The following is a 144,179-nucleotide window of genomic DNA, read 5'->3' on the forward strand; positions in this document are numbered from 1 at the left end:
CTACTCTTGTGTCAAGCACTGTTCTGGCTGTGGGAGACGGGGCAGTGTTTAAAAAGATAAGACAGAAGGACAAAACTGACTGTCCTTAGGCATGTCTTTATTATCTTTATTGTTGTCTTTAATATCTCAGCATCTCTGAGTTCCTGTACCAGAAAATGGGAATGAGAGTTCCAACAATATCAATGAAGCAATGAATTTTAAACAACCAAGCAGGAAGTCCAGCATACGGAATAGCACAGTAAGTAGCATTATGTGCTAATGTTTGCTAATTAGCATGTAATTTCACTTCTAAAAGAAAAGCAAAGAGAAAAAAAGAAAAAAGAATTATGTGAAAGCTTCAAAAAGGTAAAAAATTAAAAACCTACATCTTTGACAACAAACTTTTTCAAATCACTAAAGATTCCCCGCCCCCCCCAGGTGTTGTGTTCATTCTAACAGGTACAAAAGAAGGGTTGGTGAAAAATTGATGACAATTTGTTGGTTTGATAAGTGTTTGGAATTTGGGCGGCTAATGCTAAAAAGATTTGTAGGTTTTTAAAATTCTATGCTGTGCACTCATCCCAAGATTCTGCTCACCTCTTTATTGTCATGATTTTCTTCCTTCCAGTCTTCTATCTATCCAACCTTCTCTCCACTCTCATTCTTCTCATCCAAAAAGTCTATCTGCAATGAGCATCTTTATCTATGGCTTCTGGTACCTTTCTACTCACAAATAAAATAACAAAGATACCAAAGTTCCTATTCCTCTAAGTAAAATGCAAATAGCCCAGATCTGCTCTGATTCCATCTCTTCTGTAATTCATAGGACACATAAATGCAGCCATTTATGTACTTCTGTACTTCCAGATGAATTAATCTCTCTATTGATTCATGAAGGGTTGGTGGAGAACCAAAGGTAGGGAGAAGAAGATAACCAGCTATTCTTAGGAAGAAACAATAAAGTTCCTTTTCCAACCACCAAAAAGTTGAAGACAGGCTTGCTGTGTAAAATAACAAAGCATGATGACTGCATAATGGCTCAGCACCCAAAGAGAACTGAATTACTCACAAAATGCCTGAAAACTCACATCTTAAATACATGTTCAAATCCAAAGAGCTCAGAAATATCAGCTGGAGTGAGCTGGTTGTGGTGATGCACACCTGTAATTCCAGTCACTCAGGAGGCTGAGAGAGGAGGATTGAGTTCAAGGCCAGCCTCAGCAAATTAGTGAGGTGGTGTCTGAAAATTTAAAAATTTAGGGCTGGGGTTGTGGCTCTGTGGTTGAGCACTTGCCTTGCATGTGTGATGCACTGGGTTCGATTCTCGGTACCTCATGTAAATAAATGAATAAAGATCCATCAACAACTAAAAAAATCTAAATTTAAAAGAGCTGTGGAAGTAGCTCTGTGATAAAGCACCCATGGGTTCAATCCCCAGTGCCAATACGTTACATATATACATGCATACATAGTGGTGGAGTGTTATTGTAAGCCATTTTTAATTTTAATATTAATTTTTTTTCAGTACTTGGGATTGAACCCAGGGGTGATCAACCACAAAGCTACATCCATAGCCCTTTTTAAGACAGGCTGTTACTAATTTTCTGGCCTCAAATTTGCAATCTTCCTGCCTCAGCCTCCCCGGTAGCTAGGATTATAGGTGCATGCCTCTGCACCCAGCTAAAACACTATTTTTAGACATGGCACAGATGTGTGGTAAGTAATTGTAAGAGAGTTTAAAGGGTGGAATATGCCTGGCATGATTGCGTAGCCCAAGGGAGACCAGTGGCTTAAACACAGTGACCAGATACAGTGATATTGATAGAGCCAGAGAGAGAAGTTCCTAGAGGGTGTGGCAGGTCACTTCTTGATGAAATGGAGCATCTCTCTGACCATTGAGCTCAGAAGAGACGATATAAGGTGATGAGGGTAACACAAGGAGACCTATGAGGGGACTCCTGCCATTGGAAATCAAGAAATAACAGGGTCCCTTGGACAATAGCAGAGGTGGGGAGAAGTGGTCTGGTAGACGTATTCTGAAAGGACAGTCCACAGGATTGGCTGATGGTTTGGATGTGGGGTATGAAATAATAAAGGGATGAGGTAAGAAGCCTGGAGTTGCCATCAATGGTGACAGAGAACACGGTGGGGGAGGGGGTGGTTGGGAAGATCAGAGGTTCAGTTTGGAGCACAGAAAATTTGAGCTATTTATTAGATAGACAAAAGGGACATAGGAGTACAAAATAGTGTTTTTCCGAATGTACACCCTCCTGGTTTAATTTAACCAACCCTTACATTCCCCTGATAGTTATGAATCATATCTGTTCAGTGAGTTGAGTTTTTTGAAGAACGGTCTCTCGGGGGCAACAGAATGACAAGTGGAAAGCCCCCAGCCTTAGAGGACAGGCAGGGTGACTCCTGCCCCCCCCCCCCCGCCTCCCACCCCCCCCACCCCGGCCCCCGGCTCTCACAGCACTTTCTCTCAGGCCTAGTGCATCTCTTCTGCCAAATGTAGATCACAATACGTATCTTATAGGATCATTGCAATTTTCAAATACCATGGGCTAATGGGGAAATGATCACTTACACTTTTTTTGGAACTGGACAGTGTCTAAATCTGTCCTCTTTCTAGTCCACTCTGACTTGTGAATAACCACCAGCATTTGACAAGAGTAAGGGGGTCTAACTGACAACTAGCTTTCATGAAACACCCTGAATCCAAATTCTTGAAACCTAGTCATTAGGGAGGACTCTACTGCAACATCAGTGCAAATCTGGGGGAGCTGGTCCACATGGGTACAGATTCTTAACATTCCAAACTACGGAAGTGAGGGAGAAGGACTGGGGTTTTATAAGGTCCAATCCTAAAGTGGTAGGCCATTCCTAAATATCGCTAACAATAACACTGTCTCCCAGATACTATTGAAGGCAGTTTGTGTTTGGTTTTTGCAACCCTGCCTACAACCCAGTGTAGACGGATTTCCAGACTCAACTTGAGATGGAAGGCTGGGGTGTATTTCCCACATCCCTATAAGGGATGACCGGTTCTCTCAGACCCAATACCTTTCACACTTTTTCCCCCACCTCCTCCCCGCCCACCTTGGACAAATACTGTGAACTGTGTCCTTGGATGGTGTGGGGACATCACAGCTAGCAGTTTTTTGTTTACCCCAAAGCCAGGAGCCACTAGGTCCTTGGCCTGCTGCCTGACCTGCCTCTTCTGATTAGGTCAGGGCAGAACATAAGGATGAGGAAACTACTTTCAGCCTGATCTCTAAGTCTCTGCTGGCGTCAAGCTTACTGTTTTGTGCGGACTTTTCTGTTGACATTTCAGACTGCCCCTTTTGCAAACTAAAAAACAAACAAACAAACAAAAAACCCAAAAAACAAAAAACTAGAGGTCATTGAGGGAGGAGGAATAAGGGAAGGGAGTCCACCAATATGAGCCAGGAGTTGTGAAAAGTACATATAAACTAAGAAGTGCTATAGGGATGCTGGTTATTACTAAGGAAACTTCTGATCTCCTTATCCTTTTGTAACACTGAACAGTATGCAAGGAGACAAATTGCTCTGATCCCTCCTGCTTCTGCAAACCTCTTGTTTGCAGGCGCTTTCCAGGTAATGTTTTCTATCTGAACTGTCAGTCAGATGCAGTCACAAGCATCAATGTTCATGAAAAAGAAGTATACATTCTTTAGACTTGTCTGGAACTTGTAAGCTTTCAGTATAATACACGGTGTGTTCTGTGAATCAGGAGAGGAACTAGTACTACTGGCTGAAATCTAGTCCTTAACTGACAAACAGCAGGCCTGAGATAAACTACTACTAATAATAACACCTGTTACTTGTTCAGAGTGAGGCACTAGGCTAAGTGATTTACATTTTACTTTACTTAAAGCTCAAACAAATTCATAAAGTGGAAATAATTACTCCTATGGTAAGGATGAAAAAAACCCCAGAAATTTAGGAAAATATTAAGGAATGTCCCTCAGATCAAGCAGATCATAAGGAACAGTAATGGGAATATGACAAGTTTATTGAACCCCAAATCCTTCTATTTTTTCTGTATTTTTACCCTTTATAATTGCATGAATCTGCAAATATGCCTGAAATTGCAAAATCAAATTAACAAATTAGATATTAAATGAAAATTGAAGTCTTATGCAAAAATTAAATAATATAAAATTTTATAATATAAAAAAATTTATAGTATTTTTATAAAATTTTTCTATGACTTAGTGACTTTATTTCTATTCCCCAAAGTTTGTCTTTTTAAAACTGTGTATACACCCCCCCCACACACACACCTCTGTCTGTGTATCTGAGCTAATTTGTGGGTAATCTTAGGATGTTTCCCCCTTTTAGAATCTCTTTCACTCACATTGTCCATGTAACTCCTTTCCAATTTCTTTCTTTCTCTTTCTTACCCGATCTCTGTCACTTATAGGCCCTAGCATAATGTTAAAGTATATTTTATTGTGTTCATGCAAAGAAGTTTTTGCTGTTTTAAATTTTAAGATGGCTTTAAAATGACACGAAATTAACTTCCTTTTATATTTTGCGTTTTACAGGTGTGATCTGCTTTTTGGTGTGTTATTTGTGTTCACATTTGTCTTCTTTTTGATTGTAAATCTTTGCTGCACAGGGGAAGTGTCTTTCTTGTCTTCTTACATTCCACAAGATCTAACAAAGACTTTCTAATAAAAATGTACTGCATGAACCAAATAAAGTAATTAAGAATCAAAACCTAGTGCCTGCCAATGTTTTCCTAGCAATTGATGGGCCGGAAGAGACGGGGGCGAGAATATCACACCATCTTACTGAAACTGACTCGATTCTGTCTCCAACCTTGACCGTGCAGACCCCACTAGATACCGTTAACGTGGGGCAGAGCGGACACGGAGCTCAAACTTGTTTTACCTCAGCGACTCCGAACCCAGGAACCTCTTCAATTTATCCTTCAGGAAGGCGTTGGGGACAAGGTGGCCAGAGGTGCCAGTCGATTGTCTAAATCGCGGCTCTATCCTGCCCCGCCCCGGTGCCCCTTCATCTTGGGAACCCAGAGCAGAACTGGCCAACCGAAAAGCGCGCTGCACCCGCCACCCACCCTGCTTCGTGACCGCGAGGCCCCCCCCCAGCAGCTCCGCCACCGCACCCCCCTCCTCCCCACTCCCAGGCTCCCCTTTCCTTTGCCGGTGGCCCTCCGCGGCCCCAGCCCTCTGTGCAGAGTTTCCCGCCGATTTTGTGCCCTCCTGGGGCTCCAGCCCCAGGATCCCATCTTAGCCCCTTGGGCACAGCGTCCCACCATGCTGTCCCCTCTGGGGATCTAGCCAGAGTTCCCGCACCTGCTCCTGGACAGAAGTTTCCCACGCACCCTAAACCCTTCCAGGGGCTCTATCCCCAGGTTCCTGCACCTGTCCCTGGGCCAGGTTTCCCCCGCAGCGTACCCTCCGGGCGCCCGCACCCTTGAGGGGACACCCTTAGTACCAGCGATCGATGCGTCCCGCCCCATCTGCAGGTGACAGAGCTTCAGTGTCCTTACGTGAAAAGTAGGGACATAAGATCTACCTTATTTACCCAAAACGTGAAAAGGCGACCTAAAAAGACTGAAGTCCGTGATAAAGTTTATTAGTAATCGTCAAGCTTGTTGGCATTATTATTGTCGTTGTTCCTGAGCTGTCGTCCGCAGCGACCCAAGGGCAGCGTCTACTGGCGCCCGCTCCGCCCCGCCCCATCCTCCGGGCCTGGCGGCTCAGCTTGCGGACCCGCTGGGGACTCCGCCATCCCGCTCGCGGCTGGAGCCCGGTGGCCTCCCCGAGCGAGACCTGAGACGCTCGGCGACATGGCAGGCGGCCACCGCCTCCTGCTGGAGAACGCGCGGCAAGTGGTGCTGGTGTGCACCCGCGGCGAGCGCTTCCTGGTGGGCGATGCTCTGCGCAGCCTGGCGGTGCTGGAGGGCGCCAGCCTGGTGGTGGGCACGTAAGTGGCCGGCGCCCAGGGGGAAGGCTGCTAGCGCCCAGCGCCGGGGCGCGATCAGCATGGGCTCCCGCAGCTTGCTGTGTACTTTCAGGGGAACCGGTTAAAAGCTTTCCTGCAACCTAAAAAGACAGTGGCAATCCTGTCCTTTAGGCACCTGGTGTGAACATATTGGACTGCTTTGGGTTGTCTTCAGTGAAAAAAAGTGCTCAAACTGAGGGCTCCATTAGAATACATCAGGTCCCCGCCTGTGTTGCTAAAATACCACTGTCCCAACAATCAGAGGGGTTTCATGGCCTCTTCTTGGAGGTGCAGCCAGGGACCACCTTTGTCAGATGGACTGGGGTTCCTTCCTTCCTTCTTTTCTTTTCTTTAAAGATCGGTTTCTGACTCCACCCTTTATTCCCTGACTTTTTTTTTTTCCCCCCTTGTACCCGGGATTGAATCCTGGGGCCATATCCCCAGCTCCTTTTTTATATTTTGAGACAGGATCTCGCTGAGTTGCTTAGGACCTTGCTAACTTGCTGAAGCTGGCTTTGAATTCACAATCCTTCTGTCTCTGCCTCCCAAGTCTCTGGGGTTACAGGGGTATGCCACCACACTCAGCATATTCCCAGGCCTTTAAATCAACACCTCTGGGGATGGAGTTCTAAGATCTGAACATTTTAAAAAGCACTTCTCTGATGCCCGTGAGCACACTGAAGTCCAATAACAGGAAGACCAATGACAGTGACTTTGGGTGATAGGGATCAGGATTTGGTCTGATTAAAAGAAGGTATTTTCAGTTATTTTCTCTTAACCTTCTGAATTCTGGGTCAAATGTGAATAAAAGAAAAAAGTTTGGGAGGGTGACCTATAGTAGGATTGGGGGTTGGATGGGGTTTTGCATCCTATTCCCAAGGTGCTGGCTATCGAACCAGATGTGGCAAACAGACCTCTGCTTATCTGAGACTGCTCACTATTGCGTAAGAGCCCTGATTATAGGAACTTTGGTTTTGTTTTCAATTAATATAGGAATAAAAACAGTGTCATTCTCGAAAATTTGTTAAAATCAGAATTGCACCCTTGCTTGGAAAGTTAAGAAAATATCTACCCAGGTTGGGAAATAGAGGATCCAATATGATGTCTTGGATTCCAAGACATTCTATACCATGTTCACATCAAAACCATGTAAAACAGAAATGAAACAGGAGGCAGTTGGCTTTGGTTTGGGAGTTGGTTTTCTTGATTTGAATCTGCTTTATGGTTAGAATTTGTTGGATATATTATATTAAAATGCAATTACAGGAATATTAAGAACTTTCCTGCTCAAATATGACTGGTACTGGATTGAGTGAATCATTTAGCTAATTGTCTCAAATTTTCACATCATTTCCTTATGCAGAACCTGAGTGTTCAAAGACAACCTGCTTCTTTTTTTGGTGAAGAAAGCAAGCTGGGAGTGACAGTGTGAGGGGAGGAGGGGTACGGAGAGGACTGGAAGAAGTTCCATTTCAAACTCTGGAAATGAATGGGTTTTGATGGTGTGTTTGATGGTTTTGATTAGAATGAATCCCACCCAGTGAGATCACCAGCAGTCAATTCCTTCTAGGCTCTAGACAGAGAAAACAAGTCCTGAAAAAAAGAAAACAGTTGGAGGAATTCCAGAAACTCCCCTTTCCTAAAATTATCTCAGTGATTATCTGCCACGCAACCTAAATTCCACCAGTGGACTGTGTGTGTGTGTGTGTGTGTGTGTGTGTGTGTGTGTTTTGTGGCTAATCTTGAAGAAGCTTCTGAAGATGTCAGAAGAGAAGCACTAACTGTCACTTCCTTTACAAATGTCTCCTCCAAAGGCTAAAACCAAGATGGAAATGTCATCATGAACAAAAGAAGTAGGAATGAGAATATAGATTCATCCACAAGGGCCATTTGTGATGGTTCTTCAGAGAGACAAAATAAATTAAAAAAGAAAAATAGGAAATGTTGAAGCAAAAACCTGATGAGTGCTTTGTCTTCCCTCTTGGAAGCCAGTAAGAGTCAGGTAGATGATGAATCTAAAAAAAAGCAGGACCTTTTCATTCATTCATCAAACATATATTGAGCTGTCAGTGCTGAGCCTTAGGGGTGCAAAATGGCTGAGACTGGTCCTGCCCTCAAAGAGCCACATCTACTGAGGGACAAGGTGTAGGAAAAGATCATTGGAATACTGAATGGTAAGCGCAAAGGTAGATAGGTATGTGCAGGGTAGGGCTTTTAAGAACTGTGCAGAGGGCCACCTAACTGATGGGAAGGGTGTCATATTTATCTGTAAATTAAGAACAGTTTTTAGGTTTTAGTAATTGAGACAGTCTATATGTCAATTCTAAAGTTTCACAAAACTCTTGGAGAGCCACTTGAAGCACTGAGCTGCCCTTGTCATCCTCATTATTGTTTTCACGTGAGGACGGTACTGCACGTAGCAGTAGGCTTGCTGGTTTGCTTTGCTGCTTTCAGAAGATTCTGTAGAATTTTCCTTTCTAAACTTTTCAAAATAAGAAGTAAATAAAACAATAGCAACATACCTATTCTCTTTTTCCCTTAAAAAAATTACCTGTAGGTATATTTATTGTGGAAAAGTGAGAAGTAACAAAGAATCCCAGCATTATGTACATTATAATGCACCAATGAAAAATATGGGGAAAAAAAGAAAAAGTGAAAAAAATATAGATGCATGAAAAGAAAAAAATGAATCACTCAAATTCAACATTTAGTGAACCAGTGCTGACATTTAGGTGCTTCTCCTTTCAGATATTTTTCTGTTTAGATAGAATTGCATAAACATACATTTTTTAATGAAAAGAAATGTATATATACTGGTTTTATACCCTGGATTTTTTTTGTATGTCACTTAGTAATAAATAAACAGTGAAAAATCTCACCAATAGTTAACACTAATAGGTGTCTTCGTCATAGTTAATGACTACTTAAAACATTTTTAGGAGAATACTTTTTTTGTTTCCTTTGATAACTGTCCTTGGACACAAACCTTTGTTCAAACATGTAAGTTGGAATCTACTGATGAATGAGTAGCCATAGATGGTAGATAATCTTGTGATTAGTGTGGTAAGAAAGAGGACCCAGTGCCCTCAAAAGTCTCCTCCCACACAAACTGAGCTGTTAGAGATTTACTTCTTAGTTTTGGCCCTGTTGAAACACAATCCCTTCTAAAGCAGTGTCAGTCATTAACTCTTTCTGCCAGTAGTTTATCAGGTCTTTTGCCCCATGGCTCCTGGTTAGTACAACTTCCTGCCAAATGGGACACAATTCTGATAGAGAAGGAGAAAAATAGTCCTAAGAGCATTTTCTTTGACCTTTCCCATTCAAGGGTCAAATTCTAACCCTGCTGGTCTTTTCTACCACCAGGTTCACCGCACACTAGGAAGACTATTGAATTGGGCTAGATGAAAGCTGTTAGTGACAAAGAGTTGTATAACTCAGGAAATAAAACCAAATTTCAAATTTTAATTTCTTATTCTATCCTTAAATGTGTCCTCCTCATAACACCCACCATCTCCCCTCTCCCCAGCCCGTTTCATAATAGCTACCTTTTTATCCAGTTTCTGCTCCTCCTCTCTTATATTGTTAGGTTACCCAAACCTCTTCAGTCCCATTTCTGAATCTCTTATCTTCACCTGCTTTTCGCGGCACTTTCCACCTCTCAGGATGATAGCCCTGAACGTCTATTTTGGAAACACTAATTTGTAGTAAGTAACAAAAACCCAAATTAACAATGACTGAAACAGAATAGAGGTCTGTTCTCTGCTACATAGAACTCCAGAAGTAAGACTCAGGGCTAGTTGATGGCAGTACTCTGTGGAGTTGTCAGGATCCATGGCCAGCTTTTTACAGAGACTCCATGATCCAAGATGGCTGCTCCACCTCTAGTTATGGATTTCATTCCAGCCAGTGAGAACAGGGGGTGAAAACAATCCTACTGGCTAGAATGTGGTCACATGGCCACACATGGCTGAAGGGAGCCTGGGAAATGTAGTTTTTATTCTGCATGGTCCTGGCTTAAGGTTCTAGTACTGTGAGAAAAGGGGACATTGATTTGGGAACAAGCAGCAATCTCTGCTACACATGGTTTGACTTTCTGTCTTCAGTATAGCTTGAGTCACTTTCCCAAAGACTCAGGTTCAAGAGGGAAGCAAAATAAATGTTAACTGACATCAAGGCATCCAAAAGCATAGTTTAAATAACTAGTCAAATTTATCACAGGATTTCCCCTAAATTTAGTAATATTTCTTGATTTTTCTTCAGTGATGGGTTTATAAAAGCTATTGGTCCTGCTGATGCTATCCAAAGACAGTTTTCCGAAGACACTTTTGAAGAAAAAATTGACTGCTCTGGGAAATGTATCCTACCAGGTACTTGCCTGTTTTTCACAAAGCTCTGAAAGCATTTTTATCAGTTACTCTAAGAACATAAAGAGGAAGAATGGCAGCTTGTTTTAAACAGGGTCTTACAATAGTATGAAAAAAATAATAATGGGTCCATGAATTGAGTTTTCCTTATTAAATGCCTAGTTGCTTTATAAACATGAGTTCATGAGTTCATGTTGAATCCTTGTAACTACCGTGTGAGGTAGAATTTATTATCTATGTGTTACAGATTAGAAAACTGGAGGTTAGGGGTGAAATATCTTACCCAAGATTGCAGAACAGGTAAAGGGAGAGTTGGGTGTCAAATCCACTCATTTATTCCACTTCTTCCCACTCACATGCTGAAGAGAAATCAGCTGTGTTGTGTTCAAGTTCCAGAATAGTTGGAATAACTTTTTAATCCATTGCATAGAGGAGGCAAGCAGGGCTGTCTCTAATGCTATAAATATTCTAAATTTGTATGAAGACCTAGAGACACTGTAGATATTTCACTCCAGTTCACTTTTAACACAAAAAAAATCAGTTTATTAACTACCATCTATGTTATCTCTCTAGTATGATTTCAGGTGATCACCTGAGAGAAATCTCAAAAATTTTGAGTTGATGCAAACATAAGGGCTTTATTTTAATTTTATTTATATAAAACTATATATACATTTTAATAAAATTAATTTATATAAAATTTTTATAGTTTAAAAATGTGTATTGACACATCTGACAGAACCTCTATGTTCTAATTTTTGGGGGCCAGGATACAAAGTCAGGGTGAAATGTCATAAGAAAAAGAAGACCATGATAAGAAACAGTCTGGTTAGGGACTTTGGATTTAGTCCAATCAGAATCATTTATGAGCTGCTTTAAATATTTGATAACAACACACTTTACTAAAATGTACGGGATAAACAAAAGTTCCAAGTGATTGCTTAAATGTTTTTTTCTTAAAGATAGATTCACCTTTCATATTTTTCTTTCTCAAAGTTGCAGCGGGGGTTGAGGGTTGTAGTATTGTTCCTTGGTGATACGGTCCTTGGTTTTGCTCAACTAATGGTTTGGACAACCTGGTTTAAAATCTTGTTTGCTGAGCATGGACTTACTGAGTAAAGAAGCTGTATCTCTATATGGTTGAGTTACTTTCTTCCATTAGAACATTCTAGATGAGCCATACAGAGGAAACCTCCCCTACCCCAAGCTGGATGGCCACTACCATGCTTCCCTAAGAGCAGCGTGGTGCACACTGCCTGCTATCGAAGTGCCCTCTGCTTTTAACTCTAAGGTGACCTAATTTATTGATTGCAGGTTTGGTGGATGCCCACACACATCCCGTATGGGCTGGTGAAAGAGTCCATGAGTTCGCAATGAAGGTAACTGCAATGATTAATGGCAAATCCAAATAAAAGTCTTTTGTTCTAAAAAGTTCATAGGCTGTCCATCTTTGCTACATGTTATGTCTTTTTAATAGATATTTTTTGCTTGGAAAATGGGAAACAAAAGACAACAAAATGTATTTACAGCTGCCCCAAGTCTTTCTATCATGTGTCGAACTGGCAAACACTTGAAGTAGAATAGCATTTGAAAATTTTTAGCCGTGCCATCCTCTTAGAACAAAGGTGAGCAACTCGCCCACTGATTTTTCCTTTCTTTCCCTCCCCCCACCACTCCAAGTCACTACCTAAAGGAGCATTTGAAAGAGCTCCAAGAAACGGTTTGAAAATCACATTCATTGGGGTCAAATGTGGAAAAGTGCAAGACAAAATAATCACAAAAATAAAATGTACTAAGCTATTCTCTTTTTTAATAAAATGAGACTAATTAAGAATTATAAAAGTGTCTGTTAGTTGAATATTAGCCTTAGTCAATTCCAAAATCCTTGGTTGGAGACGTTTTCACATTGTTTGGCAGGGGTGGGCGGGGTGCAGCTAAATGGAATTATTTCAGAAAAAAAGGAAAAACTTCTTCAGGTATATTCCTTCTGCAACAAACTAAAGTTGTTTTTAAGACCATTTTATTAAATAAAGAATTTCAGAGCCAAAGCAGCCTTGGAGATGCACAGTCCAGGGCTATCATTACATACATGGAGAAAGTTGGGTCCAGAGTAGGGAAGGTGTTTACTGAGGATGGCACAGCCAGATGAAAACTCTGGCCAGGAGATCCAGGCCCACATAGTCTGTGTCCCACGCTCTGTAGTACAGAGTAACGGGAGCCCATGGGACCCTAGGAAGAGCCTCTTTATTTGCTTGAGTGACAAAGGTCAGGCTTCAAACTTTGGTGCCCAAATATTGAGACACAAAAATGGCCCTGGGTCTCTTTAGTGGAGATTTGAAAAATTGTAGTGGGGCTCCCTGAACCCCTGTGCTTTGTTGTATCAAACATGCTCAGGGATGTAGGGAGGACTGAGACTTGGCTGGTACCCAGTGGGGACGGACTGGGTTGATAAAATATTGAAATAGTCCTGCAGCAAAGCATTAATTAATTGCTGCTTCCCTGAGATCCCAACTGCCTTACACACCACATCTCCCATCTCTGTCTCTCCGGCACCTTCTTGGGAACCTCTCCCCAGCTCCCTTCAGTCTGGCTACTGGCAGATGACAGGGCTTTAGGACAATGCTTGTCCTTTTTTTTTTTTTTTTTTTTTAATTTTGGTGCTGGGGATTGAACCCAGGGCCTTTTACATGCAAGGCAAGCATGCTACCAACTGAGCTACATTCCCACCCCAATATGTGTCCTTTCTGATCTGGTCAGTTAGTGATTGTGCCCTATTACTGCTATTGTTTCTTCTTCTTAACTTTTATTTGCAAAAGTGTGACTAACAATAAATATTTTAAAAATTGTATTTATGCACACACACACATATAGACAACATAAATTGACTTTTCTATTGAAATTTTCAAGTTATAGATTTATTTTGTAAGATGAGGAATTATGGTAAAAATACTAGCAACATCCATAGGTGTTTTTTTTCTTTTTAAAATGTATTTGTTTGTTCTAATTAGGCATGCATGACAGCAGAATGCATTTCAGTTCATTGTACACAAATGGAGCACAACTTTTGATTTCTCTGATTGTACACAATGTAGCGTCCCAACATATGTGTAGTCATACATGTACCTAGGGTAATGATGTCCATCTCATTCCACCATCTTTCCTGCCCCCCTGCATCCTCCCCACCCTCCCTTCCCTTTGCCCAGTCAAAGTTCCTCCGTTTTCCCATGACTCCCCACTCCCTGTTTTGGATCAGCATCCACTTGTCAGAGAGAACATTTGGAGATTTTGGTTTTGGGGGATTGGCTTACTTCACTTAGCATGATATTCTCCAACTCCATCCATTTACCTGAAAATGCCATAATTTCACTCTCTTTAAATGCTGATTAGTATTCCATTGTGTATATATGCCACAGTTTCTTTATCTATTCATCTATTGAAGGGCATCTAGGTTGGTTCCACAGTTTAGCTATTGTGAATTGAGCTGCTACAAACATCAATGTGGCTGCATCACTAATAACATGGCTGATTTTAGGTCCTTTGTGTAAAGACTGGAGGAGTGGGATAGTTGGGTCAAATGGTGGTTCCATTCCAAGTTTTCTAAGGAATCTCCATACTGCATTCCAGAGTGTTTGCACCAATTTGCAGTGCCACCAGCAATGTAAGAGTGCACCTTTCCCCCCACATCCTCATCAACACTTATCATTGCTTGTATTCTTGGTAATTGCCATTCTGTCTGGAGTGAGATGAAATCTTAGGATTAGTTTTGATTTACATTTCTCTAATTACTAGAGAAGTTGAACATTTTTCATATATTTGTTCTTCAATGGTATATCTTCTTCTGAGAAAGTGACTGTTGGGTTCCTTAGCCCAGGTATTGATTGGGTTATAATATCCCCCATAGAGGTAGGTTCTGTGCCTTGTCTGCAACCTCCCCTGACCCAGCGGTGTGTTCAGTTGGCAGGAGCCACGTACATGGATATTCACCAGGCTGGAGGCGGGATCAACTTCACGGTGGAGCGCACTCGGGAAGCCTCGGAGGAGGAGCTGTTCGGCTCTTTCCGGCAGCGGCTTCAGTGCATGATGAGGGCTGGCACCACGCTGGTGGAGTGCAAGAGTGGATATGGCCTCAACCTGGAGACCGAGCTCAAGATGCTGCGCGTGATCGAGCGTGCCCGGCGAGAGGGGCGCATCGGCATCTCGGCCACTTACTGCGGGGCTCACTCAGTGCCCAAGTAATCTCAGTGGATGGGATCAGGGTGTAACTCAGACAGTGGGAATGAAGCAGAGACTGCGTTCCCCAAGGATGGAGGTGCCTCAGTACTTTAGCTTGCAAGGAGATAAGGTTTTTGGAAAGATGTTCTGCTTCTATGACCAGACATTTAGGACAGGTGGTTTGAGGATGGAGCTACATTCAGTCCCATCAGTTTCATCAGTGTTGAAATAACACGAGTCATTTCAAGCTCTTTTGGTTTGCAAAAAGAAATGACCCTTTGTAGTCCTTTGAGACTATAGATGCTAATGTGAATAATTTTATCTGATAAACGAATTCACATAAAGCAGTAAAGTAGCATAAAAGTAGAGGTTAATAGTAAGACCTTATAGAGATCAAACCTTGTAATCTAGATGATTCAGAGAATAGCCCCACCCACCATTAGAAGAACTAAAAAAAAAATTAACATTAAATTATAAATATTCCAGTGATCTTTGTTGTAAGTTTTAGCATTTAATTTCTGAAATTATTAAAACTTAAAACATCACTGAGATATTTTTACACAACCTGTCTATAGAAAACAGTAGATTTTTTTCCCCAGAAGAAATACAAAATGTATGATAGTCTGTCCTCCCTGCACACACACAGAAAAAGCAATGTGGTATGGCAAAGTCTAAGACTTTGGAGTGATAAAACTTGAGTTTGAATCCAGCTTAGTTCCCCCTAGCTGAGTGACTTTGAGGATGTGACAGCTTTTTGGAACATGAATTACACACATCTGTACACAGAGCTACATACACCCTATTCCTTAGGATTGTCTTGAGAAGTAGAAATAATTTATGTAAGTGCCCATCTCCTCATCATTGACCTCTATCCACCCTCTGAATGGTGTCCCTGAGTGAGAGTATATGTATATTTTATACAAATATATATACACACGTGTACATATATTTGCCCGTGGTAATTTCATTTTCTTCCATCAGAGGAAAAACTGCCAAGGAAGCTGCTGATGACATCATCAAGAACCATCTCCCAAAGCTGAAGGCACTCGGCAGCGATGGGGAAATACATGTTGACAATATAGACGTGTTCTGTGAGAAGGGCGTCTTTGATCTGGATTCTACCAGAAGGATTCTTCAAAGTGGAAAAGAGATGGGGTTACAGATTAACTTCCACGGGGATGAGCTGCACCCAGTGAAGGCTGCTGAGGTATGGCTGACCTTTGGCACATCCTTGTCAATATGCGTTCTTGCACATTCCTGCCATGGGAAACCTAATCCATCTGTTCAAAGTCGCCTTCTGAAAAGATAGAGAGTGGGGAAACTTGTTTGAACAATGTGCAGATTGGTCTGGTTGGGCCTGGAAAACCCTGACCTCTACTGAAAAACTTACTTTTTTTTTTTTTTTTCTGCTGCAGATCATTTACTTCTTTTCTTTTGGATGCTGGGGGTTGATCCCAGGACCACACTCACGCTAAGCACATGCCTTACCACTGAGCAACATCCCCAGCCTGATCATTTACTTTTATTATTATTGGCTGGTGGTACTCGTAGAGAAAGAAGTATCTCTGTGATCTCAGTTATTAAACTCACAACATATTTTGGCTGGCACACAAAGCCACACTGGCACAGTACAGTAATTTCACATGTAGCTTCTAGAATCTTCTTGGGGGCAACATCTGGATCAAAGTTGGTGGAGCACACCATGAACAGTCACAGGATGGTTTCAAATCTACCTGTCTTGCCCAGGTTGAGTTACTCATTCTTTCAACCTGTGTGCTGGGCACTGTTCAAGGTGGGATGAATTCAGTAGTGATTAGGACAGTCCCTACAACTGTGAGTCTAAACATCTCTCTTCTGAGCCCTAGAGCTTAAAAACAACTGTCCTGGGGTCATAAATACAGCTGCAGACATTCCACCTGCATCTCAAGCACAGCATGACCAACCAGATGTCTTAATATCACTTCCAGCCTTGTTTGTGCTTTCTGTCCCAGTGGACAACGCCATCATCCATCTGTTGCCTAAGCATCATTTTGACTCCTCCATCTACCGATGAATCACCAAAGCCTCCCAATTCTCCTCCCATGTCCATTTCTCTCTCCTTACTGCCTGGTTCAAACCACCTTCAGCTCTCACCTGGATTCCTCAATAACTGTCCTCTTGGCCTCCAATCTAGCATCCACCTTAATCCCTTCCCTTAACCCATTCCCTCAATGCAGTTTAACCTTCCCCTCCATCCTTCCCCTCCATTGCTTAGACCACATAAAGGATGACCGTGGTTCGAATTAGAACACATTCCAAACACAGTGTGTGGCTTACCAGGATCTGACCCTTCCTTACCTCTCCACCTTTTTCCTCCTTTTACTCCATCCAGACTCTCTGTCATGAACCAGCCACAAAAATCTACTCTCAATACCCCATGCCTTTGTACATACTGTTCCTTTCATCTGGAGTCCGCTTTCTCTGACTAGTCCTAACTCCCATGTTTTATCTTAGCTACTTTTCTGGGACTTCTTCCTAGCCCTCTCTAAGATTAGGTTATGGCCTCTCCCAATTCTTATCCCACTGGGTTAAAATCGCCTCTGGACTATAGCACCCTGAGTGTTGCACCCAATCCTCGCCCAATCCTGGAGGTCAGCACAGCGCCCAGAGTACAGATGGCCTTTCGTAAATCAATACTTGTTGAAATTTTGTTGAATGAACGCAAACTGGATGGTCACCAAGATACTGCTGGATTAAATCAATAGAAGTCAATACCCATAACCAGCAAATCGAGTTTAGAAGAGTGAGGGTGAGTCCAAGGTCAAGAAGAAACTTCCCCTGGGGAACATAATCAGTCCTGTGGACCACCACACTCCCCAGAGCCCCATTTCAAAACGTCTTAGGCCAGAGCAAGCTGCCTGAAGAGGGGTCAGCTCTTCCCTGTCCTGGATGTGGCAATACAGCCTCCCAGGGCCACATCCATGTCAGCCTACTCTCCTTTCCATGTCACCTGATAGCAGGGGCTCTGGTGTGTGCAAACTCACTGGTTGGGAATATAGGACATGAAGATATTCAGCTGAGGGGACCTTTAAAGCAATGCTTCCACCATCATCAGAGCCTCCCTTCTTCTTTGTGTGCTTCTAATAATCTCGCTCCAGCTTCTCACCTGGAGGGAAGTCAAGTTCAAGTTGATAGTCTCAAGTCATTGATAGAATTCCACGTTTTTGAAGTGTATTCTCCCAACTGGTATGTTTCGCAGAGTGCAATGACATTCCCAAAACACACATCTCTGTTGTCTTTTTATGATGCTATGATAATTATAATTTATTTCCCTCTGATCTGTAAGCTTCATAAAAATTTCTGTTTCAGAACTGTCTGAAAGCATTTTTGTTTAAAACTAGTTTTAAAAGTAGCACCTAGCAACAGGGCATGGTGGCACACACATGTGATTTCAGCAACTGGGGAGGCTGAGGCAGGAGGATTAAAAATTTGGGCCGGCCTCAGCAACTTAGTGACACCCTGTCTCAAAAGCAAAAAATAGAAAGGGTTGGGGTGTGACTCAGTGATGAAGTGCCCTTGGGTTCAATCCCTGGTACCAAGAAGGGAAAAAAAAAGTAGCATCCAGCTAATTTTCAAATATATGTCAATTATAAACCATGTGTCCATTGTGGGACTTGTGCTTATTATAAGAGGGAGTTGACAAGAAATCTTACTAATAGAGTATTGTTTTCTTTTTGTAGGAAAATCGGTTTCAGGGTGCTGTATGGCTTTGTTGTTGTTGCTGTTGTTAAAACCTTTTCCTCTCTGCCCATCCTGCTTAGCTTGGAGCTGAACTGGGAGCCCAGGCAATCAGCCACCTGGAAGAAGTGAGTGATGCAGGCATCGCTGCCATGGCAACGGCCAGGTGTGCCGCGGTCCTTCTGCCCACCACGGCGTACATGCTGAGGTGAGAAGACCGGTGCTCACCCCGACACGCAGGTCAGCTGTGAGGACATAGACTTTTAAGAAGCCTAAATTTTATGCCATGGCCCCTACAAATCCTGAGAAATGCAAATGATGGAAACTAGCTCAGGAAGATGCCAATTCTGGATAAATGTTCTTAAATTAATTGCCCTCAGGAAGGAGCTTAGCCCAAATTGCCTTTGAATGGTGAGATTATTGAGGAAGGTGATACTTTCGTTTTCCTTTCTTCCCCCTGGGTTTCAGAAATTTCCATTTAAAAAATCAGTATGCATTACTTTTATCATTAGAAAATAATGAAACAGCAGGGCTGGAGCTCAATGGTAGAGCACTTGCCTAGCATGTGTAAGGCCCTGGGTTGCCAGGAGTGGTAAACACACGCCTGTAATCCCAGCGGCTTGGGAGGCAGATGCAGGAGAACCCCAACAGCCAGCCTCAGCAACTTAGAGGCCCTAAGCAATTTAGCAAGACCCTGCCTCAAAATTTAAAAAAAAAAAAAAGTTTTAGGGATGTGGCTTAGTGTTTAAGCACCCCCTGGGTTCAATCCCTGGTACCAAAAATGAAAATAATGAAACAGGTTCTATAATTTTAAGAACAGGCATAAGATGTGAACGAGAATCTGAACGAGATGTTTTCTAGATGGATGCTGATAATCCCATGAATGAGTACCAGAATCCTCAGGACCCCTGGGAGTGGGAGGATGAGGACACATGTGAATTAAACTTTGTAAAAACTTCCCAGAGATTTTGCTGTGGATCCTCTATGAACTGAATACTCCTTGCCCACTGCTCTAGTTCTGCTGAACATAGATCTGAGGTCCCTTGACACTTTCCGTGGTACCACTTCCGTGACAGCTGCCAAGTCAGTGGTTTGGGAAGCCAGCATTCAAGAGTCAGTTTATTAGCTGGATGTGGTGGCACACACCTGTAATCCCAGAGGCTCGGGAGGCTGAGGCAGGAGAATCGAGAGTTCAATGCCAGTCTCAGCAAAAGTGAAGTGCCAAGCAACTCAGTGAGACCCTGTCTCTATTTTTTTTTTTTTTTTGAGAGGGAGAGAGAGAGAGAGAATTTTAATATTTATTTTTTTTTAGTTTTCGGTGGACACACATCTTTGTTTGTATGTGGTGCTGAGGATCGAACCCGGCCTGCACGCATGCCAGGCGAGTGCGCTACTGCTTGAGCCACATCCCCAGCCCCAAGACCCTGTCTTTAAATAAAATACAAAATAGGGCTGGGGATGTGGCTCAGTGGTTGAGTACCCCTGACTCAATCCCCAGTCTACCCCCCACCCCCCAAAAAGATAAAGTTTATTTTCTCTCAGGACAAGGTGCTTTCTGTGTGGTTAAGCTATATGGTTCTGGAGTGGGGGGTGATTCTGCAGTTAGAATCTTCAGATAGCTGTTCTCAACTGTAGGGCAATTTTGCCTGCCAAGGGGCATTGACAATGTCTGGAGACGTTTCTGGTTGCCACAACAAGGTCGTGCTACTGGAGGGGATGAGTAGAGGCCAGGACACTCCCAATCATCCTCCGATACACAGAGCAGCCCCCCACAACCAAGAAACATCCAGAATGAGACATGAACTGTGCCAAGGTTGAGAAAGGCCAGGCTTCAAAGTATTCTTAAGAGGGAAAAGAAAGGAATATCTCAGTGTTATTTTTCCCAATGTATAGGATTACACACACACACGCACACACATTTTTATTATTAATATTTACTTGGTTTAAGAATAGATGCTATGTAGGCTACAATCAGAAAATGCCAGTAACAGTTCTTGGTTTGACCAACTGCTTCTCTTACAGATCTGGATAGCATCAGTCGAAGTCATCAGTCAATATTTAATTTGGCTAATCCTCCACCATTCAAGAAATAAGTTCTTATGCACACCAAAAAAAGGCTTCCTTTCCTTTATCTTTACTCTCTTTACATGGAGCAAAAGTCTGAGACCTTGGCACTGATCGGCTGATAGGCTTGTGTCCTGTTTGAACCGCAAGGGCAGTTAAAGAGGCCTCACTCCTCTCTGACTTCTCTGTTCCTGTATTTTTCTGAGAAATATAATCAGGAGAGACCATCAGGGACTCCTGCTGTACCCTGAGCTCCCTGTTTTTTTTTTTTTTTTTTTTGTACTGAGGATTAAACCCAGGGGCACTTAAACACAGGCCACATCCCCAGACCTTTTTAATTTTTTATTTTGAGACAGGGTCTCACTAAGTTGCTTAGGGCCTTGCTAAGTTGCTGAGGTTGGCTTTGTCCTTATGATCCTCCTGCCTCAGCCTCCCAAGCTGCTGGGATTACAGGTGTGAGCCACTGCACCTAGCCTGAGCTCCTTCTTGATATTCTCTCTCTCTCTCTCTCTCTCTCTCTCTCTCTCTCTCTCTCTCGTATATATTTTTAGTTGTAGGTAGGCACAATACCTTTATTTTATTTTTATGTGGTGCTGAAGATCAAACCCAGTGCCTCACACATGCCAGGTGAATGCTCTACCACTGAACCACAGCCCAGCCCTTGATTCTCATTTTGACAACAACCATTACCTAGTGCCACTGAACAGCTTCCTTTCACTGTGTATTTTGTGAATATTTGCATATAATATTTATTCAGGAAACACTTACCTTCATTTTTAATGGTGCCCCTTTAATACTTTAAAGGTTCACTCCCCATCCCTCTGAGTAGCTCCAAAAGGGAAGAGACCACCGGAATGACCTCCAGGAAAGTTCAAAGCTACAGTCATCCCCCTGATCTGCAATTTTGCTTTCTGAGATTTGCTTACCCCTGGTCAACTGTGGTCTGAAAATATTCAATGAAAAAAATCCCAGAGAGAAACAAGTTTTAGTTTTAAATAATTTTTATCACAGAATTTCGTTATGATTGTTCTAGTTAGTTATTGTTGTTCGTCTCTTACTGCACCTAATTTATGAATTCAACTTTGTCATAGGTAGGTATATATAGGAAATGCAGAGTGTATATTGGGATTTGGTACTATCTGAGATCCCAGGCATCCACTCGGGTTCTCAGACTGGATCAGGGAGAGGCTGACTACCTCTCCTTGTACCCCACCTTTGCTTCACTGACATGTGGTTGTTGAGAAACATTTTCAGTGGTCCTACAAGTTATCAGCCCAGACTAGAAATAGTTCAAGGACAGGAGTCGTCTCTGCACTTCTCATAATTTATTAATTTACACACCAACCTGTGTGCAGAGGCCTGCTGGCTGCCAGGCACTGTTCTAGGCACTGGGGATGCAACAATAAATGCCAAAGTTCTGGTCCTGAAGGAGCCTGCCTTCTAATGGGAGGAGACAGACAAGGTACTGAGGACAAATGAATACATGAAACCTTGGGTGATGCAAAGTGCTATAAAAAAGTCAAAGTCAGGTAGATGAATAGGGAGTGCTGGTGGGGAGGGGGCTGTGATGTGAGGTTGGGCTGTGATGTTCTTACTTAGGTCAGGAAAAGGCTTTTTTTTTTTTTTTTGTACTAGGGATTGAACTCAGGGGGCACTCGACCACAGAGCCACATCTCCAGCCCTATTTTTATATATTTTATTTAGAGATAGAGTCTCACTGAATTGTTTAGCACCTCAATATTGCTGAGGCTGATCCTCCTGCCTCAGCCTCCCGAGCTGCTGGGATTATGGGCATGCATCACTGCACCTAGCAGGAAAAGACTTCTGGATGAGGAATGTTCCAGCACTGATCTAGAAGTGAAGGAGTGAGCCGTGTCTGGAGGGGCGGGATTGTTTAGGAGGGTGTTCTGGACCCCAACAGATGGCCAGTGAAATGGTGGAAGAGCACTGGGTGTTCTGGGAGCAAGAGTGAGGCCTGAGAGGCCCGAGTAAGGAGAAGGCAGTAGCTGAGGGCAGAAGGAAGGGCAGACTTGATCAGCTTTGAGTCCTGGGGAGCCTGTAAGTCGATGGGAGGCCACTGGAACATTTTTCAAAAGCTCAGTGACATGACCTGACTTATTTTTCCAAAAGCTTCCTCTTTCTACTCTAAGGAGAATAGATATTAGGGTTTTCCTGGAAGCAGGAAAACCTGTTAGGATGGTCTCACAAATATCCTGGCAAGAGGGGAAGGTGACTTGGATCCATGCTGGTAGCAGGGGGTCTGCATATTATTTGGAATCTGGATATATTTTTAAGGCAGAGCCAGCAAGATCTTTCTGATGACTTGCCCTGTGAGAAAAAAAAAATTAAATGGGAGTCAAGGATGACTAAGGTGCCACCCAGCACATGCTAACTGGATGCTTCTGAATGGCCGGCTGCATCTATGACCCACCGTGTTTCACTGGGCACCGTACACGAGATAGTACTCTTTCTATTGAAACTACCAAAAAGTGCCTGTATTGGGGGGAAGGAAACAAAAGATTAATGCAACAAAAACACAATAATGAAAAATTAATGAATGCCTCCAGCAAGTCTATTGAGCAGCTGTTTGTGCCAGACACTGTACCGGTGCTGGGGGTGCATTGATGAATAAACGGATAGATGGTCTGGGCCTTTAGGAACTTGAGTCTAAATGCACAAATTCTGGTAAATGCAAACAGACCTGGGAGAGTTCTGAAGAGAGCTATTGTTCTTGGCTGGAGCAAAGGATGTCGGGGAGAATGAGCAGCAAAGGGTGAGACGTGGACTGGGTTTAGATGACTGTCTCTTAGGCATTTTAGACGAGGAGAATGGCAAACTCAGCAATGTTCAAGCAGAGAACTCTGGTGGTTGGGGTGCAGCATCAGGTAGGGGAGTGATGAGAAATGAGTCCCTAAGAGAAAGTTGGGTTCAGCTTTTGGAAGGTCTCAAATGCCAAACTTAGGTGGACTTTAAAATTATTTGGGGGCATGGCTATAAACCTACTCTTTGCCACATTCAGAACACTCCTTGAACATCATAGCAGCCTCCATTCAAGCAAACATATTAAGTAAAAACAAGGCTAGGCCCTGCAACAAACAAATCACCATTAAAAAAATAAACTAAACTAAACTAGTCCTCTCTGCCCATGGTTCTTGGCCTCTGCTAGACTTGCCAGCTGTAGGGGCAGATGCAATGGTCTAAATATCTGACAGCTGGCTGAGTAAGGGCACCAGCCAACAAATGGATGTAAGGGCAGAGATAGAGTAGGCTTCTGGGGAGGGCCCAGGGTCACCCTCGATAGCTGTATTTAACAATCAGTAAGCTGTACTGTTCCATCCAAGGCTGAGGATCAGTCCAGGCATTATCATGAAGCAACAGCAAGCAGTCTAGTCCTGTAAGGGCGAATGAGGAGTGTGGGGTGCCATGGGAGGCCAGAGAAGGTGGTAGCCAAAAGGGATGGTTGGGAAGCCTTCCCAGAGGGGGTAACCTAGGCCTCCACCATGGGCTACAAAGACTGCTGACTCAGCACAAAGGATCCACTCACCCACGCCCCACCAACAGACTGCAACTAACCCCGGCAGAGATTCTAAAAAGCTGCATGTCTAGGAGGACCCTGTCTCTCCCTTGCAGTGCCTGCCTGTGAAAGCTTAAGGCTGCGAGGAGAAAGTACTCTTTGTTCCAGCCCAAAATCTGTTGATAGGCAGATAGCCTACCCACCCCCCCACCTCCTTATAGCAGTTACTTTTTTTTTTTTTTTTGTCCTTTTTTAAGCTAGAAGTTCTTTTTTTTTTTTTAATTTTTATTGTTGGTTGTTCAAAACATTACATAGTTCTTGATATATCATATTTCACACTTTGATTCAACTGGGATATGAACTCCCGTTTTTACCCCGTATACAGATTGCTGAATCACGTCGGTTACACATCCAGTGATTTACATACTGCCATACTAGTGTCTGTTGTATTCTGCTGCCTTTCCTATCCTCTACTATCCCCCCTCCCCTCCCCTCCCCTCTTCTCTCTCTACCCCCTCTACTGTAATTCATTTCTCCCCCTTGTTTTTTTCCCTTACCCCTCACTTCCTCTTATATGTAATTTTGCATAACCCTGAGGGTCTCCTTCCATTTCCATGCAATTTCCCATCTCTCTCCCTTTTCCTCACACCTCTCATCCCTGTTTAATGTTAATCTTCTTCTCATGCTCTTCCTCCCTACTCTGTTCTTAGTTACTCTCCTTATAGCAAAGAAGACATTTGGTATTTGTTTTTTAGGGATTGGCTACCTTCACTTAGCATAATCTGCTCTAATGCCATCCATTTCCCTGAAAATTCTATGATTTTGTCATTTTTTAATGCAGCATAATACTCCATTGTGTATAAATGCCACATTTTTTTTATCCATTCGTCTATTGAAGGGCATCTAGGTTGGTTCCACAGTCTTGCTATTGTGAATTGTGCTGCTATGAACATCGATGTAGCAGTGTCCCTGTAGTATGCTCTTTTTAGGTCTTTAGGGAATAGACCGAGAAGGGGAATAGCTGGGTCAAATGGTGGTTCCATTCCGAGCTTTCCAAGAAATCTCCATACTGCTTTCCAAATTGGCCGCACCAATTTGCAGTCCCACCAGCAATGTACAAGTGTAACCTTTTCCCCACATCCTCGCCAGCACTTGTTGTTGTTTGACTTCCTAATGGCTGCCAATCTTACTGGAGTGAGATGGTATCTTAGGGTGGTTTTGATTTGCATTTCTCTGACTGCTAGAGATGGTGAGCATTTTTTCATGTACTTGTTGATTGATTGTATGTCCTCCTCCGAGAAATGTCTGTTCAGGTCCTTGGCCCATTTGTTGATTGGGTTATTTGTTATCTTATTGTCTAATTTTTTGAGTTCTTTGTATATTCTGGATATTAGGGCTCTGTCTGAAGTGTGAGGAGTAAAGATTTGTTCCCAGGATGTAGGCTGTCTATTTACCTCTCTTATTGTTTCTTCTGCTGAGAAAAAACTTTTTAGTTTGAGTAAGTCCCATTTGTTGATTCTAGTTATTAACTCTTGTGCTATAGGTGTCCTATTGAGGAATTTGGAGCCCGACCCCACAGTATGTAGATTGTAGCCAACTTTTTCTTCTATCAGACACAGAGTCTTTGATTTGATATCAAGCTCCTTGATCCATTTTGAGTTAACTTTTGTTGCATATGGATTTCCAGTTTTCCCAGCACCATTTGTTGAAGATGCTATCCTTCCTCCATTGCATGCTTTTAGCCCCTTTATCAAATATAAGATAGTTGTAGTTTTGTGGATTGGTCTACTGTGTCCTCTATTCTGTACCATTGGTCCACCCACCTGTTTTGGTACCAGTACCATGCTGTTTTTGTTACTATTGCTCTGTAGTATAGTTTGAAGTCTGGTATTGCTATACTGCCTGATTCACACTTCCTGTTTAGAGTTGTTTTTGCTATTCTGGGTCTTTTATTTTTCCATATGAATTTCATGATTGCTTTATCTATTTCTACAAGAAATGCCGTTGGGATTTTGATTGGCATTACATTAAACCTATAGAGAACTTTTGGTAATATCGTCATTTTGATGATGTTCTGCCTATCAATGAACAGGGTATATTTTTACATCTTCTAAGATCTTCTTCTATTTCTCTCTTTAGGGTTCTGTAGTTTTCATTGTATAAGTCTTTCACCTCTTTTGTTAGGTTGATTCCCAAGTATTTTTTTTTTTTGAGGATATTGTGAATGGAGTGGTTGTCCTCATTTCCATTTCAGAGGATTTGTCGCTGATATACAGGAATGCCTTTGATTTATGCGTGTTGATTTTATATCCTGCCACTTTGCTGAATTCATTTATTAGCTCTACTAGTTTCTTTGTAGACCCTTTTGGGTCTGCTAGGTATAGAATCATGTCATCTGCAAATAGTGATAATTTAAGTTATTCTTTTCCTATTTTTATGCCTTTAATTTCTTTCGTCTGTCTAATTGCTCTGGCCAGTGATTCGAGAACTATGTTGAACAGAAGTGGTGAGAGAGGGCATCCCTGTCTTGTTCCAGATTTTAGAGGGAATGCCTTCAATTTTTCTCCGTTCAGAATGATGCTAGCCTGAGGCTTAGCATAGATTGCTTTTACAATATTGAGGTATGTTCCTGTTATCCCTAGTTTTTCTAGAGTTTTGAACATAAAGGGATGCTGTACTTTGTCGAATGCTTTTTCTGCATCTATTGAGATGATCATATGGTTCTTATCTTTAAGTCTATTGATGTGGTGAATAACATTTATTGATTTCCGTATATTGAACCAGCCTTGCATCCCAGGGATGAATCCTACTTGATCATGGTGCACAATTTTTTTGATATGTTTTTGTATCCGGTTCGCCAGAATTTTATTGAGGATTTTTGCATCTAGATTCATTAGAGATATCGGTCTGTAGTTTTCTTTCTTTGAATTGCCTTTGTCTGGTTTAGGAATCAGGGTGATGTTGGCCTCGTAGAATGAATTTGGAAGTTTTCCCTCTTTTTCTATTTCCTGGAATAGCTTGAAAAATATTGGTATTAGTTCTTCTTTAAAGGTTTTGTAAAACTCTGCTGTATACTCATCCGGTCCTGGGCTTTTCTTAGTTGGTAGTATTTTGATGGCTTCTTCTATTTCCTCAATTGATATTGGTCTGTTTAGGTTGTCTATATCCTCCTGACTCAATCTGGGTAGATCATATGACTTAAGAAATTTATCAATGCCTTCACTATCTTCTATTTTATTGGAGTATAAGGATTCAAAATAATTTCTGATAATCTTCTGTATTTCTGAAGTGTCTGTTGTGATATTGCCTTTTTTATCCCGTATGCTAGTAATTTGAGTTCTCTCTCTTCTTCTCTTCGTTAGCATGGCTAAGGGTCTGTCATTCTTATTTATTTTTTCAAAGAACCAACTTTTAGTTTTGTCAATTTTTTCAATTGTTTCTTTTGTTTCGATTTCATTAATTTCAGCTCTGATTTTAATTATTTCTTGCCTTTTACTTCTTTTGCTGTTGTTTTGCTCTTCTTTTTCTAGGATTTTGAGATGAAGTGTGAGATCATTTATTTGTTGGTTTTTCCTTTTTTTTAAGGAATGAACTCCAGGTAATGAATTTTCCTCTTAGAACTGCTTTCATTGTGTTCCATAGATTCCAATATGTTGTGTCTGTGTTTTCATTTATCTCTAAGAATTTTTTGATTTCCTCCTTGATGTCTTCTATAACCCATTGATCAATCAGTAACCTATTGTTGATTCTCCAAGTGATGCATGATTTTTCCTTACTTCTTTTATCGTTGAGTTTCAATTTCATTCCATTATGATCAGATAAGATGCATGGTATTATCTCTACTCCTTTATATTGTCTAAGAGTTGCCCTGTGACATAATATATGATCTATTTTTGAGAAGGATCCATGTGCTGCTGAGAAAAAAGTGTCACTGCTTGATGTTGGGTGGTGTATTCTATATATGTCAATTAAGTCTAGGTTATTAATTGTATTATTGAGTTCTATAGTTTCTTTACTCAACTTTTGTTTGGAAGATCTGTCCAGTGGTGAGAGAGGTGTGTTGAAGTCTCCCATAATTATTGTATGGTGGTCTATTAGACTCTTGAACTTGAGAAGAGTTTGTTTGATGAACATAGCTGCACCATTGTTTGGAGCATATATATTTATGATTGTTATGTCTTGTTTGTGTATGGCTCCCTTGAGCAGTATGTAGTGCCCCTCTTTATCCCTTTTGATTAACTTTGGCTTGAAATCTTATTTTATTTGATGTGAGTATGGACACTCCTGCTTGTTTCCGAAGTGTATATGAGTGATATGATTTTTCCCAACCTTTCACCTTCAGTCTATGTATGTCTTTTCCTATCAAATGCGTCTCCTGTAGGCAGCATATTGTTGGATCTTTTTTTTTTTTTTTTGATCCATTCTACTAGCCTGTGTCTCTTAATTGGTGAGTTTAAGCCATTAACATTTAGGGTTATTATTGAGATATGGATTGTTCTTCCAGCCATATTTGTTTATTTATGTTACTTAACATGGTTTGTTGTTCTTCTTTGATTATTTTTTCCCTTTACTGTACTACCTCCCACTGTTGGTTTTCATTGTTATTTTCCATTCCTCTTCCTGTAGTGTTTTGCCGAGGTTGTTTTGAAGAGATGGTTTTTCTAGCTGCAATTTTTTTTAGCTTTTGTTTATCATGGAAGGTTTTAATTTCATCTTCCATCCTGAAGCTTAATTTGGCTGGATACACAATTCTTGTTTGGAACCCATTTTCTTTCAGCGTTTGAAATATGTTGTTCCAGGATCTTCTAGCTTTCAGAGTCTGTGTTGAAAGATGAGCTGTTATCCTGATTGGTTTACCCCTAAATGTAATCTGCTTCCTTTCTCTTGAAGCTTTTAAAATTCTCTCCTTATTCTGTATGTTGGGCATCTTCATTATAATGTGTCTAGGTGTGGATCTCTTATGATTTTGCACATTCGGCGTCCTGTAGGCTTCTAGGATTTGGGATTCTGTCTCATTCTTCAAGTCTGGGAAGTTTTCTCGTATTATTTCGTTGAATAGTTTGCTCATTCCTTTGGTTTGGACCTCTATACCTTCCTGTATCCCAATGACTCTTAAGTTTGGTCTCTTTATGTTATCCCATATTTCTTGGGTGTTCTGCTCATGGTTTTTTAAGAGTATCACTGAGCTGTTTATGTTCTTTTCAAGTTGAAATACTTTGTCTTCATTGTCTGATGTTCTATCTTCTAAGTGTTCTACTCTGCTGGTAGTATTCTCATTTGAGTTTTTAAGTTGGTTTATTGCTTCCTGTATTTCTAGGATTTCTGTTTGTTTTTTATAACCTCTATCTCCCTGTATAGTTGATCTTTTGCCTCTTGGATTTGTTTATGTAATTCATTGTTGAAGTGATCTTTCATTGTCTGATTTTGCTGTCTAATGTCTTCCTTGAGACTCCAGATCATCTGCAGCATGTAAATCCTGAATTCTTTATCTGACATTCCATCTGCTGCAGCTATTACCTCTTCTAAAGTTGAGTTGACCTGCATTGCTTGTGGTCCTTTCTTTCCTTGTCTTTTCATACTGCTCGCATTTCTGTTTGGTGAAACTGTTGTGTTATTGAATTTTTCCCCTGTATATTTATATTGCTCTTGTATAGTTACAAAGTCTCCCTTGCAGGGGCTGGCGGAGGCTGGGCCCCTCCTCAAATAGGGGTGATCTGTCTACCACGCTGGCGGGCCGCTGGGCCTGTTCTCCAGGTTGCAGGTCTGCCTACCTTGCAGGCGCGGGCGGCGGCTGTGCCCCTCCTCCAATCGGAGTGATCTTTCAACTAGCCCGCGGGCCGCTGGGCCCCTTCTCCGGGACGCATGGTCTGCTTACCTTGCGGGCGGCAGCTGGGCCCTTCCTCCAATTGGGGTGATGTGTCTACCACGCCGGCGGGCCACTGGGCCTGTTCTCCCAGTAGGTCGCAGGTGTGCCTACCTTGCAGGCGGGGGCTGCGGCTCTGCTCTGGCCCTCCTCCAATTGGGGTGATGTGTCTACCACACGGGCGGGCCGCTGGGTCTGTTCTGCAGGTTGGTCGCAGGTCTGCCTACCTTGCAGGCGTGGGCCTAGCAGTTACTTTTAAAAGCTTGTGATTTTAAGTTCTTTCTCTGCCTCTTTGAGATGTAAATCTTCTGCAACCCAGAACTGTCTTCTCTAAGGACCTGAGAGCCCTCTCTTTGACAGGCAATCCTTCAAGCAGAAAACTTTCACTGTGTTCCCAGGGCTGGGACCTCTTGCTCTAACTAGGCCCCTGCCTCCTGCCTAAAGGTACAGGTTTGAATCCCCTCCAGATAAGCACCAATTAAGGAACCCAGAGCTCACAGACCAACCCCAAGCCCCTAGTGTTTTGCACATTACCACTTCCCAGACAGTTTGAGCAACTGCTGCTTTTTCGTTTCTGCTCCCTCAATCTCTCTCTAAAATACCCAGTTACCTCTTCACAAGTGGAAGTTGGTTCCATGACTATTGTACTCTTCCTTATTGCAATAATTATTATTGAAGCCAGCCTCTCTCATCCCTTTAACTGGTATCTGGTCTGTTTATTTTTGACATAAGTTTTGAGTTAGGTCCTGAAGAAGGTAGACTCTTGCCAAGGAGATCTAGGAGATACCTAATCCAGAAAGAAACTCAAACATTGCACACGTTAAATTCTTTAAATAGGTCCTACCCAAAAAACTTTTAAATAGGTCCTACCAAAGAAACAATATCTATATAGATAGATAGATAGATAGATACAGATATAGATAGATAGATATAGATAGATATAGATAGATAGGAAGGGCAAATGGAAATTCATAAAAAGTAGCATTATGCTAACCTCATTAGTTGTTTAATTTGAAAGTAACAAAAAGTTTATCAGATTTTATTAGAAAATTTTTATTAGTTTATTGAAAATCATTTGTTTTGTAAATGATATTTTTCTCCCTTAGCAACAATCTCTGAAGATGCATACGAAGATTGACAAAATAAATGACCACAAATTAAATAATAGCCTAGTAATTCCAAAAGCAGAACGAGAAAACCAAAAGTCCTGGAGTGCTGCTTCACTCCACCACCGATCATGCAACTTGGAACTTCTGTTTCTTCTTCCAGACCACAGTGGGGTTGACGGTCTCAAGTTCTCTTCCATTCTCAACATCTGTTTTGTGAAAGTTCCAACGCTGGAGACTGACCTCCTTTTCTTGTTCCCCTTAGACTGAAGCAGCCTCGAGCCAGGAAGATGTTAGATGAAGGGGTGATAGTTGCCCTGGGCAGTGATTTCAACCCGAATGCATATTGTTTTTCAATGGTAATTATTTCTTCATTTGTTTTTCTGAGCACAGTCTCTACCAAGCATATAAATAATTCAAAAATATTTCACCATCTGTTAAAATGTATAAAAGTCATGAAAATATTTCCCTGTAAAACAAGAAAGTGTAGACAGTAGAATAATTGGATTTCCCTGCACCACATGAGTGCCTCTAGGCCGAAGAGAAGAGAGAAACTTCTATTTGCATTATTTTCTGATTCAGCCTTGAGCATTACGGTTTTACATTAACTAATTTTCCTTCTCTGGAGCAGAGCAGAAACTCAAAATGATTTTAATTATTAAGTATGAATGAAAAATTCATCTTCTACAGAGGGTCTTGAAGAGTTGTAAATGAATATTAAAAACACAATTCTTTTTTTTTTTTTTTGTATTGGGGATTGAACTCAGGGGCACTTGACCACTGAGCCATATGCCCAGACCTATTTTGTATTTTATTTAGAGACAGGGTCTCGCTCAGTTGCTTAGCACCTCACTTTTGCTGAGGCTGACTTTGAACCTGTGATCCTCCTGCTTCAGCCTCCAGAGCTGCTGGGGTTACAGGGGTGCGCCACTGTACCCGGCTAAATGATTCTTAATGATAAAGAATATTTTCCTAAAGCATAATAACCTTTATGTGTACATTTAAATTTTCCCATAGTAATCCAGCAAGTTCCACCTATATATTTCTTGTAAGGTGCTGGGGTGTGGGTGCGGGATCAAGCCCAGGGCCTTTTTTTGCTGAGCACAAACCGTGCCACTGAGCCACCTCCTCAGCCTGGACAGTAACCTACATTTACTTGTTGTGCTGTGTGTCCTGAGAAGAAGTTCCTGTTTTGTCACTTTCCTTCAATGCTTTTCTTGTCCTGCCTTAGCCAATGGTCATGCATCTGGCCTGTGTGAACATGAGAATGTCCATGTCGGAGGCCTTGGCTGCTGCCACCATCAATGCGGCTTACGCACTGGGAAAATCTCACATGCATGGATCTTTGGAAGTTGGCAAACAGGGAGACCTCATTATCATCAATGCGTCCAGGTGAGTGTTGTCAACATGGCTATTTTATTTTATGCCCACTGCAGATATAGATGAGGTTTTAATTCTGTTTGCAGTAGTATTAGTACCAGGCTCTGTCTAGACTCAGACACAACCCACTCCTCTCTCTCTTCACCCGTTTCCAAATCTGCCTCCCTGGGCCAAGCCTCAGTGGAGACCGAGTTTTCTCCGTCTCGTCATCTGTCTCGTATGTTTCATGGATTTCCAGGTCTTGCTCTGTTTACTTGGACTGTGGACTTGGAGTGTCCTCTGGCCTGTGTTTTTGTTTTTCTGCTTGGTTCCTGACCTTCTGCTTGCTCCTAGCTCCAGCTTATCTCCTGGTTCTGACTTTTGAGATCTACTTCATTCCCAAATCTCCCACGCATCTGCTGCTGCTTGGGCCTCCGCTGTGACAATTTGGGTCTTATTGTTCTAAATCCAAAATATTGTACATGTGCTTGACCTTCATGTGCTGATCACAGCCCTTGGACCCTGTATTCCACAGAGGAGAACGGCTGTACAGTTCTACCCTTTATGGTAGGAATTCACTCCTTCCATTAAAAATAATGAATGGTAATTCATGTTACAATAAGGAAGAAAATATTATAAGATCAAGTTCTTAAATGACATTAAACAACACTTTATTTATTGTAGACTAGTTAGATATTTACCACTTTTTAAAAAAGCTCAAATATCAATGGACTTGGTATAAATCAAATTTTTAAATGCATTTGCAGATCATGTACAGTGATGATTTTGACTTGTATCCATTGGAAAAAAATGTTTGATTTCTTTCTAGATGGGAGCATTTGATTTACCAGTTTGGAGGCCATTGTGAATTAATTGAATATGTTATAACTAAAGGAAAAGTCATCTACAAAAAATGATAATCTGGAAAGAAAGAGAAGATACTTCCACTGTGTCAAATCAGTTAATTCATCTGTAAGAGATGGTACCTTAGTGGTTTACCAGAATCATGTCATTTAAACCTAAATATATTTCATTGTGTTATTAATTCACTTGAAAACCCCAAGGAATTGATTTGAATCAAGGGACATTTAAAAAGGTAAACCCATGGTGCTGATAATCTAAAATCATTAAATGGTCTCACAAACATTGGTTTTAAAATTATGAAGATTGGGGCAGGGGTTGTGGCTGAGTGGTAGTGCACTTGTCTGTCATGTGTGAGACACTGGGTTCGATCCTCAGCACCACATATAAATAAATAAATAAATAGATAAATAAATAAAAGGTATGGTGTCCATCTACAACTAAAAAGTATTTTTAAAAATATTCTGAAGATTAATATAGTGGGGGAATCACAAAAAATGCTTTTGAGGGAAAAGCAGACTTGGCTTGAAATGTCCATTTTATTTCTGAATCTCAAATTTCAGTTTTTTAAAAATTTTTATTTTTTTTAATTAGTTATACATGACAGTAGAGTGCATTTATGTACTTTGATATATCATACATAGATGGGATATAATTTCTCATCTTTCTGAGTGTACATGTTGTAGAATCATATTGGTCATATATATCTAAAGTAATAATGTCTGTTTTATTCTACTATCTTTCCTATCCCCACATCCCACCCCATCCGTCCCTTCACTTCCCTCTACCTAATCTAAGGTAATGCTATTCTTATCTAGTGCCCCCAGCCTTATTGTGAATTAGCATTCCCATATTAGAGAAAATGTTCAGCCTTTGGTTTTTGGGGATTGGCTTATTTCACTTAGCATGATATTCTCCAACTCCATCCATTTACTGTCAAATGCCATAATTTCATTCTTCTTTAAAGCTGAGTAATATTCCATTGAATATATATGCCACATTTTCTTTATCCATTTATCTATTGAAGGACACCTAGATTGGTTCCATAGTTTAGCTTTCGTGAATTGAGCTGCTATAAACATTGACGTGGCTGCATTCATATTATATTTGGTGAACATTGTGGGATGGAAGCAAATCCAAGTGATGTGCCCCAAATTGAGCTAAAAATATAGCCTTTTCTAACAGGCAAATAGTATTTTCTCTCTTTACACAGTTTGTCTTTCTAGATGCTCTTCAGATAACTAGTGTCCCCGGGGAAAGATGTCCTTCCATTAATACTGTATTTTCAACCCTAGCCATGAAGTGTCATGGCAGAGTTCAAGATTCCTCCGTTTACACAGGGATACAGGAGCCTTTTGCATTTTGGTCAACCCCAATAATGTAGTTTTTAAAAATTGTTAAGTCTTTGATTCTCACTAGTCCCTAAAAACATTTTACAACTCTCAATAAATATTTGCTGTTGCTATTACTATTGTTCCTTACAGCCCTGGGAGTAGATCACTGTATTGTCCATCCGAGTTTTGTTTTAACAAAGTTGAACAAACCAATTGCAAAATCATTTGCAGAGTGAATGATTATTTATATAAATGGGTATTTTTAAGCCATGTGAGTTTACTGAAATCTTTTTAAAATGTTTACATTAGCTTTATAACCACAGCTGAATTGTCAAATTTTGTCCTATTTATAAAAATTAATTTGTCAAGTAAACATTAAATACCAAATTATCACCAAATTTAGGTTAACAGAGTCTGAATTAGAGAGACTTTACCGTATTCAGTATAAACCAAATCAAAATGCCCATATTAGTTTTTGTTACTAAAATGAAATACCTGAGGTATGCTACTTTGAAGAAAATAGGCTTATTTAGATCAGAATTTTGATTGCTGAAAAGTTCTGAGTATGGCATGGGTTCTGGCAGGGGTCCCCTTTGGCTGTGTCAACTCATGGCAGGTTGCAGTGGTGGGAGTTTGTATGAGAGGAAGCAATCCCATCTGGATACATGGAGCCAGAGAGGGACTGTGTGAGGCCAAGGTTAGGCTTTTATAATAATGGCATTGCAAGAATTTGCCAGAGTCCCAGGAGAAAGGCCTTATTTCTTTCAAGGACTCACCACTAGATGACCTAAAGACCTCCCATTATGCTCCACCTTCCAGAGGTCCCACATCCCAACATTGCCACAGTGAGGACCTAGAGAGACACACAAGGTGTAGGTTCTTTGTCTCGGGAACAATGGAGGGTGAGAGCAAAGTAACAATTTGTTTTTGAAACAGAAAAGAGCAGAGCTTCCACAAGGGAGGGGTCCCGGGTGGGTGGCCACTGAATTGCTGCTGTCTGGGGATTTTTATGGCATTGCTGGATGGGACCTTTAAAGCTATTCGCTAATGACTTTTGGAGAGAGGAGTTTCTGCATCCAATTAGAGTGAGACTCTCAGCAATCATGTTTCCCCTTTCCAATCAGGACGTTGGTCAGGAGCAGTTCATGTGCTTGGTCACCTGCTGTCTGGCTCATCAGATACTTTGTACAGGAAGCTGGGCATGATGGGGTAAGAAGCCTGGAATTATTGCAATGCTGGTCCCCGCCCTATCCAGCATATCTTCTTTCTGGCTTCTGCTCTCACAAGCTTCCAGCACACAGACCCTTCCAGGACGAACCATGTCTAAACCACAGCAGTGCCCCTTCCTGGTGGGAAGGTTAAGGGTAACATTGCATATCATTGTCCCTGCATCAGAGGCTTTGAGCCTTTGGCCATCATGTGATGGGTGAAAGAATCTTGAAGATAGAGACAAAAGCCTAAACTAAATGTTAGATCTGCCCTGGGACCCAAGTCACACAGGATTATACCCTTTCAGCTAAGCAATGAGAACACCTGCTAGGAGGTGATCACTCTAAACAAAAAGAGAATTCATATCTTTTTCAAGTGAAAGCAGAAGAGGGTGCCCACCTGAACCAACTCGGTCCTCCCAGGCTGTGTGCTGGGAGCTTACTAGAAGTGCAGGACCTTGACCTCACCCCAGACCTGCTGAATGAGAATCTGCACCTTCACAAGCCTCCAGGTGCTTCTCGTGCCCATTAAAGTCCCAGACACACTGGGCTGTAGGCCCCGGTTGGTCCCACGGGTCTTTGCACTTCCTCAGACACATCTTTCGAGTCAGCTGCTCTGGGTTTTGCAGCGCTGTTCCCTCTGCCTGGGATGCAGTGTCTCCCTGGATCCACAGAGGAGATATGTGCTAAGACCCCCAGTGGAGGCCTGAAACCACTAATGGTACCAAGACCCTATCCATACAGGCACTGTTTTTATTTTCCCCCCATACATTCATACCTGTGATAAAGTTTAATTTATAAATTAGGCAAGTGAGGAGAATAACAATAAAAAAAGAAAAATTTTAACAATAAGTTAATAAAAGTTACATAAGTGTGGTCTTTCTCTAAAATATCTCATTGTTCTGCCGAGCGTGGTGGCACACGCTTGTAATCCCAGCCGCTCAAGAGGCTGAGGCAGGAGGATCGTGAGTTCAAAGCCAGCCTCGGTAAAAGTGGGGGCACTCAGCAACTCAGTGAGCCCCTGTCTCTAAATGAAATACAAAATAGGGCTGGGGATGTGGCTCAGTGGTCAAGTGGCCCTGAGTTCAATCCTCAGTACCCTCCCCACTACAGAAAAAAATTTTATTGTTCTTTACTTTTCCATTTGAAGCACTTTACAGCTTCTCTTTGGCACATCTGAATTGCCAGCATCACTACTCTTACACTTTGGGGCCAGGATTAAATAAAATAAGGGCCACTTGACTGAGCACAAGTGCTGTAATACCAGGACAGCTGGACTGATCACTGAGAAGCCTGCTGAGGGGCGGTGTGGACATGCTGGGCAGCGGGATGACCTGGATGTCCCAGGCAGAGTGAAGTGAGATGGCTTGAAATGTCATCATGCTACTGAGAATGCAGCACAACTTAAAACCTGTGAATTATTTATTTCTGGAATTTTCTATTTAATAGTTTCAGGCCACAGTGGACTGCAGGTAACTGACACCACAGAAAGCAAAACCGTGTAAGGGGAAATGACTGTACTTTGCTTCTCTAGCGGGGGATGCTGGAGCTGGCTGCCCCTCCCCGATGCTCCCACACCTCTCTAGCCTTTATCGCCCTGTGGTTTAACTCTTTCCCATTTGATGGTGAAGTCACAAAGCTACGACCTTGTCATGCCCCCAGAATCCAGTGTAGTGACAGATGATCAGTGAATGGATTAGTGAATGACTGCAGAAGCCTAGATAGTGACAGTGAAAATTATTGATCAAGATACACTGTTAAGCCAGGCACAGAGGCACCCAGTGACTTGGGAGGCTGAATCAGGAGGATGGCAAGTTTGAAGCCAGCCTCAGCAACTTAGTGAGGGCCCAAGAAACTTAATGAGACCCTGTCCCAAATAAAAATAAAAAGGGCTGGGGATGTGGCTCACTGTAGTATGACCCTGGATTCAATCTTCAGTGCCAAAACAAAAAGTCAAAACGCTACTAAGCTTGCCCACCCAGGATGCAGTGCAAACGCTTACTTGTGAGTGGGACAGAGCATATGAATTTCTTAATAAAATGTCAAAGGATGATGCTCATGAGAAAGTAAAGTGTAAAAGTAAAAACAAAGAGAGAAACAATTGAATGGGGTGGGGAAGGGCAGCTTTGCTTGGCTTGGAAGTTTGGGGAGCCTTTTGATGAGACAGAAGGGCTCTACAATGGTGTGGAAAGTCGTGAAGTGTTCTGAGGATTCAAGAGACCTGTTGAAACTTCATTCTAAAGGCCAGGGGAAGTCACTGAAAGATTTTGCACAGGGTAGTACAAGGACGAGAGTCTTGTAAAAAATATACGTGGCTGTATGACCAATGTGATCCTGCAACCTGTACACTCAGAAAAATGAAAAATTATACCCATTTAATTCAAATGTATGATATGTCAAGATCCTTGTACTGTTATGTGTAACTAATAAAAAAAGATTAATCTGGCTTTGGTGCACATAGTAGGCCCTCAAATATTTGTTGTATGAATGGATTCAGCTACAAAGCTGATCAGATTCTTTGGTGGAGAGAGTAGAAGGTATCAGATGGCTCAGCAAGATGTGAGAATCCCTAGCGTGTGCTTCATTGAGCTAAAAACAGCAGCTCTTTCAAACCTTTTTAAATTATCAGAAAATTTAAATTTCCCTTTAAGAAAGAAAATTGTGTTAGGGAGGGTAAAACTTGAAGGACCACAATTCATTATAATATGAATTTTTTTTTGCTAAGAACCAATTGTCACTTGTTTGGGGTCCATATCAGTTCTAGTGAGATAAGGATGCACACGTTAGATGCTGTGAGGAACAGGCAAGCTAAATGACATGCTAAAGGAGACACGAATCTGGGCTTTGATTTCATCTTGAACTCTTTATCTCTCTGTCAAATGAAGAGGTTGGATTCCTTCCATCTCTGAACTTCTGGTCCTAAGTTGGGCACTGCCTTCAGGAAATATATAACCCAATTAGAGCAGCAAGATAGATGGATATTAAAAAATAGAATCAATGCCAGGCAGGATTAAGAGTTTATTCTCTTAAAAGACTAACACTCTAATGGAACATACTGATGGCATTATTTAAATCTGGATTTCCCACCAGTCCCAAGCCTCTTGGCCTTTCCAATAGTAAGAGGTTGAAGGATAAAGCCAAAATGCCCGCCTCTTGTCTCCCCCAATTTTTCCTGCAGAAGCTGCGATAGACATGGGGCACCTGGTCCCCAGGTGATGGAAACTACCACTGAGTCCAGCCTTCTGTCCCTGCTCATGCACACTCAGAGGTGTTCCGTGCTATCATTTGGCTTCCCCTACTGTTCCATGAGCATTAATTATGCTCTCCATGACCAGGCTCCTGAGCACGCCCTTGCTGTCCCTGGTGTGTCGACACACTGCCATTGTTTTTTTTCTCATCTGCTCCCGGGCTTAGCCTATAAATCATGACCAAAGCCACTCGTTTAGACACTGGCCAAGCACGGAAGTGGTGTCCTGACGTGAATGCCTCCCTGACTTTTCTCCTGCAAATCCAGCTCAGTCGCCTCTTCCCTGCTGATTCCGTGGAGCTGAGGTTGTTCTTCCTTCCTCTGGGATATGGCAGTTGCCATGGTAGGTCCTCAACTAGGTGGAAGAGTCTTTGAAGACAGGACCACGTGTGCTAGGTGACCCACCACAGCCTGGCTCAGCCCCTCATGCGCAGAGGCTGAGGATGCCAATGGCGACGAGTATCAAATCCTTGACTAAATCATCTTAAAAATAAGGAAGCTTCTTCATTCACCACTGGAAATTCAGAGGCTGGGCAGACTTCAGGACTGGTTTCCCCAGCAGCTCAGTGATGTGGAAGACCCACATTCCTCTCTTCCCTCTGTTCTGCTCTGATTTCCTACAATGCCCTGGGTCTGGCTGGCTGTTGATAGCTATCGCTCTGTGTCTCCTCATTTAGGTCAAGCAGGAGCGGGGAAAGATGACTTCCCGTGGCTCTCAGAGAGAAACACTTTCTCATAAGCCTCTGATAAATCTCTTCCACCTCACTGACCCAAATTGCCATCCCAGTCTTTTTTACCCATTGTCTTCTTTTTGTGGTGTTGGGGATTGAGCTCAGCAGTACCCTATCGCCATCCTCCAATCCCAACTCTTTTTATTTTGAGACAGGATCTTGCTAAATTGTCTGAGCTGGCCTTAAACTTTTGATCCTCCTGCCTCAGCCTCTTGAGTCATTGGGATGACAGTTGTGTGCCAATGTGCTTATCTGTTCCAGCCCTTTCTTGACCTATTACACTAAGCAAAGGGAACAGGATCACCTTTAGACTAATCAGGCCCACCCCATTAGACAGAAAGACTGTCCTCCAACTTTTTTCTTTTTTTCTGGAGGGAAAGGAGTATATTTTCAATGTTTACATTTAATGAATTAGTACCTTCAACGAAGGTAACCAAAATAGCAAAATGATAATACTATTAATGAGAGAGTCATAATGTTTAATAAAAAGATATACATCTGCTGACCAGTCCCAGAAGTAAGATGTGAGTTTTAACCAGTATGAAAAGTATCTCTTTTAAAATATTTATTGGATTTTATGCAAGTGGTAGATAATGACCATGAATCATGCCAAATCACACACCCATGCCCTTGAGTATCATTCTCTCAAACTGACGCTGGGCTCAGCACGTACGTGGCTTGTTTTGGCCACCAGGACATGTGCAAACATCTCCCCATCCCCCCAATAACAGACGTAAGAATAAAGCCACAACAAGACCACTGAAACCGTTTATTCCATATTTACCTTGAAAGTCTCTTGAAGATAGGTGACGTCAGCTACTAACAGAGTTGCATCAAATGCCCTTGTGCCCCAAAGGACCTCAGGGGTGGACAGAGTCCAGCACTCCCCAAACTGGAGTGAAGGGCAGCCATTTGCTGTGGTTTACTGGCTCAACTGCAGCTTGTGTATAAGAATGAGTAAACTTCATTTGTGTAAAGTGTAAACTTCCATTTTTAGCAAAGAACAGCACCAAGAACAACTGCTAGGTAGACAAGTACCTCAGCACACGTTTTGCTTCAGCAGTTTTCACTAGGATCTCCACCTTTCCTCTGGACAGGTACAATCAAGACTGAGGAGCCCACTGTGAACCACACCTCTGGGCGCACTATAGGTTGTCCTCAAGCTGGGAAAACTGTCCTTTTCTTTCCCAGCTACAGTCCTCAGAGCCAGCACTTGGAGTGCTTTGCACACATTTGTACAGATGGGTGCAAAGTCACAGATCTTAGCCTTGGGAGGCCAAGAAATCATCTGACCCACTCTTTCCCTGGACAATGACACTTAGGCCTCCCCAGAAGGTCCTTTATTTTCTTGAGGGGAAAACACATTGAGTAATACATCCTAGGGCCCCGTCTGACCTTTGTCAGCAGGGCTTAACTTTAATGATTACCATTAGAGGGAGGGGGTTGGTCAACCTCCACAGATTCCTTATCTGTGAAATGAGGAGTCATTTTAGCAGGGTCACTATCAACTGTGAATAGATACTAATTTCAAACTCCAGCTTGAGCAAATGAGTAAACAATTAAGAGATATACGTAATGATATTTGATAAACATGAAAGACACAGTACAATAAGGGCCACCCAAATAGCAATCTTTATATTCATTTCTTAACTTTATATTCATTTCCATATAAAACTCCTTGTGGGTGGTTTTTACCACCTCTGTACTTAACTGCTAAAAAAACCTATGGACTATTCTTCAATTAAACTAATAAAAGGAATAGCACCTTAAGAACAAATTATGACTTAAAATGGTTCTTTAGGAGGGCATAATAAGAAAATTAGTCATACAGCATAGTACAATCAACTAAAGAAAGTCAACTAGCTTGTGGAAGTGAATTAAAAAAAATAATAAGATTTGCCAACAAAGTTTTTTTTTTTTTTTTTAAATGCTGTCAATCTGTTTCCAATTGAGTTCATCTAACACTAAGAGATAAAAACAGACCCATTGCAACTGTGGCTATTCTTGAGAATAAGTAGCCTAATGATATTGTTAAGAAAGAAAGAAAAGTCCTTCCACCTGAGGACACCTGGAACATCTCAAGCCATGGCAATGGGAACACAGGGCTGGACTTAGCATCTGTAATAATGCCACTGGCTTAGCCAGAGCAGGACCCAGGATATCTGCAGTGTATAATAGACTGATCCACCTAGGAAAGTTCTCAGGTTTTCCCTCAGCGTGGTACTTGTTTTGTGTTCAGCTAAGGCCATCTGATCTGCTAAGCTGATCTGACAAAGCCATTAAAGATCTTCGGACTCTGGGATTTTGGTGGTCTTGTGTAGAGATTCCAGTGAAAAGGCTGTTGGAGAAACAGGTCTTGATTCTGGAATGTGCTCCATTCTGTATTTCTCGATGTAGGGAACAGCTACGTCCCAAACCTGAGCACAAGGACAGAGGAAGTTGAAAGATCAACAACACTGTTTCCACAAGCTGTTAGACATCAAATTCTCCCCAAGTCAAAATATCCTGTATGCCTGGCTAGACCTAGGCTGAGTGGCTGTCCCCTCTGCTTTTATTTTGAGCCATTTGATACATGATCTATGTCAAGCAGATCATGTATTAGTTGCTGACAGTATAAAAAGCCTTTAAAAATACAAAGTCCAAAACATTTATAAGGTTTTGAAGGTGTTACGCTGCTTTCTCTTCCAAAGCAAAACAAGCAAGCAAAGCAGACAACAAATAGAACCTAGAAAATTCAATGCGGGCATAGTCAAGGATGGTTGCTCAAGGGTGCACCATGACCTTGTGCTTTTTAAAGAAGTCTTAAATGATAAAAGGCAGTTCATTGGAATTTCCCATGGCTCTACCTCCATGCCACAGTGCTCTTGCTACTCCAGTATGGCCTGTGCCCGTCCCCATCAGTGTTACCTGAGACAGGTCATAATCTTATTGCTCAGCTCTAAAACTACTGAATCATACATTTTCACAAGATACCCAGGAGATTCAGGTACACATTCAAGTTTGAGAAGTGTTGCCTCAGATCCTGGCTTAGTTTCCCCCTCCATCCATCAACCTATTCTCTTTGAAGCATAACATCTTTTCAAGTTATGAAACCCATTTTTTTTTGTTTGCAGCTGCTTTTTCTCTCATTATCACTGACAGCCAAGAACTCTCTGACCTTAGAAATTGCCTCCTTTCAGAGAGTTCCTCTTACATACACCTTTCACCTAGCACTAAAGTGGGTATTGGGCGAGTGGCTTCCCCTAACAGGGTACCAGGTGCACTTAGAAATGACAGGCAGAAGGATCAAAGAGAAAATTTGTTTTCCTGGAGCAGAGCAACTATTTGGGGAGGAATCAAGTGATTTTAGGGAACACATGATACTCACAAATTATTTTAAAAAGTTTAATATATGTATGATATTTATGATGAATCAGCATGCTAGGCAGCTATATCAATCTTCTAATTCTATGGTCAATGTAACCAGAGGAAAATAAGTGGCAAAGAAAACCTATAACCCACCCAGAAAGATGAGGTAAGGACATACCAGAGTGCCACATGATCTCAAAGCCCCTTTGAAATAAAAACCTGGGACTTAATTTCCCCCAGGTCTATAAAGCCCTTGCACCTGGTGGGGGTAGTTTTGCCAACATCACCAGAAAGAGAAAGTACTTTTGAATGAAAGAGGACATCTTGGAGGGGGGGGGGGATGGCCTATGAACCTTTCATCTAATTTTTCTCACCACAAATATCGGTCTCAAAACTCTTAAAAACTCATTTCAGTTTCCAAGCCTTAGGTAATCAATGTTTGGGTGCAACTTGAGACACTGGTTATCAAATGGCTTCTGCATGGCTTTTCAAGTTGCCTCCATACCTTTGTGTTCACTTCCAAGGAATCCAGGACAAAGTAGAATTAGACAATGTTTCTCTCTCTCTCCACTCTCACTTTGCTTTCTCACAGCAACCCCAAACTAAGAAATAATCCAAGTAACCAACTTGCCTTCTGTTCCAGGAGCAGCCTGTGTGCTGCCTCAATGTCTGGGGCCATGAAGCGATCTTTTATCCAGGGCCTACAGAGAAAAGCATATCAGTCCACCAGCCAAACATTTGGTATTGCCAAGGTTCACAGTTCTGAAATGGTGTAACTTCCAGGGACCTGTTGACTTTACCTTACAACAGAGCGCACCAGGTCATAGACCTTCTCCAGTGGAGTGGTTGTTCTCAGGGGTCGAAGGAACTCTATGCCCTGGCAGGCTGCAAGGAGCTCAATGGCCAGCACTAAAACAAAAATGCCAAGACAGCGGCTGATTAAAGCCTTCTGACGTCCTGCTTGAAGAAGAGAAATCATCCAAAGTCAACAGTCATCAATAGCTAACTAACAGGTAGTGGTTCTTTGTCTACTGGTGGAATGAACTTGCATTGGTATCAATTGTCATTTTAAACCTGCTTTTCTAACCCCTGGGAAGTATCTTTAACGGTGAGAAGGGGATAATTGAGACATTTACCTGGATAGATTATGAGACTTCCTTACCTGGAAAGGTAAGGAAGCTTTTGTAAGCCATACTAATGAAAACGGACATTTCCCCCACTCATATCTTCCAACCAAGGTTTGTTGGCTGGATTTGTGTCTCATGGGTAGGACAGGAAGTCAGAAAGAATACCCAATCCTGATCTGGATCCCAAACCTATTAAGTCAGTCTACATTTCATCAAGATGTTCATTTATATTCCCCTACAGCTCTATTCTTTAGTTAGAATCTTCTTAAATGCTACAAAGAGTTGCCAAGTTGTCCAATATTTGCTTTTCTGTCTAGACTTTAACTTCCAGGAGGGCAGAAGCCAAGTATATCTCATTCGCTGTTTAACCCACTGTGCTGAAGTGGTAGATGCATGTCCACCCCAACCAGGTGGGCATATTTTCTTTCCATGCTCCCACTAGTTACCTGTACAAAAAATAATCAGTAGGTGATAAATAGATAAGTTTTTATCTTATACTTTATATATAGCACCAGTGGATTCCAAGATTTATAGTATTTGTTAAATATCTGTAATCAAAACAAACTTCAGTAATGAACATGCTTGAAATACGAACTGCCATTTTCCCCCCAATTGCACTTCCCTGATATAAATGGACAGAACACTGGATGAGCTAGATCTATCATTTATGTGTCAAGTCTATAGCAGGCCCTTTATTATGAGTTCCAGGCTCATTCAGGGATGTGACCCAAACAAAGATCCCTGCCCTCAGAGAGCTTGAATCTCACGGGGAAAGACGAATAGACCTAAGTATAGAAGAGTTATTCAAGCTCCATTAGAACAATGGAGAAAGAATGGCAATTGCTGATGGGGAAGGCATCGGAGATAAAAGCTGATCAACCACCTAGATTAAATGAAGAAGGGAACCAAGCAAAGTCCAGAAGATCCAGGAAGGTACAGAGGGAAGGATGTGCTCATTGGCAGGTACAAGGCAAAACTGTAGCTCCAGAGTAGAGATGTGATAAAGAGAAGAGGCAATGAGAGACAGAACCCAAACCACTTCGTGGACTGCACTCAGGGTTGGATTTTGTTTTGAGCCCTAGGAGTTAACTGGCAGATTTTCAGCAGGGGCATGGTATGTTCTCAATTATGTTTGTCAAAGTTCACCCTGCTTTGTTGTGTGTGTTGACTGCCAAGGAACCGTAGTGAAAACAAGGAGACTAAATAGAAAGTGCCAGTCTTGCTTTGTTATCTTTGGAAGGTAGGGTTGATTTGCTGATGAAATGGAGAGAAGACAAGAAGATAGATAAAGACAACTATTTAGGCCTTTTGGTCCAAGCAACATGTGCGGTGGGGGAAACATCTGAAGAGTGAACATTCAAAATGCACTGTGGTAGACAATAACAAGTCCTGGTGAAGATGTGGGGGAATCGGACCCTCAAACACTGCTGGTGGGAATGTAACACAGTGCTGCCATGTTGGAACATACTCTGGCTATTCCTCAAAAAGACAGATGCAGAGTTAGCATCTGACCCAGGGCTCCACTCTAGAGAAGTGGAGACTTGCCCACACAAAACTTGTACAGGTTCCCAGTTGCATTATTTATATGAACCAAAAGGTAGAGACAAACCAAGTGTCCTCAACTGATGAAACAATAAACAAAATGTGACCTATCCATACAATAGAACATTATTTGACCTATAGCATGGGTCAACACTTCATCCATGTTTATGAATCTTGAAAATATTAGGCTAAGTGAGAGAAGTCAGTCAAAAAAGACTACATATTGTATGATTCTGCTGGTACGAATTATCAAGAATAAATAAATCTATAGAGACAGAAAGCAGATCAGTGGTTGCCTAGGAGTAGAAGGAGTAGGAAGAATGGGTATGTGACAGCCAGAGGGGCCGAGGTTTCTTCTTGGGTTGATGAGCAAGTTCTAAAATTGATTATGGTGATGGTTGCACAACTCTGTGAATACACTAAAATCCCTAACTGTACACTTGAAATTGGTAAATTGTAAGATAGGTGAATATATCTCAAAACAGCTATTATCCCCTCCCTAAAAAACAATATTCAATTTTTACATTTATCTTAATATAGTTCTGCTCTTTGGTCAGCCAATAGTATTTATGAAATACTATTGCATAAACTTAGGAAATTAAGAGGATAATATCTAGAGGAAGGCAATTTCTCTTTTTTAAAAAAACAAAACAAGCAATGATTAAGAAAGCAGAGGGTTACTTATCATAGCTGTCTCTGTGATGTTGCTTTGTCACACAAGTTGGACCTAAATCTTAGTAAGTCTTTATATTCAACTGCAATGTATAGGAAATGCGTGGGACAAATGACAAGTTAAAAGTGACACCAACTCCATCCATTTACCTGCAAATGCCATGATTTTATTCTCTTTTATTGCTGAGTAATATTCCATTGTGTATATATATACCACATTTTCTTTATCCATTCATCTACTGAAGGGCATCTAGGTTGGTTCCCACAGTTTTGCTATTGTGAATTGTGCTGCAATAAACATTGATGTGGCTGTGTCCAATATAAGGTGGCTGATTCATAGTGGGGTTGGGAGGGGGAGCATGGGAGGATTAGACAAACTCTAGATAGGGCAAAGGGGAGGGAGGCGGAGGAAAGGAGCAAGGGGGTAAAAAAAAGATGGTGGAATGAGATGGACATCACTACCCTAAGTACATGTATGAAGAAGACATGAATGGTGTGAATATGCTTTGTATACAAACAAAGATATGAAACATTGTGCTCTATATATGTAAAATGAATTGCAATGCATTCTATTGTCATAAATAGCAAATTAGAATAAAAAGATTTTTTAAAAAGTGACACCATAAGGAAGCCAACAGGCAAATCCAGAATGTCAGTCTTTCTACAGGAAAACTAACCTGACTTTTCCATTAGTTAAAGGCACAAGGGGAAAAAAAAACAAAGGACTTTATAGATTAAAAGAAGTTTAAGCTGGGCACAGTGGCGCATGCCTGTAATCCCAGTGGCTCAGGAGACTGGACAGAGGATCATGAGTTCAAAGCCATCAGTAAAAGTGAGGCACTAAGCAACTCAGTGACCCCCTGACTCTAAATAAAATACAAAATAGGGCTGGGGATGTGGCTCAGTGATTTAGTTCCCCTGACTTCAATCTCCAGTACAAAAAAAAAAATGAAGTTGTTTAAAATTATGACAACCAAATTTAAAACATGGTCCTTGGATCCTGACTTGAACAAACCAACCATAAAGAAGTTGAGACACTGTAACTTGGAAATTTTGAATTTGCATTTGGTGGTGACTCCAGGATTTAACACTGAATGGTGTTGGATGTGATAATGGCGTCTTGGTAGATAGGAAAGCATTCATATTGAAGAGAGAAAGGATATGGGAATAAAATGATATGACATTGGGGATTTGCTTGAAAATAATTTGGGAAAAGTAAAAGAAAAAATGAAGCAATTGTTTTAACTGTTGAGTCAGGGTGAAGTGTGCAAGGGTTCATGGTACTATTCGCTCCAGTTCTGAGTGTGTTTTTAAGGTTTCGTTTTTAAAAATCCAAGGAACCAGTTGATCTTGGCATAGTTCCTTGGTTTATAATTCTCACAAGCATCAGAGTCACCTGGAAGAATCTTCGAACAGAAGTTGCTCCTGTCCTCTCTCTAGAGTTTCTGGTTCAGCAGGTTTGGGAGGGAGCCTTAGAACCTGCATTTCCTAATGAGTTTCCAATCCTTGCTGCTGCTGCTGGTGGTGGGGAAGATCTCACTCTGAGAACCACCAACATAATATTTCACAAGCGTGTTACCTTGTTCCACGTGTTCGATGACCCTGAGGGCCTTCCTGGCTGCCCACCCTCCCATGGAGACGTGATCCTCCGTGGCAGCACTGGTAGAGAGCGAGTCCACAGATGAGGGGTGGCACAGAGCCTTGTTCTCAGAAACTGCAAGAGACCAGTGCAAATTAAGAAGTGCTCCCAGGAGGATTAAATACCAAAATGACATGTGACTTCCTCAAAGTCTCCATAGCCTGGAAGACCATCACCTGGAGATCTTGGCCATGACCCAAGCACCAGATGGTTCAAAATCACTCTGGGAAAAGGAAGCAAGTCAATTTTTCCCTAGAGTGAGAAGGACTCTAAAGTTCTAGTGAGTTCTGAGATAAGGCAGGGATGAAGAGCTTAGACTCTCATATTACAAGGCCAAATTGAAAACACTGGAAGCATTTCGTATGCCCTGGAGACTTGGAGAAAAAAGCTAATGATGATCATGTTCAGTTACTGGAAAACAATTTGACTGCTTATGTAAGCAGAGGCGACAAGATTAGAATTCAGGTGTGACATCTGAGGGCTGAGGCTGGTCCTACAGGTTTTGGGCAAAAATATTTAACAGTTCCAAATGCTCAGCATGACATAAGTGACATTCTGAATTGAAATAAGGCCTTAGTGTTGGCCAGAAATATCTCTGGGAGGTGAGGGAAGCCTTCACTGGGTCCTCTGAATCTTGATTGTGCGCATTAAAGTCATAGGAATCTTGCTATAATACAGATAATGAGTTTGGGTTGAGCCCTGAGGTCCCCTTGTTCTAACAAGCACCCAGGACTACACTTTAAGCATCAGGGACCTAGTTTAAGGAACTTAAATTCCAAGAGGGCAAGGTCCTCACCAAGGGCTGCGGCTGTGCAGTGGGCTATCATGAAGCCAGAGTTCAGACCACCTTCAGCCACCAGGAAAGCAGGCAGCTCACTGAGGGAGGGGTTACAGAGTCTTTCGATTCTTCTTTCACTAATCGCAGCAAGTTCATGGACGCCGATGGCCAAATAGTCGAGGGCCTGAAAGAATCTTGCAGTTTAGTTGGCCTCTATTGGAATATGTATTTCAGGGTTGGGAGTGATTTTCAAAAGCTTACTTTGGCTGGGTATTCACCGTGGAAATTTCCTCCAGAAATTGTCTCTCCCCGACTGGCAAAGACCATCTTTGAAAACAGGTTAAGGTGGAATAGAACTTCAAGCCTAACTCCTGCCCCACCTGCTGACTTTTAGCATTGAAGCAGTGGCCCTTGTACAGATGTGGGGTAAAGGGAAAGAGACAGTCTTGACATAAAGGAGCACAAAAGAAAAAAAAATTAAAGGTAAATTGTGTATACCCATTGGGGCCACAGAAACATGGAGTATGAAATTGTGACTTCTGTGAGGTCAGAGATTCCCAAGCACCATAATGTACTAATCTGGTGATTAGCAGTTGCATTCAAAAACTGTTTAAGCTGAAACTGAGAATAGAGACCAGAATTCCTGTTTGAAAGGAAATTCCTATTTCTTCAGTGGCTACTGTGAGTTTGTGCTCCATGAAGGAACCTGTTGAATGGAAGACTGGGCTGATGAGCGACCATCAAAATAGCTGAAACAATTGATGCTGGGAAAATTTTCAAACTCTTTACTCAATAAACCTATGCCCTCCAGTGTCTAACCACAGTTGGCAGTGAATGGATCCTCCCACTCCATAAGTAGGAGGCAACTTTAGACTCACTGAATAGTATTACTTGCAGAAATAATTCCAACCTTTCAAAAACCGGCAGGCACCCAGGCAGACACTTCTGGTTCCAAAGAGCTCATTTTCACCTCCTAAAGAATACAATCGATTCCTGTACCTTCAGATTCTGCATCTAAAGATTTGATCAAACTCAAATTGGAAATATTTGGAGAGCTGAGGATGTAGGTCAGTGCACTTGCCTTATATGCACCAAACCCTGGGTTCAATCCCCGCTACTACAAGAAAGAAAGGGGGGAGGGGGAGGGAAAGAAGGAGGGGAAAGGAAAGGAAGGAAAGGAAAGGAAATATTTGGAAAGAAATTGTATCTGTATTGAATGTGTACATACTTTTTTCTTGTCATTATTCCCTAAATACTACAGTACATTATTCATATTATATTAAATACTACAATACACTATTATGGTAAATACTATATATACTATTTATATTAGGTATTATATTTATATTATATTAGGTATTAAAGGTACTCTAGAGATGTTTTGAACTACATATAAGGATGTGCATAATTTATCCGAAATACTATGCCTTTATATAAAAGGAACTTTGGCATCTTCCAGTTTTGGTATCCATGGGAGTGCTGGGGGAGGTCCTGGAATGAGTCCCCACAAAAACTGAGGGACAACTCATTAACTGGGAACTTACTGTGTGTGAGAAAGGGTCTGACCTTCAAAGAATTGGTGTTGCATGTGTTACATTAAATTAGTCAAGTTTGGAGTGACTGTTTCTATGCACTCAACTGGAAACTGATTAGGCCTGGCTCCAGCTCTTCTCCATAAACCTGCCCCACCACAGGCCTTGGGATCTCCTTTCTTTCAATCCTGGTAGCCATTGATCTCTGCGCTCATTGAGGACTTAAGTTTGTTCTATTGTCCTGTAGTTGTTCTGAGTTTGTCTGTTGGCTATTGGACTATAGCAATTAGACTTTAATGTCCATAGTATCCAGCACTATGTAATAGGTGCTCTACATCTGCAATAAAAAATTGAAGCATATATTCTTTCAGGAGAACTCCCAATTATTAGCCTATATAGAAATCATAATGAAGTCATTCATTGAGAAAATAAAAAAATTTATTCCCTCCCCCTCATCCAGGAATTCAATGGTAATCCTTCCTTCCTTCCTTCCTTCCTTCCTTCCTTCCTTCCTTCCTTCCTTCCTTCCTTCCTTCCTCTTCCCTACCATGCAAGAATGGATGCATGAGATTAGATTCAGTAGAGTTCATGAACACTACTATTGTACTTGGTGGACAGAGGGGAAGGGGACTGTTTGAGATGAGTTGAGAGATCCATAATCCTGAGGATTATTTAGTGTGGGTTTGAATTAACTATGAAGCAATGTGAGAGAATCTAAAACACACATCCTAAGATAGTTTTGTCAGAAAACACACACCAAACATCTTGTGAGAAACCTTGCACAGGTATTGTGTGATCATCTGCTAATCCAGACAATGAACTGCATTCAGGGTGTTAATTGTGCATTTTCTCCAGCATTAAAATGCTCTGCAAAATGACTGCTTAAGCCAATCCTAAAATTACCAGCTGGGTATTCTATAAATTCAGATCAGCAGACATACAAAAAGATACAGGATTATCTGTTGCACTGTTCAGCTCGGTGGTAATGATGTCTTTCACAAACGCTATGGTGTCATTCACCACACCATGGATCTGAAATACAGTCATATAAATAATATAAATACAATCATATCAAATAATATAACCCATTAATGTAAGAAAACAATGTTCTAAGATAACATCTTTAGTATTTCCCCCAGAAAAGTGGTTTGAATTTACAATCATGACAAGCTTGATTCATTTAGAACAGGAAAATAGCATGGTTAAATCTTCTGAGTTTTCATTGAAACAAATTAGAATAAATTCATTATAATATGAATTTACATCAGAACAATCTATTACAAAACTGCAGGATGTAAAATAAAGGATGTCAATTCCAGGGGGTTTTACTTTCAGGTAGAACGTGGTAGCACATAGGCAAGTTACTGAAGTTTATAGTTGAAGCAGAAATGGAAAACAGATGACGAAACTTACCTTACCGTGTGTGAGATATAAATAAGACAATGCAGACAAACTCTCAGACATGATTCACAGAGATCATTCAGATGATGCCTTTTATCCAGGGAGGTTAAGTTTATGAAGCACGAAGGTATCACATTAAAAGATACTCAGAAGTAAGGCAGCCACCCTGCACCAAGCCAAGGATGACCATATTGCTTCATAGCAGTGCCTGCCATCTGGCTTCTTCCAGATGTCAAGATAGTTGAGCTATCTTGGCCAAGGTATTTAACTCTGTTTCTCAGTTCCCTACTATAAAATCGGAGAAAGTAGCTATCTCATAGAAAAATTAAAATTAAGGCATTAATGCTTGGAAGACACTGATTGTGGTGCTTGTCACATAGAGTTAGCTGTCATTCTTAAGACTATCAGAATGCTCTTAAGCCAATTCATTTGGCAATTCTTTCCTGTAAATATCCCAGAATAAGATTTGCTGAGAAAAAGGAAATAAGGGCATTTACTCTAAGAAGGACTTAGTAATATACTTTAGACTGAACTTGGCACAAACTGACATTTTATTTTTTTCGAAATGCCTGTTAATCTCTCAATCAATTTATAGGAATTGATATAATCAGCAAAACAGGATGCGTAATGCCAGCGCAGCTCATCTGCACTTTAAAGATTCACATATTAATTTATGATAATTTACCTAAGAGGCAGATAAGGTATATTCATGGACAGGCACTTGAATTTTATATATATATATATATATATATAAATTATTCTGATTTGTTATGTATGACAGCAGAATGCATTACAATTCATATTACACATATAGAGCACAATTTTTCGTGTCTCTGTACACAGAGTATAGTCACACCATTTGTGTCTTTATAGATGTACTTAGGGTAAAGATATCTATCTCATTCCACTATCTTTTCTATCCCCATGCCCTCTCCCTTCCTCTCCCACACCTCTCCCCTATCTAGAGTTTATCTAATCCTCCCATGCTCCACCTACCAACCTCATTATGAATCAGCCTCCTTATGTCAGAGAAAACATTCGGCATTTGTTTTTGGGGGGATTGGCTTACTTCACTTAGCATTATTTTCTCCAACTCCATCCATTTACCTGCAAATGCCATGTTTTTATTCTCTTTTAATGCTGAATAATATTTCATGTGTATATACACCACATTTTCTTTATTTATTCATCTACTGAAGGGCATCTAGGTTGGTTCCACAGTTTAGTTATTTGGCACTTAAGTTTTGAAAGATGGAAGAGGGTCTCCTATACACATCCCTGACCCGCTGGTTTAAGGTTTATCTAATAGGTGAACCAGCAAAACTCTTTTAACTCTATTGAGTTGTTGCTCTAGATCAACAAAGCAAGTTGTCTGCTGGACTCTGAAAGGAGGTTAAGGTAAAGCTATTCAAAGAAACTGGTTTAGCACAGAGAGTAGAAAGTTTTTAGTAACTGGAAGAATGCAGGCATGATGCACATAATTTTTCATAGAGGTACTAAAGAAAACTGGATTATGATTGGCCATGACATGGTTTTCTAATACCTCTTTTTCCATTTTCTCTGCTGAATTTGGGAAAAGAAAAGAAACTTGGTTGACTGTCTTGCTTTTTGTCTTACCTGTGGACAGCAACGCAAGGTGTAGGCATCCTGCACACGGTCACAGAACCTGTGGCTCTCTGTGGAAGAGGGAGCAGGAGACAAGTTACCTGTTACCAATTCTTTCTAGAGAACACCCAACCAAATAAGCTTCCTCACATAAACATGCCCAGACCTGCTATCTCTGAAGGGTGGTGATCTGAGTCCAACAGAGATCGAAACCGAAAAGCCACTTCAATTTGCCCACGGTGAGGGCGGACAGCATGAATGTCTAGAAATGAGGAAGGTGAAAAGATCTGAGAAATTAATAGACTGCTCTCAGGACCATCCAAGTTGCGGGGCCCTCAAAAGTCCCAGAAGTCCTTCCCTACCACTCAAAGTTAGAAACTCAATTCCAAAACCAAAATTTTTCCTTATCAACTCTACTATTTTGTACTTTAAAATACTAAGGTGCCGACTATATGTGGATTCTACAAAGAACTGAACTGGAGATACTCAAGAGAACTGGGCTAATAATAGCAGGGAGCTCAAATAGTGGCCTCATTTAAGATTATTTTTCTGCCCTACTTCTTATTATATAGGGGCTTTTTAAAATTCTCTGCTTTCTCAATAAGATACTCCTCTAGTTTTTCTCTCCCAATTTTTCTAATTAAGACCAATCCTGATTCAACTCTAGTTTTATTAAAGTCCTGCAAACAGATTCCTCAAACAACACCCAGTTTGACACATGCACGACGTGATCTGGGGCAGGTCATTTAACTTCCAAGGTCAGCATCTGTAAACATGGTCATTGCAAGCTCAAGTGTGGCATAACTCAGAGGAAGCTGTATCAGAACTGGGTGTGCCGTGGGTATCTGGGTTTCCCCTTTCTTCTCTACCCCCACAACTCCCATGCCTAAAACCTGCCACCGACTTGCCCCACCAGCTCTGGGGGAGGAACCTCACTGATGGGAAGAACCCACTGACCGGTATCAAAGGCTTTGGTGGTTCCCTTCAGCACCTCCAGGGTCAGGGCCGCCACAATGTCAGCCTGCCTGGCGATGGCACTGGCTCTCTCTACAGCTTCACAGCCCAGGGAGGTGATCATCTGCGTCCCATTGATGAGTGCCAGGCCCTTCGGGGGAGGAGAGAGAAGTTTCCTAGTGTGTCTATTATAATGAACCTAAATGAAAGTGGTTTCCATATCTTTTGCTTTGGGAAGAGAAATATTAGCCAGTCAGCTGAACTGTTTATCCATGTTTCTAAAAGTGCAGGGCAGTAATGCTTATTGAAGCCATTGAGGAACACACGCTGTCATATGTGAAACTGTTAGTACAAATCTGAGAGATGAATACCCGTTGAGTGCCCCCATCCTCAAGGCAGCCATGCATCTCTGGAGGGTCAACAGCACCACCTTTGACTCTACTATGCTGCCTTCTTCCAGTTTCTCGCCATGATAGGAGAGACATCCTAAAACAATTCTGGTCCAAGTTTTTGGCTTAGAGCATCCTAAGGGACCAGGGCTGAGAGAATGTCTTAGGAATCCTTAGAGAACTAGATTTAAAGTTTAGGAGATTCCCCCCAAGCATTTGTGGCATGAAGAATCTTAAATGCTCACAAAGGGAGAGGCTCTTTCTTTAGTGAGCAACTTCTAACAAACATGTAAGTCACTTTGATTTAGAGGATTAGTGAGACTGGCTGAACACTGAAGATGGTAGGTACAGGAACACTAGTTAATGCAAACAAATTTTCCTTGAGTCTCATTACCTCTTTCGGTTTCAGAACAATTGGTTTCAATCCGTGAGCTTCCAGGACCTATAGATTGATCCAAAGTATGAAAATGATTATCAAATGAAACACCAGCCCATTTCTGATTTCACATGGAATCCAATAAAAGGTCTTTAAGGCCAAAGAGGGTACTTGGCAGAGCCAAGGCAGCCCATCTTATAAAAGAGTAGACCTGCAGGAATTGGCTCTGCTCATATTCTCTACTTCTCTTCTTTAGTCCGAAGACAGACTGGTCTTTCAATTAATTTTTGTACTTTAATCAGGGACTCTTGTCATCTACAGAATGAATTTTGGTTTCTTAAGATCTTTGTGTTCAGTTTACACCTTTGACTCACTTTCATTATTGCTGGCTCCAGACATACATGCTCTAGGCTAAGGCTGGGTGGGTCCTGTATGCACGTATGTCTGTCCCTGCCTCCAATCTGGACCTCTCATCTCTCCTTTCTCTAAACCCTGGCAGAACCCCAGCACAGGGCTTGGGTGGTAAATGTGTGTGTCCATGAAGAAGGGATAATGGAATCCCCTCTACCAGATAGAGACAGAATCTTGGAGGAAAGAGGAAGAATAGCCTTCTCCTGAAATAAACAAACAAACAAACAAAGTAAAGACAGTCACTAAATATGGTCCCTTTAGGAAAGAAGAAAGAAGAAGTAGAGAAAGATAATGCTAGTACTACTTAACTAGGTCCATTTCACAGGAAGATTTGAGCGCCTATCTCATGCCACATTCTCTTCTCTGGCTTAGGCTGGGGCTGAGGGTAGAAAGATGGAGACAAGCTCAGGGGCAATCAGATAATGGTATGTGGAGTCCTTGGAGATGTAGGAAGTGTGCAGGGTACATGAGGGTGTGATCAGTGAGCTGCTAGGAAAGCATAGAGGGTGGGCACGAGGGATGTGAAGGGTAAGGAAAGGGACCAGAGGAGCGGAGAGAGAAGATTCCTAGAGGACTTCCCAGAAGGAGAAATAGGAGTGAGACAGGTGGGGAGGCCTGATACTGTGCTGGGCTCTGCCAAGTACCCAGCACACCCCAGCTGCAAGCAACCTCTAGAGTCTGTAAGGAAGAACCCTGGATAGGAGGGATTAGAGGATCACACGAGGAACAAGACCCCGGAAGCCACATTAAGTCTAGACTTTATCCTGAGCATAATGGGAAGCATGATAGGTTTTAACCAGAACATTCTTGGATTTGCTGTTTAGAAAGGCCAGGATGCCTGGTGTGAAGGTAGAAGGGGAAACTCTGTCCACAGTCAAGAGGGGGCTGCATAGAAGAAAGATGATCTAGAATCTCATGAGGATCTTCCCCCTCTTTGACCCTCCTTGTCTTTCACTTACTGTTAGGGGACCTCCCAGTAAAGGACACCTTGGGCTGTTCTGATGAAATTTATTGATGGATGAGGAAACACGGATTTATTGAAAACACACTTTTCTGATTAGCCACCAGGGAGGGAGTTTGAAGGAGGCCACACAGTCAGTGCTATGGCCTACCGTCCTGCATTAGTAAATCTAGTTCCTAAAGACAACTGGGACAGTATGTGACCTTCCCAAAGGGCACTAGAAGTCTCATGGGTGCAGAATCAATTCCTAGTTAACACTGACAGCTGCACCTTTTCATGGAGGGGATCCCCAAACCCAGGAGGCTGACAGTTGGGAAGGGGAGCCAATGGCCTCGACTAGTGTGACTTCTAAGCTTGGCTTATCTCATCTTTAACATTAAGCAGAGCAGTGACTCCCTCACTGGGCTGTCCGAAGGATCAAGTGACAGAAAGTCCTCGAGAGCACTCGGCGTCCAGCTTAGAGAAGACACCGCGAATGGAAGTTGTCGTAAAAGTCTTACATATTTAGCATCAGCCCAGCCACTCTTTGGAGACCACATCTTCCCTTCTCCGATGAGCCCAAGAGCAAGATGAGAGAGCGGCGCGAGGTCCCCACTGGCACCAACGGTGCCTTTCTCTGGAACGTAGGAAAGGCAGGAGGCTGCAAGAGAGGTGGCCATCAGTGGCTTAAGGGCCCTTCCTTCCTTCTGGTTATCCCGGCCTTGCCAGGGAAGACCACCCCCACCCCAGACTGAGTGTGGCATCATCTCAGGGCATAAAGAAAGTCAATTCTTCAAGCACAGCTAGGGCTTAAGGAACAGCCTCGTTGAAGGTTCTGTCTAGTCCCTGAATTTAAGGGCAGACTTAAGAGGCTCATGCTAGTCTTCAAGATGCCAAGTGCTAAGCGAAGGGTGCCATTGGGTGGGTTAAAGTTCACAGGAATATCTGTCACTCCTTCTGCTCCCCTAGCCCCATCCCTCCTCCTTCTCGCCAAACCGATTTTTGTCTTCGTAGCGGACCCTGAAGCGTCCAGTCAATCAAGTCCACTTTGTGAGCCATGCCCAGCCTCTGTGGAAGGATGGTCTGGGGCTTCATCTCTTACCATTAAAGGCTTCAATAACTTGTTTGAGGGTCTCCAGGGAAATGCCACTGTATCCTTTGGCTAAGACATTAATCCTTAAAGCCAGGAGCATCCGACACCTCTCAGGACTGAGCGGTTTCCCAACACCTACAAAAACGGAATTGACATTTTCCCCAAGGAAACCAAACCCTTTTCTACCCCTCAGCTGCCTCCATCTCTCCAATCTTTTCCCTCCTCATCCCAGCCTCCCCCTGCTCTCTGTAGCTGGCCGGTTGGCTCTTTCTGCTGCCTGTCTTGCTTCTTGAAGCCTCAGCTTCCAGATAAAGATAAAGCCTCAGATTTGCCTTTTCAATTTCCCTCCCTAGAATGCCTCAGTGAACCCCAGCCTCCCATAAACCTTTAGAATATTGTCACCCAGCACCCCACTGCCACCCCCCACAGATTCCTCAGTACAAACTCTGGCTCAGTTTGATGGGCACTGAGTCTTGAGAGATTTTGTCATCTCATCTCACCCATCCTAACTCATTCCCTGAGTTCCCACTTCTCCTGAATGCACCACCGTCTCCGAAGGGTTGAGTCCCAACCTCCTTCTCCACCCGGCTCATTCCTTTTTCTGAGGTTCAGCCTAAAGGCAATCTGATCTGATGCCATCACTTTTCCTTCCTCCACCCCAGCACCTTGTCCTTGGAATGCACTGGGAACACAACTGTTCACAGCTGTTACGAAATTACTCACACCGTGCTATATTTTATTCATGAAGCAAACAAGAACTTGGAGGTACCCCATGCTCCGGGTAATTTACCTGAAGAGTGGGAACGAACCAAGTTGACCTGAAGCTCCCTGGAAGAGAAAGTTAAAAACTCTCTTAACTTGCTCCAGGTAAAAACATGCCCCCAGCTGGGAAAATGAAGGCAAGAAGAGTGACATCCTTGGAAGGGTATTTTCACTACCAACTAATAATGCAATTTAACCCAAGCCTCACCCTGCTCATCTGTAAATTGGGGCCAACATCAGTGAGTTTCTTAGATGAAAAATAATTTCAAAGATAGGGGTGTTTGAAAGGTGAGCGCAGGTGAGTTTCAAACTTACTGTAGCTTGTTGACAGGTATGACAGTTCTGGCAAATTTCCCAAAACCTGTAGTAATGCCGTAAACAACTAGAATAAAAAAAAAAAAAAAAAAGATATTATGCAATTAGACGCTGGAAGTTTTCTTGACAATAAAAAGAATTTCATAACATAAAGAGAAATTCATACCTGTTTTTTCCTTTATGATGCTGTCTATGACTTCCCTGGATTTCTGTACCTTCTTTTCGGCAATTGGAGTGAGCTAGGAAAACGTTGGTCATAACTGAGCACCTTGAAGGTGTCTGCATCAAAACTTCATTGGAAATGGCCAAAGGATGTCCTTCCCTTCCTCCCCCATACCTTTATTTTGTAGTGTCCCTTTCCCAAGTTGACCAGATCCTCTGTGGTCAGACTGTCCCCATCTAAGTCAATGTACTGAAAAAGAGGGAATCTCAGTGAGTATGAACAGCTTAATCACTCTCACAAGAAGCCTCCAGCAGGATTGAACTTTGACACTCCAGAGATCTTATTACTGCTGCAAAACATCAATGTTCTAACTTTAAAAGCAGCTGGCTTAAGAGGAGGCTGGAGGCCAGGTGGTGGAGCATGCCTATAATCCCAACTACTCCAGAGGCTGAAGCAGGAGGATCGCAAGTTTGAGGCCAGCCTGGGTAACTTAGCCAGACTCTGTTTCAAAATAAGATAAAAAGGGGTGGGGATGTAGCTCAGTGCCCAGCATGTGGAGATCCTGGGTTCAGGAAAGGAAAAAAAAAAAAAAAAAAAGCCCAGGAAAGGAGGGTTTGAAATGCAAAAGCATAGTAATGCATTTCCAAGCTCCCTTTCCCTATTACACAGAGCTGGGGAAAGCCCTAAAGGAAAGTGGTTTGCAGCCTACCTTTTCAGGCTCCCGGTATTTGCTGTATCTGAAGCCAGATATAGGAAAAGATTGGACAGCATGGAAAAGCCTCGGCCCCACTATGTCCCAGTGGCCCCCAGAGCTAAGCAAAGATCCTGCAGGAAAGGATACAGGTAAACTCCTTCCGGCTGAGAGGGAATGAAGTCAGGGGACATTGCATCGCCTTCTATGACTGAAACGACAAGCAAAATAGAGCCCTTATGGCCCATGGTTTACAGCCGTGTTTGGGCTGCTGTTAAACCAAGAAAGGCCTATGGGTTGCCCTTGGATTTTATAGAAACGGCTGCTTTAAAACAACTTCCCAGGCTTTCAAGTGGTCTTAGCATCATTGCACAGGAGAGCAAAGAGCAGAGATAGAGCCCCAGGTGTTTACATTGAAAGTGCAAGATCTGCCTGCCACCTCCTTCCGTCTCCGGACTGCTGCCTTTTAAATCTGAACTTCGGATGCCTCTGTGCTCCTGGGATCCAGCCTGCTGAAGTCTATTCAAGGGCAAAAGAACCTTTGAAATGATTTGGTAACTGCAAAGGGATTCAGGCCTTCCGTCTTGAGTTCAAGTTTAGGCTTTGTCACTACCAGCTGCCTGAATGCAGCACGAATAGCTGACTGATTTACTGGCTCCAAGGTGGACAAGAAGCTGACTGACCTGTCACACAGAGGCATGGCAGATGCCCACCCAGAGCAAACACTCAACAAGTGCTCCTGTTCTCATCATTTCCCCTGAAATGGGGGTGACAATACAGCCTCCTTCCAGGCCCTATAAGGACAAAGTCCAGCTCTATGGCCACCAGTTTGTTCCCTGCCCCTGAGGCCACTCACCCACTTCCACAAACTCATTGTCCTCCAGGGCCACCTCCAGCAGATCCTCATTGTCCAGCAGGCCCAGGCCCTTGCACCGGCGCACAAGGAAGTGCACAGCGTCCACTGAGGCAAAGCCACCATTGTCTGGCTTGTTCTTCATGTAGCGCCGCACGGCCTCACGGCCTAGCCAGCCCACCGTGAGCTGTGGGTCCGTGCAGGGCACCGCCAGCCATTCCCCGCGCACGTGCACCGTGTACCTGGGCATTGCTCCGCTCCTGCAGTCCCCGTGGCCCAGTGAGGCCGCTGCAATGAGAGCTCTTTCTTCCCGGAGATAGTCTTGGGAGGGAGAGTTTTTATCCAGCTGTGACTGCTGGGGTGTGGTTGGCCTGGAGGACGGGAGGACCAGGATGGGCTTTCAAAACACACCCCCTCCCTCGCCTTTACTCATTCATGAAGTGGACAAATATTTATTGAGGGCTCCAGGTGTCCCTTTGGATTTTTGAAACTGAGCTAGGTGCAGGAAATGGGGATGTAGGCAGCTGAGACCCTGTCCTTCTGCGAGCCAGCCCTGTGGGCAGACAGGCCCAGGGTCTCCCGCCCTGGTGATTTCAGGCACCTTCTACTAGTCCCCTCTGGTCAGGGTCCCCAGTTTCTCCCTTTTGCCTTGTTTTCATACATTCTCCTACACTGGGGGGCAGCTTATAAACACTATGTTCCTGTCTTTATCTGGAATTACTCAACCGCAAAATGCATCCTGCTGGCCAATTGTGACACCCGGGAGTGTGGCAATCTTCATTCATTTGTTTATTCCACAAACACATATTGAGTAACGACTCCTTGTCACTGGTAAGTGCTTCTGAAGCTCTTGCTCCACACACACAAAAAAAAAAAGACTGCAAAGGCCAGAGATCATTTTCACAAGTAAAGGTCATCACCTAGACAAATGGACGGCCATGGCTTGGAGATCTATGACTTATTAGCTCAGAGCCAGTGAGGTATCGGCCTTTGTCTCCTTTTCAAAGGCAAAGGGACTATCTCCTCACTGCAGAATTTGCAGTAGCTGGCTAGGAACAAACCCTGGTTCTGGATATCTGAGCTGTTTTACCTTGAGTTTCCTCACTGTAAACTGGTAATAATGAAAGTGCTAGATAAGCTCAAAGGGCCATTGGGAGGATAATGCCAGTTCATGCATGTAAAGCCTCTGGGTATTGGGAATGCTATGGAAATGTTTGTGATTACTATCTTCTACATGCATAATACTTTTGATGCTTTGTCAATATTTAGACTCCCTAGGTGGGTATCTCAAATCAATTACCACTATAATTGCTCCCAATACATAATTCATTTATCCCTAGCATAAAGAATTCTGACAGTATGAAGGAATTAAAAACTGTACACTATTTTAACTAAGTAGGACTTCAGTAGAAAGCCATTTAATAGAGATGTGATTACTGCAAGATTAAATTCTGAAAAGTGTGTTTCCACAACAGACTCTTTGGACAGAGACACAGCCACTTCCCACAAACACCCATACCCACACCCATAGTCTCTTTCTTGGACAACTTCCTGAAAGTAATTGAAACTTGTCCTTCAAGCACTCACCTCCTGAGTGTGGCCTGGAATTTGTCATTGCCTGAATTTGACTCACATAAGTCATCTTAAATTCCAGTAATCCACCTTTTGACTCAACCTTCTAACCTTCCAATTCCCCCCATTCCTACTTTAACCTTCTCTTACCTTGACCCTGACCTCTGGTTGGTTCCTTCTTCCCTCCACTCCCCGACTTGAATCACTCTTCTTACAAATTTTCAAGGCCCTTTGCACCCCTCAACCTATGCCCTGGGTCATCAAAACAAACTGCCACCTCTGTTTACCCAGGTAGAAGATTTCACTACAGAAGTCCTGAGATCCTGCAGATTCCTAGTACTGTCCTTTGCCCCGCTCCCCCTCCCCTAAGAATTTTCATTCACCTAACTCTCAGGGGAAAGCCTAACATCTACATCTCTGAGAAAACGGAATGTCCTCAGGTATAGACCATCTTTACTCTCTGCCTGCCCCCATTCATTCATTCATGCAACAAATATTTCTTGAACTCCTGTTATGTAGTAAGCTCTATGGGAGGTGCTAGGAACAAAATATAGATAATACACCCTTCCTTCGTGACAGTGTTTGGTGATGCATACAGACTTAGACCAATAAGATGTCCACCTACCCCCATGCTGGAAGAAAACCCAAACTCCTGGGTACTCCAGCTGACAGGCCCGGCTGAGCTCAGCTTTTGAGTCATTCCAAGATGACACTAGCTCTCAGTGATTTAAGTCAGGCCCTCGACATTGCAGAGCCATTGAATCCTGTTACCCTCCCTCCAACACTTCCCAACTTTTCTGCTTGGTAGCTATGTCTTTTTTCCTGAAGTCTCAGTTCAGGTCTTTTCTTCTCCAGGGCAGTCTTTCCTAAACCCTTCCTTGGCTGGGCTGGTGAAGCAACCCCTTTCTAGGCTGCTTTAGCATATCTCCTCCTGTCCACCTTTTTGCACAATACTGGGGAAATCTATGCATGCTAGATTTCTAGGCAAGCGTGCTACCACTGAACTATGTCCCTGCCTCTTTTGGAGACAGGTCTCACTAAGTTGTCCAGCTGGCATTGAACTTGGGATCCTCCTGCCTCAGTCTCTCCAATAGCTGGAATTACAGTGTACAGCATGGCACCCCAGGTTTCCCACCCCAACCTTTAACATTCTATAGAAATTACTTATCTTTGTTCATCCCGTAATCATGTGTGTATCAGACCTGACACAAAGACACTCAACATGTTAGCTGAAGTGTCAGTGTGAACTCCAGGGAAGCCTGTATGTAGATAAGTTTGTCTTTAGCGCCCTCTACCTTCTTCATAGCACTTTTCCACCCCATCCTTCAAGAATCCCAAGGGATTTCTGAAAAATGGTACTAGCTTAGTACCATTTCTTTTAAGCTCATATGGCAAAAGAAACTTTAAAAAACATTATTTGGGGGGGGGGGCTGGGGTGGTAGCTCAGTGGTAGAGCGTTTGCCTAACATGTGTGAGGCACTGGCTTCGATCCTCAGCACCACATACAAATAAAATGAAGGTCCATTGACAACTAAAATATATATATTTAAAAAGCATTATTTAAGTGCATGAATTTGTTCGAGTCTAAACACTCAGAATGTGATTATGTATCAGGGACTTGAACTGACCTTTCTGCTCTGGTATTCCTGGCAAAGTCAAGAGAGAGGAGAGCCTTGAGAAACAGACCAGTGAAGGTCTATGTCCCAAAGGACAGCATTACTAGGGCAAGTGGGAGCAAGGGAGATGGCGGAGGATTCCAGGAGGGACAGGAACTTGCCATTTTAATACCTCATCTTCCCTGTTCACTCCTATTTTAAGACTAGTCACTGTCTGAGCCCTTTAGTCTGGTGATGTCACACCCCCATCAGGCTTACACTCGAAGACAGTTTTCTGCTTGGCTAGAGTTTATGTGGCCAGGGTTGACCCAACTGGGTCAGCCTCATGGCTGGGAACTTGGAATTGAGAGGGTCTCTCCACGTGGAAGGAATCATTTGAAACAGCAGAGCCGGGGGCCATCCAGATGTACATTGTGCACCAGAAAAATGGAGGAGTCAGGAGTAGTGATGGGCTACAGTCTCCTGTCCTTGGGTTCTGGTAACCTCTATCTTGTCTCATTAAGTAATCTCCCTCTTCCCTTGTGACTTCCAGTCACTTGGGTTGTCATTACTTGCTGTCGAAGAATCCTAACCAATACAGCTGTGGTTCCTAAATTGTGTGCCAAGGCGCTTGGGGCACCACACTGCATTCACAAGGGTGCTGTGATTCCGGTCTTAACTACGGTTCAAGTTGGATGTTTTCAGTATGTTTCTATATTCTGCAGGTTCTATGTGAAGAACACCAGCTGGTCACACATGAGGCACATTAAACGACTATCAGGAGGCTACCTGAGAGACTGATGGAGGTGCTGATGCTCAGGGTGCCCATCTGATCCCTTAAGAAGGTTGACAAGTCTCCCAGATCAGCCAGATGAACCCAGGGCGGGAGAGCTGAGGCTCCTGCTAGAGTTTACAGTTTGGTAAGGGAGTTCATGCTATCAACGTGCACCAGGTGGGTGGTGAGTGTCCATGTTTAAGATTATTTTAAAAGCAAAACTCTCATCATGCTGAATTTTTGGTTTAAGGCAGATTTAAATTAAAGAACTTTGATCAAACATCAGGTATATAATATTTTGTGATCATAGTTAGAAAACTAATAACAATATATTGTTACATTGTGTGCAAATTGTAACAATGAATCCCAACATTGTGGACAACTAGAATGCACCAGTAAAAAATGTGGAGGAAAAAAAAACTGATAATGAAGCTGATTCTAACATTTACACCATGTAAATTAACAGATTAAAACTCATTAAAATTTATAAAGAATATACCACTATTTTTTAAAAAAGGAAGAAAATTTACAAAGCCACCGATAAAACAATAAAACACCACAAATAAAAAGACATTTTTATTAATGACATGAGCTGAAGTTTTATATTTCTTCATGAACTCAATTTAAAAAAAAGGAAATTTTGGAAATCAGTAAAAGGCAGGTCCTTAATCCACTTTCAAATCCTTCCCCACCAACATTGCAGTCACAGGATGCATGCTTGCTTTGTGCTCCTGGTAGGTATGGATGGCTTGATCACGGGACTTATCAAAGGCAGCAAGATCCCTGCCAAAAGAGAAGGGAAAGAAAGAGGAAAGAGGGAGAGGGGGAGGGAGAAAGAGTCAGACACACACACAGAGGAAGGGAAAACAAACATTAAGTTAATATTAGAGATAAAGTTAAAAGTGATGGTTAGGAATAGCTAAATATCACCCAAATAAAGCACAAATCCTGGCCTATTAGGTAGCATGTGCCAATCTCTGCACCAGAAACTGACCCTTAAACTGGCAGATCACAGATATTCTGGGGTTTTATAGGGAAGGGCCAGAGTGGCAGCATGTAAGTATTTTATTATTTGAACAAGGTCCTTTCACTTACTGGCCAAACACTGGTCTTGTATGAGGATGTACCTTAAAAACTATCTTTTTAAAAATTGGCTTTTTTTGTTTGTTTTGTTTTTGTTTGGGTAGCAGGGATTGAACTCAGGGGCACTTAACCACTGAGCCATACCCCCAGTCCTTTTTATATATTTTACTTAGAGACAGCATCACACTAAACTGCTGATGCTGGCTTTGAACTTGTGATCCTCCTGCCACAGCCTCCCAAATTACTGGGATTATAGGTGTGCTCCACACCCCAGCTAAAAATTGGCTTTTTTTTTTTTTTTTTTAATCGGTTGTTCAAAACATTACAAAGCTCATGACATATCATCTTTCATACATTTGATTCAAGTGGGTTATGAACTCCCATTTTTACCCCAAATACAGATTGCAGAATCATATCGGTTACACATCCACATTTTTACATAATGCCATATTAGTGACTGTTGTATTCTGCTACCTTTCCTATCCCCTACTATCCCCCCTCCCCTCCCCTCCCATCTTCCCTCTCTATCCCATCTGCTGTTGTTCAATTCTCTCCCTTGTTCCCCCCCCTTTCCCCTCACAACCTCTTATATGTAATTTTGTGTAACAATGAGGGTCTCCTTCCATTTCCATATGATTTCCCTTCTCTCTCCCTTTCCCTCCCACCACTCGTCTCTGTTTAATGTTAATCTTTTCCTCATGCTCTTCCTCCCTGCTCTGTTCTTAGTTGCTCTCCTTGTATCAAAGAAGACATTTGGCATTTGTTTTTTAAGGATTGGCTAGCTTCACTTAGCATAATCTGCTCTAATGCCATCCATTTCCCTGCAAATTCCATGATTTTGTCATTTTTAGTGCTGCGTAATACTCCATTGTGTATAAATTCGACATTTTATTTTATCCATTCATCTATTGAAGGGCATCTGGGTTGGTCCCACAGTCTAGCTATTGTGAATTGTGCTGCTATGATCATTGATGTGGCAGTATCCCTATAGTACGCTCTTTTAAGGTCCTCAAGGAATAGTCCAAGAAGGGCAATAGCTGGGTCAAATGGTGGTTCCATTCCCAGCTTTCCCAGGAATCTCCATACTGCTTTCCAAATTGGCCGCTCCAATTTGCAGTCCCACCAGCAATGTACAAGTGTACCCTTTTCCCCACATCCTCGCCAGCACTTATTGTTGTCTGACTTCATAATGGCTGCCAATCTTATTGGAGTGAGATGGTATCTTAGGGTGGTTTTGATTTGCATTTCTCTGACAGCTAGAAATGGTGAGCATTTTTTCATGTACTTGTTGATTGGTTGTATGTCTTCCTCTGAGAAGTGTCTGTTCAGGTCCTTGGCCCATTTGTTGATTGGGTTATTTGTTATCTTATTGTTTAATTTTTTGAGTTCTTTGTATATTCTGGATATTAGGGCTCTATTTGAAGTGTGAGGAGTAAAAATTTGTTCCCAGGACGTAGGCTCCCTATTTACCTCTCTTACTGTTTCTCTTGCTGAGAAAAAACTTTTTAGTTTAAGTAAGTCCCATTTGTTTATTCTTGTTATTAACTCTTGGGCTACAGGCGTCCTATTAAGGAATTTGGAGCCCGACCCCACAATATGTAGATTGGAGCCAACTTTTTCTTCTATCAGATGCAGAGTCTCTGATTTGATATCAAGCTCTTTGATCCATTTTTGTGCATGGCGAGAGAAAGGGGTTCAGCTTCAAAAAATTGGCTTTTTAAAGTTTATTTTTTCATCGAGATTTTAAAAGTATAAAAATCGTAAATTTAGAAAAAGAATTTCAGAAAATTTCAAACAATTTGAGAAGGAAAATACTAACCATAGTGAAATAATAATGCTTTGATGAAATACTTTACTTAAAATATGAATTTTGTGGCCATATTAAAAAAATGGATGACTTGTGCTGCCAAATTTTAAACTTGTGAAGTAAATTAAAAACAAATTAATCATGGATATTTATGTCATGATTATATTTTTTTCAGAACATAGACCAAATACATAGTGAAAGTATTTCAAAGATATTTTTAAGTTCCATCTTGCTGCCAACATATGACTTTCCCCCCTGCACCAGGCATCTTTTATTATATGTCAAGCAACCTGCTCTTGCACTTCTTAGCAACATTTGAATAAAAAATGTTTGACCTAATCTGCTGGCATCTATCTCCTTGCATTTAGTTTTAGACACTTTTTTGTGTTCATACCTACTCACCAATATCTTCTATTTCTTTTAAAAATCCTTCTCTGTATATAAGACCATCTTTAATTTATATCCTTTTTATCATTGTCTAACTCTATTTGGTCAATAATAATGCTTCTAAAAAAGCTAATAAAATAATTTCAAATTTTAAACAATCAGAAGTGTGAATTCCTCTTCCAAAATGATATCTATAAAAATGAACTTTAACAAAGTTAAAAATTTTTAAACACTGCATTTTACAAAATTTTTGATTATTCTTCTGATTTCATGTATAAATATGAAGCACAGTTTGATGTGGTCTTACTTGAATAAGGGTCGGGTAAATTTCATTCTTCCTTGTTCAGTTGCCATTTTTAGAGCCAAAGGAATTGCTTCCTCCCATTTCGATTGAATGCAGAGCCGTAACCATCTGAAAGGTGGATTTTTAGGGGGCATGGGAGAGAAAATAGGAAAGAAGGAACAGGAAACGACAAAGGAAATGTAAAGATGAATAATCCCATTACAGTCATATTGCACACCACTTTATTCTGAGAATCTCACACCCATATATTTATACACAATTTAGTTACTGGAGAAGAGAAGGAAGCGGAGTTGGTTCTTGAAAAAAAGATCATATTTTAAAAGATTTGGCTTATAGAGGTGCTCATGTGCTTTATCAATGCAATTTCTCAAGGAACTGAACTTTTGTTTAAACCTCACACTACAAATTTGATTTAAGAAAGATTAACTTATAACAGAATCAAAGTTTTCTAACTATTCCCAACTATTCAATTTAGCTGGCTGAGAAAGAAAGCCCATTTACCACTGAATCCTTCATTCTAATTTTCTTTTTAAGGCAAAAAGCTTATAACAAAGTCTAACAAAATATTAATATTCTTGTCTTATAGACATAAATACCACTATAATTATTTATAACAATGAAGGAAATTGATAAGGATTTCTCAAGACCCATGGTTGGTGCGTACTCTGCTTTCCTTCTCCAGATTTTAAATCAGTGTTCTGCTTTCTTCCACAGAGACAAGTTAAAATGATGTACCTGAATCGTATTTCAGAATTGTTAATGGCATTGAAGTTGTACACCTCTTGCATTCGCTTTATGTGCCCCAATGGAAGAGGTGCCTAAGAGCAAAATACAGAAGCATAACGTATCATTTCAACAGGATTTCTTGGAAGAAAGGAGCTGGAGAGAAATTCTTAGCCAGATTAAAATTCTAAATATTTTATAATAGCGAAGTAAGTTAGATAAAAAGTAAAAGAAACAAATATTTATTAAAGTAAGTTTTGTTCAAACTTACTCTGGAGGTTTTTACTAGGAACACAGGGATAATTTACTTTATAAGGTACTTAAAAGAAATAAATGAGAATTACTCTCCTCAGACTTTTTGGTATAAATATTACCTTCCAGACTCTCTAGTCTTTCAAGTATTTCTCTACATATTATATAGCTTAAATTTTTCTACTTCTCCAGATTAAATCATAGTTCCTAATTTTTTTCCTCACGGACTGCCTCTGGCTTTATCTTTATATATGTCCTCCGAAATCACTTTTAAGTTACCTATATCCTTACAAAATGTCAGTTCTTAAACTTTTATGTTATAGACCCTTTGCAAGCTAATGAATAATATGCACCTCTACTATAAGTGAGGGAAATACATTTACCATAAAAATACAAACTTCTATATACAATTTTGGGGGCTCATGAACTTCCTGTGCTATTAACACACTAAAAGGGGGGACAAGTTTGGGTGAAGGAAAGAAAGGAGATGAGTTTAGTCTGGACAGATAGAGAGTTCAAGGTGCCTGCAGAGGACAGGCAGAGGTGCTGCTAGAAGACAGAAACTCTCCTCTCCAGCGGCGGCCTCCTTACCTTACAGGACCCACTTCACACTCACTCATGGTCTCTGTTCTCACTAACTGCCAGGCCTACCCCAAATTATTTAGACTATTAGCATCTCTATGGATATGTTCAAATATACCCAGGTATGCCACCTGGATAAGGTCATTGTTGAGGCTCCCTGACCCAGGTTTTGCTGCACCCATTCCCAAGTCACCGCATCAGGATTTCTCTCTTCTTGGTCCTAGGCCACATAGCAGTGCTATAGAAATTTATGAAACCATGATGACGCCATGCACTAAAAACTGGTAGTATCTTACATCAATGAGACCCCTGCTCCCTCAAAATCCTATTCTTCATCTTTCAATCCCAAAGGAAATTATTTGAAATCTCCATCTCCTTTGAGGTTCTTAAACTGGAATCCCCCTTAATATAATACATAGAGACCCAGTCATTATTTCCCCATTCAAAATGCACCACCTTCTAGTCTCATGAGTTCTTTTAATTACCTTAAAATCTGCCTGGATTATTTCCTGTTACCCCTCAAATCCAGTCAGTCACAAAACCTGTGCTTTCATCCTGCACCATCTCTCTCACAGGCCTGGACTCTTCCCCAACATCAGCTCCCTCCTCACGCCTCCCAACCAACTTCACGACTCTGTGGTCCTCATGTCACTACATTAGTTTTCATTACCCACCACTTCATCAAGTGACTCTTCTATTAAGAATTTGAGAACCTTTTCACTTTCTAACTGACCAGAATAAAATCTAAACTTCTTGATTTAGCTTGTTTAAGATTCTGGTCCTTACCAGTCTTTTCAGTGATAGTTTCACTGACTTCCTCACCAACCCAACGGCTTACTCTTCAACACTGGGTACCTTGATGCTCTCTCCAATTTGCATACTTCCTTCCCTCCCTCCAAATCAAACCTCACTCCTTCAAAAATCTTTCCTTGATGACCCCAAATGGAAATGAGTTCTTCTGTACTAATTAAACTCTCTCAAATTAGAACTAAAATATATTTCCTTTTATTGCTAAATTTTATATATGTTCCCCTTCCCACAAATTACAAGCTTTTTGAGAACAAAGGTGTAGTCTTTCTTAAATATTTTAGTAATAATCTCAATATTAAACATATTAGGAATTTAATAAATGCTTTTTAAAATAATTATATAAATTGCTTTTTTTCCTATGAATTTCCACATTAATATTTTTCCAAGGTAGGCACAACATACATGCTGTGCTTCTGTGTCCATTTTAATTTCTCATTTTTTGAGCTAGTACTTACTCTCTGGAGCATCTGTGCTAAAAACTCATTCAACTGATGAGAAGAGAGATCTTTCAAGTCTGCGGCAGTGAATGAATTTACATCTTCTTCTTTGGCCTTAAAAAAAAAGTTACCTAGTTATTTCTGGTTTTATACAATTTAGTAATATTATTAGTTTATCTGTCATAAAGTAAAAATTAAGAAAAAGACAGAAATGCACAGGTGAGCATTATACAAAATAAATTTAAGCTTGAGCTACTTATATAATCCTGAGATTATGTTACTCTAACTTAAAAAGCTAATAATTCCTAAAATGTGATGTGTGAAATCTAAGAAAAAAGACTATTAATAGCAAGAATAGAGTAATGGCCACTCTCTTTTTAAAATAAATAAATATATACACACACAAACACCCCTTGTGAAGTATGGCCGTTTCCAAAGTAAAGAAACATTACAAAAAGCATGCCAACTAATTTATAACAACCTTCTTAAACATTCTCTCTCTCACCCAGAATGTCCTCTTCCACCTTGTCCATGCCCAAGCCATATTCAGATCCAGCAGGAATATCCTGCCCTGTAAGCAGCAATCCCTCATGCCAATCCCCATCCTGGGGGTAGAAAAGGCACTTTCTTTCCTATTACTTCATCTGTATCTTTCTCATGCTGCTTATCACTTACTGCTTAGCATGACATTTATTTATATAAGAATCTAACTTCTTCAATTAAACTACAGACACTCCAAAGGCAAGTTCATCTCTGTATCCTGAAAAATGTGTGGTATAGCATTTTTTTTTTAAACTTCCTTTTTGTAGTTGTAGATGGACAGAATGCCTTTATTTATTTTTATTTGGTGCTAAGGATGGAACCCATGCTAAGCAAGTGCTCTACCACTTAGCTACAGCCCCAGGCCAGGTATAATATTCTGAATGATGAAGACTGCCAAGGAATACTGTTGAATAAAGTTTCAAAACAAATTTCAAACAGCTACATCAAAATCTGTTGCAAATAATTGGAATAAAACTACTGCTATTTTTTTTTTCTTATTTTCCATTAAAGAGTTATCCAGGGCGCATCTTTACTCCATTTTCTTAAGTGTTATATTTCAGGGGACTGGGGTTGTGGCTCAGTAGTAGAGCACTTATCTAGCATGTGTGCTGCACTGGGTTTGATCCTTGACACCACATAAAAATAAATAAGTAAAATAAAGGTATTGTGTCCAACTACAACTAAAAAAAACCAAATATATACATATTAAAAAAAAGTTATGTTTCAGGGGGCTGGGGTTGTGGCTCAGTGATAGACTGCTTGTGTGAGGCACTGGGTTGGATTCTCAGCATCACATATAAGTAAACAAAATAAAGGTCCATCAACAACTTAAAAAAAAAAAAGAGTTATGTTTCAATACATACATGAAGAAGCTCTTCTTTAGGAATTTTTAGAAAAATGAACAAAGCTAATGACAAGCAAAGTCCCTCAATTTTTCCCACTGCAGTCACCCAAGATCATTTTAGATTTACTTGGTATGTGTAATTGCTATGTCTGAAGTAGCATCTTATCAGTGACTTAAGAGGAAAAAAATTTTCCTCCCATGAAACTTAATTTTATACATTTAGGGTGGAGATAGTATCAGCTTGAGCAAACTTCTCTTTCAAATAGCCTTTCTGTTCACTATTTAAAGCACAACCCCAACTAGTAGAGACATATTTGTACAATTTAAAAAGGAGCCCCCCCCCCCCAAAAAAAAAAAAAATCACACGATACTACTCACAGTAATCCATCTTTGACTTAAGGCAATACAAGCATTTGTCAGAGTCATGTCATAACTGCAATAAATAAATAAATATTAAAATGTTAAAATTTTATAAATGTGCACGTTTTTGCATAAATGCAGTGTTAGAGCTACAGAATGCACTTATATTTCAAAGTTCCTTTTAAATAAAGATAAACAACTACAAAGTGAAGGAAATAGGAATTTTTTTTTTATTCTGACATTTTAATTTGGTTTGAATGTAAGTTACTTTTTTCAAGCAAAGAAACAGAATCAACCTAAGGATGTGGTTCTCCAGGGATCCAAGTCAAGTCTTGAGATCTTCAGCAGAATGACACTATAGTACCAGGTGCTAGCAATAGGGTTATACACTCTAAGTAGCAACAATTTATCTTCAGTTTTCATTAGGGAACAGCCAAAAGTCCAGTCTTTAAAGGCATGATATATAGAACATCTTGATCTACAAAGGACAGAATGACCCAAATTATATGCAAGCCAACCCATTGGGAAACAAGATCAGACCTGACCAAGGATTGGTTATCAGAGATAGAGCTTATTCTTTGAAAACTTACTCTGTGGCTTTAAAAATTCCTGTTTCCTGTTACTAAGAAAAAAGTAAAAAATATTACAGATGGGTCCACACTAATATGTGATTTTATGGAGGTCTTCCACCAGAATGTGAAGGTAGAGTTAAGTGTAGGGGATAAGAGTTTTTGATATTTAAAAAATAAATTACTTAGTAACTAAGAAATCAGACATACCACACTCTTCCATTTGCTACAATAACAAATTGACAATGAAGACTATTTAAAAGAAATGCTAACTCTAAAGAAGGAAGGAATGGTAACACTTTCCACTACAAAATAATCTTCTGCTTTCCCAGATAATTAGCATTGCTATTCTTCCATGATACAAATTCATGTGGGTTTTGCCAGGGCCAGATAAAACACATTGTTTCCTAATTAGCTAAGTAAGCTCAGGGAACATTTTTGGGATGGACTCATAAACTCTGGCCATTGTTTTGTCAAACATCTGAAAACTGCATAATTCCTCAGCCCTTACGCATAGTTTCTGATCAATATTTTAAACCTGGGTTCAGTCCCACTGTGACTTGTCTTAGGGCTGAAGTGTTAGTCATTAAAGTCTGGAATATCATCGGAGGAGTAACCCTTGTAGCCTTTAACTGCATAGTAGGTGATGAGCAGATGGTAAAATCCTGGCAGGAACACCAGAATGCCAATGATCAGGACAGGAACAGACCGGTCTGCCCACTCTTTGCTAATGTAGCCTGACAACAGGAGGGAGCCTATGATAATGAGAAAGGCGCCGATCAAAAATAGCACAGTGGCAAGTGCTATACCCTTATAAGGGATCTTAGGAGGGCTTTCTTAAACTGAAGGCCAATGTAGCCATCATCTGTGCTGGAGCGCCTTGAGTATTTTACTTTACTACTGGTGATTCCAGTAGTCAGATTAGTACGAGAAGGCATCAGAACACGCGGACACAGCTACAGTCCGAGCACCACGTCAAGACTGGGGCTAGCAGGGAACTTGCCCATGGACACCAGGCATCCCAGGCCTCATGGCACAGCCAACCTAACCTCCACCCCAGCAAGCACCAGCCTGCCACTGGAAGTGGAAATTTCTGACCTGACTTGAAGTATTATGGCATTATCTAAGAACTTAAAGATCCAAGTAGACATGAAGGAAATGTCTGACTATCCTGAGGGAATACCAAAGCAACACCCAGGACAAGGCTGTGACATGCTCAAGGAGTGCATGGCAAAGTAGTTGGAGTCTACGGAGCACACTTAGCATTCACTCTCTGGCAAGAACAGATCTAGGCACTCAAGATAACATGAGGCACAACACAAAGTCCCATTCTCATGGATTTTACTTTCTCTTGTTCCAGCCTTCTCATCAACCAGCAGACTGGCAAGTACCCACTAGATAACAGGCACTATTCCATATGCTAGACCCTTGAGAAAGCCAAAATCATTGTGTAATGACTGCATTCCTTCATTTTCAGAAGAAAGTGAATGAAGACTATTTAAGAGAATTACACTGTGATTTAAAAGAATTAAGCAAACTGAGTTATACCAATATATGTATACTCCCATCTTAGGAAATAAACTGTACATTTTGCAACAATAGAACACGTAACGTGTGCCAAATTCTTGTGAAACATCCCTTTTTGTTCATAAATCAGGCTTGCTTGCTGTGAAACATCTTTAGAGAACAGGGAAACACCTGCCACTTGGGGCCTAAGAGAAGTGAAGTTTTAATTAGGAGTTACTACTAGATCTGCTTTAAAGACTGGGTTTCCTGTTCTTTCCTAGGGGACAGAACAGAGAGGGCAACACACCTCCTTCTTCTGAAGCAGCAACTAGTTTATCTTCATGCAGTAGTCAGGCTGTGGAAGTACGCAAACCACTGTGTTTGCCTTTAAGAACAAGAGGGATCAGAGGTTCTCAAGGCCTCAGACAGTAAATCACCTTCTATGACAATATTCTTCAGCAATGATTTCTTAAACAACAACAGGACAGAGGGAAACTTTTGGCTTAGTATCCTGAAATTTTCTTCTCAGTGTAATTAAAAGAACTGAGTTAAGGATAAGCCCAAGGAAAAGAAGCAACCCCTATTTACCGTAAAACCCTAAGAAAAGTAATGTACAAAATCAGAGATGAGCCTTACAGTGTTGTGAAGGGAAAGGCTTTCACAGTCACACGAATAAGTGTAAAGTTAAAACCGTGACAACCACGATAAAGAGGCGATACCCAGCACCAAGAAGCTCTCGAATGGGAGATCCAACCTGGTCACAGAGGTCAAGAGATGCTTCCATGAGGAATGGTTCTTAAGCTGAGATTGCAATTAACTGAGCAAAGAGGCCTGAGGTGGAAAGAATAGTGTGATTCAGGGCCTATGTCCAAGCGAGTGTGGAGAATTTTGAGAGATCCCCAAACTGCCATTCTGACTGAAGCAAAAGGAGCAGAGTGTCAGGACCCTTGTAGTGTCCATTACAGGATTAGCCTTAGCCCCAAACCAACAGGATGCCTGTGAAGATTGCTAAGCAGGGGATGGCACAATACAGGTGTGTGCTTGAAGGTTTGCACTAGCTCTGTGTGGAGGATAGGGAGGGGCAGAGGGACACAAGTGCATAGCCAGAGCAGTTTTCCAGGCGGAGGTGATGACATGGGTTTGAACTAGAGGGTTGGTGGTGCAGTGAGTGGATAGACCTGAGAAGACATTTCAATATAGACAAGTGATGAGAGTACATAAAGATCAGTGGACTTGGAAACCAACATTCTGTGCTCCAATGGAGCAAAGTATTTTCTGTGGTTTAGGGTTTTCAAAGAATCTTTCTTTATAAGATCCCTGGGTGTATAAATGATTCCAGGGTTCCTCTAGCACTTTGGTATGACACGGAAGTAATATTCAGGGATAGAGAATGAACTAATCAAAAAGGATCCCATAGCAATGGTGGTATCAGAGAAATACCCTTTAAGAACTTATTTTTCACCCAGATTTTTTTAAATTTCAAACCAATGGCCAACAGTTGATTCACTCAACTGTCTGCAACTCTCTTTTGCTCCAATCAGGCCACTGAAACTAAAAGTCTTTGAAAAGATTTCTAACTTTAAATTCAATGTTTTTTTTCCCTCTGGTTCCTTTTCCCTCCTATTTTTACAATACACTACATTGCTGCCCACTCTATCACTTTCAAATTACTATCTGCAAGCTCCTTTTGATTTTAGCCAATTTTGTTCATATCTTTTCTCTTTCCTAGCTCTCAAATGAAGATCCACTAAGGTTCTACGCTTTACTTCTAGTATTATTCTTTGTTAAATCATCTCTGGGCTGATGTCCAAATCCGGAACTACTTAAAATTAATATTTTCTCATCTATAGCACTTAATAAATATTTAAATATTTTAGAAATACTTACTGTGGGTTCCTTATTCATCATCCATCATAATAGTGCCTGTTTCTCAATGTGTATTGGATTGGACTGAATCTTCAACTAAGACCTCTTTGCCCCATCAGTTTTAATTCCTACTTTGTTCACCATGGTCAATCAGCTGCCAATAGATTCTACCCCTGAAACATTTCCCATCTCAGTTCTTCTTTTTTTTTTTTTTTTTTCCCCATTAGCCTTGCATTACTTCAGGCCCTCATGATCTCTGGTAAGAAGATAATGTATTGATGGCACTTCTTAAACTAGGAAGTGTTAGGGGAAAAAAGCATTATTTTGGTGACTTATTGTAGACGTTAGAAGTTTCTGGGGCTGGGGGTGTAGTTCAGTGGTGGACCATTTGCCTAGCATGTGTGAAGCACTGGGTTTAATCCTCAGCACCACATAAAAATAAATAAATAAAACAAAGGTACTACCATCTACCAAAAAAAAAAAAGGGGGGGGGATGTAGCTCATTAGTAAAGTGCCCCTTTCAATTTTTAGTATCAAAAATAAATACATAAATAAAAATTTACTGATGATTTATGCCATCTGCCTGTTTCCAAAACAAACTTTAAAAACAGTACTATTGACATGACCCTTCCCCAGCTTCTGACCTCCTGTTTCACACGACAGTTCACAATACCCAGGACCTCCTGGTTAATGAGGAGCTCTGGTTATCTCTTCCATGCCCAAGCTCTTGGTATCTCCCAAAACCAAACTCCTCCCAGCCTGGCCATTTAAGATGCTTTCCAAATACACATGACCATGACATCTATTCTTCTACCTCATTTCCTGCTGCTCCCCTATGCATCAGTTGCACTAGACTGTTTATGTAAGAGTGGCTGGTAAGCAGTTTTAGTGACCTGAAGGAAAGCAGCAAGAAGCTGGAACACGCAGAAGTCAAAGTCTTCACATGACTGATGAAGACTAGGGTAGGGTGTTTACTTTAGAAAGGAATACATTAGAGGGGTAGGACTACCAGGGCTTGAATCTCAACTCCTACTACTTACTAGCTGAGCAACCTCAGGCAAGCTTGGGCAAATGAACTAAACCTAATTAGCCTCCTCTGGAAATGGCAATAATAACTTGTAACACTGTTGTAATGATTAACATATGTTATTTTTCTGAAGACAAAAGTTTTATGGAAGGGACAACAGCTATTCTTTCCTAAGTCCCTCACTGCTGCTGCTGGGTAAAGGAGGAACTCAATAATTACTGCAGTGGAACCAACTAATCTATGTTTATGAATCACCGAAGTCAGTCTTTTGGCCTCAGGGCCTAAACACCTCAGAACTCTGCTGTCACAACATTCTAGTAACAGGCTAAGGAAGGCATAAAACCCTTTCAGATAGTTTGAGGAGCTCTGGGATTTAGGAGAGTGAGAGGGAACTCCACTCAAGTAAGTGCTTACTTGGGTTTTATAGGGGGCAGGCCAGGGGAGTAGAGCCAGGCGTTCCAATCAACTTGATTGAGAATATCAACCTGTGAACAGTAAGACCAAAAACCTGAAACTTTCAAGTCCTTGAGTCTACAATTTTCTCTACTCTGCCATATCAAGACAATTTCTAAGTCTCTTCCTTTTTTAAATTAATATTTTTAATTGACAGATCATCATTGTGTATTTTTATAGGATATAATATGATGTTTTCATTTACATATGCAATGTGAAATGATTAAATATAGCTGATTAATATATGTATTATATCATCCAAATAAAATAAATTTATATCCATTACTAATGTTCTATTAAAAAATTAAAATAAGAAAAAAGTATACACAAAAAGTAAAATTTCAAACCACATTATTGAGGGTCTCTCTGAAATAGGAAAATTCTACATATCAGTTCATGTTATTGAGATCACATTTTTAAAAAAATGCAATTAAAGAATGAGTCTATGGGCTGGGATTGTGGCTCAGTGGTAGACAGCTTGCCTACCATGCATGAGGCACTGGGTTTGATCATCAGCACCACATAAATGTAAAATAAAGATTATTGTATCCACCTAAAACTAAAAAATATATATATTAAAAAAAAAAAAAAAGAATGAGTCTAAAAGCGAATCCTGGACCAATGCTACTCTTAAGAAATTCAAATTAGCCTAACAAATAATAAATAAATAAAGCTATGTTAAACATGCAAAATAAAATATTTTTTAATCCAACCTTATCTTTAAAGTGGGAATACAGGAAATTCTTCCAGTCATCAGTGGTTATGCTCTTGTAAGAAAATTTCTCGACATAAGCCTTTAAGAATCCTAGGAAAACCTCTAAAAGCAAAACATAAGCAATCAATTCATAGAAAAGTAATTAACTGACTTACTTTTGGGGCTCAGCATTGTACTATTAACCACAAAGAACAGAGAATACTCAAAGAATAGGGAAACCAATGAGGGCTTTAAGAGTGAAAATATATAATTTTAAGGGAGAAGAGAAGTCCTAGTTATAGGTAAGGGAAGGACACATGAGGACAGAACAGGAACACACAGCACAAGGTGTAAAAGCAACCATCCTCTTCTGACCAGAGGACAGTTCAAACACACCACAGGAAAGCCATCAAGTGCTTCCTTTAAGTGGAAAGGTGAAAGTTCTCAGCTTAATAAGGAAAGACAAAAATCATATTTTGAGGTTACTAAGATCTACAGTATGAAGGAATCTTTTGTTCATGAAACTGTGAAGAAAGAAAAAGAAATTCGTGCCAGTTTTGCTATATGGTTGACTGCTAGGAACTGAGACTATGCTAAGTGGAACCAAGATTAAGAGGGAACTACTTATGATCCAGTTTTTTTTTTTGTAATGGAAATAACCATGTGTATTTGTCTGCTTAATCATCTACACTTAGAATATGGTTTGGAGCCAAACACAGCAGATTGCTAAAACTGGCACCACCCTGGGGAGTGGGTGGGGTTGATGTGCTCTTACTTGCTACTCTTAAAAATCACTTATAAAATAGAAATTTTTTCAACAAGTACATAATATCATCCTTAAAATTCTGTTGAGATTTGTTTTTTAAGTCAAGCAGCATTATATAAAGCTCAGGTTATTCAAAGTTTTAAGTATAAAAGTAACCTTAGAAAGCAATGCAGATTTCTCTAGCGAATGAACCAGAAGTATAACAAGAAAATAACTGTTTATAATTCTTCCCTATTCTTCACACATTATCCTCCAAAAGGGAAAAAAAACAAAATCCAGAAAATGCCAACACTTACCTGGTCCTCCAAGAAGCTGTTCCAGGTAAAAGAGTAAAGCAAACCCCTTCTCATAGGGAACTGAGGAATAGGCCACATCAGGGTCCACGTCTGTCAGATCAACTACAAGTTTGGTGAAAGGATGTGTCTCCCCAAAAGTTTTTATCTGCAGGATATGAAGTACCAAGAATGTTCAGATATAAAGATGGTATCACCAAGCAAACGAGCTTTTAAGGAAGTATTGCTCCACTCAATAGCATAACTACTTCAGGGGACTGCAGAACTCAAACAAACTTACAGATTGGAGACACTGATAATGTTGTCAAAACTTGTGGAAGCCTTTCCACAAAATCTAGAAAAGTGATTCAATGCCTGGTCAGCAAATTCAGTTCTCAGGACAAAGCACTTAAAAATGACATAAGTATATAAAATAAAATTCAAACATATTCAGCTGTATTAACAGCAAAGATCCAATGGGATCCCATAACTCCCAATTCAAGTTAGGTCATGAACACTATCTTCAATGATATGCCAACAGAGGATTTTACCTGCATCTGTCTCATTTTCCACAGCTGTAAAAATGACTTCCTTGTTGCTAGTTGGTATAAATACTTTACAAACTCAATTTTTTACAACTATACAACTTTGGATGAATGCTTTTAAAAGTTCAATTTATTTACCGAATTCTGTAGTTCACCCCATCCTCCCAGAGCATGAAAATGTCTGAATTTTTCACCAAACAACCGCCCACAAATATGGCGTTCCAAATACACCGTATGTCCTTCATTTAACCTGAAAACAAGATTTTTTTTTAAATTAAAATGCTGTCATAGCCAAGGGAAAAATATATTTTAATCAACAAAATAATTCCTTTTTGGGGGCTGGAGATATAGCAGTGGTAGAGAATTTGAGCACCTCCCAGTACCACACAGCAAAAGAAGATACTTTTTTTTTTTTTTTTTTTTGGTAAGGGAGACCAATAGAGTAAAAGGAAGAAGCTGGAGGGGGAAGGGGGGAAGGGAGGTCATGGGGAAGTAACAGGGAACAAAAATCAACCAAGTTATACTATGTCCATGTATGAATATACCACAATGAATTCCACTTATATATGTATAATTAGAATGTGCTCATTAAAATGATGATGATGATAGAAGAGAGATTAATAGAGCACAGCAAATGGATCAGGACAGGGAAGGGGGGAGGGGAGGGAAAAGGAAGGTACTAGGTAAGGAGATTGAGGAAATTATGTTATGTGCATGTGTGAATGTCATAATGAATTCCACTATTGGGTGGGGAGGAGACGAAGATGGCAGAATAGAGGAAAGATGCATTCCAAGCTGCACTGTGGCAAGGGACCAAAGAAGTGCTATTCAGCTTCTCAGAGAGGTAGGTGAATGAGTGATTTCAGTGAAATCTAATATTGGACTCTCAAAGCAGCTTAGGGACTCAGAAATTTGGGTACAATCAAAAAAAAAAGAAAAAGAAAGATACATCAGATTCACCACATTGCGGGGGGTGGGGGCACAGTTTTGGTACAGAAAAACCTAAGATCAAAAATGCTGCCTAATCTTAGCTGATCCACATTGCACAGTGTGCTGGTGCTTGAAAATCGAGCCCTGTATCTCAGCTGGCCACAGAGAGCTAAGGCAGGAGTCACCCTGGGGTGAGTGCTCCACTGCCGAGACTGCAGGACCCAGGAGATCAGAAACACACACACACACACACAAACACACATGGTCAAAATACCCCAACAGGTGCCTATCGAGGGACCAAGACTAGGTCTGTTGGAACTTGAGTGAAACAGACATGGAGGAGTAGACTATCCCCAGGGAGATTCGAGTGGGAAGGAAGAAGGAGAGCCCAGTTCACTTCTCCTTTGTGTCTGGCAGCTTCAAGACCAGCTGAAGCAGGCCAGGAGTCTGAGTGGGTGGGGTGAATACACCCAGGGACTAAGCCCAGGAGGACTGCGCCCCTGGGCAGCAGTGAGTGGAGGATCCCCCTTCCTGCCCCATGACTGGATTTCTTGGGAGGCTTCTGAGAATTGGACCTGTGGAAGAGATGGCTTGCTATGCTAGCCCTAGGGATGATGGGTCAATCTAGTCTCTCTAAAGGCCCACCCAATAAAGCCCTTGAGGACTGATTAGACATCAGCGCCACCTGCTGGAACTCCCCTCACAGAATGCTGCAGAAGCTGTACCCTGGGAGGGCACCAAACTAGTCCAACTGACAGTACTTCCTAACTCATCCACCTCTAGTGAGAAGGGAAGTGGGGTCCTACATCAAACAGCTTCAATCTTAGGTTGTTCCAACTGGCAGCTGAGAGAGCACTGCAAAAACCGGAAGGGATTAATAACGACCCACCCCTTGCTCTATCAGTACATAACTCAAGAATTAGGAAGAAAGACTGTTGGACAAAGACAGTGACCACCCAATATGGTCAACTATTTTGATTACGTCAGTGGAGACAGTTTCTTCATTAAGATATTAGTATTTTTTTAAAAATTATTTTTGTCTATTCTTTCCTTGTGTGTTTGTGTGGGTGTGCACAAACATATGTGAATTCTGGCTGTGCTGATTGGTTCAGGGATATATATATCTATATATATAGAGAGAGAGGAGGGGGGAGAGGAAGAGAAAGAGAGATGTATGGATACATACACTTATTTGTTTCTTTTTCCTCTCACTTTTAGATTTTTAAAATGTTATTTTTTTTCCTAGCACTGTCTTTTGAGAGTTCCGGTTTGTTGAATTATACATTTTGGTTTGGTTTTGTATTATTTTCATTTGTTTACTTCTCTTGTCTCTCTTCTTCTCCTAACAGTGAAATTCTATTGTTCTCTCTTCCTCTCTCCCAATACCCTGCTTCTATTTTTTTTCCTTTAGTTCCATATAAACATCACCTGCTTCATCTCTTCTATATACTGTTAACTTTTTGAAATTACAAACTCTTTTCTAACTTCCTAACACATTTTCTTTTCCCCTAATTAACTGTATTTTTACCATCTTTCAGAACTAATTGGCTTATATAACTTTCGCTCCTACCATTAATGCTAATTACAATCATTACTGCTGTGGAGGATATAGTTGACACTTTGTGTTTGCATTAAAGCCAGAGCTAGTGCATGATTATTGTTTTTAATATTGACAATTGCTGAACCCACTATTCTTGTATATTGATGGTAATTAATGTTGAAGACATCATAGTAGGAACTGAGTGTTTAACACTGTACTGTCTGCAACAGTTGTTACTATTATTTATTTCACCCCATTCTGTGAGGTGCTGGGAACCTACAGGGACACTAAAAGTTCACAGGTTAGAAACTCTGCTGCTGAACCTAAACAATCCTAGACATTACTCCAACTCAAAGAAGTGAAGAGACAAAAGCCCCTAACCATCAAGAAGGACCCAAGAGGAACAATCAGAGAGGGAACTCAGGTCCCACCCCTTAGCATCTAATCATACATCAACAACAGGGAAAAGTCCCAGGACAAAGAAGATAATTACACATAAAAGAACATGTGCAAAAAACGAAGTAGGGGAATCTACCTCAATTGATATGAAAGTCCAAGACCTCTGAAAACATGAGGAAAGAGGCAAACAAATCTCCCCTCAAAATCCACAGTCCCCAACAAAGAATCCCACTGATAGTGAGGTGGTTGGAAGTCCAGAGAAAGATTATTCAAAACTGATCATTACAAAGTTTAGTGAACTAGAAGAAGATCTAAGGAAGGAATTGAGAGAGCCAACAGAAGAAAGACCACCTAAATAAAGAAATAGAAATAGTAGAAAGAAACCAAGCAGAACTCTCAGAAATGATTATACATTTTGGATTATATATTTTGGTTTGGTTTTCTATTTATTTTCATTTGTTTAATTCTCTTGTCTCTCTTTTTCTGAATTAAAGACACAATCAGATTAAAACTCACTTGAAGGCATCACTAACAGATTAGATTGCATAGAAAATAGAACCTCAGCCCTTGAAGACAAAACTTCAGGCCTTGAAGACAGGGTATATGATCTTGACTACACAGAATGCAACAAAAGGGGAAAAAAATATAGAACATAACCAGAATATACAAGAACTCTGGGACAACAGTGAAAGACCAATCCTGAGAATCACTGGAACAGAAGAGAACATGGAGATACAAACCAAAGGCATAAAGAATATTTTTAATGAGACAGTTACAGAAAACTTTTCCTGTATCAGAAATTAGATATCCACATACAAGAGGCTAACAATACCCAAACAGACTTAGTTAAATGAGAAGCTCACCAAAACATATCTTAACCAATATATCTAACATAGAAAATAAGGAAAGAATATTAAAAACCATGAGAGAAACATTGGGTCACATTTAAAAAGCCTTGCTTCTGATTTCTCAACTCAGACCCTAAAGTCGAGGAGGGCTTGGAATGGGATATTATAACCCCTAAAAGAAAACAATTGCCAGTCATAGTTATTATATGCAGTAAAGTTCTATTTCAAATTTGAGGGGAAAATAAAAACTTTCCAATAACAAGAATAAACTAAAAGAACTCTTAAGCACCAAGCTAGCACATCAAGGAATATTCAAAGACAAATTGCACACAGAGGAATTAAAAAACAATTTAAGAGAGGGAACACTCTCAAATACATTTTATGAAGACCAAAATCAGACAAAGACCCATCAGAAAGAAAACTACAGACCAATATGCCTGATGAGCATAGATGCAAAAAATCCTTAATAAAATGGCCAACAAATATATGAAAAATGTTCAACATCTCTAGCAATCAGGGAAATGCAAATCAACATAAACTAAGATTTCATCTCATTCCAGTCAGAATGACAATGGTCAAGGATACAAACAATAAATGCCATGAGGTCATTGGGAAAAAGGTACACTTGTACACTGCTGATGGGAACCACTCTGGAAAACAGTATGGAGATTCCTCAAAAACTAAGGATGGAACCATATTACCCAGCTATCCCACTCCTTGGCATTTTCTGCAAAGACCTAAATTCAGCATATTTTAGTGATTTAGCCACCTCAATGTTTATAGCAACACAATTAAAAACAGTTAAATAATGGAATCAACAAAGATGCCCAACAATTGATGAATAGATTAAGAAACTGAGATACATACACACACACACACACTCACTCACACACACACAACAGAGTTCTACTCAGCCATAAAAGGAATGAAATTATGGCATTTGCCAGTAAATGGATGGAAATGAAGACTATCATACTGAGTGAAATAAGCTGAACTCAGAAATCAAAAGTCAAATGTTTTCTCTCATATGTAGAAGCTAAGGTAAAATAAAGGAAAGGGGGAGGGAAGGATAGGATAACATAAAGAACCAATCAAATGTACATTAATAGATGAGCAAAAGGAAGTCAAGAGTAGAGGAAGGAGAACGGGAGAGGGGAGGGAAGATGGGAGGGAAAAGGTAGAGGGAAAATGGTGGGGATTATTGACTGAAATTGATTTCCATGAATGTATGAGTTTGTTAGGATGAACCCAATAACTATGTGTAACTACAAAGCTCTAATAAAAAAAATGAACACCACTATTATGTATAATTCTAATGCATCAATTTAAAAAATTAAAGAAAAAAAAAACACTTTATTTTTGGCTTTCCTTTGGGTAGCAATTATAAAACATGACCACTGCAGTCCAAGCAAACTGCCAGTGGGGTTCCCAGGCAGTCAACCCAGCAACAGGGAGTTCAGCCAATCAGATGGCAACAGGGAAAATTAAGCCACAGTTCTGGTTTTACATGTCCATGTATTACAACGTCTCGAACTTAATAACAAGCAAAAACTGAACAGCTGAACTATTTTCTAAAACCATGACAAATGTTACAGAATTAAAACAAAACAAAATGAAAAAAATCCCTGTCTGCCAAAGTGATCAAAGTGATGAAAAAAACAAGAGACATGTAGAAGACAATTCAGAGTCTTGGTAGGCAGGCAGGAAAAGAAAGCAATCAATACCAAGAATAAAGAGAAGTAAATTTTAAAAGTCTTACCAAAAGTGATCCCAAGTTTTGTTAGTCACTAGATTTCCTGTCCAGCTATGAGATATTTCATGTGCAATAACCTAAAGGAAATAGTATTGATTAGAAGTAAAATTGATTGCCTTAATCTGAAACAAGTCATTATTTAAACACACTTGTTCTTTTAACCCCACATCAATTCTTTTAAAAATATATTCAGGGACTGGGGATATAACTCTGTGGTAGAGTGGTCACCTAGCATGTGCAAAGTCCTGGGTTTAATCCCCAGTATCTCACACACACACACACACACACACACACACACACACACACACACTCCCTCACCAGGAATTACTCAGGTCAAGAAAAAAAAAAAAAGAAAAAAAAGTAATTTATCTAGAGACCAAAAAAGTATAGTGTTATTTAGTGTAACTAAAATAACTGGAAAATAAAAAAGAAAAAAGTATTAAATTAAATGAATACATCATTCATTGAAAATATTTCATGTGAATTAAGTTTTCTTAGATCTGTTAAATCTAATTGTTAGTATGACAATGTCTTATGAGGAGAATCCCCAAGTTTTCTTTCTTTCATAACCAGGTTAAATATTATAATACCATGCAAATTTTATAGTCAGTTGCTTAAAACTTCTCAAGGAAAAGACCATAATTGGAAATTTTGACTTACATTGGAGAGTGACTTGTCACCTGCCTACAAAGAGAGAGAAAATATCTTAGTATCAGAATCAAATTACAGACAACATTTTAAAGACTGTCTACCTCCAAATCTAGTATACTGGCATTGATAGCCCATTCTGTTTCCACTATGGCATTTCAAAAGAGTTCAAAAGAGACAAACATTGAGGGAAAAAAATAAATCCAGAGAGCCAGTATACTGGTTTCTAACTAACTTCCAGGAATTTCTCCTACTTCCATTTTGTACATCTGCTTTTATTTACCCATCAATTTCCTTCTCTCCTTTTCACCCACAATATATTTCAGAATAGCTTATAGGATTCTTTGTGTCCTGTGGTACATTTCATTTTTACTTAGCTGCTACTCTATTACTCATTTGGTTCAAAGTAGAAGGATTCAAAGTAGCTTACAAGGCATATAGAATACAGTAAGAGGCTCTGGGCCTGATCCTTTCCTATACATAGTGACTTAGCTTCTGTTTTGTTTTACTATTACCGTTGTGTCAACTGTAAATGGTGTCATTTCTTCATTTGGATACATAAGTCATCAATGGATTGTTGTTATATAGCATCGCCACCCCAGCATCCAAATACCCTGAACATAATATTCTTGTTCCTCACATGGCCAAACCATTTTCTTTCAAAAGTGAAACTGGATAACAAAAATGGGCAATAAAAAAAAAAGAAACAAGGGGGTTGAGTTGTGGCTCAGTGGTAGAGTGCTCACCTAGCCCATGCAAGGCCCTGGATTCGATCCTCAGCACCACATAAATAAAATAAAGATATTGTGTCCAACCACAACTAAAAAAAATATATATATTAAAAAAAAAAAAAAGAAACAAGAGTTCTATAAATACGGAAAAATATTTTTTAAAGTATTACTAAGAATCTAAGGTTCTTCCTATTTAGGTTTATTTTTGAGGAAATCTCAATTTCAAACAAGAAATATTTACACTTACCAGTAAAGTAGGAGTTACAAAAGTAAGGCAAGGGTTCTCCATGCCACCATAAGGGAAGGATGGGGGCAGCACCAATAGGTCATACTGCCCCCATACATATGGTCCTCCCAGATCTTCTGCAATCTTAAGCATAGATTCAGTCTGAAAAATTAATGCATACACATTTGTATGTCTTAAATATTACCAAAGTAATTCCTTAAAAGTATATGTTGCTTTCTATGAAGTTTCTGAATTAATGAAGATTATTTTAAATGAAAGTAATAAAAAGAATGTAGCAACTGTAAATTCACATAAAATAAGACATTTTTTGTTCTTTTACCATATTACTTAAAACCATCATGTCATATTCAAAATCTTCAATCTGCTGTCTACTACAATTATTTAGAAGGGTAACTATATGACCAACCTCAGAAAATTCATAAGCAGATTTTTCCACTTGCTCTTTCTCAGACCATACCAAAGTTCTTGGGCCAATTTGCCTGTAAAAATTAAAAAGTTTCATGAAAAAGAAATTCAGGGCAAATTATTTATCTGGTTCTAGGAAGGACTTAAAATTTTGTACACAGACATTTATTAAGTGGGAGTGGATTGAAGAGATGAGTGTAAATGGGAAGATATGAATGTAAATGCCTGAGATACAAGCTTGCTGTTACCCTTGCAGCTTTCTATGGAAGCCTGTCTGAGTCAAAGGAAAACCAAGACATGAAGTGCCCTCAAAGGTTAGCTTACTGACTCTGGTAAGATCTCTAGGAATCTAGTTTCCTCTTTCAATCACAACCATAGAAACCCACTTGTAGCTCAAAAAAGATTATTCCAGAACAAGAAAAAGAAATACATTGTTGTACACTTACAAGTTGACCGCTTTTATATAAGAAATAAATAGAACAGGTACAACATGGATGAACCCTGGGGATATTACACTTAATGAAATAAACTGGTCACAAAAAGATAAATATTCTGATTCTACTTACATGAAATATCTAAAGGAGTCAAATTCATAGGAACAGAAAATATACTGGTACTTACCAAGGACTACAGGGGGGTGGGAGGAAGAACTGTTTAATGGGTACAGAGTTTTGGTTGTGCAAGATGAAGAAGTTCTAGAGATTCGTTTCACAACAATGTGAATATACTTAACACCACTGAACGGCACACTTACAAAAGATTAAAATGTATTTACAATAAAGACAATGAAGGGTTGGGATTGTGGCTCAGTGGTAGAGCACTCGCCTAGCATATGCGAGGCCCTGGGTTCGATCCTCAGCACCACATAAAAATAAATAAATAAATAAATAAAAAGGTATTGTGTCCAACTACAACTAAAAATGTAGATATTTTTTAAAAAAAGACAATGAAGAAGAAACAAATAAAACTATGTATCGCATATATAGCACTAGAAATAAAAATCTTTTTCATTTAAATTTTGTCTTAAAAATTTTGATACTACATCTCAAACAAGATTAGGCCCTGGAATTCTGTCCTAGAAGGAGTCTCTGGAACAGGACTTCTTAAGCTTTAATGTGCATACAAATTATCTGGGACACTTGTTAAATATAAATTTTGATTTAGTAGGTTTGGGACAGGGCTTAAGAACTTCTAATCAAATCTCAGGTAAGGCCAAGGCTATTAGTCTGACGACTACACTGAGTGTAGCATCAATGATAACTAGTGCTAAGCCCTATAAAATTCAGTAAGAGTCACAAATGCAAGCCACAAGTGTAATTTGAAATTGCCTAGTAACCACTTTTTTTTTTTTAAAGCAGACGAAGCAAATTAATGTTAGCAACATTTTTTAATCCAACATATTATCATTTTAACATGCAATCGATACAAAAATTAACACAATAGTTTACGTTTTTAAACAGCTTTAGAAACCTAGCATATATTTATACCTAAAGCACATCTCAATTTGGATGAGTTGCATCCCAAATGCCCGATAACATCACGTATGCAGTATAACTAGTTACTGGACAGTACAGGTCTACAAGCAGCTAGGTTTGAGCCTTGGCTCTGACAATTCCAAGCTGTATTACTAAAACTCACTGAGCACCAGTTTCTTCTTGGTAAAACAGAAACAAATAAATCATATCTACTCCATAGAATTGAGGAAGCAATGAGATAAAGAATGCACTAAAGTTAGCACATAGTAAGAGCTTGTAAAGGGCAACTGCCTGGAAATCACTAAAATTATCATTCACTAAGTGCCTCCTATAGGCCAGGAGTTTTACATATGTTAGGTCTGTTAATTCTCACAAAAATTCTTTGAAGCATATATTATTTCTGTTTTCCAGGTGGAAAAAAAAAAGTGAGTTGCCCAAGGATATAGCTAATAACTACTGGAGATGAGACCTAATTTGTCTGCCTGAGTTCTCTATCATGTCCACGCTTCTAGCAATTTAAAGATTATGACTATTGTAAACATTCTAATTTTCAATTGTTTAGAAATAAGAAAGCACAAAAAATTAAGAAGGAAGGGCACTTCAGCTATTAGAAAACTCCAGCTACTGGTAAAATTTTTAACAAAATATCTTATATTTCTGTACTATTCATAGGTTTCCAAGTGCCTTAATGTATTTTATCTTGTTTATTTCATATAAACACCCTACACAAGGTAGGAGAGGCAGATTTTATAATTATAAAATTCATAATTAGAATGAGGAAATGAAGATCATGAGAAGTGACTCATTCCAACTTACATTAGAACGTAGATGTCAAACCAAAGATAAGAGCATGCTTATTCTATAATACCTGGAAAATCTAAGGGGCAAGTAGTAAAGATTTTTTAGTTGAAAATTTATTTGTGGTCAAATATTTTACAATTAGATTTGAACTTTTCTAGAGCTGTTAGCATGATATTTAGAGAAACACACAAATGAGTGCTAATCCTGATAGAGGTTTAAGATGTCCATAAACCTCAAAATTTGTTCAAAAGCTCACCTGCTTTCTAATGCTCCAACAACTAAAGCAATCAGGTAGCAGGGTATCGGAACCTAAAGGGGGCAAACACAAACCACATGCTTAGATTAGTGTTTTTTAAAACAATACAGGGTCAGACAATTCATATTTCAAATTAAGTAAATTCTCTTTCAAATTTCCTTTTGTACTTCTCAAATAGTTCTCCTTTTTAAGGGGCCAAATAGCTCAAAATTGTGGTGCAAAACATTTCAAAACATCTATTTCCCTTTTTTTCCAAGAAAGGAAACTTCTGACATGTGAAAATCATGTTTTCACATAGCCTAAAAAGGTACTTTCAAACATTTCTCCAAAAAGTAACATATAAGAAAGCAACTGGGCTTTTTCATTATGTTTTTTTCCTTGATTTTTAAAACATCATTCTATTTGTTTATTTATTGGTTGTAGATGGACACATACTTTTTAATTTTATTTATTTATTTTTATGTGGTCCTGAGGATTGAATCCAGTGCCTCACACATGGTAGGCAATGCTCTACCACTGAGCCACAACTGCAGCCCCTCATATTTTTAATTTAAAAAATTTCTCCATATTTTAAATCAGCAATGAGTGAAATTGAAAATTGTGGGAGCTTAGAAACCCCAGAAGCCAGATCTGGAACAAAACTGTCCATTGGTGGACCAGTTATTAAACATATACATACACATGCATGCACATTCTATTCGTTAAAAGTCAAATATACAAGTCCAATTACCAGCTACCTAGGAATTTTAAGTTACAAGATGGTAACATAGCTCTTCCATTTGTAAACACCCTAAACAGCCATAAGATCACACAGTGGTTCCACGGCAGGCAAACATACAACTACTTAAAAGAACAGAAAGCTTGTCACTGATTAGATTGAGGGAAAATGGAATCAGGGCATCCCTGCTATGCTATCTGGCAACCTCTTTCTTCAGTATAACACTTTCTTCAGTGTAACACCCTCTAAGTGGAACAAACTCCTATAAAAGCACACACACACACAAAAAAAATAAAAACAAAAGAAAAGCTCTTCTTTAAACTTTTGAAGTATTTCAAGAGTTCTTTTGCTCTCTGGGTAGGTAAAAGCTATTTGCAGTTCACTATTAACTAAAACAAAATCTAGATACTATGATCTTACTTTTTGGCTGAATCTGTATATTTTCCTGCTTGGGTCTTCTGGGTCAGGTGCTTCTCCATCACGAATAGCACTCATAAGTGCCACCAGTTCTTTAGGGACAGACACCTAATCAAGAAAAAAAGTCACTTCTACTCATAAATAAAAAGGCCTATGTATCAGACTACATAACGTAAAATAATCTTTTCCCCCTTTTTTGACTATTCATATATTAAATGGGCTATGAGCTCAAAAGTAAATACGAGCAATACTTACAATTGGCTTCACCAAAAACAAATATGAAATACCTATCCATTCATCTCTGTATATTAAAAGCACAATTTCAATGGAAACTAGATTCAAATCCAAGCTCTGTCATCTACTAACTGTGGGTAGTTGGCAAAAAATCTCCCTGAGCCTAAACTTCCCCATCAAATATGGGTAAAACTTCACAGGTTTGCTGCAGGAAATACATATGGAAATGGAGAGCCCAGCACCATGCCTGGCTATGGTAGTCACCAGCTCAGCTCCCCTCCATATCTCCAAGCCAAATGTATGACTCACTGTATGACAGAGAATAATTTTAAACAACTTTTTATCTAAAATATATACTTGGGGTTATAAATAGAACTTTTAAGGGTAGAAACTGTGAGAAACTAAAATTTATTACCAAAAACTGTGGAATAAATTTTCTCTGGAAAATATCCTTATGGAATAACTATGAGGTCACTTAAGTGTGTATCCTAGCTCTGCAATTCTGAAAATTTGATTTCTAATAAATGTCAGAATAAAGGACCATCCCCTGGGTATTTATGATCTAGCAAGCATACATTCCAGCACATGCCTGATTGTCCCTTCTTTTTTTATGACTTGAGACCCCAAACTTTTATAGAGGCAGGCACAGAATTTGGAGTACTTGAACCAATACTACAACAACCAGCATTCAGGAACTAACTTTGTTTCATCTCCTCCCTTTGTTTAGATAGACATATGTTATAGACACGAGACCATTGAGGTTGTGAGGTCCTAAGACTTGCTTAAGGCCATACAGTGAAGGAGAGTCCAGAGCCTATGGTTCTTTGCCTCCAAGTATTACATTCTATAGCACTACAATAGGTGTGGTTTAGTTGTAGGTTGATCTGGGAATCAAGAAGCCCCATAAATTCTGTGCTTGGCCTAAGCAGCTCTAGTCTCTGAGATGGTGTTATCAACTGTAGTCTACTTTTTTCCCAAAAGATTAGCAGTACCTACAAAAGGAATACATTGGAAATCTAGACAGATGTTTACATGGCTATAGAATGCATTTATAGAAACTTTAAATCTGCAAATGTCAATTTTTAAAAGTTAAATAAAGGTCCTCAATTCTTGTTTATAGATACAGAGTTCTGAACTCCTTTTGTAAAATGATAATGATATCCATTCTTTTTTTGTTACACAATGTTTAAAACCACTTACAAAACAGAGACTCAGAATGAATCTTGTCATATTTTAAGTAGAATTTATTAAATAAAATATTTTTAATACAAAAAAATTTAATTATCATCTTTATCACTTAGACCACATTTACTTATCATTTAATTGGTTAACAACTATGATGTTTACCTCTGCAGTGTAGGTTAATTTCACAGAAGGAGTGTCCTGGCAAGGAAGAATTGCTCTGCAGTGGATAGCCTGGGAGGGGAAGGAAAAGAAATGGTTATTTCCCTTTCTCATAAACTGAGTCATTAAGAAATCATCAAAATTACAGCATTGTTCTTAGAAATATTCTGTTCAAAAACAAAATCAAATTCTCATATATTGGGATTTCTTAAAGTAGCAAAAAATAGTACTGTGGATTTAAAAAAAAAAACAGATTTTCCCATTTAATTTAGGATTAATCCTCACATTTCAGTTGATATATGAAGCCAACTAGTAAGCAGTGTTTCTGACTGTACTGTATAGTAGCAGTGCCCAGTGAGAAGTTCTGAGGAACCTGGAGAAAAAAGGTTCCATAGCAAAATAAATTTGACAATCACAAGCATATCATACTCCTGTCTCAGAAAGTTACTAAGAACATTGGCCTCCTGAAGGCTCCAGAAATACCTATAGAAAAAGAGAACTGCCCGGGGTGGGGCTGTGGCTAGAGCCCTGACTAGCATTTACCCTGGGTTCCATCCCCAGCAATAGGAAAAAAGAAAGAAAGAGAGAGAAAGAGAGGGGCAGAGAGGAAAGAAAGAAACCTGGGGCTGAGGTTGTGGCTCAGTGGCAGAGCACTTGCCTGGCATGTGTGAGGCACTGGGTTTGATCCTCAGCACCACATAAAAATAAATAAATAATAAAGGTACATCAACAACTAAAACATATTTTTAAAAAAGAAAGAAACCTGATTTTCCACACTTACTTTAACATGAAACCCATTTTTCTCTAGTTATTAACATCTAATGAAATGCCAGTGTTTTAAAGAAAACATCAAAATCTGATACTAAAATCTTGACATTTCATCTTATAGCACATTTTGAAAATAAACCAAGAAACAAAAAGAGGGGAGAGAATAAATGGTATTTCTGAATACCATGTAGACATATTCATTCTGATATTTTGTAAAGTGTTTCTCTGCTTCCACATTAATCTTTCATAAATATTGATTCTATCAAGAAAAAAGGCCAGAGAACCTACAATTTCATAAGCTAGCATATTTTCAAATAAATCTGTATCTATCTCCAAGAAGCAAAAGAACCCTAGCTTCAATTAGATAGTCTACCGAGCTTAAAGGAAAACTAACACTCCTCTGTGAAGCTATTAAAAATCCTCGACTTCTTAAAACCCATAGACTCCGGTCCTTCTCACCAGATCTAGAAGATTTCCCAAAGACATGAGCTTCCAGATGACCTAAAGAGGAATTAAGAAGGACTAGAAGACCGAGGGCGGCACGGGAGCCGGCGGCAGCTGCGGCTGCGGCGAGGGAGCCGGCGGCAGCCGGGGCAGCGGCACGGGAGCCGGCCGGAACCGGCGGGAGCCGCAGCAGCGGCGCGAGAGCCCGTGGGAGCCGCGGCGGCGCTGGCACAGGAGCCGGCAGGAACCGCGCGGCGTGGGACTCCCAGCTACCGCTCCCACCAGTGCTGACAACTGAGGTCTCTAACACCGACTCGCCTTGGCGTGGGACTCACGGCTACCGCTCCCACCAGTGCTGACAACTGAGGTCTCTTGCATCAGATACGGGGGCGTGGCTACCAGAAGGTAAGCAAATTTGCTGGGGGTTCTCAGCCCCAAGCTCTACAAACTTAGGGCCTGAGGGAGGCAAACAAGGAGAGTGTGCCCAGGCACTAATGAAACAGGTGCTCCACGCGTGTGCAAGGTAGGCGGAACTGTGACCACCGACAAAACAGGCCCAGTGGACTGCCAGACACATCGCTCAGATTGGGGGAGGGGCAGAGCCGCCGGGCGCCTGCAAGTTACGCAGACCTGCGAATCACCAGCAGATCAGGCCCAGCAACCGCGGAGCGGCAGAGCCACCCCCGGGCCTGCAAGGTAGGGGCACTTGCCACCCACCGGCAGGTCAGGCCCAACAATCTGCGGAGGGGCACAGCTGCCCCACGAGCCTGCTAGGTAGGCAGAACCCTGACCACCGACAGAGCAGGCCCAGAGGCCAGCCAGACACATCGCCCCGCCCCGGTTGGGGGAGGGGCAGAGCTGCCGGGCACCTGCAAGTTAGGCAGTCCTGCGACTCACCAGCAGATCAGGCCCAGCAACCACGGAGCAGCAGAGCCACCCCTGGGCCTGCAAGCTAGGTCCATTTGCCACCCACCGGCAGGTCAGGCCCAACAAACTGCGGAGGGGCACAGCTGCCCCACGAGCCTGCTAGGTAGGCAGAACCCTGACCATTGACAGAACAGGCCCAGCGGCCGGCCAGACACATTGCCCCGCCCCGGTTGGGGGAGGGGCAGAGCTGCCGGGCGCCTGCAAGTTAGGCAGACCTGCGAATCACCAGCTGATCAGACCCAGCAACCGCGGAGCGGCAGAGCCACCCCCGGGCCTGCAAGGTAGGGGCACTTGCCACCCACCGGCAGGTCAGGCCCAACAAATTGTGGAGGGGCACAGCTGCCCCACGAGCCTGCTAGGTAGGCAGAACCCTGACCATCGACAGAACAGGCCCAGAGGCCGGCCAGACACATCGCCCCGCCCCAATTGGGGGAGGGGCAGAGCCGCCGGGCGCCTGCAAGTTACACAGACCTGCGACTCACCAACAGATCAGGCCCAGCAACCGCGGAGCGGCAGAGCCACCCCCGGGCCTGCAAGGTAGGTGCACTTGCCACACACCAGCAGGTCAGGCCCAACAAACTGCGGAGGGGCACAGCTGCCCCACGAGCCTGCTAGGTAGGCAGTACCCTGACCACCAACAGAACAGGCTCAGAGGACGGCCAGACACATCGCCCCGCCTCGGTTGGGGGAGGGGCAGAGCCGCCAGGCGCCTGCAAGGTAGGCAAACCTGCGTCTCACCAGCATATCAGGCCCAGCAACCCGCGGAGCGGCAGAGCCACCCCTGGGCCTGCAAGGTAGGCGCATTTGCCACCCACCGGCAGGTTAGGCCCAGCAACTCTCGGAGGGACACAGCTGCTCCACGCACGTGCAAGGTAGGCGGAACCGTGACCACTGACAAAACAGGCCCAGTGGCCCGCCAGATACATCGCCCTGGTTGGGGGAGGGGCAGAGCCGCCACCAGCGCCTTTTAGGTAGACAGACCTGCAACCGACAGACAGAACAGGCCTAGTGGCCAGCGGAGGGGCAAAGCCACTGCTCACGCCTGCAAGGTAGGCGGACCTGTGACCACCGAAAGAACAGGCCCATCGAAAGTACAGGCACAGCGGCCTCCCGGCGTGGTAGGCACATTGCCTCAATTGGAGGAGGGGCAGAACCACCGCCAAAGCCTGCGAGGGAGACTTTGCAGCTATACAAGAGCAATATAAATATATAGGGGGAAAAATCAATAACACAACAGTTTCACCAAGCAGAAAGAAACGCGATCAATATGAAAAGACAAGGAAAGAAAGGACCACAAGCAATGCAGGTCAACTCAACTTTAGAAGAGGTAATATCTGCAGCAGATGGAATGTCAGATAAAGAATTCAGGATATACATGCTTCAGATGATCTGGAGTCTCAAGGAAGACATTAGACAGCAAAATCAGACAATGAAAGACCACTTCGACCACTTTGACAATAAATTACATAGACAAATCCAAGAAGCAAAAGATCAATTATACAGGGAGATAGAGGTTATAAAAAACAAACAAACAGAAATCCTGGAAATGCAGGAAACAATAAACCAACTTAAAAACTCAATTGAGAATACTACCAGCAGAGTAGAACACTTAGAAGATAGAACATCAGACAATGAAGACAAAGTATTTCAACTGGAGAAGAACATAGACAGCTCAGCAAAGCTGTTAAGAAACCATGAGCAGAACATTCAAGAAATATGGGATAACATAAAGAGACCAAACTTAAGAGTCATTGGGATACAGGAAGGTACTGAGGTCCAAACCAAAGGAATGAGCAATCTATTCAACGAAATAATACGAGAAAACTTCCCAGACTTGAAGAACGAGACAGAATCCCAAATCCTAGAAGCCTACAGGACGCCGAATGTGCAAAATCATAAGAGATCCACACCTAGACACATTATAATGAAGATGCCCAACATACAGAATAAGGAGAGAATTTTAAAAGCTACAAGAGAAAGGAAGCAGATTACATTTAGGGGTAAACCAATCAGGATAACAGCTCATCTTTCAACACAGACTCTCAAAGCTAGAAGATCCTGGAATAACATATTTCAAACACTGAAAGAAAATGGGTTCCAACCAAGAATCGTGTATCCCGCGAAATTAAGCTTCAGGATGGAAGATGAAATTAAAACCTTCCATGATAAACAAAAGTTAAAAGAATTTGCAGCTAGAAAACCATCTCTTCAAAACATCCTCGGCAAAATATTACAGGAAGAGGAAATGGAAAATATCAATGAAAACCAACAGCGGGAGGTAGTACAGTAAAGGGGGGAGGAATAATCAAAGAGGAAAACAAACCATGTTTAGTAACATAAATAAACAAATATGGCTGGAAGAACAACCCATATCTCAATAATAACCCTAAATGTTAATGGCTTAAACTCACCAATTAAGAGACACAGGCTAGTAGAATGGATCACAAAACAAGACCCAACAATATGCTGCCTTCAGGAGACGCATTTGATAGGAAAAGACATACATAGACTGAAGGTGAAAGGTTGGGAAAAATCATATCACTCATATGGACTTCGGAAACAAGCAGGAGTGTCCATACTCATATCAAATAAAATAGATTTCAAGCCAAAGTTAATCAAAAGGGATGAAGAGGGACACTACATACTTCTTAAGGGAACCATACACCAACAAGACATAACAATCATAAATATATATGCCCCAAACAATGGTGCAGCTATGTTCATCAAACAAACTCTTCTCAAGTTCAAGAGTCTAATAGACCACCATACAATAATCATGGGAGACTTCAACACACCTCTCTCACCACTGGACAGATCTTCCAAACAAAAGTTGAATAAGGAAACCATAGAGCTCAATAACACAATTAATAACCTAGACTTAATTGACATATATAGAATATACCACCCAACATCAAGCAGTTACACTTTTTTCTCAGCAGCACATGGATCCTTCTCAAAAATAGATCATATATTATGTCACAGGGCAACTCTTAGACAATATAAAGGAGTAGAGATAATACCATGCATCTTATCTGACCATAATGGAATGAAATTGAAAATTAACGATAAAAGAAGTAAGGAAAAATCATGCATCACTTAGAGAATGAACAATAGGTTACTGAATGATCAATGGGTTATAGAAGACATCAAGGAGGAAATTAAAAAATTCTTAGAGATAAATGAAAACACAGACACAACATATCGGAATCTATGGGACACATTGAAAGCAGTTCTAAGACGAAAATTTATTGCTTGGAGTTCATTCCTTAGAAAAAGAAAAAACCAACAAATAAATGATCTAATACTTCAACTCAAAATCCTAGAAAAAGAAGAGCAAAACAACAGCAAAAGAAGTAGAAGACAAGAAATAATTAAAATCAGAGCTGAAATTAATGAAATCAAAACGAAAGAAACAATTGAAAAAATTGACAAAACTAAAAGTTGGTTCTTTGAAAAAATAAATAAAATCGACAGACCCTTAGCCACGCTAACGAAGAGAAGAAGAGAGAGAACTCAAATTACCAGCATACGGGATGAAAAAGGCAATATCACAACAGACACTTCAGAAATACAGAAGATTATCAGAAACTATTTTGAATCCTTATACTCCAATAAAATAGAAGATAGTGAAGGCATCGATAAATTTCTTAAGTCATATGATTTGCCCAGATTGAGTCAGGAGGATATTGACAACCTAAACAGACCAATATCAATTGAGGAAATAGAAGATACCATCAAAAGACTACCAACTAAGAAAAGCCCAGGACCGGATGGGTATACAGCAGAGTTTTACAAAACCTTTAAAGAGGAACTAATACCAATACTTTTCAAGCTATTTCAGGAAATAGAAAAAGAGGGAGAACTTCCAAATTCATTCTATGAGGCCAACATCACCCTGATTCCTAAACCAGACAAAGACACTTCAAAGAAAGAAAACTACAGACCAATATCTCTAATGAACCTAGATGCAAAAATCCTCAATAAACTTCTGGCGAACCGGATACAAAAACATATCAAAAAAATTGTGCACCATGATCAGGTAGGATTTATCCCTGGGATGCAAGGCTGGTTCAATATACGGAAATCAATAAATGTTATTCACCACATCAATAGGTTTAAAAATAAGAACCATATGATCATCTCGATAGATGCGGAAAAAGCATTCGACAAAGTACAGCATCCCTTTATGTTCAAAACTCTAGAAAAAATAGGGATAACAGGAACATACCTCAATATTGTAAAAGCAATCTATGCCAAGCCTCAGGCTAGCATCATTCTGAATGGAGAAAAACTGAAGGCATTCCCTCTAAAATCTGGAACAAGACAGGGATGCCCTCTCTCACCACTTCTGTTCAACATAGTTCTCGAATCACTGGCCAGAGCAATTAGACAGACGAAAGAAATTAAAGGCATAAAAATAGGAAAAGAAGAACTCAAATTATCACTATTTGCAGATGACATGATTCTATACCTAGCAGACCCAAAAGGGTCTACAAAGAAACTATTAGAGCTAATAAATGAATTCAGCAAAGTGGCAGGCTATAAAATCAACACGCATAAATCAAAGGCATTCCTGTATATCAGCGACAAATCCTCTGAAATGGAAATGAGGACAACCACCCCATTCACAATATCCTCAAAAAAAATAAAATACTTGGGAATCAACCTAACAAAAGAGGTGAAAGACTTATACAATGAAAACTACAGAACCCTAAAGAGAGAAATAGAAGAAGATCTTAGAAGATGGAAAAATATACCCTGTTCATGGATAGGTAGAAGTAACATCATCAAAATGGCGATATTACCAAAAGTTCTCTATAGGTTTAATGCAATGCCAATCAAAATCCCAACGGCATTTCTTGTAGAAATAGAGAAAGCAATCATGAAATTCATATGGAAAAATAAAAGACCCAGAATAGCAAAAACAATGCTAAGCAGGAAGTGTGAATCAGGCGGTATAGCTATACCAGACTTCAAACTATACTACAGAGCAATAGTAACAAAAACAGCATGGTACTGGTACCAAAACAGGCGGGTGGACCAATGGTACAGAATAGAGGACACAGAAACCAATCCACAAAACTACAACTATCTTATATTCGATAAAGGGGCTAAAAGCATGCAATGGAAGAAGGATAGCATCTTCAACAAATGGTGTTGGGAAAACTGGAAATCCATTTGCAACAAAATGAAACTGAATCCCTTTCTCTCGCCATGCACAAAAGTTAACTCAAAGTGGATCAAGGAACTTGATATCAAATCAGAGACATGGCGTCTGATAGAAGAAAAAGTTGGCTATGATCTACATACTGTGGGGTCGGGCTCCAAATTCCTCAATAGGACACCCATAGCACAACAGTTAATAACTAGAATCAACAAATGGGACTTACTCAAACTAAAAAGTTTTTTCTCAGCAAAAGAAACAATAAGAGAGGTAAATAGGGAGCCTACGTCCTGGGAACAAATCTTTACTCCTCACACTTCAGACAGAGCCCTAATATCCAGAATATACAAAGAACTAAAAAAATTAGACAATGAGATAACGAATAACCCAATCAACAAATGGGCCAAGGACCTGAACAGAAATTTCTCAGAGGAGGACATACAATCAATCAACAAGTATATGAAAAAATGCTCACCATCTCTAGCAGTCAGAGAAATGCAAATCAAAACCACCCTAAGATACCATCTCACTCCAGTAAGATTGGCAGCCATTAGGAAGTCAAACAGCAACAAGTGCTGGCGAGGATGTGGGGAAAAGGGTACTCTTGTACATTGCTGGTGGGACTGCAAATTGGTGCAGCCAATTTGGAAAGCAGTATGGAGATTTCTTGGAAAGCTCGGAATGGAACCACCATTTGATCCAGCTATTCCCCTACTCGGTCTATTCCCTAAAGACCTAAAAAGAGCACACTATAGGGACACTGCTACATCCATGTTCATAGCAGCACAATTCACAATAGCAAGACTGTGGAACCAACCTAGATGCCCTTCAATAGACGAATGGATAAAAAAAATGTGGCATTTATACACAATGGAGTATTACTCTGCATTAAGAAATGACAAAATCATAGAATTTGGAGGGAAATGGATGGCATTAGAGCAGATTATGCTAAGTGAAGCTAGCCAATCCCTTAAAAACAAATGCCAAATGTCTTCTTTGATATAAGGAGAGTAGCTAAGAACAGAGTAGGGACAAAGAGCATGAGAAGAAGATTAACATTAAACAGGGATGAGAGGTGGGAGGGAAAGGGAGAGAGAAGGGAAATTGCATGTAAATGGAAGGAGACCCTCAGGGGTATACAAAATTACATACAAGAGGAAGTGAGGGGAAAGGAGGAAAAATATAAGGGGGAGAAATGAATTACAGTAGAGGGGGTAGAGAGAGAAGAGGGGAGGGGAGGGGGGAGGGGGGATAGTAGAGGATAGGAAAGGCAGCAGAATACAACAGACACCAGAATGGCAATATGTAAATCAATGGTTGTGCAACTGATGTGATTCTGCAATCTGTATATGGGGTAAAAATGGGAGCGCATATCCCATTTGAATCAAAGTGTGAAATATGATATATCAAGAACTATGTAATGTTTTGAACAACCTACAATAAAAATTAATTAAAAAAAAATTAACAAAAAAAAAAAAAAAAAGAATAATAAATGAGAAAATGCCTAGAAAAACATGCTGTAATGCATCACGCAGATATTGCCTCTGTTATGTGGCATGAATGAAATAATGCTAATGTTTTCTGATATATACTTTTTTCAAGTAGGAGTAAATAAAATAGTCAAAGCCTAGTATATTAAATTTTAAATTTGTTTTAACTTTGAAATTTGAAAAAAAAAAAAAAAAAAAAGAAGGACTAGAAGACCCACTTGGTCCTCTCTTATAAAACAAGGCTCCAAGATCATGTCTCTAGAGTTCCTTACTGGATTCCAGATAGGTGACTTGGCAATCCAAAGGGGTTTTTATAAGTATTTCATAGGATAGGAGCAAACCCAGGCAAATATGCAGAGAGAACAACTGTAAGCAAATTCTTTAAACAAAATTACATCTACATGTTTCTTGCCAACTGCAATTCTTTAACTTAGCTGAAATCTCATTTTTATGTTTCAAACATTGCGGCCAATAAGAAAAAATATATTTAAAATATGCATTCTAGTTATCCATAAATATTAAATTTCTTTTTTAAAATAAATCTATGATTTTTTAAACTTTTATTTTGTTTGTTTTTTATGTGGTGCTGAGGATCAAAGCCAGCGCCTCACATGTGCTAGGCAAGTTCTCTACCACTGAGTCACAACCCCAGCGCCCAAACATTACATTTCTTGCTTTTACCTTATAGATATTCTATGAGAAATACTGGCTGAAAATCAGGTATTATGAAGAGATAAAACTAGGAATGGTGGCACATGCTTATAATCCCAGGGACTCAGGAGGCTGAGGTGGGAGTATCAAAAGTTCAAAGCCAGCCTCAGTGGTGATGTAGGGATTATCAATCCCTGTTACTGCCAAAAAACAAAAACAAAACAAAACAAAACAAACAAAAAAAAAAAAAAAAAAAAAAACAGAGAGGAAGAGAGAGAGAACACTATTTGTACATTCTTGCCTAGAACATTGTATCTCTTCCAGATTGCAGAATAGGTTTCTTAGATTAAAAAGATATTTTAAGTAGCCCTGCAAAGTAAACATATCTAAATCATGTTTCAATATTTATATACTTTGATTCAAATTTGAGCCTAACATGATATCTATCACACAAGAATAAGATGATTAAATATGCAAAGTACCTAACACAATGCCTGAAGATTCGGTAGTTTTAATAAGTGACTTCCTTTAAATTTAATCATTAGTTATTTGATTATTAGCAAAATTAGATCTTTTGTCTTTCAGAAGACAGATTGATACTTATTATCCTTGTGACAGATTGTCTCTAATTGTATCGTTATTTGTCCTTTGTGTATGTATTTTTTAACTGGAAGTGGGGGTAACTAGGGCTTAAACCCAGGGTACTTCATCACTGAGCTACATCCCTAATACTTTTTGTTTTCTTATTTTGAGGCAGGGTCTCACTAAGTTGCTGAGACTGGCCTCGAACTTATGATCCTCCTGTCTCAGCCTCCTGAGCTACTGGGATTACAGGTATGTGCCACTGTATCCAGCTTATCTGTTTTTACTTTTAAAATGGAAAACAGAAGTACTTAAATCATATCATTTTAAAAGTAGATTTAATATATTTGTATAATATACTTATCTGTAAATGTATAAGGAAAATCTGAAAAGCTGTACTCCAAACTTAATGTTTTGCCTCCAGACAATAATGTCCAGAGAGGGTTAGGCATTTGATCTTTCACTTTTACTGTTAGCATTTTTCATAACCAGTACTGTACTTATTACTTTTGTTTTACTAATTTTTTCCTTGTATTTTATGACCATTTATTGAATTCCCACTCTATGGCAAGTTCTATGCTAGGAGCTAGGAACGTAAATATAAATAAGATCTAAATACTCCAATGTAGATAGTTTCCAAATTAAAGGACACTTATTTTAAAAAATAATACATGAATTAATAGCAAGAGACATAAATTAGTATATTGTTTTTATAACACAAAATAAATTTAAACAATATGTTACAAAAGACCCATATATTCATAAGACCACTGTTCACCTTCCTTCATTAAACTGCTTGGGCTGGGAATATTCTGTGTAACATATCACTCTAGAATCCTTTTTACCTGGCATTGACTGAAGAGATACGGGTGTTCCTTTCCAGAGGTTTGTTCAGGAGTGAGCCACTGAAGAGCAGATGATTTTGGAGATGTCTCAAAAGAAATTTCTATGACAACCTCTTGATTTCTGTATGAAACAAATCAACACATTAGCAGAGCATAATTCCATCTAACTATAATATTACTTACAAATTAATAACATAAATAACATTGTATGAGTTTTTGTTACTGATTGAGAGTGAGTTCTAGGAATGCTACACCTTATGTAAGTTTGCTTTCCTACCAGAAAGCCACCCTATGAGTCCTTTATATTCTACTGTGCTAATGAAGATGTATTAGTTCAGTCCTCACAGTATGTCACATACTTTGCATCTGTGATACCATTCAGTCTTTGTAACAGTGGGGAGTGGCAGAAATAATTTTGGAACTTCAACTATCACAGTGGTGAGTTCCAGGGCACAATATGGAGCAGTGCTGATTTGCAAACTGCTACTGATCTGCAACACATAAAGTCAAGAAAGAAAGAGGAAGTGTTTAGAAACTTGTAGTCTCCTATTTTGTTTTTTGTAAAGGTTTGTCCCAAATTTTGTGTTTGTGTGTTTGTGTGATGCTGAGGATTGAACCCAGTACCTCACATGTGCTAGGCAAGTGCTTTTCCACTGAGCTATACCCCACCCTCTGTAGTGTCATAGTATAAATTTTATTTGCTGAATCTAATAATAAAATCTCTTTCACTATTTCTTCCTACTAATTCATATTTACTGCATCCTACAAAAGCATCAGTCTACAATAGGCTAGAGAAAATAAGAACTAGTCCTTCCCCCTACTAGTTTTGGAAGTATTAATAATGCTCAGTCTTAGGTTTGAATCCTGACTCCTCCACGTACTAGTGCTGTAAACTTGAGCAAATTATGTGACTTCTTTACACCAAAGTTTCCTCATCTGCAGAATGGGGTTACTGACATCTTCACAAGCTATGCTGAACATCTCCTTTCTCTTTCTTAAAGGAGAAGAGAAGGCCAGAAAAGGGCACTCTATGGCTGCCACTTTCAATTTCTCATTGGCCACTGGAAGGTGGGGATAGATCAACCTTGCTCTAGGCCAATAGTTTTTACCTCTATTCCCCTCTCCAATGTATCCAGGGTTGAGATAGATTCCTTATATGACAATTCCAGCTGCCATCCTTGACTAAATTACTTTGATCTCTGAGATTCCCTTTCTCATCTGTAGTACAGATCATACTATACGGGAATACTGTAAGGATTAAAGAATACACCTAAAGCACTTATCCTAAGACTGTACACAGTTAACACTTCTATGTTTGGCATCATTATTATTATTCCATTAATAACAGCAGGTGGCCTAGGGTGGAATGTACTGTTCCCACCAGGCTATCCTGAAATACCTCCTCTGGATGGCATGTCCCATGGTTACTCCAGATGAGGAGATAAAGAAGTCACAGTTCCCAAAGTCCCATTCTTGAGTGTTTTATGCAATAAATTTCTTTAGAATTTTAAGAACATACAATTTTCATTTTAAAACTTATATCTGAACAGATCAGTAGGAATAGTATGCCAATTACATACATAAACAAACACAAAAAAGGAAAAATGTCTAATTTTTCTTAAAATACATTTTTGCTATTATTTGGCTATAAAAGAAAAAGGACAGCACTCATACTTGCTCAGGGCAATAGGAAGAGAGATTTCCATCGGCGATCCTTTGTAACTTTGTCTTTCTCCAAGAGTGTATTTGACTTCTTGTCCATTGATCACAACTTTTTCTATTGTAAGATCTTTTGTATCCAAAACCTACAATCAAATTAGTATTAAACATCAGAAGAAACTAGCTCTAGATACATGTTAACTATAATTGATTATAAAACTAGTTGCTTATAGAGAGCAAAATATAGAGTGAAATTATAGAAATCATAGGAGTAAAGAGTTAGTATAAGGCTTATCTCTTGGGAACCTAAACTTCCTAAAATCTTTTGGGTTGGTTCTAAGGTTTGCATATATATTGTTAGGCAATTCTAGGATAGTCACACAAATTTTAGGCTCTAAGTAAAATCAATCCAAATTAAAATGCCTTTAATTTGTCTACTGAAAACTGTTATAAAAAAAAACAACTCCTATAACTTAAAGTTTCTTTCATCCTGACTCCATATTATCTTACCATACATTTCTTTTTAGAATTCATTATAGTCCAAATCCTATAGTGTACTTTCATATCTAATAGTTTACTCCTTAAGTACTTCATTTCCTTGGCACTCACTAGGCAGATAAACAGACTGTGTACCACTGGGTTTTTTCTAGTAAAAGCTCAACTTTATAAGGCAACTCTGACCAACTGACCCTGTAGAGGATTGGAAGACCACCACTCTTGCCACTGCCAATTAACAACTGCTGGGGGCAGAAAGGAATGGTAGCAAGTGTCTTGAGTAGTTTTCATCCCTGAGTTCCAGAAACCAAACAATTTCATCATCTCTCAAGTCATCTCTTGTTCTGAAATCTTCAACCTTCTTGTATCACCAAACTATTTCCAAACAACCTGAACAAGCCTCTCATAATATTTTTAAAACTTCACTTGATCCTTCTACCTAGTAACTCTCTACTTCCCCTCCTTTCCTTTCTAAAGAAGGCAATCAATCTATGGCTGCCACTTTCAATTTCTCATCAACCATACTTCCTTCTCAGTTTGGTTTCTAGCTCCTATGATACTGATAGGGGATTTTCCCTGGTTCATGGATTCTTTTTTTCTGTCCAATGACCTTGATCTTTTGTCTACTCATAGCTCTTGTGGACCATGACACCTGGCTGAAATCCCTTTCTTGGCTTCTCTACCTTTACACATAAATGGTTCTTCTTCTTGTCTAATGCTTCTGTTGTCCTGTTCTAACTCTCAAATACAGGTAGGCCTCAATGTTCCAGCCTTGGCCCTTTCATTTTCTTCATTCTCTGCTTCTTACTCATGTCCACATCTTTAATTAATATCTCTCTGTAATACACATGGCGACCAGTCTACTTCCAGAGTTGTATCCTGGGCGTGATATCAGCTGTACATCTGTAGTTGCCTACCTAACATTTCCATGGGACATACCATCTTATATTCAACAGGCTTCCAAAAAATCAAACCATTATATTCTCTTCTGATTTATTTGATTCCTTCAATGAATTCCTTAAGTCAGCTAAAGTTTGAAAATCTCGATACACAATCAATCTCAATTCCCAATCTCACATAGCCAATAAGAAGGGTTTTTTGTTTGTTTGTTTGTTTGTTTGTTTTTTCATATTGTCTTCACATTTTTTTTCTCTCCTACCACTATCCTAAGTCAGACCTGGACTGTTGGAACTCCCATCTACCTCATCTCTCTTTTTCTGTCATCTTTTTTTCCTCCTGATATCTGGCCTGGAAAAGTATTGGAAGTTAGAACACTGAGAAACAGTCATTTCCTATCCACCTTTCTCTTAAAAATTTTAGTTAACCATGGGTGACCAGCTCAAAAAAAAAAAAAAAAATGATAAGGGGAATCACTGAATTTGATTACCATCTGTTTAATTTTCTTCTAGCTTTCCTTCCTGAGCAGCCAAATTTGTTATGAGCATCATCTGTTTTCCTCCTAATGGGCAATTATTTCCTTCAGGTTACTTTCTTTTGGGGGTACCTCAAGTGTCACCCTAACTAGAACTGGCTACACTAGCATGTTCAAAATATATGGTTTATATCTCAAGAATAGTTACTCCTTTACTCTTCATATTCTAGTACATATTTCTGAGCATCTCATTTATTTTAGGATATTTGATTATCTATGTTCATAACAACCCATCTTATTCATCCCTTATAACCATAAAGACAAATTAACTGAGTCATTTCCCATTGAAGCACATTCTATTTTCTGTATTGCTTAAATTTCTCAAATCTGTTTAGAAGCAGAAGAGTTGGTTATTCCAAGACTATTTTTTGTGAAATCTTTTTCATATCCCTAATGCATGTTATAGTAGTTGGGCCTACACTCTGCCATAATACTTGCTGTATTGCATCATAATGATTTGTTCTCCACTAGACTATAGGTGCTTAAATAGACAGATAATGTTACTTAGATTTCCATTCTCAGGGCTCAGTACAGTGCCTGAAAAATAGTAGATGTTAATTAAGTTGTAGACCAAAAGAAAAAAGAAAATGCAGTTTTTAAGCTGTGTATCTCAACTGCTAAGGCTCAATATTTATTTCCAAATTATGTAAGAAATTCCCCTTCAAAGTTCTCTGATAAGTGTCATTAAAAATTGGTTACGGGCTGGGATTGTGGCTCAGGGGTAGAGTGCTTGCCTAGCACGTGCAAGGCATGGGTTCGATCCTCAGCATCACATAAAATAAAGGTATTGTGTCCAACTACAACTAAAAAAAAAAAAAAAAAAAATTAAAAGTTGGCCAAAAAATGATAATAAGAAAAACAAAAGAAAAGACATAGTAGATATTAGAATTTGTATTCTTCAACAATTAGTACTTGAATACCAACTATGTGCAAGGCCAAGATACCCATATATAGTTATAAAAAATAACCCTACTATGGCAGGTAGTTATTGAGAATATACCTTACTATATCTCAGTGTCCTCTTCAAATACCACAACAGGATTATACTTTTGACCAGTTGGACAGTTATTGTAATATATAACTGATTTCTTTTTTGCCTAGGATGCTGGCAAGTTCCATGTCAACTTTGTAATCCACCCCTTCTTATGTGTAAAGGGTTTTATATTATGTCTTATTTCTACTATCTTCATTTTCTCTTCCTCCAAAGTTCTTAATTATTTTTAGTCTTATAATACTGTGTTATTTTAAGTAGTCTCAGATTCTTTCTGGCACAAATCAGAATCTGAAACAAGAAATCCTTTTGTTTCATTATGAAATATGTATATTTTCTCCTTGTTATCTACAGTCTGCAGTGATGCAAAAAAACCCCACAGGCTTATGTGTTAAAACCAACCCCAAACCAAACCAAACCAAAATCACCTTGATATGAGCCCCAGCTCAGCCATATATTAGTGAGGACCAGGGACTTTGCAGTCAGAAAGAACTATGTTCAATTCCTGGATTCTAACACTCACGTATGATTTTGGACCTATTTGAGCCATCAACTGAAAGGACACCTAAATGATATTGAAAAATTCAATGAAAGAAACAAATGTTTGAAAGTCATCATAAGTACTGAATGCCAAACTTCAGTGTAAATAAAACAAAACTTGAAAAGGATATTAGAAAGCTGGAAATTAGTTCATTTTGGAGGCATCACAGCCTGCAAGAATGAGATGGAAAAGAAGACATGATATCATGTCTCTTCACCCAGCACTGGTACTGGGTCTCTGCTGTGGGTGGTGGTGCAGTTTGATGCCTTCTCACCTTCAAGATACTTAGCACTATTATCAGTGTATCCCATTTTAAGTTCAGGCATTGTTTTCTAACTGAATTTATCCATTAGCCAAACTTCTGGATGTCCTCTAGTTTCCAGGTGCTATGCTAAAAATTTAAAATATAAAGAGATCTGAAATATAATCCCTACATTTAAGAGTACCTAATCCTGTGGAAGAAAGAAACAAGCTCACTTCAAATGAATAAAATAAATAAGACCAAGATCTTGGTCTCATAAATATGCAAACAATTATATACAGATGTTACTGTGTACTACAAATACCTTCCTCATACAAAAGTTAACATTAATATAATTCCAGCTAATTTACTAAACATGCATGCTGGCCAGAAATCATCATTTAAAAATCTTATTTTACTCTAGATATGGTAATGTAAAACCAATGGGCAAGTTTTTAGATTGGTATATTCTTTTCAAAATTTTCCAAGTTTAAGTCTACTGATTCTCACTTACTCATGGAACAGAGGTAAAACATTTTTGATTTTTACAAAAGAGAGGGCAGTGCAAGGTCATGTTAAACAGCGATGAGCTAGCAAGAATCACTTTCTTTTTATAAAAGGATAGACTGCATTGAAACAGGACTTAACTTCAGCCCTGCTAGGGCAAAGCTGCAATAAAATATTGCATGGTACTCAAGAGACCAAAGTGCAATCTACACGGAAATAGTTACCTTCTTGCTTATAATACTTTTTCTTTCTTACTTAAAGTACTTTTGGTGATTACATATCAATACAGAAAAGTAAGAAAGTTCAGTGCTTTATTAATTCATATTAATAAACTCAAAGATTATACAAGTAGTAAAAAGAGATACAAAAAAGTATCCATTCTTATCTATATTTGCAATTTTGTTTAATTGTTTGACGCTAATTTTCCTCCTCAATATCTGATTTTACTGCTTTGCTTTAGTAGATACAATCATACTGCCCTGCAAAATACACTGTGTACCATCCTGCCTTGATTAGGAGACAAAATATGGGCAGGCTTTCCATGTCTTATTTCTAAATGTTTTTCATCAGGCATTATGAGAAAGAACATTGAATAAAGGTTAAATGGTCCAGATAAAATCATTGAATAATGTTTTATTAATCAACAAATATTTATTTAAATGGTTAGAAAGCTTATGGAAGCATATATTTTTCTAAGAAATGCAGTCATTACTTGCTCCTTGGAACCAACTATTAATTGATTGTATTGAGTCGTCCTTAGAAAGCTTGAATCTCCTGCCCCCACCCCACCTCCCTTAAACTGCTAGAAGATAAGGGTGATGAGAAGCAAAGGGAGGAAAGACCCTGAAGAGAAGAAGCTACACCTCCACTTTAGAAAGCAGAGACTGAAATTTTCTAAAGCAGGGCGGAAAGAAGAATCTGGGCCTGGGAATCCCTAGAGCCTTGAGAACTACTGGCGGAGAGATCAAGGAACAGGGCGACCGAGAGTGACCCATACATCGGGTTGCCTGGGAGGGAAGAGTGGGAGCAGGGATCAACAGGATACGGGATCGGGATCGGAGAGTTGGCTAAGACTGGATCGAGGAAGGTGCTCTAGGGGCTGAGAGAAGTCCAGGGCCTGAGGAGGGAGTTCTGGACAGCGGGCCAGAGGAAACGGGGAGGCCACGGGGGGCGGCGGGTAGCGCTGGGAAACAGGGCGATGGGGAGAGGGGGGACTGCTGCGAAGATGGGACGGAAGAAAGGTGCGGATGGGGCGCTAGGACGTGCCCGGGCACCGAGGAAAGGGTCTTGAGGAGGGGCGGCGGGAGGGACGCTTCATCCTACGCGGGATGGATGCAGAGGCAGACGCGGGGTGGAAGAGGGGACTGAGACTAGTGGGGGAGAGAGGAGGAGCAGACCCGGGCGCGGGGCTGGGGGGGGCTGCCGCGGTGAGGGGAACCGAGATCCCGAGGCCAAGCGCGATGAGGGGCTGGGGGACCAGAAGAGGGTGGCGGGGAGAGGTGGAAACTGCACAGAAGCCCCCGTACCAGGCTGCGCAGATTGTCCTCCTGAGACTGGACGGTGAGCGCAGCGGACCCCGTCAGCACCCGGCGACTGAAATCGACGCTGCAGCGCAGGTGCAGGTGCTTGGTCTGGCAGACTGAGGCCGGAGAGGCCAAAGAACAGGTATCCACGACTTCGGGCATGGCTCTAAGAGATCCGCCGTACGCCGGAACGAACTCAGACACTCAGCGGCCGGACTTCGACTGAGAGCCAGAACTGGAGGGAGGTGAGGAGGAGAGGGACTCGCGGGGCACTCCGGGAAACGGAGTCCCTACAAGTCGGAGGAGTGCGAGAGGTGGCGGGACGGAACTACAGGTCCCATGGTGCAGCGCGAGCAGCCTTGCGCGAGGCTGCCTGGGAGCGTGCGTGTCAGGGGTGGTGCCGGGGATCTGGGGGCTTCTGGAGCGAGGGGCGGTAAAGGGAGGGTGGGCTGGGGGAATAAGTGGATCAAAGCGACGGAGAGAGCACTTCCATTTTAGTTTCATTCAACTTCAGTGGAAACTGCAGTGGCAACAAATGAATATCATTCTTATTAGCAGTAGTAGTGAGAGCTGGGCGGGGTAGAGATAAAATGCCTATCAGAAGGCCTTTGCCTGTGCGACTCCTCGTTAGTATAGTGGTGAGTATCCCCGCCTGTCACGCGGGAGACCGGGGTTCGATTCCCCGACGGGGAGGCACGGATTTACCTTTTTCTTTTGTTACCGCTAGCGGTGACATTGTTGCTGTTTGCCGCCCTGTAATGTTGGCAACCTAATCAAAGTAAACATATTTTCGTACACTTTAGGGCTTATCGTGCACACTTCCAAGTCCTGGAGATCTAAGACAATGGCAGTAGTAGTGAGAATAAGCCAAATTCCCGTTTCAGAAACTGCAATTCTAAAATTCACTGATAGAAACATGCACCGGTAACAATGGGAGTGCAATCTGGGACATTTTGATCAACTCCCGGGTTCTTCCCAGAGAGGGTGAAGAATGCCTTGCCTTTAAAGGCGCAGCCTCAGGGGTGGAACTGGACATAGTTGGAAGAGAACCGATTTCGGAGAACTTTAAAACAGCTGAGCCTTTAATCCTGAATACACAGTGAAGACTTTTAAGCAAGGGGGTGACATGCATGGTCAGCTTTATATTACAAAGAGCACTGACAGTATTCAGAGAATGAAGATGTGGTCTTAAACAGAGACGTTAGGAAACTACTACAATAGTTCAGGCAGAAGATGGAGGGGACCTGATGTAGGTAATAAGTAAGGATGGAGAGGAAGAAGTGAACGGAATGAATACTGAGAGGTTAAGTGGGTTCTCAGATGGAGAGGAACCTAAGAAGACTCAGGTTTCTGGCATCATTCACCAAAGATAGTAGACTCTAAGGAGAGAATAGATTTAAAGGGAAGATGCTGAGTTCCATTTTAGACAAATGGAGTTTGAGAACTTAGGGAAGTCAAAGCAGATACATCCATTCACTTGAATATTTAAACCCACAGCTCTGGGAAAGTATGAGGTAGATACAGATGTATACCTCTGGGGAAATGTCAGGTGCTATAATGTGGTGGATGGCATTATGACAGTGGGTAGACACAACCTAAGGAGAATGTGTCATGAGAACAGCAGTAAAAACAAGTTAGAAGCTGGAAGAATACCAGAGTAAATTTTTAAAAGAACTAGTGGAAGAGATCCTTGTGAAATAAACTAGAAAGAGCCAGCCAGCGATGTCAAAGGCAAGGCAGAAGACCATCAAAATAAGGAGTGAAAATTCTCTTTTGGCTTTGGCAGTGGTGTGGGGGTGGGGAGGGTAGTGGTTTTATGTACTTTTGGGGTTTGATTGAAAGTGAAGCTCTAGAGTCCTGGCTTTAGCACTGGAAGAGAAAAAGGGAAGGAGAGCATTAGTCACTCTGTCGAGATGCTCAGCCAGTGTAAGAAGGGAAATCAAAAGGGGTAGCAAGAGAGGAAGGCAGCATTGAGAAAGTGTTTTTTACTTCTGGTGGGCAAGAGAAACCAGAACATAGTTAGATATAGAGGTAAAAGAGTTCCATAGAAGAGAAAATTGAAGTGTCAGGGAGAGTTGTGGGATTGAGCATGCTGGGACAATCCAATTCTCTATCAAAGTGGTCTAACAATTAAGTTTGGCTCCAGCAACAGAAAAAGATGCCAAGCATCTGGGTATCTTTGTGTAGGCCCCTGAAAGCTGAAGGAAAGCAAAATAAAACAAAAACATTCCAAATTATAAAATCCAATTCCTCACACGTGCATAGGTCCTAATGTCATAGGCCCTAAGACTGTATGACACGATCAACATTTGCAAACATTTTTTGAAGTCACCAAATCTAGAACAACAAATATCATATAGTAGAATTAATTTAATAAAATAACATACAGTCAAATTACTTTTCTTAGCTTGTATAGAAAAGGAATAGATTGTTTTAATGAAATAAATGGCAATATTATCATCTTCCATTATTGATTACTAGGAACCTACAGGATTTATGCTACTTGTGTTCAAGAAAAGTTACCCACAGATAACTCCAGATGAATTCCTCAACTCATTAATAGGTTTATCAAAAGATAGTTATACAATGGGAATTATTTTCTAAGATACTTCTGGTTCTCAAAAGTGGAGTGTACAATAAGAGCAATTCACAAATAATCAGAGTGTTTTTTATGGCCATTGTAGGATTGAGAATTATTTTAAAAATGAGGGTTTCCATTATGTCCATAAAATAAGTGTTGTGTCAGAGCCTCTCTACCAAAGCAGATGTTAAAGGATGAAAAAAGACAATCTGGCTTGTATTCCCAGTGGCTTGGGAAGCCAAGGCAGGAAAATCGTGCGTTCAAAGCCACCCTCGGCAAAAAGCAAGGTGCTAAGCAACTCAGTGAGACCCTGTCTCTAAATAAAATACAAAAATAGGTCTGGGATGTGGCTCAGTGGTTGAATACCCCTGAGTTCAATTCCCAGTGCTCCCCCCACAAAAAAAATCTATTTAAAGTTTTATGAAAGATAATACACATATTTACTGAATTGTATGAACAGGAAGTGTTCTAACCTTGCTGCTCACCTGGAAAAATTAGCTGATCCCTCCATCCCCTCAAGATAATTGAGGTACCTGTGCCTTGTGGGGTTGTCGAAAGATGAAATGAGATTATGAATGTGAATGAGTGTATGTTACATGTTAACTAGTGTTGGTATTGCTATTAGCTTTCATTTTGTCTATTTTCATAATTTTAATATTTCTTTTAGGAAGAACTGAGAAGTGAGAAATAACAAATGTTTCTCCAGCACAGCAGGTCATACCAAATTAGGCTTCTGAAAAGGGATTGCAACATTAGGCGAGATCATATTTAGAAATGCATTTACAGGAAATTTCATTTGGTTCATTGACACTTCCCTTAAAAGGTATATAGTCTTCACATTCCCCACCCTCTCCCACATAGTCCTTTCCTTTCTTTAAACTTCAATATAATTTGCAGATCTTATAGATATTAAGTGCATTCTTCTATACTTTACTACCTAGAGAAGAATTGGGGAAGCCTCTTCTACTTGTACCCAACTATACCAGTGCCGTAAGACAGGTTGGTGTTAAGAAGAAAGCAAAGGCCTGTGGAATGCTCTACAAGAAACCCTAGAGGACCAACTTCTGTCCTTTTGAGAAGGGTCAGGAATAACTTCATGGATGACATATCTTTTGAGCTGGGGATTGAAGAGTGAGAAGGGTTGTAGTAGGGAAAATGGTAGGATAGAGCATGAGAATGGGGATTGGGCAGGTAAACACAAAAGGAATCAAGGAATGAGCCAGAAGCAAAGATGTGTTTGGGAAAGAATAATTCTGGGGGTACGAAACTCTACTAGCTAATGCAATGCCTGCACACACTCTTTAATAATATACCTTTCTTCTTTCCTCTACAAGTTATATATCTGTTTGTTGCCCATTTCTTTTCATCTTTAGTAGTAAAATTATCCATATTTAACTGGACATATTGCTGCCCAGGAAAATGCTACCTTTCCCAGCCATCTTTGTATTTATGCAAAGTTCTGACCCATGGTACATATTGCAGTTGCAATGATGACTTCTAGGAAGTGTCTTTAAAAGGATCTTTAAGGGGGTGGGGGGAAGTCTTTCCCTGTTCTGTTATCTGGAATGTAGACTTGATGGTTAGACCTCTAAGTGACATGTTACATCATGAGATTGGAGCCATCTACTGAGCAAGATCTACTCAGCAAGATCAAAGGAGGCAGGAGCTAAAAATAGCTCCATCTCTGGGAATCATGAGCTCCCCATGTGGACTTCTCTGGATTTCTTTTATTTGAGAGAAAGGTAAACATCCTTTGTTTAAGACAGTTATTTTGCATTTTCTGTCACTCACAAGCAATTTGATCTTTACTAAGATACCTAGTCAAAATTGGATGAGTTTATCAGTTTTGTACCTTGGACTTGCCCTTCTCTGTCAGTTTGCTACCACTTGATTGTGGATACTGCATAAATTGAAAAATGTTATTATGTGTTAGATAGGTCTTTTTTTTTCCTTCTCTCTTGTATTATCTACTAAAACATTCTTTTTAATTTAATACTTCAAGACCTCACCAATGTCTGTAGCAGACGTGCTCTGTGTTTTTATTTATTTTTTTGCTCTTTCTTCTTCTTTTCTTTTCTTTTTTCTTTTTTTAAAATAGTATTGGGGATTGAACTCTAGGGCCTCATGCAGGCTAGGCAAGTGCTCTACTGCTCTACCACTGAGGTACACCCCTAGCCCTCCATTTTCAAATACTAGAATTTTTGACATACAATCCAAGGAATTAAAAGGTCAATGAAGGAATTTTTTTTTTTTTAGAAAAAGAAAGATTGGACAAAGAATTTTAATAACATATCATTAAAAATATATATATATATGTAGTACATTTTTATGCTTTTTGTAGTGTTGAAATGAAAGATGAAACTCATTTCTTGTCTAAGTTCACCATTTCATGGTGGTGGTGGTTATTTTTGCATTTGATATTTATAAGCTTGGAGAATCCTACATTGCTTATTATTAAGATGTCTACAGAAAAATGTAGAAGTAACATCTAGATTCCTGAGTTTGGTATTCTTTAAGATCATATCACCATTTGAACAGAATGGCTTTCTACCTTATGTAGTCTGATAATCCTTTGATTCTAGCTCCTCATAAACTCTGCTTCCTGCTTCCCACTTGAAGAAATTCATATCTTGCTTTACCTCAAGTTATTTAAGTCAGTCAAGTTAATATTTCATCTCACCAAAGCAATGCAAACCCCCAGGATGAAACCTAACATGATTCCCCATGTTGGTCAAAAGCTATGTTTCTGATGGGAGAGCAGCAGGCTCTGTATTTTCTTTATTTAGGCTCTCCCATCGTGGCCACCAGGCCCTTCTGGGTCTTGTTCCCACTTGCTTTTCCAGTTGCATCATTCACTGTTCCCCCAAAAGTACTCTGGCCTCTGATTATTCTTAACTACCCGCCTGCTCCTGCGTGCCACCCTCTATCACAAGTGTGCACCCCCGACATGTGTTATTTTTCCAGGGATATTTCCCTGTCTCCAAATTCTTCCTGGAAGTTCCCTGTCTGGTGCCTCTAGGTAACCTGAGAACATGTAGGGTAGACCTGGAGGTGAACTGAAGGGGAAGGCAGGGGCTTGGTTGCAATAATCATGTTCACCACAGGAAGAAGGAGCCAGAACTTCTCCTCAAGGCTGTGGGAAGTCACCAGTCACCTTAACTGGGACACGCTGTCGTTGAACCCCTATTGAGCTACGGATGCTAGCAAGGAATGAACCAGGTCCTGGGAGAAGTTCCACATCCACCAGTCCCACTGTCTGCTGGCTGGATGGCAATGGGGAATGTGTCCATTAGACCTGTTTTCGTTTTTTATAATGAAAATTTGGGGAAAGGAAAGCACAAATGGTTTACCTTGAACTAACATTAACCACAGGTAAGAAGAATAGGATAACATAAGGAGGGAAAGTTTTGGGATAAGAAAGAGCCCATAAAAAGTACTTACTGCCTCTAGACTGACTGCATCCAGAAAATTTCCATGTAAACAGGAAGCAGTGGCTCTAGGGCTCAGCCACAAGGGGTTTTATTCAAGGTTTTAACTCATATTCAGGAATGTGGAGCAGTCTTTTGTCAGCTTAGGATGAGAGTTTTAATTGATTACATTCATCTTAGCAGCTTTCCACAAACACATGCCCCCAATCTTTGTAATTAAATTTAGAACATCTCAGAATTTTTCTTCTATCGTCTTTTAGAAAGATGTCTCTGTAGCTGCATGGAAGACAGATTGAAAGGCTGTGTTGGGAGGTGTGAAGAAGAGGAAAGACAGTAAATTGTCAAGTTTACCTCTCCTATGCCCCTTCTTTTCTTGTTGCTTTAAAAGATAAACATGTAGGTATTTTCAGTTTTGACAGTTTTATAGGAAAACAGAGTAGGGGGAAGAGTTCTGAGGTGAGAGATGGTGCCGGCCTAGACCGAGGATTCAGCAGGAGCATTACGAAGAAGTGATCCCATTCAGCATGCTGTTGGAAGGCAGAGCTACTAGGATTTATGGGCAGTTCAGATATGGAATATGAGAGAAATGAGTCAGAGGTGATGTCAAGACTTTGGGCCCAAGGAACCAGGAGAATGTAGTTTGGTTAGCTGAGGTGGGGAGATTGTGGGAGAAGTAGATTGGGGTGGGGAAGGGTAAACTCAGGGGTTCAGTCTTCTATGTAGTAAGTTGGAGGTGTCTGTCCATCATCTGAGGGGAAATGTTGAGCAATCAGTTGGATATAGAGCACAGAGTCCAGAGGAAAAGCCAGAGAAGGCTGGAGATACCAACTGAGAGCTCAGCATGCCGATAGCGAAAGAGAGAGAGAGAGAGAGAGAGAAACAAACTAGCTTGGGAGACTGGGAAAGGAAGGTTCCTTACTGTTGAAGGAAAACCAAGTGAGTATGTGTCTCAAAAGAAAAGTGGAAAAAGTATTTCAAGGAGGAAGGAGTAATCCACTATGTCAAATGTTACTGGCGGTTAAGTCAGATGAGGGCTGAGAATTGACCATTGGGTTTAGCAACCTGAAATTCATTGGTGACCCCAACAAGAACAGTTTTGACAGATGGCAGGGAGACACAGGCAGTGAAAGCCCAGTTGAAGTAGCTTTGAAGAGAATAGAGACAGGAATTAAAGTCAGAGTATATATAGGTAGCTCTTTTTTTTTTTTTTTAAGATTTTTTCTGAAAAGGAGATCAGAAACATGGGATCATAGCTGCTGAGGGATTTTAGTTAAGATGGAAGAAATAAAAGTGTGTTTGTTGGCTGTTGGGACTATTCCAGCTCAGGGGGAGCCTCTGATGTAGGAGAGAAGTGGGCGAAAGGCTGGAGCAGCGTTCTTGCTCAGGTGCCCCAGATCCAGGTCACAAGGGAAGACAGTGGCCTGAGCTTGGAGAACACAGTCACCTCTAGACAGGAGGGGAGAGAGCACCTGGCACAGATGCAGGCAGGTGGTTCGTGGACTTGCCCTTCTGACTGCTTCAGTTTTTTCCATGATGTAGGAATGAAAATGAGGTTGGGAGAGAATAAGGTGTTGGAGGTTCCAGGGGAGAAGAGAAGGAGTAAGGTCAAGGAGAAAGGGAGACCGGATGGGTTCGTTTGGTTGCTGAGCACCTCCAAGGGCCGCTGGAGGATCTTGGTCAGGAATTAACATGAACTAGGCCGGCATTATTGGGTGGATTTTCTCTAGTCATGCTTGGCTGCCTGCGGGGACTTAGCCAAGAGAGCACAGAAGCCGGAAGGGACCCAGGGGCATGAGAGATGGTGAAGAGATAGAGTCAACAGGTAAGATCAAAAGATGGTTGGAGTCAGGGTTAACAATCTGGAAAGGTAATGGAACAGTGTGTTCCGAGAGAGTGACAAAATACTGGTTATGTATGACTTGCTGTTTTTGTGTGAAGGGTGAGAGAAGAATATATAAAACATTCGCCCAGACCCATGTAAAGTATTTCTGGAAGGATTTTCAAGAAATTCACAGTATCATTTGCTTGTGGGGAAGGTAAGTTGGGTGGCCAAGGAACAGAGGCAAGAAGCAGATATTGCAACAGAATCCCCTTTGGAGTTTTGATGTAAGCGAATATATTTGCTATTCCAAACAGTTATTTTATTGATATGAAAACTGAATAAATCTAGGTCACTGGTCCAGAAACCACAAACACAAACAGCCTTCCCTGGATTCCTGTTTACTCCTGCTTTCTAACACAGCCTCTTGAGGTGGCCCCACAGGCCTTGTGTGAGCCCTGTGTGAACTGCGCCCAACTCACCTTACCCAAGCCTCCTCTGACTCTTTCTTATTCAAGCCTGGAGGCCCCAGGGCCCCCCCCTCCTCCTCTGACCCCTCTCCCCAACTGTGGCAGGAGTCTCCTTCTCCCCCTCGGGCCTCCTCTCCCTCTAGTCTGGTAGAATCTGTTTCCCAGGGGAACAAGGCACAGGCGACACCCTGCACTACCTCTCTCCAGTGAGTGACAAAATAAAGGAAATGATTTCAGCCACCTTTTTCTTTGTATTTAGCTTACAAAATGGTGGAGGCAACACTGACCACTTCTCCATTTTCCTGTTAAATCTGTTTTTGCTTGTGCGGCCTTGTGCAAGAATTCCATGTTTATATTCACGTCTCCAGTCTGCTCTCTGTGTCAAGAGAAGGTTCTGGCAGCTGGGGAGACCAGAAATGAAAGAGCGTGAGACAAAGTCCTGCCAATTCTATGAAACAGCAGAAGTGGATTTCCCCTCCCACCTCTCCACTCCTGACTCACTCCCATGATGGACAGCAGACAGGGTCTGGAGAGCCTCTGCAGTCACCAGTGAGCCCTTCCACACAATCTACCATTGTTTCTCTACTTGTGCCATTCAGAACTGGCCTAAGCAAAATCAATCATTAAATTGTCCAGGGTTGGAGCCTGACCATGACCTCTGGTCACATGACTTTTCTCTTTCTCACAGAAAGTGAGCTTGAGCACCACCACCAGTAGCAGCAGCTCCTAGAAGCCTCATCAGAAATACGGGTTTCAAAAAATCAGAATCGGCATTCTAAAGTCCCCGAGTGATCTGTGTGTATATTAAATGACACCACTGCTTTAGAGACTCAAAGGGTACTTTTGGAGTTGGAAGAAATTTAGCTCAAGAGTTTAACAGCTATGTCAGGACCCCTTTTGGGGGGTCTGCTGCCCTTGATGCCCATATCAGTACTCTCTTAATAAAGTAATGTTATCCCCAGCAAAGCCCTTACCACACTGTGCCTGTCATTCTCTCCTATTAGATGGCATGTCCTTAAGCCCCAGACTGTATATTTTTCCTCTCTGAGCTTGTTTGTTGAATGAATGAAATGTGTAAATGAATTAATGAATGAGATTTTGTAAGAAGTTCTAGATAACCTCTTAATCAGTGCCTTACTCAGTGTTGACTATGGAACAAAGAAAAAGGCGCTCTCTGGACCCTTCTGTCTTCTGATGCCACTAGGCAATATATTTGCTTGCAACACAAAGTATCCTGGTTACCCTCCTGCTAATAGTAGACACTTTAAATCATTATTGCTGAAGCTTACTACATGCCTAAGTCTGTTTTCTGTTGCTATTAAAAAAAAATACCAGAGGCAGGATAAAAAATAGAGATTTCTTTGGCTCTTGGTTCAAGAGGCAGGAAAGTCCAAAAGCATGGCGCTGGCATCTGATAAGAGGGTCTATTTGTCACATTTAAACATGGCAGAGGGTACTACCTAGACTAACCAGTGTGAAAACTTGGATCTCTCTTCCTTCTCTTGCAAAGCCACTAATGTCATCATGGAGTTCCCACCTCTATGAACTCCTCTAATTCTAATGATCTCCCAAAGAGGCTATCTCCAGACACCATTAATATGAATTTGAAGATAAATTTTCTAATACATAAACTTTGGGGGGAACTTTAATTATGTAAGTGCACATTAGTGTGAATAGCTCACTGAACTTTGTAAGTTCATACTGGTCCAAGTAGCACCCAAATTAGAAACAGAACATAATCACATTCTAGTAGCTGCTTCCCATAGGTTCCCTTCCAGTCTCTATATATCCTGCTTCCTAGTGACCATTGCCTACCGTGTGCATATTACTTGCTTTGCTGTTTCTCTGATATAAATGGAAACATCTCTATGTACTCTCATGCCTGCCTCCTTTGGCTCAGCATTATGTGTATGGGATTCTTACATATTGTGGTGTAGTTCTAGGTTGTAGGTTGTGTATTCTCAGTGCTAGGTAGTGCTGATTTCTCTATCCATTCTACAGTGGATGGACATTTGGGTAATTTCTGGTTTGGGGTTTTGGGGGGGCTTGGTTTTGTTGTTGTTGGGATTTTTTGTTTGTTTGTTTGGTACTGGGTATTGAACCTAGGGGGCTTTACCATTGATCTATATCCCCAGCTCTTTTTATTTTTTGAGACAGGGCCTCCCTAGATGGTTGAGGTAGGCCTTGAACTTGCAATCCTCATTCTTCAGCCTCCGAAGTCGCTGGGATTACTAGGGTTTGCCACTGTGCCCAGCACAATTCTGGGTTATTGGTGCTTGCCATGACCTGTACTGTGGTTAATTCAGAAACCAGGTGAGGGATGATGGGGGATTAGAAAGGACAAAGAGACAACCAGAAAGAAAGCTGAGACCAGGTGGATCATTACACCATGATGGAGAGGTAATGACCCAGAGCCAGCTCAACACATTTATTTATAGGTTTTAAGTTCACAGGATCAAGATTGAAGTTCTGGGAAACCAATTATAATTTTCTTTTTTGTACTCATAATTTTCTACCTCTGGCAGCTGGTGTCCAAATTCAGGGTCAAGACTGAGTCCTGTAGCAATCATGGAAACCCCTTTGAATGGAGTGATGGAGTGTCACCATAGCAACTGGGCAGTCTCACTCCTGCCTTTGCACCAAGAGTTCCCAGCAGAGGCACGCTCCTGTCGCTGGACAGTTGAGAGACCATAATTCACATCACCACTCCTGACAGGTGCTGCTATGGACATTCCAATGTATGTCTGTTGGTGAACAGATTGTAGCCAGATTTTGATGTGCTGCTTTGAAACTTGGACAGCTGAACCCACGCCAGGAAATTTCCTTTGGGATTGCTGCACCAATGGAAAAATCATTCATTGTGGCAACTGGATTCTGTTTCTACAAATCCAACAACCCCTCCCCCCACCCCAGCTTGGGCAGTGGGGAAGGTAAATGAAGGAGAGGGGCTGTCTTTAAGTTATAAGAAAAAAAAAAATCCTCCAATGCTGATCTAGACCCTACTTTATTTTCCTTTCAGTTACCTCCGTTTCTTTTCTAGGTGCATCCGATGGCAAGCTCGGCTATACAGGATTTTGTTTTGTTTTCTTTTGTTTTCCCTGACTCAGAGATTCCAGCTCTCCTTGAGTTTTTTTTTTTTTTTTTTTTTTTTTACTGAATTGCCATGATCTTTCATCACAGCAAAAACTTACACCTTTTGTTCTAAGATCCTAAAACATGGGGAGGGTTTGACAAGTGTTTGCAGGATCTCTTTCTCAGAAGCCATGTTTCTGTCTTTGAATTGTTTGGCTCCAGGCCCAATTTTTCTTGCTTTGCCCACAGAGCAGGTTATTTCTGTTTGCTCATGAAATGTTTTCATGATTGAAGACCAACCCCAAAGGCTTTCCTCCTCAATTTTCTTCTCACCTACAAATCTGTTTGAGAAACTAACTACTTTTGTGTTTGAGAAATTATTCTCTCTCCATCCCTCCTTCCTTCTTTCTTTCTTTTCCTTTGCTTTCCCCTCCCTCCTTTCTTTCTTTTTATAAATTGACAAATTGTGGCTGTATATAATTATGGGACACAAAGTGATATTATGAATCTTTAATACAGTGTGGAATGACCAAGCCAGTCAATCATCCACGACTTCAAACATTTGACACCTTCTATGAAAGAACATTTGGGATCTGCCTTCCTCCAATGGCATTGAAATACACAGTACCTAACCAGTAGCTGTCTTCTACACACTGTGCAACAGATCTCAATAAAAGAAAAAAAAATCCAATTGACTCCCCCTGAGGCTTTGTACCCTGTGGGCTGAGCCACAAACTTGCACAGACCTGAGACCTGGACTCACCTCCTTTCCAAGATGCTTTCCCTTGGCTTCCAGAGCAACCCCTTCCCCAGTGTGTCTTCTTCTTTTGTCCCAGACACGCAGAACCTTGCTCAGTTCTACCCATCTGGGCCAGGATCCCGCAAGGCCCTCCATTCCCACACCTCTCACCTTGGTTTGCTGCCCTCTTTCTCCACAAATATTTCCCCAGTGTATTTCCTTCCTCTCTCTCTCTTTTTTTTTTTTTAAATATTTATTTTTTAGTTGTACATGGACACAATATCTTTATTTTATTTGTTTATTTTGATGTGGTGCTGAGGATCGAACCCAGTGCCTCATGCATGCTAGGCAAGCATTCTACCTCTGAGCCACAACCCCAGCTCCCTTTCTCTTTTGATCCTTAATACTTCTGATCATGAACTTTTCATACATATGTGTATAAATATAGAGCTAATCTGCTTTATTCATGGATTTGGTATTTGCAAATTCAACTACTTATTGAGACTTATTTGTTATCCTACCAACAGTACTCACAGAGCTTTGGTGGTCATTCTCAGACACACTCAGAGCTGTGAAAATTTGAGATGCCAAAGGCTGTCTCCACTGTCCAGACAAGGTGACACCTCCGCCTTGTTTCTTGGACTACAAACAAGTACCCTTTTGCACATTAGAGCCATGTTTTCTTTTTTTTCATATTTTTGGCTTTTTGTTGGTGATTTTACTGTTTACATTGCTCTCAGTGAGTGCCAAGTGCTGTCTAGGGCTCCTAAGTGCAGGAAGCCTGCCTTGTGCTTTAGAGTAAACACACATGTGTTAGAGAAGCCATGTTCAGGCATGAGTTATGGTCCCCTGGCGCTGAGTTCAATGTTAATGAATCAGCTAGATGTTACATAAAGTTTCTTCAAACAGAAACACCCATAAAACGAGGTTGTGTATTGATTGGTTGAAGAAAGTGTTATGACCAGAGGCTCACAGGAACCTGCTGTACTTTTCTGGGAGCAGTGATTCAGGACTTACTAACTCACTATTTACTGCAGCTTGGTAGATTATCACCACTGCAGGTCATGAGAGTGCACCGGACGCATTTCTTGTCCTTCCAGATAGTTTGGACTTTTTTTTTTTTATACTTCTGTCTCCCTCTTTCCAAAGAAGTTAAGGTGGCTTAAAGGCTTCTTAAAGCTCTCCAACAGCATCCAGCTCAGTAGAAATAACAGAGTAGACCCTCGGTAGAGAAGAAGAGCATAAAACAAAGTAGAGGAAAGCGGGGGAAACAAATAAGGAAAAATGGCACAAAGAAGAGACATCCTGGAAGCCAAGGTGGTGGTTTTGTGAAGGAGGACTTAGCTTCCAAGAATTTCCCCATCGTTCACTCCTGAAGTGCTGCCTTTTTATTTCTGAGCGAAATCACCCAGCTAGGAATAATATAAAGTTACATATTGATACTTTGTGATAGATTGAGCTTTTATATCTTCTCTTTAAGGAAGCCAACAGAACCTTCCAGATTCTTTGGAGTTTTTCAACTTTTTCTTCTCCTTGCTCTCCTGCCCTCTGCCCCTTGGTCTCCACTTGGAGTGGAATAACTACAACTCCTGAGCTGCAGAGGCATAAACACACCTCTGTGGCATCCTCAGACACCGTCAGCAGGTGTCAAGCAGCATGGATGCCCATGTGTCCCTGGGAGGTTCATAAGCTGACTGGGAAATGGGGACCATAACGTGAAACCATTAAACATCAGTGTGGGAGGCTGAATACTTAAAGCACACAAGTGCCTCTTCAACTCAAAACGGGGTTACCTCCAACAAACCCATCATGAGTTGAAAAATGTCGTAAAGTCAAAAATGCATTTAATGCACTTTTACCTGCTGAGCATCTCACCTCACAATGCTCTGTAGAGCAAAACTTGTTCATCCTCGTGATTGTACAACTGATGGAGAATTCTGCCTTCACCAGCATTATCAGAGAGTATGGTATTGCATATCACTAGCCTGGGAAAAGATCAGTATTCAAATTTAAAATCCAGTTTCTATGGAATGCATATCAGTGGACCCTCTGGCGATCTGCTTCCCTTTGGGGCGTAAGGCTTCTGGGTTTACACCAGAGGCTCCCTAGTTTCTTCCTCCTCTGTGGGAGCTGCATCCCGCTGGAGCTGCAACCCGCCGGAGCTGTGTTCAGCTCGGAGCTGAACTTCAGAAAACACTTTCCTGACGTCAGGTTGCCCGAGGCCCCGGCCCAGTTGGCCTCACAGATGGCACTTCACTGGTGATGACCAGGTAGTGCCCTCTGTATTTCCTCCCAAGGTTGGTCATTTTGGGGACGCCCACTTGACCCGTTCGCCCTGAGCTTCCGGGAAGCTATTCTGGCCCGGGTTTTCCCTTTGTCTCTCTCTTACTCTTATTCTCTCTCTCTCTCCCTGTGACTATGGGTACCTCTTCGTCTGTACCTGAAGCCTCACCTCTCAAATATCTAATAAAAAATCCGGCCACACTCTCCCTGACACCAGAAATTAAGCCCAAACTTCTGATCAAATTCTCTACCTAAGATTGGCCTACATATCTACGGGATAATGGCAATCATTGGCCTCCAGAAGGCTCGTTAGATCCAAATCTCCTCCAGGACCTTTTTAACTATTGCCAGTGCCTGAAAGGATAGAAGGAGGCTCCCAGGTCTTCCCGTCCTGCCCTCTGCTCTCTGCTCCCTTCCCTCCACTCTTCATATCTGCTCTCCCTCCCAGAGGTACCACATCCACGTCCCCTCCCTCTCCCTGCTGCAGCCGCTGGCCACAGCCCTGTCTGCGCGCTTCCAGTCTGCCTGGCCACCAGACATGTGCGCTGGTGCTCCACCTTCCCTGTACGGTGGGCGAAATGGGCCAGTAGTGTGCCCTCGGCAGCCTGGAGAGGCCTCGGGATCCCACCTCAGCCAGCGGGCGAGCTGCCATCCTTCACCTTCATTGCGCCAGGGCAGCTTCCACGCAAGCCCCCAACTCGCGCTCGCCTCCCTTTTGCTGCCCGGTTCTAATGGGCAGGCAGGATGGGTCCCATCTGGCTGCAATGGGTGGGATCTCCAGATCCCTCCAAGCCTGCCCCCCCCACACTCTGCTCACCTCTTCTACTGATAAGCCCTTTCCCACCCCCTACTCATGCCTCTCTTCTCCTGTCAGTGCCCACACCCGGTCCCACTGATCCCTCTTATCAGATAACTCACAGCTCTTTGTCCTCTCAGGGCAGTAGCTGGTGCTGAAGGGAGAGTCCGAGTGCACGTCCCATAACTGAACCTAACTGGGACTATCAAGATGGCCAACAAGGTCGCCATCTCTGTGCTCCCATGGTCCAATATCTTATAGCAGGCCTGCAAGCAGTTTCTAATAAGGTAGTTAACTTTGATTAACTGAAGGACATTGCCCAGAATCCTGATGAAAATCTGTCCTTATTTCTCAACCACTTTACAGAGGCCCTAACCAAATACACTAAGCTAGATCTTGAGTCTCCCATCAGGGCTACGGTGTTAGCAACCCATTTCATTACTCAATTGGCCTATGATATCAGAAAAAAAAAAAACTCAAATGAGCTGAGGAGGACCCTCAGACCCCTATCTGAGATCTGGTAAAAATGGCCTTTAAAGCAAACTCCATTGCAGAAAAAAAGGTAACACCCCAAACCCAGGCCTTGGCAGCAGCCCTGAGGCCTACATCTCCAGCAAAAGTTTCAGAGGGGAACCAGCATTCCTCTCCACCAGAGGCTTGCCTCAAATATGGATGCGAAGGTCACTGGGCTCGCCAATGCCCAAACCCATGGCCTCCTTCCAGGCCATGCCCCACCTATAAGCAGACAGGACATTGGAAGATTGAGTGCCCCATAGCTGGCCCTTTCTCGGCACCTCTATGCAGGGGTATGACCAGTCAGGCAGTCCCTTCTCCTGAACTTTTGGGGTTCGCAGAAGACTGAAGAAGCCCAGATTCAAAGACCCCCTCAGCCCTCTCTGAGCCTAGGGTAGTGCTCCAGGCAGTGGGTAAGTCCATTCCTTGTGGACCTGGGGGCTACCTATTCTGTCTTGCCTGTCCATTCTAGGCCTCTGTTTCCTTCCCAGATCTCAGTTATGGGGATTAATGACAAACCCTTTTCCCCAAACAGAACTGTAAAGCTGGCCTGTGCCCCAGAGAGACACCCATTCACTCACTATTCTGGTCATTCCATTCTGTCCAGTTCCTCTCCTAGGCAGAGATGTTCTCCAATTATTAGGAGCCACCTTCCAATTACACCCCAAGAATACTACCACCCATCTCCTTTGGCCTTTAACTCTTACCCTCTCTAATGACCTGACAGTACCTACTGTGCCATTGACCCCTGATCTAGTTGATCCCTAGGTCTGAGACATCTCTATCCTGACTTCTTTGCCTTCACATGGGAAGACCTTACATTCTTTAGGTTTCAACAGCTGACATGGACAGGTCTACCCCAAGGCTTCAGGGACAGTCCCTACCACTTTGGTCAGGGCTTGACACAGGATTTAACTGTTTGTAATTTGGGGATAGCACTCTCTTACAGTTGGATAGAAGCCTTCCCTACCTCTAGGAGAACTGCTGACACCATCGGAAACTGCTGACACTGTTGCCTCAATCCTCATTGAGCAGATCATTCCTAGGTTCGAACTTCCTGCCTCCATCCAGTCAGACAACGGTCCAGCCTCCACTTCTCAGATTGTTTAACTAGTTTCCAAAGGCCTTAACAGCACTTGGAGATTCCATATCCTCCACTGACCCCAATCCTCAGGTAAGGTTGAGAGGCCTAATGGCATTCTCAAGGATCATCTCACTAAACTTGCTATTGAACTCAGACTGTCCTGGCCCAATCTTTTGCCATTGGCCCTCACCCAAATTCGGGCAACCCCTAGAGCCCCCTCAGGCCTTAGCCCCTTTGAGCTGTTCTATGGGCGCCTTTCTTAATCAACTAAAACTTCCCTTGTGTCCTACCTGCCCCATCTCATACTTCTATACAAACTCCTAAGAGAACATGCACACTGGTGTCTTCCTGCACCATCTGTTACTTCTGTTCCAGCACAACCAGAAATTAAATCGGACCCTCTTCAACCGGGTGATGCAGTCTTACTTCGAGAGCTACATTCTCAGTCGTTGAAACCTCGCCGGACAGGACCCCATATAGTCATATGTCCACCATGCTGGGGCCCACCAAACTCAAAGTTTCTCGCCAACCTTTTCCTGTTACTAATCATTAATCTCTCTCAAGCTTCTATCCCAACCCAAAGATGGCACTTCTACATCCAAGCGACATGGCAACCGGATGGCACCACCCACTCTCAGTTTATGGGTCAAGGCAATTGCCCTTTCACTGGCTGTAATTGGGCCCTTAATGTTACTGGATTCAACTGGGCCACCTCATCCCACTTATGTTCAGCAATGCTATGCTTCATAGCAGATCAAACTGAGGAATCCTGTAAGCACTGGCCTGACAATGCTTTCTAGATAAGCCTCGCTATGAGAATCGAGCATACACCAAATTGACCTTCTAACAGTGGAAAAGGGAGGTACTTGCTTATTTCTCAGGGATTATATTAATGAATCTGGTCTAATAGAAAAAATGTTGTTAAACTGCAGGAATTATTGACCCAATTGCTCAAACCCTACCTCCTCTAATCCCATAACGGGGTTCTTCCAATCCTCTCTTGCCACGTACTTGCTAACCCCCAACATCTTCAAGAAAATAGCTCACTCAGGGCTGAAGCTCACTACCAGGCATGATGGAATGCAACGGACATCAAACAGCGGGAGACAAGAGCCCGGAGAACCTCTTAATCTGCCATACTGGATTCTTGAGCCTTTATGTCCTTTTAAGCCTCCTCATGGCCCTTGGCCTCTTCTCTGTCAGTTCCCCCAACATGGAACTTCTGCCAAAAGCTGACCTTTGCTTTAACTTTTATCTTCATCCTGCTTTTGTTTGCTCTGATCTTCTTCAGGTGCTGGTGACGCCATGTCAAGGCAACGCTTCCAATATTTCCTGGAGTCTCTGTTACAGGACCAAAGGCTGATACCGACAATCTCATCCATCCAGGACTGGTTCGATGCCATCGACAATTTGTGGCTTCAGGGAACTTTTATAAACTTCACCCCTACGGAAGTAGCTCTCTATAGCCACTGGGCTTTATTTCTGGCTGCCATTCCAGACCTGCCCCCCGAACATTCCTCCACTTCCCTTTCTAGGCCCCACGCCGCCCCCACACAGCAGGAAGCAGCCGGATCTGACCAACGACGCCCCAATTCCTAAGAAAACAAAAAGGGAGGAATGTTGGGAAAACATATAATGGCAGCCACACCCCAAAAACCCCAACATGGCACCCAAGGGGCTTCTCTTCCTGCCTCTCCCTTTCCCGCCGGCACCAATTCTCCCACCCGCGCCAATATTCAAATCCCGCTGGCGAGAAACCTTAGCCCCAATAACGACTAACTTCTTGGGCTCCGGAACTGATATCTGGAAGAACTTACCAATAAACGGGCAACCCGTCGTTTACCTAAGCCCTGCCACCTCTCCTTAGATCTATATAAGCCCACAGCCTTTTGTAATAAAGCGGAACCTCTCTGGTGATTTGTGTCCTGTGGTGTCTTTCATTCTTAGTGCGGTGTCTTTCAAGGAGTATTATTAATTCTTGCTTACTACTCTTTATTACTTGTCATTGCAGCTCAGGTTGATAAAAACAAATCAATCCCAAGAGTAGGTACTGCTATAACAAATACATAAATATAGAGAAGCAGTTTTGGAAGTGGGTGGGAGAGTTTTGAGTATGCTAGGAAAAGCTGAGAATGCTATAAATGGGTTGCTAAAGATGATTCTGATCAAGGCTCAGGAAGGAAAGAGGAGTCATGGGCAGAGTGCTGGCACAAGTACAGATGGTAAAGTCTATCCTGATGAGGTCTCAGATGGACAGGAAAGACTTGTTACTGGATGGTGGGCAAAAGCTTTGTTTTAAAAGGGCAAAGAACTTCCCAAATTGTGTACATGATCTAATGTTTTGGGGAAGATAGAATTTGTAAGCCGCAAAATTAGATAGTTGGCTGAGGCTGTTTCTAAGCAGAACACTGAAGGAACGGCTTGGTTCCTCCTGGCTTCTGACAGTGAAATATGAAAAGAAAGCAATGAATTAAAGAAGGAACTGCAAAGTAAGATGGAACCAGAACATAAAGATTTGGAAAATTCTTAACGTGTATATAGGCAAAGAATGAGAAAGCATGTTCATAAGGTAATACCAAGGGTGTGGCTGACTTATCCTGTGAGAAGGAGATCAGTGCAGGTGTGAACCATTCACCTAATCAGCCATCTCAACAGAAGCCCGGAATGGAGATGAGATGATACCACAGAAACAGTGCCAGCTGAGACTAAAGGGAACAGAGAAAACAGGTCAGGAGGAGGCACAGTTGTGGATACGAAGTACCCTCTGAGAAATGGGTAGAAGGACCTAGAAAGCAATTCAGGGATCCTGAGGGCTGCTACTCCCAGCACAGGTGTAGAGTGCTTGTGACCCTGGGAACAAGGCTGCCTCTTCCCCAGTTTCCAAGAGGGAGATTGCTACCCAGCAGAGTCATGTGGGCGGAGCCACCACAGAAGGCCATGTGGGCGGTGCTTCATAAAGCTGAAGGGGGTGTGGCTTCCCAAGGGAGCCGTGGAGGTAACCCACACCTCCCCAGTGGATCTGGACGTGAGAGTGGAGGACAAGGCATCCATTAAGCCAAAGAGGATTATTAGCCTTAAGGTCTAATGGAGTTTGCCTTGCTAGTTTGTGTCTTGCAAATTTATGTTTTGAAGCTCTAACTCTCAAGATGATGGTATTAGGAGGGAAGGCCTTTGCTTTGGGGAGGTTATTAAGTTCAGATGAGGTCATTGAGGGAGCAGCCCCTGTGATTATATTAGTGATCTGATAAGAAAAGGAAGGGAGATCACAGCTTCCTCTCTCCACCCAGTGAAGATATATAGCAGAAGGCAGTCATCTGCAAGCCAGGAAGAGGTCCCTCTGGGACACCAAATCTGCTGGCCCATTGATCTCAGACCTCCTGGATTCAAGAACAATGAGAAATAAATGTCTGTGGTTTAAGCCACTCAGACTTTTGTGTTTTATTGTGGCAGTCTGAGTTGACTGGGACACTCACTTATGCTCAATTCTGTTTTAATTTTTTCTCTTGCATTTCTGGTGCTTTTAAAATTGTCATTCTTTTTAGTTATACGTGACAGTAGAGTGTGTTTTGACATATCGTACATACGTAGAGTATAACTTCCCATTGTGCATGATGGGGAGTTACAATAGTTGTGTATTCATATATGAACATAGGAAATTTATGTCCCATTCATTCTACTGTTTTTCCCATTCCCATTCCCCTCCTTCCCCCCCTCCATCCTCCCCTGTCCAATTTGGTGAATCTCCATTCCTCACTCCCCAACCCCTGCTGTTGTGAGTCAGTATCTGCATATCAGAGAAAATATTCCTCCTTTAGTTTTGAAAAACTCAATGAAAAGTTAAAGAATTCTTTCCCTTGGAGTTCAAAAGATGCTCAGCTTCTCTTTTCAGCAGTTTTATGTGGGATCTTCTGGAGCATGATGCTCCACCCTCTGGATTTCTGGAGTGAAAGGTAATTCTGTAGGTGGAACTCCTGGAGGCAGGGTTTAGGTTTAGGCAGGCTCCAGGCTCTTTGCTGAATGCCAATTAGTCTGGAGATTTTTAAATCAGCACATCTCCAGAAATTGCCAATCCATGCTGGAAGACTGATCTCCCTGGATTCACTCACATGGCTGTGGGATGCCAATTCTGAATCCCCTATGTCACCTGCAGACCCCATGGTTTCTGGTCTTGGGTTCAGTCTCCAAACTCAATCTCTCCTGCCTCTGCCTTTCTGAGTTCCCAGCCAGACCGTCTCTCCCAGCTGGTCCTGCCAACAGCTGGATTAGAGGGGGATGGGTAGAGCTAGGTGGGTTTCTGTGAACAGATGTCCCCTGTACAAACCTTTTTCCACATTTAAGTGCACTCTGTGTCTGGCAGTGTGTGTTTACTGGGCCTGTATTTCGGGCCAAACTCACGTTTGCCAGGAATCGGCTCCCTCAGCTGCCAGACCCACTCGCTGTGGCTGCAAAATTGTTCCTTCCTTTGTCCTCCACAAGCTGCCTGGGGAGATGGCAGCTTCTTTCCCCGCACAAGGATTTTATGCAGCCTGCCTTTCAATGTAGTCCTTGATCTCTAAAAAAAATGCCCCGGGCCTCCCAAAGAGGCGGTTCCTTTAATCCCCTTATCCCCCCACTTTGCTCACTGAGGGACCCCTCTAGCTGGAGCTTCCAGCCCGGCCAAGGCAGCTGTTGTGCTGCTGGGGATTTCTTCCTGGGTCCTTGATTGGCTTTGAATGTCCAGTTTTAAATTCCAGCAAAGTCCCCCTTCTTTTATTTTTTATTTTTTTGTTGTTGTTCACCCACCTTGTGGGGAAGCTGCCTGTCTGCCTTCTTGGTTTTATGCCACAGAGCAGCCAGGAAAGCAAGCTCCTCTATTCCACCATCTTGAAAACCCCTGTGCTTAATTCTAACTTCTGGATTGGGGCTGTCTGACCACAGAACTTTGATTTACCTTTATGTCCAGAAAAATCATGAGTTTACATCAAGTTTTATTCAGAGTAGGAGGAAAAAAATAGCACCTTTACAAAATTGGTCCTCACTAGATACCACATCTGCTGGCACCTTGATTTTGAACTTTCCAGCCTCCAGAACTATGAGAAATAAATTTATGTTTTTAAGCCACCCAGTCTACGCAGTCTATGGTACTTTGTTGTAGCAACCCAAATGCACAAACGCCTACTTCTTGTATCCCTAGGCATATTTCTAAAGGAGAATGAATCCATCACATTCTACAGAAGATGCCTCTGTGCACTGAGCCTCTGCACCCCACCCCGGGGTGGCATCAGGACAGGGAATCACTGGGGTTTCCTGACCCATAGAAGGGGAGAAAATGGCAGCAGCTAGAAAGGAGTCTCTCCAGACTTTAACATTATTGAGCCTTGAAAGTGACATGCCACCATTTCTGCCACGTTTCACTGATGGCACAGACCCATCCTGATTCAATAGGAGGGGACTGCACAAAGTCAGGAGCACCAGGACTGGCCATCATGGGGGCCTTCTTGGGGGCTGTCTACTGGCACGAGGTAGGTTTCGTTGTCATCCCCATTTTATACAGGAGGAAACTGAGACTCTTAGCAAAGAAATAATTTGCTCCAGTTATTGGAACGGCAGACCTGGGGCTCAACCTCAGACGATGACCCTTGACCACATCCTCTTATTGCACTTCCCTGTACCCTGGCCCCATCGCAGGCCATTTTTTTCCTAACTTCCTCTTTTCCCCCACTGCATGAAATGTTGCAAATGAGATACATTTCCTTCTACTTAGAACATTTTTGTAAGTCTTTGTTACTTAAGGATTGAGATGGGAAGGTTTCCAAAGAATGAAACATACTGAAAACATCTGGCCGTAGTGTCTCTCACACACAATTACGACCGAAAAAAAAAAAAAAAATACAGACTGGGAAAAACGAGATCATTGACCCAACCTCAGACCTTGAAATTTGCAAAACGAACACACGGCAGGACAGGTTGTGACCACATTCTGTTAAATTCCCCCCCTTCCTGATTTTCCCCCAAGAACCAGAGGGTTAAAGGGAGCAACATTTTGCTAAAATAAGTCTGTGAGATTTGACCTTCAGAAACAAAAGCTGGAAAGACAAACTATATTTCCTATAAAATGTGGAACTGGGGGAGAACAGTTTGACAGTGGTATGAATAGAGGGCAATTTACAGAGGAGGCAGAACTGGGATATAGGTACAATATTACCTATATATAATCATTAGGTAGAATTTTGTTGTTCTTCTGTCTTGATTATTTAAGCCAAATTTGTAATACATTGCATCAAATAGTTGTAGGTCATAGCCCAGCATTAATTCATTAATTCATAACAATACTTACTTTATGGTATTTATTTAACCATTTTCTTAATACTTTCTATGTTCCAGGCCTATTCTAAGTGCTGTAAATACATTAACACATTTTAATTAAGCCTGATAGATAAGAGCCCTGAGAAGAAGGTATCAGTAGCTCCAGATGGGGAGACTGAGGCACGGAGTGGTTAAATAACCAGCCAGGATTACATAGCTAGTCAATTTCAGAATTGGGATGCAATGCAAGCCAGTTCACAGTAGCTCCAGGGCCTAGTTTTTAATCAGGCTTTTGGCCTGATACAAAAAGACAGACATTTCATTCTCTTTTGTGATTCTGCCCAAGCTGTTCTCACACTGGAATCCCCTCTCCTGTCTCACCGCTTCCCTGCCTGCCCAGCCAGCTCCTGCTTCTTTCTCCAGAGTCAGCTTGGGTTTACCTGGTGCTTGAACCCTTCTGTGACTTGCATACAGATCTAGGCCCCTGTGGGTTGTGATCTCAATGTCTTGCTCATTCCATACAGACATATGCTACTTTTTGTCTATCTTGTATTAAATTATCAGCCATTGGCTTGAGGCTGTCTCTGTATTCTTGAGTTCCTTCCTAAAAAAAACTGAAACCTAATTTAGAAATACATTTTTGCAACAAATAACTTATGTCTCAGCCACTCCATAGGCAGCCAGCTAGCTGATCAGGCCGTGTCTAAATAAGGTAGATGCTTCTTCCTGCTCAGCCTATAAGAACTTTCTGCTCACACTGCTGAGTGGGGGCTCTCTGAACCCCTTCTGGTTCTGAGTGCTGCCTGAATCATGAATCATTCTGTGCTTCAATACGCTCTATTAAATTTAGTTCATCTAAAGTTTTTCGTTTAACACTAGCTTCCAGTCTTCTTTCTCTGGGAGAGAAAGGACCCACTGCCCATCCTGTACTTTGGAGGTAGCCCATGTGATACAAGTGAAGCCAATCAGAGTGCCAAAGAGGGCCTGATGGGGTGGTGCAGGCCTGTAACCCCCAGCCACTCAGGCTGAGGCAGGAAGATGGCAAGTTCACAGCCAGCCTGGGGAAACTTAGAGAGATCCCGTCCCAAAATAAAAGAAATTAAAAAGGGCTGAGGGTGTAGCTCAGTGGCAAAAGGTCCCTGGGTTCAATCTCCCACTCAAAATAAATAAATAAATAAATAAATAAATAAATAAATAAAAAGAAAGAAAGAAAGAGAAAACCAAGAACACCAAGCCACAGTTCAGCAATGGTCAGGTGACCAACATCTGTCTAATTACAGTGAACCTTGAGAATGAGCAGAAGCTGCTGGAACGAAACATGAGTTTCCACTGTAAGCCTGGGGCTGCCAGCTGATTTCTTGTCTCCACATGCTCCCTGAGAATGAAGCCAGAATGAACAGAGCCAGAAAGGGAAGGGAGAGAGGGAGAGTCTGCGAGGAGCACTGTTGGATCCTCCGGATGGGGTGCTGCCTAAATTCACGCCAGGGTCTTACATTTGATGCACTAACAAACCCCCTTTTTTGGCGCATGCCAGTTTGAGTTTTTATCATTTACAACCACAGGAATATTAGGCAATAGATATATTTATTTCATGGTCTATCGATGTGTCGATATATCTAAGCTCTTTCACTCTACCAATGTGTCTACTAGACCAAAATTCCTAAAGGGCAGCAGATGTTCAATAACTATTTGTGGAATGCATTTGGCTGACGGTGTTGTCCAAGGCACGGAGCCTAGATGAGGGACATTGTTAGGGTGGCTAATGAACTTGATTTAAGACATGACCATGGGTCTCTGTCAGTCAGGCTGAAGGATGGAATTGAAAGGGAAGAAACAGATGCCAAAGATTTAGCAAGGCAGTGATATAGAACGGGTGGAACAATAGCTAAAGCTTGGGTGCCACCTTGTTCTGCATGTTTGTGTCTGTGTGTTTCAGTAAGTTTCTCTTTAGCAGTCACTCTAAATTAAAATTTTATTTTGCCAGCCAGTTATTACCTATTTAATCACCTATCTCGGCCAGTTTATAACTAGGGGACAAATTAATGTTAGAGAATCAGAGACTCCCATATGAACAAAGTGAGCATGATAATCACAGATAAGAACTTTTGTGAAATAATACCTTCAGGTCTTCTTAAGGACAGGGCTGGGGGTTTAGAGGTCCACATTATTCCATTTTCAGTGAAGGTGACACCTGAACAACTTCTTGGAGCAGCTACCAGGGAAGGGCCTGATCAAGATAGATTTGGGAGGTGTCTTCTCTAACTACCAGTCAAGAGGGCACTCCTAAGAAGACCACTGGAGCACCCAGTAACAGCTCCAGGACTCAGTGGAAGGGAGGCCCGAGGACCTTCTTAGTTTCCCATCGTCTCCCACAAGAAAGTAGCCAAGTCCCATGAAAGCTGAATATCTCCACTCACCTTCCTCCTGCCCCTGACGTAGGTCCAGAGGAAAACGGTCTCCATTTGTTTAGCTCTGGGATTATTGCTTCTGCTCTGACTTGACACTGACCAGGCTCCCAGCTATGAGATGGGCTCAGGGAGAGTAGGCCCCCCGGGAAGACCTCATTCTTCAACGTAAGAGATCTGTAACAGTATTGTGCAAAAGAACCTTCTGTGATATAGAAATCTTTTAATTCATGAAGTTCATTGTGGAAGCATTAGCTTCACGTGGCTAATGAACACCTGGTTACTGCAGTTGAAGAACAGAATTTTTAACTGAATTTAGCTAGTTGAAGTTTAAACAGTGTTTAGTGGCTACCGTATGGGATAGCATAGTTTTATAGCTTTCTTCTTTTTCCTGCTCAGCCTTTACCTATTTCTCTTCTGTCCCTTTCTGTTGAACAAAAATGCTCATGGGAATGTAGACTTTCTATGTTCTCAAACCCTCTCAATTTGGGCAGTGGCCTCACCCAGTGGATACACAAAGAGTCAGTTGAATGTAGCCTCTTTTAGCTGACGGGAAAGATTTTTGATAGCAAATCAAAAACAGAATGTTTTTTTTTAAATATTTTTTCGTTGTCAATGGACCTTTATTTTTTTATTGATACATGGTGCTAAGAATCAAACCCAGTGCTTGACACATGCCAAGCAAGCGCTCTGCCACTGAGCCACAACCCCAGCCCCCAAAACAGAATTCTTAAGGAATAAAATGACATACTGCCATTTTACATTACTAGTTTTTTTTTTAACTCCTTTAAAATGATTATCTACCTTTAAATAAAGACAAAAACTAAAGCCCCATAAGACCCTCAGGGGCAAAGAATGTGTTTGTAAAGGATTCTGGAGCTAGGATCCCTGGTTCAAAGATTTGACTTTTTCACTTATCAGCCATGGGCAAGTTATTGGACTTCTCAGAATCTCAGTTGTCTGTAAAATAGAGATAAAATGATCATCTCAGAAGGTTGTAATAAAACTTAAATTGTTTCTCTATGAAAAGTGTGTGGGGCAGAGCTCAGCACGTAATGGGTGTGAGTTGATGTCACCAATGTTTACTTAGCACAACACCTGGCACAGAGCAGGGACTCAGGTGTTTCTGGATGAAGGAACCACTGGGCTAAGGATGCTGCCACCAGGTGGCAGTAGAGACTCACTTATGAGGCCCTAAGCGAACACAGGGCTCCTTTATCAAATTCCTGGAAATTCCCTCCGGAAGCACAGAGGCCAGACTTGAAGCAGGGAGCAGCAGCTCACTCAGGCCTTCAGGAGGAGGAGGCCTCTCCTCTCTCTGCCTCTCCTCTCTGCTCTTTGCTGTGATGAACATTCTCCTTTCCCCCCACTTCCTAGGTATCATTCAGCTGCCAAGACAAAATACCCCAGACCTGGCGACTTCAAGGACAGACATTCCTCACAGTTCTGGAGGCCATAGCCCAGCCTCAGAGTGGCACTGGGGTTAATGTCTGGAGAGGCCGCTTCCTGGTTGACAGCTGCTTCTGACTGTGTCCTCAGAGTCCTCTGCTCTGTCCACGGAAAGAAAGACACCATCCCATGTCTCAGGTGTTTCTCCCTCTTCTTACAAGGACGCGAGTCCTAGCAGGCTGGGCCTTAGTTAGTCCATAACACCGACCTTTTTTTGTGTGTGTGTGTGTGGGGGGGTACTGGGGATTGAACTCTGGGCGCTTAATCACTGAGCCATATCTTCAGCCCTTTTTATTTTTTTATTTTGAGACAGGGGCTCATTAAGTTGCTTAGGGTCTCTCTCATCCGCTTTGGCTGATCTTGAACTTGAGCTCCTCCTGCCTCAGCCTCCCAAATCTCAGGGATCACAGGCATGTGCCATCAAACCTGGCTTTTATCTAATTCTTAATTTCTCATCCTTCCTAACCAGGTGGTTTCCCTTACTTATTCCCTATTAATCCTGCCTTGCTAGTCACTCAACCTTAGTAAGACTTCTCTGGGTAGTTCTATTGGTTGTCAACTGAACACCTGTAGGGGGCATTCTTCACTTCCTAGCACAGATCTGTGTATGCGTTATGACAGTGCCGGGAGAGATGGCAGTGACAGGTCTTTAGGAAGGGGAGTCTGTTCTAATTCACACGGTGGTTTGGCCCCCTTCCTTTTCCTCCATTCCTTCCTCCTTCCTTTCATTTCCTTCTTCTCCTGCTTCTCTTCTTTCCTATTCTCCTCTGCTGTCCCTAAAGAGATTGCTTAATGCATCACATCACACATTGGTTTAGTACTTTTGGTGAACTTGCCTCTCTGTGGAGGCCAGATGGTTCACTCTGTTTTTGCACCTTTCAGCCAGCCAGTGCCCCCACACCCATGGTGTCCAGACCCAACAGAATGAGCCCCTGACATCCTGGGATAATTCACAGTCTGCATTTACCATGGGGCAAACATTAGGACCCAAAGAAGAGTGAGGGGCACAGACTCAGCATCCTAAACTAATATTCCCGGAGACTCAGTGCTGTTCACGGTTCCAATCCCTCTCTCTGTGTTATGTTAAATCATCAAAAAAATCTTATTTTCTGGGTAAGAAATCTAAGCTTCAAAGAATGTGACAGAGACTCCTAATTCTTCCCCAATTTCCATTTTCTCTTCCTTTTCTTAGAAAGCAGAAGCCCATGAATTTTAGGTGGGCACACAGCTAAGAACTGTCTACATTTCTCAGCTTCCATTGCAATTTGATATGGCCGTGTGACTAAATTCTGGCCAATTGAATTTAAGTAGCAATCCGATGCCTCTGCCGGTTCAGGATCCCATCCTTAGCAGGAAGCTACTTACCTTGCTTGTCCTCTTTTCCTTGTCCTGACTGAAGGGAATGGCTAAAGGCTTGGACCATGAGGGCAAGGACTACAAGCTGGAGAAGAGCAAAACAACAATATAGAAGAAACCTGCTCCCTGGATGAGCTTATGGACAAAACCACATGCCTACCCTGAATCTATCCTAAAATGATGATGCAAACAAGAAATACACTTCTAGTTTTTAAAATCACTTTGTGTGCTCTTTGTTACAGCAGCTCAACCTGAATTCTGACTAGTATACATAGAGGTTAAGTAACATGCCTGAGATCACACAGCTAATAAATGACAGCAGAAGAATTTGAACCCATGCTCCAGTCTTCTAAACTGTGCAATGACAATGTATTATTCCTCAAAAGGTTTTAAATCCCATGTAAGAAAACACCTTGTATTGAACATTGAAAGAACAGTCAGGTGTCTATATTGCAGTTCTTTTCCTGAGTACCTGAAATCCCCATCATTATTCCTGGTTTGGGGGAATTTGGAGTCTGGTTAAAAAGCAACATGATGTGGGAAGAGCAGCACTGGAAGCTATTGTCACCCACGGATGTCCTGGCCCCAGAAAAGCTCTTGCTATCTGGCCTCAGATAAGAGAAAGTAGGACATGAGACAGGTGAGATTTTATGGAATGCAGTGGTGTAGATGGGCAAAATCATATTTCTACTTAAGGGAAGAGAATATTGGGAAAGAAAGCAGAAGGATCTCTTGCCTTGAAGGAAGATCAGAATAATGTCCATCCTGGCTCTGGCCATGTCGGGGAGGCCTAAATCATGGAATGATGGATTTTTTTTTTTTTTTTACAGATGTGCTTATGTGAAGAAGATGAGATAGGGAGATTATTTTAGACTATTTGGGTGAACCCAGTCTAATCTCAGGGGGCCTTACAAAGGCAAGATGGAGGCATTGCTGGTTTTATAGAGGAAGGGGCCGTGAGCCAAGGAAGGCAGGCGGCCTCTAGAAGCTAGAAAAGGAAATGGGTCCTCCCCTAGAACTTCTAGAGGAATAAGTCCCGCTATTACCTTGGTTTTAGTCATGTTAAACTCACTTTGGATTTCTATCCTCCAGAACTATAAGATAATAAACTTGTGGGATTTTCAAGCCCAGATTTGTGGTGATCTGAAAGGATCAGTGCGTGTGGTGTCAGGTGTGGGAGCCAGGTGGCTCACAAAAAGGGTTTCATTGCCGATGGTTTAATGAGAGAGGGACTTTACAGAGGTGTGGCCTGGTAAAGGGTGCCAAGTTAAGAGAGAACACAGATCTCAGCACAAGGAGATCACAGCAGGAAGCCAGTACTGCCCGGAGGCCTGAGGGAACCGTTCTCCTGGGCCTGGGAGAGCTGCGACCATGGAAGGGGTACCCAGCAGAAGCTGTGCCACCAGGGTGGGCTGCGGGCTGGACAGATCCCCCAACAGTTCTGTTATGTATGGGAAGCACTGATGGTGAAGACACTTTAGAAAAGACTTCTGTCCCCAAGGAGAGATTCACAGTGCATTTCTCTTAGTCAGCCTCTCAGGTCAACCCAGATATAGAGTTCTCCCTCAGTATCGGGCAGCAGGGAGGGGACCCCTCTGTAGATACCAAAATCCACAGATGCTCAAGTTTCTTATGTAAACTGTCATGATATGCGCTGGGGTTGTAGCTCAATGGTAGCACACCTGCCTAGCATGTGTGAGGTACTGGGTTCAGTTCTCAGCATTACATAAAAATAAATACAATAAAGGTATTATGTCTGTCTACAACTAAAATATATATATATTTTAAATGGCATGGTATTTGCATTTAATCTATTCCCATCCTCCCCTACTCTTGAATCATCTCTGGGTCACTTCTAATACCTCGTATAGTATAAACACTATGAAAATAGTTATTATACTATATTTGTTTAGGGAGTAATGACAAGAAGAAAAATTCTGTGCATGTTCACTACAGATGCAATTTTTATTTCTGAATATTTCTGGTCCGTGATGGTTGAATTTCTGATGGACGGGGCCAGGTGTGCTGACATTTGACTTTACAATGAAGGAACTCAAAGATACCTGTTTGTGAATCTTAATTTTTTTTCTAGCTTTTACTTTGTTTCGAATATATAAAAATGCCTTCAGAGAATATGATTTTTATATATTTTTTTATTTCCATGGTTCTTTTAAATGGGATATATAATTGGATCATAGGGTATATAGACTGAAGGGCAGCTATCCATGCGTGCAAAAGCCCAGCTAATTGGCTAAAGCTATAAGCTGATCCACACCATCCACCATGGGGCAGTCACCCATATTTCAGGCAAAGTAACAAGGGGAAAATTAAAGTCCCTCTAGTTTTCCTCTAGTAGTGGTAACCCTAACCCCATATCCAGAATCATTTGGGAGAATGTGCCAAGGGGAATGCGGACTTTGATCTTTTCATAGTTTCCTTCTTGGTAAATCCATTTCTATTTTCAAGCCAAATCTCATATTATGGTTTCCTGCTAACTTTAGTTCCCTGTAAAGTTTACCTTTGCCTTTTCCCTCTCTGTCCTCAGGCATTCAACGAACACATTACCTTGTTATTTTTCCACATTTAAACACTTTCCAGAAATGAAGTCAACCCCTGCATTGTGACACCAGTTTGGGTCTCTCTTTTCTCTCAAACTTTTCGATGGTCCCTTGATTTATATTAAATGCATCTAATTTGAAGCCTAGAGTTTATCTAAGTAGAAACAGCTTGGTTCTCTTAAAAATAAAGCCAGGACAAAATAATTACCAGCAAGTTGGAAGAATCAAGTCGATTTGGTTCAGTTCAATAGTTTTTAGAATTTGTTCGATTTTCGTTTGTTATTACTTTCTGTTTCCACTCCTTCAAACAAAACAAGTTCTAAGCAAATTCACATCTATTTTTACAGATGAAGTCAATGACCTTAACAGGATAAATTTAAAGAAAATTTAAACCCAAATAAATTCATTTGTATCTCGCTCATGCTTGCCGTGATCTTAATATGAACTGGTTTAAATTTATTTTTCCACTCATCTTGGGGGAGTGGGGAGGGTTTGCTAGGAAAATAATGTAAACAGTCCTCAGACTAACTCTAAAAGGTGGCTGATATTATTATTTTCACAAGACAGGTAAGAAAAATGAGACTTAGTCAAAAGCTGCCCAGGCTCAAGTACTTAATAAGTGCCACACTCAGGATTTGAGCCCAGAAATGCTTAGTCCTATGCCTGCGTTTCACTGCTTGGCTCCTCTGTAGCCAATTCCTGTGGTTAGCTAGCCATGAAATAAAATGCAAGATCATCGAAGGCAAGGGATGTTTTACTGTACTTTGTTATGACACATTTCTAGAGCCTAAGACACCTACCTAAAACATGACCCTGGGCACGTTCTAAATACATATATATTGAATAAATACATGATTTAAAGATGATCTGACAGTATCTCCATTTGATAATGTGCTATTTGGTTGCCTTCCCTGCAGCCATGACTCTGTCACTCCAGTTATGTGTGGATCATAGTTTTCAAAATATGACTCAGGGAAAGAGCATCCTAATCCTGCTTTAGGGTAAGATCCTGGTTGATCTAAAGCCAGGGGTTTTTCACTTGAAGATTGATCTAGGCCTGTCTGGAGAAATCCGTGGTTGTCATAACAGAAGGAGGCCTGAGATGCTGGTAAGCATCCTACAACGCAGAGGGCAGGCTGCCCACAACAGATGAGTTTCTGGTCCACAGTGGAGCTCAGGTGGAGCGCGGGGGTCTAAGTCAATCATGGTGTTCCTGTTGCCCATGAGCCTCGTGTTTACCCCTGATCAGGATGAGTACTTCTGACCCATGAGACACAGCAGAAAGCTATGTAAAGAATGTAAATTTCCTCTCCTTATCCTCTTCCTTTTTTTGTTTGCAGTGGAACTACGCTTCAGCATTGGCTCAGACATGTCCAGCTACAGATTGTAATCCCCAGCCTCTCTGTTTCAGGGTGTGGCCATATGACAAGGAGATTTTGGGCAATGGGATTGAGAAAAATTGCGTCCAATTTCCGGGTCCTGTCCCACCCCACCCCCACCCGGTACTGGGGCTTGAACCCAGGGGTGCTGTGCCACTGACCTATGTCCCCAACATAGGACATAGAAGTTCAAGGCTGACCTTGAACTTCTTCCTGACTTAACCTTCCAAATAACTGGAGTCACTGACCTGGACTTTGATGCTGTTTGTAATAAGGAGATCACTTCTTCATTTCTTTAGTATCCCCTACTTGTAAACTTGGGAGGTGTGATGATCCAGCTTCAAGCAAGTGCATGACTCCAGGAAACGGCAGAGCAACAAGGCAGAAAGCCGTAGAGACACTGGGACTGATACATGTGAAGAAATAAACTTTCGTTTGTTTGAATCATCAGTTTTTTTGACCTTTAGTTTCAGCCGTTTGGATTTAAGATGTACTCTAATAGGGGTGCTTCTGGGAAAGTGTTTCCTCTGTGATAAAACACTCAAACACACACAGAGGAAGGGATTGTTCATCCAAAGGATGTTGTGGGGTTTGTGTGGGATGTCTGGAACAATGACTACCATCTTGTGACCATGAGAGGAGGTGGCCAGAGGGTCAAAGTTGACTTGTTAAATTAAAATGTCATGGGAAGTTCATAAAGAACCCAAATCTTTGTTGAACCATTTAGGTGACTAACTTTGCGTCTCCCCTCCCTGAGAACTTCTTATTGAGCAAACTAGAAAATTGACAAGCTATTTAGAATTTGGGGGTTTTGTTGTTGTTTTCCCAATGATAAACCTTATCCTAACGAATTTCCTCTGTGTTCTCCAGCATAAAGAAATTACCTGTCACTATAAGTATGTTCAGACCATATTTCAGTTTTTGGGACACTGTGACCAAAATACCTGGCAAGAATAATTTAGAAAAGGGAAAGTTTATTTGGGGCTCGTGGTTTCAGAGGTCTCAGTCCATAGGTGCTGTCGGCCCCAGATGAGGCA

General features: G+C 41.3%; 3 protein-coding genes, 1 non-coding gene and 1 pseudogene across 5 annotated transcripts; 2 read left to right on the forward strand and 3 right to left on the reverse strand.

Annotated features, from left to right (window-relative positions):
• The first annotated feature begins 5,821 nt into the window (after nt 1-5,821).
• Nucleotides 5,822-33,092, forward strand: Amdhd1 (amidohydrolase domain containing 1). Its single transcript, XM_076853220.2, has 9 exons — nt 5,822-5,958; nt 10,237-10,343; nt 11,655-11,719; nt 14,295-14,572; nt 15,534-15,759; nt 18,353-18,477; nt 31,082-31,175; nt 32,048-32,208; nt 33,005-33,092. Exons 1-9 carry the CDS (start codon nt 5,822-5,824, stop codon nt 33,090-33,092), a joined length of 1,281 nt encoding a protein of 426 aa, XP_076709335.1.
• An 8,743-nt stretch (nt 33,093-41,835) lies between these two features.
• Nucleotides 41,836-60,397, reverse strand: Hal (histidine ammonia-lyase). Its single transcript, XM_076853221.2, has 20 exons — nt 60,151-60,397; nt 59,445-59,505; nt 59,313-59,340; nt 58,778-58,852; nt 58,607-58,679; nt 58,441-58,507; nt 58,154-58,191; nt 57,373-57,498; nt 56,792-56,931; nt 54,938-54,985; nt 54,158-54,305; nt 53,367-53,462; nt 53,213-53,271; nt 51,146-51,226; nt 48,924-48,989; nt 48,681-48,846; nt 47,825-47,959; nt 43,705-43,813; nt 43,536-43,605; nt 41,836-41,973 (listed from the first exon to the last, which is right to left on the reverse strand). The coding sequence occupies exons 1-20, from the start codon at nt 60,395-60,397 to the stop codon at nt 41,836-41,838; spliced, it is 1,971 nt and encodes a 656-aa protein (XP_076709336.1).
• A 4,255-nt stretch (nt 60,398-64,652) lies between these two features.
• On the reverse strand, nt 64,653-111,155 carry Lta4h (leukotriene A4 hydrolase). Of its 2 annotated transcripts, XM_076853222.2 has the most exons (19): nt 110,929-111,155; nt 105,211-105,341; nt 103,537-103,657; nt 92,669-92,737; nt 91,091-91,195; nt 89,953-90,005; nt 87,422-87,494; nt 87,016-87,156; nt 86,050-86,073; nt 85,396-85,466; nt 80,058-80,169; nt 79,399-79,543; nt 78,356-78,459; nt 77,604-77,674; nt 72,240-72,294; nt 70,493-70,588; nt 68,406-68,488; nt 67,674-67,778; nt 64,653-64,872 (listed from the first exon to the last, which is right to left on the reverse strand). In XM_076853222.2, exons 1-19 carry the CDS (start codon nt 111,085-111,087, stop codon nt 64,755-64,757), a joined length of 1,836 nt encoding a protein of 611 aa, XP_076709337.1. In that variant the 5' UTR covers nt 111,088-111,155; the 3' UTR covers nt 64,653-64,754. The 2 variants fall into 2 exon arrangements, with proteins under 2 accessions (XP_076709337.1, XP_076709338.1); XM_076853223.2 differs by lacking the exon at nt 68,406-68,488 and having other exon boundaries at nt 64,785-64,872.
• LOC143397167 (transmembrane protein 230 pseudogene) lies at nt 73,103-73,728 on the reverse strand (annotated as a pseudogene).
• A 391-nt stretch (nt 111,156-111,546) lies between the features above and the next one.
• On the forward strand, nt 111,547-111,618 carry Trnad-guc (transfer RNA aspartic acid (anticodon GUC)). The gene has a single exon. It is a non-coding gene; the product is annotated as a tRNA-Asp (tRNA).
• The last annotated feature ends 32,561 nt before the right edge of the window (nt 111,619-144,179 follow it).

The sequence above is a fragment of the Callospermophilus lateralis genome, chromosome 4 (assembly GCF_048772815.1).
Source record: "Callospermophilus lateralis isolate mCalLat2 chromosome 4, mCalLat2.hap1, whole genome shotgun sequence".
Lineage (NCBI taxonomy): Eukaryota > Metazoa > Chordata > Mammalia > Rodentia > Sciuridae > Callospermophilus > Callospermophilus lateralis.

Excerpts from the sequence above, each read along its gene's own strand:
- Amdhd1 (XM_076853220.2), top strand. The coding sequence starts at position 5,822 with ATGGCAGGCGGCCACCGCCTCCTGCTGGAGAACGCGCGGCAAGTGGTG. Across the intron at positions 5,959-10,236 it reads GCCAGCCTGGTGGTGGGCAC|TGATGGGTTTATAAAAGCTA; the intron begins GTAAGTGGCCGG and ends ATTTTTCTTCAG. Across the intron at positions 31,176-32,047 it reads ATGCATATTGTTTTTCAATG|CCAATGGTCATGCATCTGGC; the intron begins GTAATTATTTCT and ends GTCCTGCCTTAG.
- Hal (XM_076853221.2), bottom strand. The coding sequence starts at position 60,397 with ATGCCCAGGTACACGGTGCACGTGCGCGGGGAATGGCTGGCGGTGCCC. Across the intron at positions 58,192-58,440 it reads ATACCTGTCAACAAGCTACA|GGAGCTTCAGGTCAACTTGG; the intron begins GTAAGTTTGAAA and ends TTTCTCTTCCAG. Across the intron at positions 54,986-56,791 it reads GCTGGGCTGATGCTAAATAT|GTCCTGGAAGCTCACGGATT; the intron begins GTAAGACTTTTA and ends ATCAATCTATAG.
- Lta4h (XM_076853222.2), bottom strand. The coding sequence starts at position 111,087 with ATGCCCGAAGTCGTGGATACCTGTTCTTTGGCCTCTCCGGCCTCAGTC. Across the intron at positions 87,495-89,952 it reads GTTGGAGCATTAGAAAGCAG|GCAAATTGGCCCAAGAACTT; the intron begins GTGAGCTTTTGA and ends TAATTTTTACAG. Across the intron at positions 67,779-68,405 it reads AATTCTGAAATACGATTCAG|ATGGTTACGGCTCTGCATTC; the intron begins GTACATCATTTT and ends TCCACCTTTCAG.